Genomic DNA, 129,531 nt, shown 5'->3' with positions numbered 1-129,531 from the left:
TGATTGTGCCTTAGTTTCCTATGTCACTCTTTACTTTTTTTTTCCCCGAGGAGTGCTTTTTTTCCTTTCAGTCTTTCTGGGATTCCCACTTGTCTTCATGTTAAGGTGCAAGCTTCTTAAATGACTCATGGTACCTGCACTCCCCCAACTCTTGAGATGTCCCATTTTGAACAGAAAATTAATGGTCTCAGCAAACAAAATCTTTTTACTTTCTGGACAGAATATATATTTTAAAAATCTGCTTATTGTTATTGCCTCTTAATATTTTTCAAACGAAAACCCCAGTAAGGTTCCAGGTCCACATCTGTCAAGCATATACACAGATCAGAACAATGTCACTGAAGAGTGAGCTGTTGAAAAAACTTGCTTTCAAAATTTTCTTAATGCATTAAGGCATTAGCTGATATAAAAAGCTTTCCACCTAACCTGGACACAATTAATTACACCATCAGTAAAGACAAACATCATTTTCCCAGTCAAACATAATGAGCTAAGGCAAGTCCACTCATTTCTGCTTAACAAGGATCCCAAATTGTTTTGCAAATATGCTGGTTTTGTCTTAAATCCTATCAGTGCAAATAGGCAGAAACCAATTAGCAGTTTATTAGTGTGTTAAGGTGTTAGTAATTCTTATTATATAATGAATGAATGTTTCTGCCTTAGCCTTCAGTCACTGATTAAGCAACACACTTAAACACAGACTTAGCTCCAATTATGGGAACAGTCCTCTGAAATCAGGCATGTGTTCAAACGTATATAATACAAAACGCATGGCATGTTCAGTGTAAGAGCTGGAAAAACTAAGGCACTCTGAAGCAAGGAAGAATTCAAGCTGACATGTGTCCTACTGTTGTAGCTTTTGGAAAGGTACAGATACTTCCATTTCTGTTCCTGTCCCTACTACCATGTTGTTAGTTAATGGTAAATCAATCCAGAATAGCCTTGTGGGGAGAGCAGCAGAGAAAATTGCTGCAGGTCCTAGAGCAGGGTGTTAGGTAGCAGTGCAAAGCACACAACGTAACGGTAGGAGAAGAGACACTTCCAGGCCTCACATCTGCTTGGAGCCCCTTGCACTACCATTGTGGCACTGAGCCATCCATGTATCAGAGGAAGCTGAGCAAGGAGTGCCCTAAGCCTGTAGCACGGTAAGGCATGAAGAGGGTACTCTTTGTAGAGCTCTGTCTGAATTTGGAGATAAGCAGTATATACTTCTCAGTGAGGTTTCAGGCTTCGAGCCAATGAAGAAGACATGCAGAGCTGAGCAGTGCCTACGGAGCAGTCATGACTCTGGTCAAGGCCAGGCTCAGCCAAGTACTTTCAAGCTGACCCAACAGAATTCACCACCACCAACGGCAGGGTCTGCAGTCTGGTCAGTCCTGACACAGGCAGCATGATTGCCTGTAGGGTTTCTGTACTACCGCACTAGTAGCCTGCCCATATCCACCCCCCCGAAGGGGGGATGCAGACAGGGATTCAGAGTTGAGAACAACAGTACCAACTTGCATACCTCTTTTAGTTGCAAAAAATTACTGAAGCAGGCAAGTGTTACTTTTCCCCAAAAAATAGAGCCAAAAGATTTCATCTTCTCCCTGAAGTGATTAATTCTGGCAAGTTTCATCCTAAACGCAATAGCAGACATTTAAAGATAGGTAACATTTGCTGTGTCAGAGAGTTTTATTGCCTGCCTTTATAGCACTGCCATTTCTTGGGGCTGTCTTTTATTGTGCCAATCAGTGACCTACTAAATGGTACCAGATTAATGAAGTACGGTAAATTCACTGCTTTAAAAGCCCTGAACTTGACAGAAATCCTCATGTGAGCAGAATAATGCATTTTGAACCAAATAACTCATTTTAAACATTATTTTCTTATGCCAGTGAAAGGTAGTACTTATTAGAGAAAAAAAAAGTTACAACTCTTATCCCATACTTTCCCTTTGCCATGTCTGTGTCGGCTCTATTTCCTCACTTTGATATTTTTGGGGTGGGAGAATTTCACTCCACTACTTTATCCACTGGAGAATTCATGACCTAGCTGATGTTTCTTACCAAGACATAAAAATGGGATGACTAAGATCAAAAGTGATTTCCTCTGTGTTACTGCTGAAGGCAGTCTTTACTGTCTCATTTTCAGAAGAGGGAGGAGAGAAAGAAAGCTTTCTTGCCCCTTAATTGTGTGAACAGCATTTTATCCACTTAACCAGCAAAACAGGATGTGGAGGACCACTGAGTTCATCATGTGTTACCCCCTCACCGGGCTGTGAAGCCCCTGAAGGCACTCAAGCACAATGCTGCTCCCCATGGAGACTAAGCGGTTGAAGCGCACAGATGCCTGTGTCCCTCAGCCCTCCAAGTCTGGCCCCTTGCCCATGCTTCTGACATTTCTGCGCCTCTTCCACCATGACTCCCAATCCTGCTGAAATGAAAGAATTACAGTTAACACACTCACTGCCTCCATCAGTTGGGTTAGCAGTCTGCCTATTAGTAACCCACAGGCAGATGAGCTTCATGGTAGCACAGAGCATCTCTGGCATCTTTCACCCGAGGAATGTCCTTCCAACCCCAAAGCAGTGGGAGATGGTGTTGGATGGGGGAAGCTCTTCACACTGTTCTTGGGACCCTGCACCACGTAGAAGTGGTGGAACTGCTGATGGTCACCCTGTGTCTGGCAAAAAATGCAATTTCATCACTTTGCACCAATGTTTGCCCTCCAGAAATGCCACTGACAATGGCAAAGTTTCAGTGGACACACATCTCATCTCAGCCACATCGGGTTGGCTTTTATTCCTCTATCACCAGCACCCTCTGGTTTCGCAGGACAACCAAATCCAAACATTCTCATCAAAGGCCCTTTTGGTTTTTTACTGTCCCATGATATGACAACTTAAGCTGTAATCACAAGGATCTCCTCACCAGATCCGTGGTTCTTTCTCCCTGCTACTAGCTCCCAGCACTGAGCAGCATGCTGCAGAAACACAGGTGTATGCAAGGGCAGGTACAGTGCCCACTGCCCTATTGGTGGCACAGGAAAACTTGCTGCTTTCCTTTCTCGTTACCAGACCAAAGTTATCACAGGTATCTTGAATGTAATTTTTTTCCCCAGACACTTGTTTTTCTTTCATGGGCTCAAATCAATTACTTCTTTGACAATAAATAAAAGATCAGTAAGATGCTTATTAAATCTACAGCTGGTAAGAAGCATTGCAAGGCTGGTAGGCATTGCCATTTGGGGGTCCTGCAACATAGTTATTTACTCTGTGGCTGTAGCCACCTCATGATAATCTTTCCCAGTCAGCAGTCAGAATATCCTCTCTGGAGGCCTACTTCAGGGCCTTGGAGATAAAATAACTAGCTCCATTTCATGAGATACGACTTTCTCAGGAGCTGGTCTGAGACCTTGGAAGTTGCTTTTCAGCCATGCCAGGAGCTAGGGAGCATCTCAAAGCTCAATGGTATTTACTCGAAGTGTGAAAAGTGTTTTTTAGAGCTTGCATTCTCCGATACGCAGCAAAACAAATACAAAACAAAACAACACCCTCTAGAAGCCTCAAGAGCTCACCAGACCATAAACCACAATCATACAAGTCTCTCCCTTTGGCAGAGAGGGTAACATTATGAACAATATACCAGAACTGTTAATTTTATTTTTCATCAGTTCTGGAAAGTGTTTGGGTGTCAGAGCAGTACACAGCAGGCTCACATGCAATGCTAACTCTATCTCAGCTCCCTAGAGGAATGAGGTGGGATTAATTTTTATGTAAAAATTCGCATCACAGTTACTTGTTACTTGTTTTCACATATAAGTAATCAATACACTCTTGGAGAAACTTGCACAGCCTCACTTGGATACCTATCTTAGTGCCTAAATTGAGGATGCAGGCTTGGGCGAATCCCCTCCTATCTTTAATCATCTGGCTGAGGTGATAAGGCTGAGGAATATAAGTGCTCTTTGACTCACTAAAGGGACTGAGAGGAACCTGCAGAGGACAAGCTGGCCCAACTGAAAGCTGAATCATCTTCGCAGCTGCCACCTCTCTCCACTCATCCCACACGTATCTCTGGGCAAACACACTTCTAACTTAGGCATCTCGGTCAAGCGGGCCTTGCATCATCCATATAGCTCTGTGCGGACAGTAGTGATGTATCCAGGGACATGCCTTCAAGCGCTTGTCCTCAAGCTTTGGGATCAGTGACTAATTTGTGCCCAAATCTTAACCATTACTGTGTATTACTGTGCACCGCTACCATGGACTTCCAGAGGGCAGATTTTGGCCTGCTCAGGACACCGGTTGAGAGAGTCCCTTGGGAGACAGTCCTGAAGGGCAAAGGGGTCCAGGAAGGCTGGACGTTCTTCAAGAAGGAAGTCTTAAAGGCGCAGGAGTGGGCTGTCCCCATGTGCCGCAAGAAGAACGGGTGGGGAAGGCGACCGGCCTGGCTGAACGGGGAGCTCTGGCTGGGACTCAGGAAAAAAAGGAGAGTTTATCACCTTTGGAAGAAGGGTCAGGCAACTCAAGAAGAGTACAGGGATCTCGTTAGGTCATGCAGAGAGGAAATTAGAAATGCAAAAGCCCGGCTAGAACTCAACCTGGCCACTGTCGTGAGAGACAACAAAAAATGTTTTTACAAGTATATTAATGACAAAAGGAGAGCCAAAGGAAATCTCCATCCTCTATTGGATGCGGAGGAAACATTGCCACTGAGGACAAGGAAAAGGCTGAGGTACTTAATGCCTTTTTGCCTCAGTCTTTAATAGTCAGAGCAGTTATCCTCAGGGTACTCAGCCCCCTGAGCAGGAAGACAGGGACAGAGAGCAGGATAAACCCCCCATAATCCAAGAGGAAGAAGTTAATGACCTGCTATGCCACCCGGATACTCACAAGTCTATGGGGCCGGATGGGATCCACCTGAAGGCACTGAGGGAGCTGGCAGAGGAGCTTGCCAAGCCACTGTCCATCATTTACCAGCAGTGCTGGTTAACTGGGGAGGTCCCGGACGACTGGAGGCTCGCCAATGTGACGCCCATCTACAAGAAGGGCCGGAAGGAGGATCCGGGGAACTACAGGCCGGTCAGCCTGACCTCGGTGCCGGGGAAGATCATGGAGCCGTTGGTTTTGAGGGTGCTCACGAGCCATGTCCGGGACAACCAGGGGATCAGGCCCAGCCAGCACGGGTTCATGGAAGGCAGGTCCTGCCTGACCAACCTGATCTCCTTCTATGACCAGGTGACCCGCCTGGTGGATGAGGGAAAGGCTGTGGATGTGGTCTGCCTGGACTTCAGTAAAGCCTTTGACACTGTCTCCCACGGCATTCTCCTAGAGAAGCTGGCGGCTCATGGCTTAGACAGGTGCACTCTTCGCTGGGTAAAAAACTGGCTGGATGGCCAAGCCCAGAGAGTTGTGGTGAATGGAGTTAAATCCAGTTGGCGGCCAGTCACGAGCGGTGTTCCCCAGGGCCCAGTTTTGGGGCCAGTCTTGTTCAATATCTTTATCAATGATCTGGATGAGGGGACTGAGTGCTCCCTCAGTAAGTTTGCAGACGACACCAAGCTGGGCGGGAGTGTTGATCTGCTGGAGGGTAGGAAGGCTCTGCAGAGGGACCTGGACAGGCTGGATCGATGGGCTGAGGCCAACTGTATGAGGTTCAACAAGGCCAAGGGCCGGGTCCTGCACTTCAGCCACAACAACCCCAAGCAACGCTACAGGCTTGGGGAAGAGTGGCTGGAAAGCTGCCCAGAGGAAAAGAACCTGGGGGTGCTGATTGACAGCCGGCTGAACATGAGCCAGCAGTGTGCTCAGGTGGCCAAGAAGACCAACGGCATCCTGGCTTGTATCAGAAATAGTGTGGCCAGCAGGAGCAGGGAGGTGATCGTGCCCCTGTACTCGGCACTGGTGAGGCCGCACCTCGAATCCTGTGTTCAGTTTTGGGCCCCTCACTACAAGAAGGACATGGAGGTGCTGGAGCGTGTCCAGAGAAGGGCAACGAAGCTGGTGAAGGGCCTGGAGCACAAGTCTTATGAGGAGCGGCTGAGGGAACTGGGGTTGTTTAGCCTGGAGAAGAGGAGGCTGAGGGGAGACCTCATCGCGCTCTACAACTACCTGGAAGGAGGTTGTAGCGAGGTGGGTGTTGGTCTCTTCTCCCAAGTAACTGGCGATAGGACGAGAGGAAATGGCCTCAAGTTGCGCCAAGGGAGGTTTAGATTGGACATTAGGAAAAATTTCTTCATCGAAAGAGTGGTCAGGCCTTGGAACAGGCTGCCCAGGGAAGTGGTGGAGTCACCATCCCTGGAAGTATTTAAAAGACGTGTAGATGAGGCGCTTAGGGACATGGTGTAGTGGGCATGGTGGTGTTGAGTTGATGCTTGGACTCGATGATCTTAGAGGTCTTTTCCAACCTTACTGATTCTATGATTCTATGATTCTATTAAATCTGCTGGATGCGAGTCAGTATATTTTCTTGCTAACAACCTCCTTCTGTCTTATTGTTGACAAGCCTTCCCTATGGACTCCTTAAACTACACAGGTTAAATATACACAAACTATTTTAAAATAAGAAGCTTTAAGAAGAAGGAAATCGGAGCCTATATTACTGTGGCAGCACATACATTCAGCAGTGCTGAATGCAAGTAGAGAACTCTGCTGTGGGAGGTGCAGCACCATAGCAGCTACTTGCTTTTCATATGAACAAAGTGCAAGGAGGGAAGGCTCCTGCACAAGACATGAGACAAGACACTCTCTGGTGTGGCAAGTCTCTGTCTGAGCCCAAGTATGCCCAGAGGCTACAGCACTGAACTTGAGATTTAAGAGAACTGCAGTATGAGGAGTGAGGAGGCTTAGGGCACTTTTTGAAGTGGTAGAGCAACCAAAGGTTGCGGAAATGTCCCACGGGTTGATTCAGAGCATCCAGGTCAGGAGCTTCACCCTCCTCGGTGAATTGACAGGAAACTCAAAGGGAGAAGCCTGCCTTTAATCTGGGTGAATGTGCTTTACGATATGTTCATGTATCTCTGGACTGCCTGTTTCTCATATGAACCTTCCTTTTTTTCTGTCTCATGCTCTTTGATCTGTAAGGATGGAAAGTCCCTGACTGTAGGGCCCCACTTCAGCTATTTCCTCCCCTTGGATATGTATGGTATGATATTTATAGATGCAAGCTTTTATGTGCATGCTTACGTGGATGGGAAGTCAGTAGCTAGGCTGAGACACACCTGGAAGTGTGTCCCTACTCTGAGCCCATTTTCTGCCTACACCACTTTTCCTTTTTGGCTCTCCCCTGATGATTTCACTCTGATGCTATTTTTGGTTTTTAATGTCTTTTCTTCTCTTCCATCCACTGCTTTCCTTTCATTCACCTCTGATTCTTCTCTAAGCTCCCTGAACACCTTTTTTTTCCCACACAGAAGTGGCAGCATAGGGGTTGCTTGTCTATTTTTATTTCCCTTTTGATTTTTTTCCCCCTTTCTCCAGTGTGTGTTTTTTTTCTTTTAGTTCCCCCTTCTGAATCACTTTTCTGTTTTGGTCTTTGCAGAACCATTATCCTCTGAATCGTCTTTGCTCTTGACTATTCAACACCCTCTGGGCTGACTCAGCCCAAGCTGTGTGGGAACTGATTGGGAGTGAATCAGCGGCTCAGTGCTCATAAGGGAATTAACAATCTATTTACTCTCAGATGATTCCTGTCTCTCCACCTCCATCTCCAATGACCATTTTGCAAATACAACTATTTATATCCTCAGATATATGAACAGGCAGAGTGCTAGAGAGGGGCTGGAAAAGTTGCATTAAGGCAGTAGGTGGCTGAAACCATTAAAAGTTTCAAGTGGCAATAGCTAAAATTAGTGCAAGTGGAGAGATTACTAGCTAGAAGACTTAAGGGTCCTAAGCAGCAGGTGGTCTATTTCCAGAAATCAAAATATTCTAAAAAACAGCAAATATCTTTCACATTCAAGTGTTATTTTTATTCAACTCTAATGAAAAAAAAAGGTCTTTCCTCATACAGAAGTATCACAAAGCAGTAACAGCAACAAGTACGTATACAGGGTGGGAACTTTTATAGTGTACAGAAACTTTTTGTGATAGTGTTTTGAAGTACAGTTTCTGAATACTTCATTTCCAGCACAAAGGCCCTTTTCAGACATGTACTTGGAGCAGACAAAGGTTGAAAACCACAAAACATGCAGAAGCTATTCTTCAGCAAAGCCAGATTCCTCTACCTCTGTCTCTGGGGAAATGCTTTTGTTAATAGGATGCTTCCTAATTTTTTTTCATAGTTTAATATTATTGTCCTGCCTGCTGTTCCCACTAAATTGGATGCGTGAACATGCGGGAATATACTGACTACTGTTTTGACAAAGGGTAAACCAGGAGCGAGTCTATTAAAGTCAAGGTCATACAATGGCTTAAAGGGGTGGAAGCAATCAGGGGACTGATTCTGCAGAGGAGAGGAAACAGTTTCTGAATGGCTATTTCTGTAATGGCTGCAGTCTGAATTTGACAGATGACCCTCTACATAAAACTGTGAGAACTTTCCCTTGTTTGTAATGCGATTGGAATGGACTTGTTCTGTTTTGTTCCCCTTTAAAATGACTGTGATCAGTGGCTCAGGAGCAATTAGAAGAAGCAGAGCCTTGTCATTTCCCTGAGTTTTTTCTCTTAGAGAACAGGATGATCATCCATGAAAAATGCTTCCTGAAAATTCAACAAGACTCTCGTGCTTCACTCTCTCTGCTTTGCCTCAGTTGAACACATGTCCACGGCTGGCCTGTAATTACAGTACTGCCAAATGAAACAAATTGAAGGGAGGGTACAAAACATAATACCAAAGCTGGAATAGAAAACATTTGCTTTGAGGAAGCATCCGTTGATTTGTGAGATGGAGGGTCCAAACCTTTATTTAGGAGGAAATGCTTCAAAATATTCTCCCTTTGGCATATGGTAAACATTAAGTTTTTAACCAGTTCAATCTGAAATGGGCTTTGAATGTTCTAGAAGCAACCCTCCTTGTACATACACTGTCAGAGGCCTGCCACAGAAGAACGTTGAGAGACCAAGTCAGCATAAACTGCTAATAAGCCAATTACTTGAAATAAAAATGTACCACAGGAGAACCACTTGCTTGGTTTCCACTTTCAAAATGATTCCCAGGTGGTTTGAAAGCAGCTTAAGAGAGCTGTGAATACAGAAGAAAAAGAAGACAAGATGGTTTGGGTTTTTGATAAATTTTGTGGTGCCCACCAAGGCAGGTAATACACTGACTTCAAGAAAAGTTTAGCAGAGAGTTGAAGGAATCACTGGTCCTTCAGTCACCACTTGTGCATCATTAGAGGGGAGGAAAGAGGACTTATTTTTTTGAAGCAGACAAATCATGTCTTACAGGTCAAACCCATTTCAATGGGTTTTACATTTCAGAGGCTAGGGTTTTAGTTAAGAACAACTGAGCTTTACAGAGTAATTTCTGGAGAAGAAGAACAATTCAGCTGTTTAGAAACACACTGCTCTGCTAAGCAAATGTCTGGAGAGCTGGAAATGGAGAATATTTTAGGGTGAAGAAAATAAGAGAATCTTACTATTTACCTTTTCTTCTTCACTACTTTACTCGAGGAACAATCCCATTACAAACATCATTACAGAGAAATTGTCTAGCTCTTGCACAAATAGATTATTAATGAAAATGTATCCTAAGAAGGCCAGCTAAGGTTTCCAGCTGACAGTGTGTTTCAGTGTCACATAATGTGATTTTGTTGCACACTGGTTACCGAGAAAAAAATTAAAAGAAGGAACTCTGAATTAAAAAAACAGGGCTGTTTTTGCTGCAGACAGAGCCACTAAGGGAAGGAACATTTCCATTCAACAGAATAATCAATTGCATTAGCCTTTCAGCTGCTCATGGTCCCGGTGCAGTGGGAGCAGGATACAGACTCATTCTAGGCTTCTTTTTTATGCCTGAACTTTTTTTTTGAGGACCATCTGTTCTGCATATCAAATTCACAAGAGAAAAATCTTTTCAGTTTTAGAATTTTAAATCACTTTATCTCCCTCTTCCCTTTTCTTTGTCTTCTTGTTAGTTCTAATTTTAAGGATATATTTGATATTAAAAGTCAGAGAGTATGTTGAAGTGAGAAGTTGTGTGACCAGTTAGGGAGACTGTATATACTTAGAGTTTAAGGATACACCTTCAGACTTGAGTCCTTAGGGCTCATTCTGCTTTGGCTTGCTGCAGCTATAGCAGAGGCAGTGTGATGGGAGCAGTTCACAAAACCCCACACAGATGCCTTCTGAGTCCCACCGTCTCAGATCCCGGTGGGAGGCAGGGACATGTGTGTAGCCATATGTGAAGCCAATTAAGAAGCAGCAACTACCTGCAAAACATTTTACTGGGGCTAAAGGTCAAGGCTAGGCAGTACAAATATGAATCCACCATCTCTTCCCAAGGGCTCAACTTCTGTCAGCACAGAGCCTGGCCTGGGTTTTCTGAGGCATTTAATGACAAGTGGCATAAGAGAAAAGTAAAATGGTGGTGGCTGCTACTGCCTAGAAAGGAAGAGGGGCACAAAAGAAAAAGAGGTTTAAGCTATGCAGAGGGGAAAGGACATGGAGACTAAAATATCTTTTTACGCACCTGCAGCATTGGAGCATAAAAGTGTCAACTGCTGGATGGCCCATCCCCAGCCTCGGGAATATGTGCTGTGCTCCACACCAAGATTCCCAGCCCCGCGGCATGGCAGAGTAATTGCGAGGTCACTCCTCTAAGCTATTTTTCGGCAAAGGAGTGAATTTGTTTTCCCAAAGAGATGATCAGGACTGACTCAGACTGCCTGGTATTTGAATGATATTGGGAAGCTGGCCTCTGTAGAAGCTAACTACTTTAGTCATTAGCATAGTGAAGGTATTTTTTGCTACTGTTCCTAGCATACATTCAGAAACATTACCATACCACTAAAATACTTAAATAGCACAATTTGCTCAGACTTTCAGATGACAGCAGCTGGAACCAACCAAAACCTATTAGAGACTCACTTAACAGGTGCAATTCCTGGCCTCCAGTTCACAATCACTGTCCTCAGCTAAGTGGATCTGGATACGGACTTATTCCTCAGATCTTTCGGTCTGTGTCTAACTGAAAAGAGGGTGAGACTTCCAGGGTCTCCTCTGCGAGATTTTCTTTCTGGAACTATTACGCAGTGTCTTTTCTTGCATATCACGTATCACATGCTTTTCAGGACAGGGAATGATCACTGCTGTCATCTGACAGAGAACGATGTAAACTAATTGTGGAAGTGCACATCACTGTGACACACACACAGGACCACACTACCACTTTTGCACCACAAAAGAAATGACAAGCCATGTCTAGCACAGGCAAACGCCCTGGGTGCCGCATACAGAAGAGTGCTACTGGCAGTGCACTGCTGTGTCCCACTTCAAGACTGTGGCACGGGTAAAGGAAGTAGGATATGGCTGGAACATCATCTTCTGGCTAATCCCAACTGTTGGGTATTAATGGCACCTGGCCACAAGGCTTCTTTAGTTTATGTGAAGGATCAAACTGGTCCAAGAATAGCAAAGTCACGTATGAGTTGGAAAATTATCTTTCCCTCTCCCAGTTCTATACAGTGCACTGCTATGAGAGCATAAAAGTGGATGAACTGCCAGTGAGCTGATCTAGATTTCTCCTTCAATACCACAGAGAGGATATTCCTTCTCTAATCTCATTCATTTCTGATAAACTTCTTTTTCGAAAATTGTATAGCTCCAGCTGAACAATACTTTTGTACTAGTTCTTGATATGGCATACCAGAAAGGAAAAAAACGTTGCCCTGTTTTCTTGCAACTATTTTTTTCTCACCCTCTTCAGGGAAGCGAAAGATAAATACAGCACAACTGCCCTAAACGAAGGCTATATTTGTGCAAAATTAAATGAGCTTCTCACCAGCCATCAGACATAATATCGTTTTTGAAAACAATAACGCCGCAGGGTTGAGATCCTTCAAACTCCTTCACAGATGAGGAAAAAACAGAGATACTCCCGTAGGAAAAGCAAAGATACACCAGTGTTGGGTCCTGATAACACTTTCTGTGCAGTTCAACAGTGCTGTTCTTCTTGCCATTTGTTGCCCCCTTATGGACAACAGGTGACCAGAAACAGCAACAAAACGTTATTGAAAAAACCCTATTATTTATAAATTATTTATGGGAAAATAGGTGTTTCTCAACTCCAAAATACCCAGATGGAAGAAGAATTACTGTAAGAAGTAGGAAGTGGAGGCCAGGAGACTTATTGTGAGTCCACTGTTACTGCAGAGGAACTTCAATGGCTTGGATGCTGGAACAAGAACCTACGCAAGAGCCTGATGACAGTCACAGTGACACAAGACTATTAGAGGACAGAAGCAGAGCCCAAAATGACCCTAACAATAGGAAGAGGGTGAAAATCCTGAAGAACAAGAACAAATATTCTGAAGTTAGGTAAGAGACTATATAACTATATATTACTATATAACTATTAACTATATTACTATATAACTATTAACTATATAACTATATAACTATTATAGTTACACATGTCAAGGGTGGGAACAATTTGTTTTGCAGCAGTGTTTCAGGAATGGGTCTGTAGGTTTCACTGGATTATAAGATGAACAGCATTGCGCTATTGGACAAAAGGCAAACATCTTATGGGAGTACATAAACATAAGTAAGACTTAAGGAAAAAGACTGTTCTTAACTCAGTACTAGATGGCCTCCATTTCTTGTATTAAGCAGTAGATGTCAGAAAAAAAAAAAAACAAACGCAAAAAGAGCAGACCAGTTGGAGATCATCCAGAGAAGGAAAAGTCACTGTTCAGAGATGTGGAAATATAACTTCTAAGAAAATAGAATAAAAATTAGATTTAAGCGAAGAAAAGATTGAGCAGAGACACAATAATGTAAAAAAGTATCTGCAAACTGGAAGGAAATAGATCTTTCTGCATGTCACTTGTCAGAAAGGTCACTGCTTATATCACAGCAAGGAACATTTACATTTGGCACAAATTAAAAGTCTAGAGCCAAAAGGAACATCAAGTACCAGATTGCTTGTCAGAGAGGTTACAGAATTTAAAATCTTATTGGACAAGAGAACCTCCAGGAGCAAAGCGATGATGAATTCTGCACACTAGGCTTCAAGACTGTGGGCCTAAAAATAGCTCCAAAGTCTTGCCACAGAGACCATATAAGATGCTGGTTAAGACTGCTTTAATGTTATAGAAGAAACTCCAAGGCAACTTCTTAATATTTACATAAAGGGCCCTAAGAAGTGGCAGGGCAATGTAAATCACACATCGTAATGGACCAATTAAAGGATAATGAAAATGACAGAAAAACTGAGAGGTGTGAGATAAGTAAGCTAGGATGCTATCAGAGACTTAGAGTCAGATTTTAATGTAGAGAACATTTGAAACACAACTGAGAAGCACTTTTTTGCCTTTTGTCTCCTCTTCGTATATAGTTTTCCTGGAAAGACAATAAGAGGGAAAAAGAAAGAGTAATATTCTTTACCCTCCAGAAGAGGTGCAAAGTATCAATGAGAGTCCAATTTCAGGCAGTATGGGTAACCCAGAACAAGCATCTTTTTGCCAGCAAGCATACTCTGAATGGACTGTGTCAGACATCTCTGGACATGCTCGTTGCTCTCTGGAAAATAACCATTGCTGCTGGTCTGGCTCACCTTTCCTTCATCTCTCTCTCTGCAAGGCCAGTTCTAGGGCTCTGGAAGAAGATCAGTAGACACTGCATGCTATGGAACAGGTCTCCTGTGGTAATTTTACACGTGAGCCCACTACACCAAGCAAGTACCGAGCCTCAGTAGGTGCATGGCCAGTGTTTCTCAAGGCTGGGCTAATGCTACCTGGACTGAGGAAATTAATAAACTTCACTGAAGTGTATAAAAGAGGACAGACTTTCAGAACAGCCTGGGTTCTGACAGCAGGACTCCTGTTGCCTCTAAGCAATAATTTTATTGAGGAAGGATGTGAGTCTTTCTCATGTCCCCAGAGCATCGGGGAAGTCTGCAAGGCAGTGGCTGGCGCTGAGCTGTGCTTGGTTCAGATAGTGACACAGATTATAGTGTGAGGAATAAAACCATTGGTATCTTCTTGGAGATGAACGTGCTGAGAGCCACTCACTTTACAGTTTTAGCTCTCCTCCTCCTTCCTGGATGGAAGTCACAGCAAGCAGGCTGCAAAGGATTTGCTTTCTCCTGAAGAAGCTCTTGGTTGCTAAGCAGTAACTATGTGGGCATTAGACCTCCACAAAATCTTGGGGATCTGCCTCACCAGAATGTCATGGTGAAGCTCAGACATCCCACTGAAATGTGATTACATGCAAAGTTTCCATTATATAGTGCTAATTTTACTGCAGCAGCTTAAAATAGTTTTTTTGAACGGATTAGAGAGGAGAATTTTGTTGAGAGCTTGGGCAGGTGGATTCAGCCTGGTGATCAACAGTATGAAGTCTACTTGGAAGCTAGTAACTAGCAGTATACCCCAGGGCCCAATACTGGATCAAATATTGTTCAACACCTTTATTAATGAATTGGATCATGAGGCAGAGTGTACCCTCAGCAAGTTTGGTGATGACACAAAACTGGGAGGAGTGACTGATATGCTAGAGGTCAGGCTGCCATCCGGAAGGACTTTGACAGGCTGGAGAAATGGGATGAAAGGAACATTATCAAGTTCAACAAGGGGAATTGCAAAGTCCTGCTCCTGGGGAGAAACAAGCAGCAGTACATGCTGGGGACTGACTGACTGGAAGCAGCTGGGGGTTCTGGTGGTCCATCAGGACTGTGGACCTCCACCTGGAGTGCTGCCTTTGGGCAGAGCCTTGGCTGGCAGGGGTGCTGCAGGTCCCGCATGGCAGCTGTGCCATGGCTGTGGGCACCACTGAAGGCTCCCAGCCAGTTCCTCCGCCTCCCCTGACCGCCTCCTCCAGGTACCCTGTGCTAGCTCAAGTCGTGCTGGTTGTCTGCGGGGAGTGGAAGGGATGAGGGTCTTGGACTGTGGGCAGTGTTCCTGGGGGGAGTCGAGGGGGACAGGCAGGTGGGGAGGGCAGCCCTTGGGGCTGGCTGTCCCACGGGGCTGCTTCTGCTGCCACTTTTCAGCCTGCAAGGAGACCCTTCGGGAGGCCCTTGCCTCCTCTCTCCCACGGCTTTCTGGGGCTTTCTTTGCTTTTCTGTTCCTAGTACCAGGAAAGCTCTGAACATCTCTCTTGGCAGGACATGGCGTCAGGTAGTGAGGAGGCTCCAGAGCAGAGCGGCTCTGCTGTGATGGCCTCCACCAGCCAGCTGCAGCATGCCCCATCTGCCTGTGCAAGATCAAGAACACAGCCTACATCGACGGATGCTTCCACACCTTCTGCTTCGGCTGCATCCAGTGGTGGGCTGCCAAGAGAGCTGCGTGCCTGCTCTGCAGGCAGCCTTTTGACCACGTCCTGCACACGGTGAGGGCGGACGACAACTACCAGGAGTACACGGTCGGCTCGTTCGCCCGCTGGCAGAGGACCGGGGCCAGGGAGCGGGTGCGCAGCAGATCCCTGCAGCGGCATTACCACTTGTGCCCAAGGCCCACCAACGATGAGCCTGCAGCTGGGAGAAGGGGACCTGCGGGGAGGCACCGAGGGGTGCAGGGTGATGCAGCTCCAGGGTCCTCCAACACCTCCTCCCGGCAGGCTGCAGCGGAGCGCCCAGCCAGCCCGGCGGATGGACCTGTCCTCCGCTACAACCTGCTGGAGGCTGTTTGGTTTCATGAAAATTGAATAAAGGTTCAGAAGCATTTCTGGGTGTGTTTCTTTCAAAACGAAAACACAAGCCATTGCAGAGAATGATTTCCAGCCTCCCCGTCTCCCCCTTCCAACCACTGAGGCAGAGCTGTCCAAGTCCCTTGAGCATCTGCTGGGCCACCTGTCCTGAAGACCTGCGAAGCGGGGTGCCATGGACAGAGGCCATGCTGACAGCCCTGTCCCTGCTGGGTCGTCCTGCCGGTGCCTCCGCACCCAAACAGCCCCTGTCATCCTCCAGTCACAGCCCCCCAAGCCTTCTCTACAACAGCAGCCCAACTCCTCCAGCTCCAAACATGTGGCCATGGCTGGAAAGCAGGAAACATCAGGAAACACTTTTTTACCTTGAGGGTGACGGAGCAATGGTACAGCTTGCTCAGAGAACTGGTGGACTCTCCATCCCTCCATCCTTGGAGATCTTCAAAAGCCACCTGGACATTGTCCTGGGCAATTAGCTGTAGGGTTGGACAAGATGACCTCCAGAGGCCCCTTACAACCTCAACCATTCTGTGATTCTGTGATTCAGGTGATGGAGCTTTTAGATTGCTAGATCTTTGGGATTCAAGAGGAAATGGCACTCTTTTCCAAAGCAGCATATGTAATGAAAAATATAGACCCATCTCCTTTGAGTAACTTGGAATTAAGTGGCTCAGAAACATTACCTTCTTCTGCTGTTCTCCCTGGAAGTTCCACACAGCCCATTTTTCTGAAAATGAAATAATCTTCCTCTCCCCTCAACCTCAGTTGCAAGAACTGGTGTGCTGGCATAAAACTGCCCAAATACTTGTCGGGGGCACCAGGGTCATTCCAGGAGTGAGATCAGGGGAAAAAGTGTTTTAAAAATTTGTCAGTGCTTCTTGTGAAACCGTACTTGCATGATGTACTCCCACACATGCATACTTTGACTCTGTAGACTAAAGTAGGAGAAAGTGAGAGCGCTTCTCACTCTGCTGCAGTCATTGAATTAGACACTTGCAAAAACAGAAATCAGTGCTGTCACTACAGGCTGCAGGGGAGAAATGGGAGAGAAAATGTGATACTTGCTATGGCTGCTAGTTTGCTTACTTGTAGATGTTACTGGTTGTAACCAGTAGATGTTACTTGTAGATGTTACTTTTGGTGGGTGCAAGGACATTGCAAGCAGAGTATAAACATTTTAGAAGTAAAAAGCAATCATGTACTGGCTAATCCATGAAAAGTAGGGAGGATTAAACAAGCTATTGGGTGACTGTTAGTATGCTTACCACACTGATGAGCCAACCAAACAGACTTTGCTAGCCAAGCAGGCGTCATTCAAGAGGGATGATATACCATATACTCTGGTGCCATACCAGAACTGGATTCATGGTACAAGCACCTTCCCCACCTTGGACAGAAGGGATTACAGAGGGCTAGTTGCACACAGCAAGTCAAGAATTTCCTTATGAAGCAGGTTTTAATTTTAAAAAATTGCCTACTGTCAAAGCTGGACTGCGCAAATTTCAGTGAGACCAGAATTATAGCAAGAGACACATAGCTGTGAAGTTGCTGGAAGTCGAGTGCACGTCACACCTGGCTGCCATTTTCGGCTGTGGTTAGGAGTTGTTTCTTTGTGGAGACCAGCTGTTTCGTGTGCCAGCACATTCCGTACTCTTTCTGCCACCTGATTTGAAACTTCCCATTCTGTCGTTCCTGGTTTTTTGTTCCCCTAAGGGTAGAAGCCAGGGGCTGAGAGGGGTGATTTAAGAGTTTACTCTGCAGCACCTCTGCAGGGCTAAGGAAGTGCAACGGCACTCCAGCATCACGGTGCTTTTCGGCGGCCCCCTTGGTGGCAGTCCTGAGGAAGCTGGCCCTGCTGGCGGCGTCTGTCTTTCTTCTCACTGTTAGCCTCGTTTCTTCAGTTTTATTCTCCTTCGTCTACCAGACTGGAAGCCTCAGCTGAAGCAGGCAGTGGATTGAGGATGGCTGTTCCACAGCTCTCAGCTGTGAGGGGTAACGAAGAAACCGGACTACATCAAGACGTAGTGTGGGAATGGTTGCTCCGGATTAATTTCAGTGCCATGAGTCCGACATAACGTTTGTTTTTCCAACGTGTACGTATGCGATCCATTGGGTTCATACAGAATCTAATTAACTGTACATTAAAAAGAGGAGTTAGACATGCTGTTACAAGTCTGTTACAGGTTGACAAAAATAAGTCCCTGGTCCTAACATCCAGCATATCTCTCTTGCCGATTTGCTCCTTTCTTGGGGCAGTAAAAGTCAGTATTCTCATCTTCCTTGGATTATAACTCAGTGACATCTCCAAGCTTTCACTTCCCCATGCTTACATCCTGCTGTCTACACAAGGGTGGTACCGGTCAGGGATTTGCTGCTTTGTTAGCATCCTCTTGAGGGTTACAGCCACAATGCCTTTTCCTTTAACCCATTACTTCATAATTTTTAATGTTCTCCATAACCACTGCACTGCAGATAATAGAGCTGGCTTGCAGTTTCAAGATGATATATGAGCGAGCAGAGCATGAGTACCACTTTAAAACACAGATATTTATCTATAAAAGGCAGATAACTATTTTAAGCTTGGAAAGTTAAAGGCAACCGGTTTAATTCAAGATCAAAACTATATTAATTCAGGGAAGAGTTTCACTAATGTGAAGGTCTTAAATTATTTCTAGTCTTGTTTGAAAAAAACAGTGTAAAAGTGATGACAAAGAGAGAGCTCTGTATGACTGCTTGGGATTTCTTGTAACTCATTTTGCTGTTAGCAGAGATCCTGCTTTTTTTAAAGTTGAGGAATACACTACAAAGCAGTTGGAAAGCCAGCTGTCAGCAGCAGAACCACAAATGCTTCTAACAGTGGGTTGGGGAAGAGGCCTTTTTTTTTTTTCTCCCCTGGTATATTGAATGTGACCTACCTACCTACCTTTAACCTGTTACTCAAGGCTTGATTAAGGCCCAAAGTAAGCCTTTCCAGCATGAACTTTTCTTGCAGCAGAAGTACTGTTCAGATGTACTCTAACTACCACGCTCCTTCTGTGGCAATTTCCAGCAGCCATGGAGGAATAACTGGAAGAAAAGCTGATGGCATTTTTCCACCATGGATATGCAGGCACCCTGGGAATCCCACACTTCAAGGAATTGTCTGATTTATTGCTCTTTAATTGCTCAAATGAGTCACATGTGATCAGCAAGCCAACCTCTTCAGGCTCCACTGAACTTACCAAACGTGTACAACAATAACTGCAGTGCCATGCAGCAAAGCTGAATCTCGCTGCATTGGAATCACAGAATGTAGCATCAACTCCTGCTGGGGAAGCATATAGTAGAAGCATATGGCCCTGAGAAAAAAAATGCAATTTTTCACTTGGGCTCAGTGACACAAAGGGCTTTTTCTTTAACCACCAAGAAATGCACCGGTTTAACTGCTTTTAAACTCTAGAGAATAATGCCCTTTCTGTACCTGCAGGCTATTAGTATGTGTTCCTGTGTAATTCTGCTGTGACTGAACCACAGAAAACTCTTTACCTATCTCAACACACATTCTTCGATTTGAAAGGAAAGCCCTCACTTGGTACATTAAATACCGATACAGATTACCTCCTAAACACAAACAGTCATTTAATAGTTATTTACACTGCTAGTTGCATATCTTGCACATATATTTATTAATATATGTTTCAGACAAAGAAACCCTTCATGGATAAGGAGAATGATACTGGTAGCCAGTGTGGGACACTAACACCAATGGGTGTGCTGGAGTAGCATGTAAAGCTCCCTCCGTTGTTACAAAGTATTCAGGGTTTATTTGTGTTTGGTACTTTTTTCCTGAAGGCTGTGCTTCATTCTACAAGTATCATTTTTCAGTAATTTTCTTTTTTTTTTTTTAAAAGATAGCAGGAAGCAGACAGACACATATCTAAAACACAATTACAGCATTAGGTAAAATAACCTCTGTTAATTTTACTTCCAAATGTAGTTTTCTTCATGGAAAATATGAAAATAAGGGTTGTGGGACTACATACGCACCATGCATTCTGATCTGGGCTCATGAAGTGATGTGAGATAGACTTTTACAACCTCAGAAGGCTGGGCTATATAAAGGGATGCTCAGATAAAGGTCTCCTTTTGCCAGCCCCAGCACTAAAAGCCACACTGGCTTCTTGCCTGCTCTGCAGAAGCCAGTTCTCTCCTCTACCTGTTGTGGCTGGGGTCCAGCCCTCCATTCCTCACGCCTCAGTAGCATGGTAACAGTCTGGCGGGTTAAAATTCAGCTGACTATTGCATTAATGCTGTATGACAAGCTATGGGTGCCTTCCATCCCTGCTTGCAGCACTGTTTCTTCAGGGTTGAGAAGAGTATGATTTAGAAATACAGTGTCTCTGTAATACAAGTCCTGAAAAGGAAGGTGTCATTTCTGCACAGATATTTTCTGTGGAGTGGAAATGCACTTGAAATGGTGCATTTTCTAACTGTTAACAAAACCATTGCAGGTCTGGGGGGGACATCTGCTCCATTTCCTTCCAGGTTGTGATTCTGTAGGAACTGCACTGCGGCGTGGTCTCTGGTCAGCAAATGCTACTTTCCACTACAGTAGAAAATTGGACAAACTCAACACGAAAAATGAAGGTACTTTTCTAGTTCAAGCTCCCTGCCACAGCATGTGGCTGGAAGTAGAAGAGATGCTCTCACTTCCTTGCTGGTTGTGTGACTATCTGAGCATACTGAGCTTCTTGATAGCTAGTAAATCCATCAGCAAAATGACAGTAATGTAATCGTGATTCCACCACAGAATGTGATTTTTCAAATCCAATTTAAACCTCAACATGGCAGAGGTCCTATTTATTATCCTGAAATGAGGATTATTCAAAAAGATCATGATTTCATATTATTCTTAAATCCATCTTTATGTACCTATTCAAAACCCTGCAGTGCTAATAGAAATCATATTTCACAGGTGTATCACAGACAATATCACAATACTGTAGAGTTAGCAACAGTTTGTTGGTACTGTGCCACACTGGGTCTATGTCTTACAACAGGCTTAGCGATAACATGTAATTAAGTTCCACAATAGTAGTGTGGAGGGGGAGGTTTTTAAGGTACCTATTTCTAAAGTAAGGCATCACTAGGCCATTTTCAGTACAAACAGTTAAATTTCAGTGACGTTTCCCTTTTTAAAAAGAGCTAGGGCAAGACCAAAGTTGTGCCTGCATGCATGCGCTGCAGTTTGCAGATGTATTGCCAAGTTCCTCTGCCTGACGTCGCGTGGAAGCATTAAGCTCCCTCTGGAGCAGAAAGACCTAAGCGAGGTTTGTGGATCAATACCACTGATACTAGCACCAGTTCAACACTATTTTGACAGTAGAAATTAGTGTTTCCCTTCTTACAGTCAGGCCTATATTCTCATCTCAGTGCACAAGGGTTTTTGAGCCTAGTCTAAAACCTGCTGAAGTGAAAAGAAATCGTTCCTTTTAGTGCAATGTATTTCAGATCAGCCCAATTAACAATATTTATAGTGTTAGGCATCAGCTTTTGCACTTTCAGGATGAAAATAAACCCCAGATTACTGGTGAACTCTTTTACGGTTCTTTGTGTAATTCTTAAAATGTATTTCTATGTAATTCTAAGCATGGAATGATCATCAGACTGTGTACACATACCACACAACCCTGTCAGCATTTGCACAAAGTCTTAGTTACTATCAGCCAAGCTAACTAACATCCTTTGATGAAAAATAAGTCACACTATTTTTAAGGTATTTCTAAACGCTAAACTCATCAAGAGCAAGAAAAATACAGTGACGGGAGTTTTTTGCCTTTCTCTTCTAGTATATTGTTACAAACTATGATGGCCATTAAAAAATGGATGCAACAAGCCTCAAAATCTCAATTCATTTGAGTGCAAAGTCATATGGACTGCACTGTACAGTCAAGCATCTGTGGACAGTTACCTTCTGGAAAGTGAATTCCTGAACTTGGTGCCACTTTGTGCCCATCAGGCAAATAAAAGATCACAGCAGATGTACCTCTAGGCTTTCCAAGGGCAAAAGAGTTTGCACCATGTATTGTAAGTCCTAGCAGCTTAACTGTGTCTTTCAAGATCTTCTTTCCTCACTAATATGAATTTTCTCCCTATACTGAATCTTAATTCTTGTATATTGTTTTTTGTTTAGTGTGCACTTCGTTCCCGCTCTCCGAACAAGATATTGTCTCTAGGCATTTCTTCATCTGGCATAGCTTAATGCAGACCAGATTTAGATATTCAAATCAGCGTTTTGAGTGACATAGGCTCTTTGAGTGACATTTTCAATTTCAAATAATTTATCCAGCTTTCACATAAACAGTAAATACACTTATTGATACTGCCCAATCCAAAAGCTGAACTTTATACAAAAATTAGCAACAAAACAGAGTCAGGCAGTTTTCCAAATTGAACCAAATATTTCTAAGAATGAGGTGCCTCCGATGAAAACATTTTACCAAGCTCAAGTGTTGCAGTAGTACCTGCGTAATAATGCGTGGCAATAGATGAGGCCTTCGCTTTTCATGTTAAAACTGCTTTTTACTAATATGCAGTTACCTTCAACAAGGCAATTGCTTCTTGCCTTCATTGAAAAAGCCACCCAAACAATTTCATGTCATTTTGCTCTCTTTCTTACTGGCTGTCCCCTTGGCAATACATCATGTTGGTGTCCATGAAGCAATCCCACACTCGGGATAGCAGCGACCAGTGGGAGGAGAACACAGGTAAAATCACCCCAAAGCTGGGATTTTTCAGGTTTATTTCAAAGGGCCACGTTAACGTCTGAAGATAGCCAAACCTCTGATGAGCCCACTGGCTGTGGGAGCCTGAGGAACGCAGCCTGACAATACCACTGACCTGCCTCTTAGTTTATCAACATCTGCTCTGTGTGAGTTTCCAGCCTGCCTTCTGCCTCCTCCTCCTCAGCCTTCATGATAACACTACCCTCAACACCCTTTTTGTCTTCCTTTCCCAATTAACCCTGGATCTTTTTCTCACCATGCTGCACACCTCTACAAAACATTTGTCAACAGGTCACTACCTTGCTTTTTCATTCCCCTCTCTCCCCAACAGGAACTCAGAACTGGCACTGTTTAATTGAAATGCCAAAAAGAGCTCTGGCTTAAAATAAAGGGTCACAGGATCTTGTTTATCTCGCCTCAACCATCCCGCCCAAGCCTGCTATGACAGTGTGGAGTGTGGCTCCTCTGGGACACCAAGCATACATCAGGTTAACGTAGAAAACACATGCCTTGGTAGTGTTAAATCATAAATAAAACAGCAGCAGCAGGCACCTCCTCTGAGCATAAAACGCAGAAGCCTCCCTGTAACTTATTTAAGTCCTCTTCTCAGAAGCAAACCCTCTCTGTTAGACTCCTGAAATCTGCTTTACTTCGGGGAGTACAGCTCTTCAGCTGAGCTCACAAATTAGTCTGGCAGTGTAGTCCCCTGCAGCAGAAATCTCCAGAGCGGGCACAGCATGAAAACCATTGCCCGCCCGCCTTAAGACTAATTCCCCCCCAGCATTCACTGGAGTTCGGCACCACTGGCACTTGTGTGTTCAGCCCTTGGGGCAGACGAGAAGACAGCCGTACCACCGATGTGTGAAGTGTTTGGAAAAACCGTTTGAAGAAGCCAAGGGGGAAAATCAGCATCCTATTCCTCTGCTGGCACCAGCCATTTTTAGCCTCCCTGTGTTGATGGCTCTGAAACACTGCGCCTTGCTGGTGTGATGCTGGTGCTAGTGTAGATAACAGGAGGGAGCAGGGCAGATGCAGGAAAATGTCCACAAGTCTGAGGTCAGGAGGAACAAATCGGTAAGTGCAAAGGTAAAAAGCAGTGATGGAAAAGGGGTGATCCACAAGAATGTCGCTGGCAATTTGACTCTTCTCTAAGGTCCCAGGTGCAACCTTCCCGTCACCATCGAAACCACCTAGCCAACAAATTGAGGATGAAAAACATAGGGAAGACTTTTACCACTACTATCAAGTTTCCTCATACATGTGTTTCATGTACCTATTTACAGGTACAGATATTTACTGAGACAGTCAGATAGCTGTCTGTTAGTCTGCTATGAGCAGGGTAGGCAGGTGTTGCATACTCAAACTTTCTATGACTGATATGAAGGCTAGTCTGGGACTCACTCATTTTGGAAACGTGCAGATTTCTAAGTTTCCGAGTTTTCTTGATTTGTGCATTTAAAGAAAAGAGTTGGCAAACAATGACACAAGATATATTAACCTGCAGATGGTTCAGTTGTTGAAATTTTTGCACATTTTTCAAACATATCAGCTTGGATTCGGGCTCCAACTGTCCTGGCAAATGATGAAATGATGGCTTTCACGTATTGCAGTGAGAGATGCATTTATTTTATACACAGGCTCATCATCAACTTTAAAAAGACAGCTAGCACTGCCATTATTTTCACAGGGAAAGTACATTTCCTCCCCTCTTAATGTTCATATCTAACAAAACTTTTTTTCCTCTCAAAAGTACTGCTGTGTATATCACTAGGTGCACGCTCTATCTGGAGTCAATTTTCTCTTCAGGTTCAGGGTGATTACGTGGCTGAGCACTAACTACAATTACTGATGATGTGGGGGAGAGCTGTGTGCATGGCATTCATCAGTGAAGACTAGACATCCCTCCCTGACACTCCCCTTCCCCTCGCTGTCCCCTGACACTCTAATTGTCAGTTTTCCTGAGAGTGTGAAGCCCGGGATTAGCTGCGCTTCACGAACTCCGGCAGCTCCATGCCCGTGCGCACAGTAAGCGCTCCAGCTTTTTCCAGGGCAAAAGCCGGGTGAGCAGCATCAGTGAATTTGTGCCTGATAGTGAACAGCACCAGTCCTCTCTCTGCATTGAAGAACAACAGTCTGCCACCGCTGTAATCCAACAGGATGCCGATCCTGGCCGGGTGTTCTGTCACACGGACATCACTCATGACACCAGTGTGAAGAAATCTGTAAAGAAAGCTATGGGAAAATAGGAACCAGAACACAGTGAGCCTCCTCATGGTGATTTACCAGAAATAGCCTACTGCTTAATTCCCACCTATTAACAGGTGGCAGCATACAGCAGCATATCACATGGCAACAGCATTTTGCTCCGTATGTAAGCAAAGCGAATATGTCATCGCTTCAAAGCCCTGCTTGGCATGTTGATGAGCCCTTTCAACTTGGCATCTTTGGATTCTCAGGACAAGCGCAGGCTTGCTGTAATCATATTAATCCATATCTTTCTTATTACATGTCTTTTGGGGATTTAAGCATGAGCTCTGCTTTGGCAAAACCCTTTGTATCTCAGATGTTTCATTTAGGTAGTTATGTTCATGCATCTATACAATTTCACACTAAAAAAGCACACTTGTTTAGATCAAGAGCACCTTTACACCACTGACAGAGTTATGCCTTACAAATCTCTAAGCAGCCTGGCACTGGCCCGCTGAAGGTTACCCCAGTGTCTGGCAGTCCTGCCACAGTGGCAGGCCTGTCACTGTGGAGGACAAGGCAAGAGAAGGCATTCTCCATGGAGGCTTGACATCTCCTGCAGATGGATATAGATTCTAAAAAGACTGCATTTATGGGAATAAATACACTTGCTGGGATTTTGTGAAGCAGTTTTGGATATGACATTCCCAGAATGACAAAGCAGTGGCAAATGCATTTTTTAAGTTTTATTCACTGGCTGGGTGAAGGGCAGTAAATTGGTCTGAGATTAATTTTATTTTTTAAGGTGCTTTATAAGATTCCTAATTAAGAGGAGGTCTAAAGTTCCTTTGTAGTTGTCCTTTTCTGATTACTCAAATTTGCAGAAAGAAAGCAGACAGACCCTTTCTGCTCTCGCGATTCTTGCAGCTGGCCAGCTTTATTTACGTGAAGGACAAGTAACTTCCCAAGCAGCTAGACTGACTCTTTTTACCTGGTTTGTGTAGAACAGCACCGCATGCACCAGGAGGTATCACTCAGCCCCAGGACGCTGCTCCGTGATGTTGCCTCATAGCAAATCCCAATCCTGTAGCTTCTGGAGGCAGAGACAACGGTTTCCCAGTAATGACGTCCCCGAGCAGGCAGCAGTTCACCCAGGACCGACGGAAACCTGTTTGTGGAAGAGGTGTACAGTAAAGTGAGTGTGGTGGTAGACCAAGCATATTGTGATATTTCTTATAGTCATGTCATGCAGCTGCATCTAAAATTACTAATGGATTGCACTCTGTTCTTCTAACTGCAGGGTTTTATCGAAGATTTGAATGTCATCACTGAGAGTCATTTCATCTTTGCAAAGATGGACTCATCTTGAGGACTGAAAACTATGCAACTTTACCCAAAATTATAGGAAGCTAACAAAAGGTGGAAAGGTGACTTTGGAGGCAAAAAAGATCTCAAATTTAGCAGGCTTTTTCAAACTAGAAAGCATGGCTGGTTTAATGCATTGTGTGCATTCAGCCGTAACAGTAAAAAAAGTGTTTAAACCAGTAATACCTCATTAACTTTTAAGAAGTCGTACCAGTATGGCACAACTTATACAAGTGGACCTGTGCTTCTGATGGGACTGATATCAGCATGTCAAAAAAAATCATGTTTGCAATGGATGGAGCTAGCCTGGTACAAAGGTTCTGACATATCCCAGGAGCACTTCTGAGTTCTCCAAAGACACAGATGCTTTGGAAAACATTACCAATAAGGCCCTCAGTAGAGAAGCAAAGTAAAAGGATTGATTACTTCTACCCACAATATTTTCAAAAGTAATTCCACAAATCTGGCCTTCTCAGGGCAGCAATAAGTTGCTTTGAGACTGAAGTGCTCTGAAGGATTAAGCAGTGACCATAGACTGAGGCAAACCCAGCAGTCCCAGTAGGCACCACTGCCTTTTTAATTTCTGGAAGTTCCTCAGTGCGACACTGAACTCTTCCCAGCACCTCTATCAGTGCTGCTACTGGCTTTATTGAGACATTGCAATGCTTGAAAGGAGGGTCAATCACACAATGTCCAGGGGCTATATGAATGAAATGATTCAGTTCTTCTACAAAATTAGTTAGTGCCATGTGAAAGCTACTTATAGGCAAAAATAAGAGTGAGGGACCCATCCTGAACCCCGCAGGGTGGTCATGCTGCTACTCACCCAGTGAATTTGGCTTTCTCCGGAAGGCGGATCACCGTTGCATTGGAGGAGATTTGCAAAGCGGGATGGGCTGTGTCGCTCAGCAGGCGAAATCGAGTTCCTGGTACAATTCATGACAAAGAAACACCATTTCTGAGAGGCTGGCAACATTAACACAAGATGAATCGTAAAATGTTCAGCAACAATTACTGCCATCTTAGCTGGCAGGCAGGAGCGGCAGAAAATTGGGTGCAAATGCAAGGACTCTCCCAAGCTGTGCCCTATCAGGATGGCAATCTATTATTCAGAAATGTAGCTAGGTGATAAAGAAGTCTTCATTATTCAAGAAGGTTGAATAATTTTCAATCAATTGCTTTTTCGAAATAGCAAATTTGAATTTTGAGGCTGGTTTGGAGGAACCATACATAATTTAACACTATTTATCTGGAAACCTTAAAGTTTAAATTATCCGTTACATTTTAAAGCTGCTCTGCATGCTTCCTCATCCCTGAAACCCAAAGTCCATAAGGTTTTAATTGAGGGTTTTTTTAAAGATCATGGCATCTTTTATCAGGATGTGTTCTGCCAAACTCAAGCAAACTGAGGTCACTGAAGAACATTTAATCATTTCCTATCTCTGACAGAATTAAATGTTTTTGCTTCTGAGGTCACATCAGTTTTACATTGACATAAATCTACCAGCTTCAAGAGAAGTAGTCCCTGATTGTGCTAATTTTAAGCAGATAAAATACAATCCCTTTCATCTCAATAACTTGTTTACTTCCATATCAGAATGTTCAGTTATGATTTCTGGAGGAAAATGCCATTTTTGGCTGATTTGCGCCTCCATCCCATTGTTTTGACATCAGAAAATGGTGATCTACCTTTAGTTGAGATGAGAGCAGCTTCACTTTGTTCACTTGTCCCAAATGGGTTGACAGCTCTCAAGTAGAAGAAGTAGTTCACATTGGGCTCCAGGGATACTTTCAGTTCAGGCCTCTTTATACCAGCAAAGGATCTGCAAATTTTGAAGATTTTCATACATGAAAATGTATGCAGATATACAAACCAAGACAGCATAATTTATGCAAACAGTTAAGCCACCTAACAGTATTGTTGACTAATGAAACAGCAGGCACCATAGAGAAACTCCAAATTGGAAAGGTGAACACTGTTTTCACAAACAACTGGGTTATGTAGGAGCTTTGGCATTTTACTTGAGGTATCCTCCTTACTTCATCTGACAAATTTTCAGGCCTTTGTTCCTGTACCACCTTCTCACTCAGTGCAGTCATTTGGTATAATGCTCACTTCATGTTCATTTTGCAGCATAAGTCATCACATAAAAGGCAAGCAGCACAGAATCAGATTCTCATCCGCCTTCTGTAAAAAGGCTGCATTACAAAATGAACAAGCTTCTGAAGGGAAAAAACCCTTGTAATTAATTCAGGTGCATGACAGTGAATGCGCTTGTTGTGCTTGTACTGATCCAAAAGAATGGATACCCTTATCTGAGACCGCACAGAAACCGTGCATTTCTTATTATGAACTCCTTGCTCACAAATTGTTCATCAACAAAGTCTTGGCTCTGCCTTCCTAGCAGTGCTGTGCACTCTGACAGGGTGGTTTTGCAAGAGGCAGCAGCGGGGGAACTGCCTTTGCACAGTGCCCCGCTTTGACTAAGTCTCCGCTTTGTGGTGCCTCAAAAGCTCCAGCCCTCACATCCTCCACTGCTGATGTCTTGACACACTGCAGGAAAGCGAGAGTCAGCACCCACTCAATCTGCTTCACAGGAGCTTTGAAGTGCCAGTGAAAATGCTTTGGATGGCTAGAAAGATGCCAATTTTATTTTCTATATTGTCAGGAGTATGAAAGATTGGCTTAACAAATTCTCATGCACTGAATCCTGATTTTCCTCATTTTTGCCTCGTATGATAACCACAAAGCCAGACAGTGTATACTCCCCGCATTGTACGCCTGCAGATAAACACTGTTTATCTGTATAAATTAGATGATTTCCTCCAGAAATGCTTATAGGAATCTTCAAGAATCTTTAAATTTTCAAGTGTAATGCAGGTCTTTTTAGATAACCCCCCTGACCTCTGCGCGGAAAGACGATAACCTCGGTAGTGTGAGGAAGGGCTGAACGCAGGAGTATTGCTCTGCCCTCCAGAAAATTCACGGACAGGAGACGTGCCTTTGGAAAGCATGCAAGGCACTTTCCCTTCGACCTCAGGTTTGAGAGTGGAGCCCAGGATGGTCTCCCTCCTCCAGGTAATGTCTCTACGGGGAGCTAGATAAAACAAATTAGCTTTTCCAGCACTAATTACTGTGACCTGAGAGGAGGTAAGGCAGGCAAGTCAGCAGCCAGATCGGATCATTGCTATTCATTTGTAGTGACTGTTTTTCCGCACATGTACCACCAGAGAGCAGTACAATCTGAAGAATAATCAGTGCTTATCCATCAGGATTTTTCACACTCCTGTCTCTGCTGCATTTATCACATAAAGGTAAAATCCCACAGCCCCACACACACCAAATTCCTGCAAACACCACATACAGCTCTGCGTCTACGAGGATGGCATCCTGGGGAAAGACTGGTGCATCATCCTTATTAGTTTGTCGCAGGTATTTTGTACTGACAACTGTCATTAAAAGTGATTGAAAGCATCGAGGAAAAGCACTGGGTGCTCCTATGATTTTTTTTTTCAGTTGGAAAGAATTTCAGAGAGTTTGGGGCTCTTGCACGATCAGTGCGGGGCCATGCCACCTTTGGGGACTGTGTTACATTAATGCTGGAACTGATGCAGTAAACAGAAGTGTGTTGCCCAAACATGGTAGCAATTGCACGGTTTGCTTCACCCTTGTGACTAACAAAAGGCCCAACCACAAGAGCACTCCAGCAAGGCACCAGGAGTTCGGCAGACTGGTCAGTTCTTACTGAAAGGCTCAGGGAAGAGGTGCAACCTGATGAGCTGTCTGATGAGAACCTGAGATCTTTAGACTTGAAAGGAAAAAGACTCATTTGAGTATAGGGGACAAGAGAAAAAGGAAAGATAAGTCAAAGAAAAATGCAAGATGGGAACTGAGGCAAACATAAAAGAAGTGAGAAAAAGGAAAATGAGGATGGAAGCAGAGGGCATGGGAAAAAAAGTGGGCACCTAAGCTTCAAGAAATTTGCCCATGCTCCCTAGGCAAGTCTCGCCCAATCTGTTCCTTAAGAGCACCGTCCTGACATTTTTGGTGTGAAACTAAAGCACAGACCACTAGAAAGGAGTTTTGAGCCAACAGTTACAAGTGAGATGAAGGGAGGGCACACTAAGCTATTCATTGGAAGCTATTTGTGACAACATGTAGATCAACATGTCTTAAGCACAGTGATGCCCTCTATATGGCTCTTCCGTCTTCTAGAAAATGCCATGTAAGTCAGTGTCCTTCCAAAGAAATTATGAGATCTTCTTTTTCACTATGTGCTATTTAACCCCTGGCTATTTAATAAAACACAAAATTGTTTCTAAATCCAAGTAGACAGGTACATTCTGCTGTAATGAGTAGACCTGGGATATTAATATTCTGGACTCTGGATCCCAGAGCTTGGGTATTCAGAAAAGAGTTTGGGTCCAGCCAATTGCAGAATAGGGTCAGCCATCAAAGTTCAGACTTGGGTCTCTTTCAAATCTGAAATTCTCCAAATCAGAATTTGGTTGCATGTTTAAATCTGAGAGCAATAGCATGCCTCTTTTCAGTTGTAACAGTGAGACAGAAAAGTCTGAAGTTTAAGCAGATCTGGTCAGTAAAACAGTGATCAGATTTTCGAACAGCATTCTCTGCTTGGTAATCTATTTTAGCCAGCTTTAAGCTGCCTAAGAATAAGAGCCCAACAATTTTAGCTACGATTAAGGCTTAAAAAACAGTCCCGCTGCTGCCAACTAATGAAACAGAATATGCCAACAAGAAGGAATTTCATTTGCAATGCTCTGAGCCAGCTCCAAGCTCACAAGAGGCTGTGTGCAAAGAAGAAATAGATCTTGCTACCGCCTCTCTTTCTGTTTAGAGGAGAGGGTGAAAGGGGAAAGTGAATACTGAGGGCTCCCTAGCAATCATTGTAGTTTGTCACGCTTCAGCCTGACCCTGCCATCAGTGATAAAAAAGCAAGGATGAGGAGAAGGTATGATTACTGCTTAGCTTACAGCATACAGGTTATGCATAGGAGAAGGGAAGGGAAGATGCATCTTGACTGTGTTGGGCGAAAGCCTGTTTCATTTCCAAGTTCTTGTAACAACCATTGCAGCTAGATCTTCCTCAAGCTCACCTAAAGTATTAAGCTGTGTAATTTTGGTCATGAAAGAAAGAGAAATCCACCTACAACATCTTTTATGTCAGCTATTTTCTACTTTAAATACACCTGCCCACTTTATAGATGATTGGAAATGTAATAATGTTATTATCAAAGGATGAGGCATCCTAGCCTTTAGCCTAAACGCAATTATATTTGCACTGTCCCCACAATGTCTTGGTATCGTGATACAAAATTCAGTGTATAGAAATTCAAGAAATATTTGAAGTTAAATATTTTAAGTATCTCCTCTTAATCCCTCTCTTTATAAGAGGAATCTTTAAGTCTCAAAATCCAATCTCCAAATTTCAGGTACATGCTATTCAAAGCAAAACAGACAGGAGTTACATGTTTCTTCACCTTTAAATTGCCAAGGAATATTATAGTAGCAGTTGTCTGTTAAATTTGTGATTTTCCTGGGCTTAGGGAAACCTGATGCTGTGTTTTGATGCATGTTTTTCTCATCAGCATCCCTATTTATTTCAAGGAAGCAATGTCTAGAGGATATTTTTTAATATTGCATGAACCCAGCAAATGATATGCCTCGCAGTGATTCAGAACGCCCTCTGTGCTGTAATTGTCATCTCCACCCCCAAGATCCCACTGAAACAGCACCTCTAGACCTGTGCTGGTACAACCTATGTGGAGTTAGAGCTGAAAGCATGCAAGCATTCTCAAGATACATGTAGAAGCACACAGAAGTGTTGTACCATGGGCGGAAAAAAGCTCTTGAAGCTAAAAATAAAGAACAAATAGCTCTGAGTTTGCTCCCAGCTGTGCTGCATGCTTCCTTTCCTCTCCTCTGTCCCAGCTCTGGCTCTCTTGGGGTTAGATCACCAATGCACCACCTACAATGGTCCTCACTGATATCTCAGACAGCAAGTCCAGCACAGCCAGAGGGGAGGAAAATTCCCTATTTTCCACACCTTGTTTCCTGAGCTGGCAGGACAGTCCTGTGGGCAATACAACAGGAGGAAGGCTTGCTCTCCCTTTTCCAGCGTTAAACCTGCTCTATGGGCAGACGGAAAATTTCGGTCACAAGCAATGCCGGTCTTGTATTGGCAGAGCGGATGACACTCAGTCACTTCCACTTTTATGAACTCACTGCATACTGTACTAACTTCTGCCTCTCTGAGTCTTAGAGATTTCTCATGATGTGATACATGGTTTCTGAACAGCCCACACACCTAATCCCTGGACTACATTTCTCGCAGTTTTCCATCTTCCACCCACAGCTCCATTGACTTCTCAAGACAAAGAGGCTGAATGGCAAGAAAATAGCAGAGCTCTGGAAACTGAAGAAACATTTCAAAGCCTCATAAAGATTCTGGAAACAGAATCAACCCAGGAAGGAGCTTTAAAACCACAGCAGCAGGCCAGGGACTCATTGTTGCAGAAGATTTAAGATGGTTTTATATGAAACCAGGTCCCTCAGGTGGCAAGCTGGCAAGGAGAAAGAACCCAAAGGGAAAAATACAGATTTTTTAATGGTATTTAGAAGGAAACTTTTAATGAGGATTTATTTCCAGAAATTCTTCAAATTATCTCTTTGGGGAGCCGCCTGGGCAACTGGCTTTAGGTGGCCCTGCTTGAGCAGGGGGGTTGGACCAGATGACTTCCAGAGGACCCTTCCAACCTCAACCATCCTGTGATTCTGTGACATGCTGAAGGCTACAGGGGGCCAGCCCAGACCACAGGCTCCACACATGTCTCTGGCTGTTGATGGGGGCATTTCTCCCTGCCTGCTCCCTTGGCAGTGTCCCTTGCCTTGGATGAGCTCCCAGAATGACATGTGCAAAAGCAGCCCTGTGGGATGGGACCATGCCACTTTCTCCAGGACTTCCTTTGGATGTCCTTCCCCCACCTCCCTCACCTGTGCCCCCAGCAGCAGTTGTACGAACTTTCCAGGGTTTCTAGAAATGTGTTTGAACTCCCACCCAGGGACTAGGAAATCGCTCAGCTACAGGGCTGCTGCAAGCATGAGAGGCACAGGCTATCTGTCAAAGGGCTCCATGTTTGGCTGGTCCCCAAGATGAGTGTTGCTTGGGAAACCTGTGAAGGACAAAACTCCAAGCTTTCATGGAAAGCAACCAGAAGAAACTACAGCATTTCCAGGCCCAAATGCTCATAGGTGTGCATAAAGCCACAGTTTTATTCCACCTGGTATAGGTACCCAACACAGGAAGTCTAAGCTCTCTAAGGTACTTCCAGAAGGCAGCTTCTCACTATATCAGCTACATAGGGAATTGATTTCTAGTCCTAACTAGCACCTTGGGGGCCTTGGATGGGAGGAATACAGGCAGTATGCTCCATCTACCAGCGGGCTCTTTTTTCCTTGGCTTTATGCAAAAAATTAAATAGAAATCTTAAAAAAAAAGTCTCCATCATTGAAACATCATAGCCATTATAGATGCTTTCGAGGTTAATCTCAAGGGGCTGCTTTTGGAAAAGGAAAGAGAGGCATTGCTATGAGGGAAAATAAGTGGTAAAAGATGGTTTTTGACGCTGTAAAAAGAGGTCAGAGCCCTTCTGCGACACAGACATTTAAACTACAGCAATTCTGAGAAAATGCATTATTTTGTCCTGTGGAAATTTTTCATACTTGTCACCGTAAAAGGCCAGCTTCTGCCCACAGGGAGGCCAAAAAGTCAAATGTGACTCAGTATAATTATAAATGTGTTAGGTTTTGCACAAGCTCACTTGAGAAAGGGAATGGGTCAGTTCTGGCAGCTTTTTGCCACAGTTATCACCACACAAGCAAACTGCTTGGTGTTATCGACACCTCGCTTACAGATTAAAGAAACCAGCACACTTTCTGGTTCAGTTTTGAGAAAAAGAGGCAATTCCAGTACAGCTCAAGGGTAAGCACACAGCACAGGTTTTGGGAGCAGCTACATTATCCCCGACCAACAGCGACTTTGGCAGGTTGACAGGGACCTGATGGCCTCATGAAATATATATGAAACAGAGCGGGTCATGGTGGCCCTCCGAGAGGCAGGGAACGGGGCAAGACCTCTTCTTGATTACATTAACAGAGCACACTGTTACTGCATGGAAAAAAAGATCTCCCAATCCCACAGAAGTTTTTTATTTCCATTTTTAGCCTACTTTTGTAAGGAGCAAGGCGCACACAATTTCACTGTCATACTTGTCTACTAGAGACCTGTGAACCCTTTAGAGTGCTAACTAATTTTGACTGCAAGGGGTGGAGCTCTTCCCTCTCTGCCATGTCTCCATGAAGACCATGTGAATTAGCCCCTGGGTGAAGACCCTAATCAGGCTCCCCAGGAGGTGAAGATAGAAAAACTCAGCTGGGCTGAGGCTCTTCCACAGGGTTCTGTAGGGCAAGTCACCCCTCACCTCCCAAAGCTTCTCAGACCTCTGCAACTGTATTTTGCTGGAATATTGTTGCCATTGTTTTTAAAAAACAAACAAAAAAACCCAAGCCCCAAGGACATAGGGAGCACCACATAATTTTCTCTGCATTTTCAACGAGTGTATGGTTTCATGGCTCAGCGCCTACGTCCCTCCCCACCCTCTCCTCTACGCACACAGACTTAGTGTAGGGGAAACCGGAGAGGGTCTGGCATAAGCAGACACCATCCCCAATTTCAAAGCTGCTCTTCGGGTTGCTCTCTGACCCCCGTGGCATGCCTGCAGAGCTGGGCAGTGCTGGGCTCGGATGTGCTTTGGGAGGGATCTGCCCACACATCCAGACAGTGCACGTTGGTCACCAACATTACCAGGACACCTGTATCGCCCTCGCTATGCCCTAAGCTGGCTCCTATCTTGTTCACCACAAAGCAGAGAGCAAACTGGGCCAGGCTTCTCTATCCTGCTCCTTCCCATGGAGTTCAGCTGCCCTCCCCTGCCCTGCCTGGGGCCGTGGCAGCAGTGGGGCAGCGATTCCTTCCCCGACCAGCATAGCCCTGCAACTTCTGGTTGATTGCAGACAGCGCAATGTCTCCAGGGTTTCGGCCCCACATGAAAGGGATTGCCCGGTTAAGCAGAATAACAGGGAAGCATTTTTATGTCTCAGCCTAATCTCATAGATTAGTGTCCATCCTGCAAGTTCCTCAGCACACAGAAGCAGATTTCTTCCTTGCGTGGTTGAAGGCAGAGTAATCTCTTGCATAACAACACAGCCGGGGGGATGCTCATTAGCGGCTGCCTAATCCAACCAAGTGGTGCATGCAACCGCGGCACTGACCTGAGACCCTCTCCTTCTGGCGAGTGCTGTCGGCAGAACTCCAGGGTGAAGGACTCCACTGATGCCGAGCTGGCTTGCCAGCGGATGGTGGCCATGTCCCAACACACTGTGCAGTCTTCGGCCTTGATGGTGGGGACAGCAGGCGCTGGGGACACAGGGACACATTAGCTGTACTGCAAGGAGGGCACCAGCAGCTGGTGGGTTATGCTCTCGAGGGAAAGGAAGAGTAACCCCCCAAAAACCCACAGGATAGTTAGTTTTGCCCATCCAGCACTGATCTTTTGCTTGTTTGTGTTTCAGTGGCAGAGAGCTGCATTATAGGGAAAAAAAAACCCATGCTGGGAAAGTCACTGTGAATATTTGTGCATTTCTGCACATTCTTAGAATGCCCATGTAGATTTTTATCTGCCTACATCTCTCTGCGATCACTTCAATCCTGTCCTCAGCAGCCCCTGCATGAACTGCATCAGAAACAAATGTGCTGTTGCAGAACTGACGGGGAGATGCTGACTTTCTGCTTAATTATGTCCTGTTTATTTTTGCAATGCTAAAATTTGGTCCTATAATTTCTCTTTTTCAGAGACTTAGTTTAAGAACTACAGGCCCAACTGCAAGACAGAAAACTGAATGTAAAATAGTGCACTGAATGCAAGTAATCAAAACCTATTGTGTGAAATTGCACATCCAACATCGTTGGCTGAAAATGGATTAGTTGTATTCACTTGCTCTTTCCCTTTCCAGGGAACAGCAATATAAATGAACCTTACAACCTGTTGTTGAAACTCATAGAAACAGTCTTAAAACCAATCCTTAAAAGAAAGGTTATTAATTAAAAAAGGTCATAGAAAGTTATTTTGCTTTTAAGGAGATTGGGTTCCAAATAGGAGGCCTAAGACAAAAGTAGAAATTAGACAATTAGAAGAAATTAGAAATTCCCCCCCTTACAGAATCTTACAGAATCTTACAGAACTGCAACCAGCATTCCAGATGCATTCTATTTTGTAAGAAAAATAATTTTTTATTAGTAGAAAAGGAAAGAAAACTACCCACAAGTACATATCAATTTCCTGGTTTAGTGAAAATCAGGAGGTTAGCAGTTTAGGTTAAGATGTACTTGATGTTTTGCTACAGGAACAGCTAATCTAGGTATTCAGCAGAAGAAAGAAGCTCTGGGATGATTCTCATCTGGTAATACATCTGTGTAGCTCCCCTAGCAATAATCTCTTAATTCTTTTTTGACATATTTGATTATTCTGTTTTTAAATGCATCTGTTTCTAAAGAATGAAAAATCAATAGCTAAGAAGTCCCCTAATACCTGCATTCAGCAATGGACACACATACCCACATTTACGTATATGCAACTAGTATGTCACAAGACAACAAGCATTTTTTTTGAAATTATCTGTCTAAAGAGTAGGTGGAGTCAGCATACCAGAAAAAGTTGTTACTGTGCTTCTGAGATTTTTTTCTTAACAAATTAACTGCAGTTAGAATATATATCTGATTTCCTGGTGATATCCCAGCACTCATACAAGTGATCTTATAAGAGACAAAGAGCCGAAAAGGGTAAATTCTTACTCTGTCCCTCAGGTACAGGGTGAGAATCACATAGGTTTCAAACAACAGAAGAAGGTGCATTCACTCCTATGTCTTTAGGATTGCAATGAGCCTTCATCCGGAGATCAGTTTGAGACGGACAGGGAGGAAGGGGATAGAGGGATACTTGCTGCCTTTAGCATCATCCCCTCACAAAAAACAGCGTGTTCCGCAGAGGACGGAGGACTGTGAGTCCGGGAGATGGAGGAACAGGAGAAGGAAGGTGGTGGGGGGATGCTGCAGCAGCACCTGCCTGCGTTCTCCAAAACTCCCCAGGCCCACTGCCACCTCCACAGGTGCACTCCCGACAGGGGATCCTTCTGGGCATTCCCAACACCTGGAGAGGCACAGCTTTGATCCACTATTAACGAGTAACTGCATATACCAGCAAATTATTTTCTTGTATGTGCCAACTTTTAATCTGAATTACTAAAAATAAAGTCTCTAAATTCTTGCTTCTTGAGTTCATTGGGTTACTTGAAGAATCAAAGTATTCTAGCTTTATATCAAAAGTAGCCAGGCTCACACTGAAGAACTGGTTTCCGTTACTGGTTCTCATCTTTCCGCCTCTGAAGTTAAGGGGATGCAGCGGTTTTGCATCAGTCAGTGCTCAGCAGTGTCCCCACGAGTCCATCTAGGGCTCAGTGCACTCCAGAGGGAGTTCACCTCAGCTTGAGGGAAGGTGTTTAATGAGCCATTATTTGATGTAGTTTATTTGTTTTCTTAAAGAAACAGGCCAAAGGAAGGCATCAAAGACTCGAGGAAATTAACTTCTTCAGAAGGCTTCAGTTTTGGGAAAAAGAATGGTGAGCCTGATGCCAAAAGGCAAAGACAGTTTTAAAAATAACAGTTTCAGAGAGGTGAGAACCCCTTTTAAAATTATGATTTATTAGCTAGTAATAACTCATTACTATTTCACCATTTTGCAGGAATTCTGCACCAAGCTCACAATTACATTGTTGAGGCCATAAAATTTGAATTTCTACTTTGAATTCTCTGGAAAATCATCTCTGTTAAAATATGAATAGCAAATTGAATATCAAGGAGAATTATCAACAAATTTGAAGTCTAGTGGATTAAGAAAAAGGCTTGAAGCTGTGGTTGCTTCCAAGTGATTTCAACAATACACTCAGTGTTGTACAGAGTTATTACAAAATTGTTAAATACCTTTGTCTGTATTTTGTGATTGCAAGAATGGAATGATTGTTTTTATCCTGTAGCACTAAAAAAATTGTCTGGCAAGAGGGCCTCAGACACAAGATGCTTCACCTTGCTCATAATTCAAGAAGGAATAGTTTTGTCAATACAAATTATTAAAGAAATTAAAGCTCAGAAAAATTAATCAGTCAAATGAAGCCCATAAACAATACTCATCTAATTACTCATTTTAATTTATAACACTTAAACAGCAGCAGAGCCTCTCAGCCACACCTGAGATTTGTGCCCCACTGGGCTAGACACAGCATGTAACCTCAGTAAAGCAGGCCTTCCCCTGAAAAGTTAATTATTTAAATCAATGCAACGTAGATGTATTTGGGAGGATGGCAGAGAGGCAAAAAACACAGCCATCACCTCATTTTCCACAGGAGATCATCAGCAGGGATCAGCCAGGTGGCTTTCCCAGAGCTGCCCCGGAGCATTGCAGCACACGCAGCAGAGAAATTCATCGTGTGCTGCCCCAATGCCCCAGTCACGAGGCCTGAAACGTCTTCAAAGCTGAACGCCTTCAATTTTCCTCCCAGGAGCAATTATGCCACTATCTTTCAGCGAAAAAGGAAATGACTGCAAGTTGCCTGCTATCTGCCAGATGGGCTAAATGAAGCAGTTGCTTCTGTATCAGTAACACTATGGACTAGAATTGGTCTAAGGACCTGAAGCTTATAATAATCAAATGCCAAAATAAAAATTAAATGCCAAAATGTGTACATACCTGTTTTAAAAATGGCTTTTTCACTGGGTAAGCTACAGCCTGTACCATTCACAGCCATGACCCACACACTGTAGCAGCGATCCGGCTCCAGGTCCTCCAAAATGCAGTGGCTCTCCTTCACCGTCACTCTGTACTCTTCCACCAAAGCTAGGAGGAACGCACACACGCACGGGATGTCACACTCACGTCTTGCACTGCTAGGGCCTATGATTGCCCCTCTCGACTAACATGTAAAAACTAGTCAATTAAAAAATCCAGAAAGTGTTACTAGCCAAGATCTCCATATTTTACTCTGACTCAGTTTTGACAGAAAGTTTCTGACGTGTCCTTGAGTGCTCTCAAACCCCACTGATGGCAAGGGGAGATTATGGCCCTCAGTCTTACTGAGGATTAGGCTGCAAATTTGGGACATACAATCAGCAGTTGTCAACCCTGGCTTCACTGCTCTATAACATAGCAATTTCTTATAATGGACTTCATAGCCCTGAGCTATAAATTAGCTATTATAAAAAGCCCTTAGCATCCTTTAGCATGCACAGACGCACCCACATACACACATGTACACATGGATTTGTGCAGAGCCGAGTTGCTTAAAGTGACTTTATGATTCGTCTGAGCTTTCTAATGAATGAGCATTTCAATCTTCTTTTCTCAATATCATATTTATCTTTTGAAATATTTTAATGTCATTTTGAAAAAAATCTTTGTCTGCACGTGGAAATACTGTGAAAATACTGATTATCTTTTCCTGCCATTTTTTTTATTAGGACACATTTCCAAAGTACATGCAGGGCCCTAAAAACCTAATGAAGCCCGTCCCTTTGGGAGCTCTATCTGCAGTCCCCATAAGCACCCATGGGGCGGCATGGACACACCCTCTCTGAAGGTCAGGTTACTTCATAAAAGGGCACCTCAAGAGGGATGTTGCTGCTTCTCCTCAAACAACTGCCCTGCACTTTACAGACCATGATATTTATCTTGCATTTTGGGGGACAAAGGGGAGAAGAAGGAACGGCATCTATCTCACGCTCTCCTCCACTGTTACTCGTCCTTAGTCCTACACATGATGTCTTCACAGCCCCTTTTATTTCTGCACCCTGGGCCTGCCCCTGCAGTTTGGCCTCCCCTCTGCTGACCCCAGATCAGAGCAGAAAGGACTCCTGCTGTCACGAAGGCAAGACCTTACGCACCCCCGGCATCTTTGCTGGCTTGCAGCTCCTCCATACAGTAGACCTGGAAGCAGTCGATGGCGTCCCCGTCATTCACAGCCCAGTAAATGGCAATGGAGGTGCTGGTGGCCGAATTGGGTTCCTGAGGTACAACAGTCGGTGTCTGTGGGACTGAGAGGAAAATCTCCCATTGTTACTCACACTCCTGTATTTTCAGCCAAATTACCTACAGGTTCGTGAGGCAACCTGGTTGCTTATTTTCACTCAGGTTGCTTATTTCCACCGAACAAGTACAGCAAGTACATGAAATATGGATAATACTGGTGCAATTTTAGGGCAATAGGTCCTCCTAGGAACAGAGAAGTTAATTGCTAGGCATTGGAATCTGTTCAATTCCCTCATAGTCTGGACAAAATAAGATCCAGTCTTAGCACTGGGACCACCCGAACCCAGCGCAAAGCGTGCACCCAGCTTTTGGGGTCATTCCCTATGGGGCAGGATCACCACTCAGATAAGTCATGGCATGGCTGCTCACTTCCAACTTCTGGCAGGGAGGCTTCTAGGGCTGTGGCAATCCTCGACATGCAGAGCTGTCATACAACTCCAGTGATCCCTCTCCTTTCCCCAGGAGTCCTGCTCCCTTCAGTCACAGGGAAAGCCCTCCAGCTCTGTGCTCCACTTTGAGGTACACATGCTAATGAAACCCCAAGAGACTCTGATAACTTCAGGACACCTCCTCAGAAAGGCCAGAAGACCCTGGAGCCTAACACAGGCTCCTTTGGGTGACTGCCTTCTCCATTACCTGACCTTGCCTTGCAGCACAGGCACCAGAGGAGAGGACACCCTATGAAGCGGATGCTCATGAAAGCAGAGACTGAAAGCACTTGTCTGTAGCAAACAGCACGGGATAGCTCACTGATGGGGAGAGGCAGCTTGCAGAAGAAGAAAGTTTCCTCCAGAGACAGACGTATGTAGCTGATCCCAGGAAGGTGGGCAGGGGAAAGGACCTGCCACACCAGGAAGGGATTCACGCAGTGTGTCAAATCCACTGAGATTTACAGCAGCAGGGATGTGCTTTAGGTAAAGGAAGGCTCAGAGCTCCCGCACTAACAGCCTGGGGAGCAGGAGGCTCCCTGCAGCCTTGGGTCCACCCCTGCCCAGAGTTGGACTCCTACTGCAGGTGCACTACCAGGTGCTCCTGCCTGGCGTGGTCATTTTCCCCACAGACCCAGTGGACAGAGGATCCTTGCTGTGCAGGTGAACCCCAGCTCTGCCAAAGCACTGGAACCTCATGGGACACCCAGCAGCATCTTCACGAGGAGTGCTTCAAAGACCTCCAAGGTTCCACAAATTTCATATAAACTTTGTCTCCTGATCAGCACAGATCCACGCCTGATGAGATATTGTTCCCCTCTACAATTCTGGTTTAAAAGAGAGGGAGGGGAAAGAAAGAAGCGAAAAGCCCCAAAAGATGTTCATTGTTAAAGTGATTGCAGAGAACGAAAATACATGGTTCTATTTCTTCACCCAGTAAATTTCCATATTGCATTAATTCTCTTAGAATCTCAGCAGAAAGTTTTTGCTTTTTTTCAGTTATCTTCACAGTAATGATGATGATCCCCTGTGGCATGAACAAGGCAAATGCAGGTGCTAGCTGTTTCCTTATGATTTATAGAGAGAGCTACCAGTACAGTAGGATTACATCTGTTTCCCACTGAAAAAAATTATCCATTTCATTGCTAAAAACAATCTGCATTTTGTCTTTTGCCTGCATTTAGAGTTCGTCAATTTAAAAATTGATCATCTTTAGGAAAAGATTTGCTTTCTGTGGACCCAGTGGGAAACCAGCTTTTTTTTTTCCTGTGAAGTTGCCTAGAAACCGCTATTTATGAGCACAGAAACCCCAAAACTGCAAGATTTATTATCATGCCAAATCTGAACAGAAGCTAGCTTAATGAATGAAACGTCTGGAAAAAAGTTATAGATCAAAATTCAGTTTGTTAACATTGAGAAACATTCAATTTCTAATTTCCTGTCACATAATATGAAAGAAACTTTTGAAAGAAAGTAATTTCAAAGCAAGAAGTTGAACTATTCTCTTCAGAAGCAGAACACTTAACGTGTTACCAAAGTGCTGATCCCTTTTTAAAGGGAATTTTAGTCAAAGAAATTAGATATTTGTACCACAAGTTTGGCTAAATCATACTTTTCAACAGAAAAGTGTGACATTTTCTCATCAGTTCAGTTTTCATGGAAGCATTGTGGTGTAAGGAAGCTTTTTCTTCATGCTACCTAATCTCCATGGCCCCCAGGAGAAAAAATAATAATCCCAAGTATTTTATGGATATTTACCCCTTTCCAATATAATGAGAAATAACTTTTCTTGGCTTTGTGGACTTGAAGAAGGAGAGCAGTTACATTCATCTGTGACTTTAATGGAAGATTGTTACAATCAGCAAAAGGTCCTCACCTTCTGGTATAAAAGGGCAGGACTCAAGGCAGTCTTTGGAAATAATAATTTTTCAATTTTTAAATTTTACCCACTCTTCTTGTGGCACAGCCTGGGTTCTAGTATGCTCAATGCCATGCTGCAACGTTTTTTTATGCTTACGCATTTGTTAATGGCGTGGCTTATGTGAAAGGAGAAAGAATTTGATGGAAAAGGGCTTTTCATTAGTAGGTATGGAAAATTTGGAAATGGAGGACATTTTGCCAGAAAGGTGTTTCTGAACTGGTGAAAATAAAGTTCTATGAAATTGTTCAGTAAAAGACTATTCTTTCTGAAGGAAAAATATGTGGATGGGAGAAACATGGCAAATTCACATGTATTTCATCAAATGGCTTCAGTCAAAAAAAAATCCTGAGAGTATCTGACATTTGCCTCCAGTATGTGATAAATGATGTACTCAAGGCGTTCAATTCCAAATAAAGTTTCATGTAGGCATCTACCTCTATTTTCCTTCAGGTAGGGTGTAATCTTGAAAAAAAAGAAAAAATTTCCTCTATTGCTCACCAAAGTAAAATCACAATAGCAATTGAAATACTTGGTAGTGGAAGTGAAGAATGAAAACTGGGTATTTTAGAAAGAGAAAGGGAAGAAAGTATAAAGGATGAGGAGCTTTGAAGGTCGCTTGCTAGTGGACTGTCACTCGTTTCCAATTTGCCAAAGCAAACTGGTCTGGAGCCATTTGATGTTCAGCAAACACAGTAGCTAACGCAAATCAAACTGAAAAGTGGATCTTAGCAGTTTGGGGGAAAACATGTTGGAGTGACTTGTGGGAAAAGGAAATACAGCATGACAAAATGGGTCTGTCCGCCTGGATGACCTTGCCAGTAGGTAGCAGCCCAGGAGGAAAGAATGGTTGCGCCCATGGGACTGCAAGAGGGAGTTTCGGAACTAAACCAAGACACATAGCACATTTGCACCACTAAGTTAACTCTGGCTGAGAGTGGGTTACAAAAAAGGTCTTTTTATCCAACTTCCTAAATGAGGCTAACATAACGCTGCATGCACAAGTGCCTGTCCAGCCTCACCTGAGAAGCTTTGAATGCCACAGGCAAATTCATACAAATCTGACAAGGAAGTTAAGGTCTCAGAGATACTCAGTTTCTCTAGCTCTAATAAAAGTAGTGGTGTGGAGGAGAGAGACATCTCCCCACAGTGACACTGCTGCGTGCACTCAGCTCTTACTAGACACCGGAGAGTCTGTGCAGGATGGCACTTCTCCAGTGTCCCATTAGGCACCTGCAAACCCAGACAGAAAACAAAGCACCTTAGGGAAATCAATGCTCTAGTTCCAGTGCTCATGGACCAAATGCGTGAGAAAGAGGCATCACTTAAAAAGCCCGAGAGTGACTACGACGGCGGTGGTGCATGTGACGGTGAATGGGAGGTCACAAAGCATGACAGTGAGATGCAAGCTCCCAAAACAAACCTCTTGAGAAAGAAGCACTGAAGTAAGACCGCATTATGAGGAAAATGAATCCACGAATCGGTGCTAACGAACTCTTCATTGACAGCTGTCCAGATCCAGATAATTTCTATAGGTATATGTACAGGCAGAGCAGAAAGCCCACACAGGCAGGCTATTTACAGGTTATGAAACATCAGGTAGAGATGAATAAACCCCTTTATCATGTGCAATTTTCACCACTGCCCTCTGAAGCAGAGGCAGTTTCCAGCTACAGTTAACCACTTTCTCTTCACGTCCCATGGGGGTTTCAGATGCCTCCGTTCACTTGGCACAAGCCCAGGGACCTCAGCCATCAGCCAGGTCCCCGCTCTCCTCCCCATGCCAGCGATGCTGGGGCTGCCCCCCCTTGGAGGAAGAGAGCTCAGGAGACCCTTTGATTGCCTCTTCTGGCCCTGCCTGCAAGGGAACAGCAACTTCTTTAGTCCTGGTAGATTTACAGATAGAGACCTTTTGCTAGTCTGAGGTACAGAGATCTTAAATGATGCAAGGATCCCCCACTTTAGCACTCTTTCCTCTGTTGCTCATCTTGGTGTCCTATTATAAGACAAACACTTGTGCACAATTAGACTTCATTTTACATTCAACTCTGATTGCTAATTACATGGTTTGCAAATCTATACTTCTCAAATAGATTCTGTTTTTAGCTTCATAAAACTTCCAAAGCATTGCCAAAACATTAGCTTTTGTAAAGACGATATTCAGAGATGCTTACCAGCCACATGTTTTAAGGAGTGCTGGTTGCTTTGTCCTGGACTGTCCGCATAGTGCTCAAACAGTGAAAAAGCACTGGGCACCTTTTCTAAAGAGAGAGTAGTATCCATTGCAGAAAGTAACCTATTTGGAAGAAAACACATAGGCGTAACAATCCCTTGTGGCGTCACATAGTTTCCAAAGGCCAGAAGAAAATACCATGCAATGTACGCTTCTCTAAATATTTCCCATGAACTTGAGGACAGCATGCAAGGAGAAGCTGTTTCCCTGATTTTGAACATCTAAATGTTTGTGATTTCAGATCAGGAGTGCAGAGGGAGCGCACACAGTCTGTATACACTTGATTCGTAAGAACGCGAGGATCTGAAGTTCACAGCAAGATTCCCAAGAGCACAGGACTTACTAACGCAGTGCCTTTAAAGGTTGCAAACCTTAGAGCAGTACAAAACTACAGCAGCTGACTTCAGAGATGTAATGTAAAGCAGCTGCTTGTGGAGAAGGAAGATGGATCCCACTTAATTAGCCCATATTTGATGAGTTCATTATAGGAAAAAAACCAACATATTTTTAACTCTGAGGCAGAAGAAGCTTCAAGGAAATGAAAGATTTTTTTTTCAAGGCAACTAAATTCTACTTTTTTCAGTCACCAAAGTAGTTAATTATGCATAATCTTAACAAAGCAAAACAAATATAAAACATACTTTCTCTAGAAAAACATGCATTGTTACATAGACTTGTTCTTAACCTTTTTTAGCAAGTCAGGTATTATCAACGTAAGAACCAAACCCATGCACAAAACAGAATAAATTTTAAGTTTAGTGTGTAAGTTAACAAATAAAGACCAAGTATACAGAAAGCCTTGGAAAATGGTTTCATCATGTTATATCTGCTCTATTCTTATGCAATCAACTATGTGCGGATATGTGGCCAGACTGTCACATTTAGACTTAGAACGGGGGAGTCCAAACGAATAGTCCTAATTCTGCACATTAATGGGAACCACGAAGGGGTGTTTGGCACATTCTCTTCATACCTCTCTCCTGGGATTGTAATTAGACTGTGAACTGGAACCCTTGTGTCATTGTTATACCCCAGTCCATCAACATGTGTCAGCACGTGTATTGCTATGATGGTTGAGGCAGCACCGACAAGCGTATGTTTGATAGGCACCATGCAACGCCCAGGCCCTTTGGGCAATGTCAGCGGTGGTGGTGTGGGCAAAGCAGGTTTGGGGGCTTGCACAGGAGAAGCCTGCAGCCAGCCTGTCTGAATATTTGTAGTTCACCTTGGAAAATTTATTGAGTGAATATGGGCTTGTAATTGAACACTTCTCTCGTAAAGGATGGATCTCACCAAAATGACTCCCTTGAGGAAATCACACATAGCAGAGAACTGTTTGTGATTGCATGTATTTATCGGTGTGTGCAGGCGCACCAGGATGCAGCTGTGACGAAGCAACAGCCCCCTGACACATCCCGAATCATGCCATGCCGATGAAGATGCATGGGAAAACATCAGGCCATAGTCTCCTGGTAAGCTTTTGAAAGCTTCTTAATCTCATTTTTTTCTGGAATTTTGTTCAGAAATATAGCCCAACAACCCCAGACATGTGAGTGACACTTTGCATTATAACCTTTCAGAGACCAGGTAATACAGAACCAGACCACTGAAAAACTACATACCAATGATGTCTAAGAGATGGAAGCATGGTCGAAATTTTTTTTTTTAGTATATGTGTGTATAATAATAACTACAAGGAACATCTGTTTAAAAATGTCTGTGTAGAGATTTAAAATTGAGCTGACGTTTTAAAATGCTACTTGTTTAACTGATATATTATAGAACACGTGCAAAACACTTCAAAACCAGTCAGTTACAGCAACATGTACAAAACCTTTTAATTTCACTATTTGCAAGGTTCATAAAATTAGCTATGAATATTAGCAGTGTGTTTTCAAAGTTTGCAAATACTAAATGAAGCATCCAGCATGCTAGGCGTAGTACTCACTACAGTGCACTTAACCCATTCATATACCTTTTATTCAATTCCTTAGATGACTAAAGGAGGAAAAAAAGAAATGTATTAACAGTTTTCAAAATCCTGAAAATGTTGAAGAGCCACTCATCTAACAGCCTTGCTGCTCTCCACAGACATAAAATACACATGGCTTTATTGACTTGATGTTCTCTGGGATGCTGCTCATTCACACCAGCAGAGAATTTAGTTCCTTAAGAATATTCCACTTCAAAGCTCTGGCTCAGCAGGCTATTAGAGTCTAAATCTGGTTTTAAACTCCTGAGGGGTCAGTATTCAATATCCAGGTTTAAAGACCAGAGCACAGTCAAATACTTTCTTAAACCAAGGCTTTTACAGAAAGAAATCAATTGCACATTAAGAACACTTAAATCCAAATTCTGGCTGAAATGTCCTTCATAACTTCTGGTTACTAGAAACTATGTGAGATTTGTACTCATGGAGTAAGAATTTCTCCTGTGCTCCATGAATCTTCAGCTAACATTTCCTGACTCGTGGACAGAAAAGTGTTAGTGATAGAGGACTATCACTAACAGAAAGGGGCAGGGAATCTAATAATTTTCCCACCCCACAAAAGAATTTCAGATTACAAAGTTATCTTTTTGCCAAAGCACTGATCCAGCACCTCACAAAGTTCAGGAAAACAAGATATATTTCTCATCCATCCCAAAATAGCCAATGTTCCATGGCATTCACTTGGTTACAGGATACTTGTGTAGCTTGGAGCAGGGGAGAAAGCCAAATATCATAGAATCATAGAATCATAGAATCATTAAGGTTGGAAAAGACCTCTAAGATCATCGTGTCCAACCGTCAACCCAACACCACCATGTCCACTATACCATGTCCCTAAGGGCCTCATCTACACGTCTTTTAAATACTTCCAGGGATGGTGACTCAACCACTTCCCTGGGCAGCCTGTTCCAAGGCCTGACCACTCTTTCAGTAAAGAAATTTCTCCTAATGTCCAATCTAAACCTCCCCTGGCGCAACTTGAGGCCATTTCCTCTCGTCCTATCGCCAGTTACCAACACCCACCTCGCTACAACCTCCCTTCAGGTAGTTGTAGAGCGCGATGAGGTCTCCCCTCAGCCTCCTCTTCTCCAGACTAAACAACCCCAGTTCCCTCAGCCGCTCCTCATAAGACTTGTGCTCCAGGCCCTTCACCAGCTTCGTTGCCCTCCTCTGGACACGCTCCAGCACCTCAATGTCCTTCTTGTAGTGAGGGGCCCAAAACTGAACACAGGATTCGAGGTGCGGCCTCACCAGTGCCCAGTACAGGGGCACGATCACCTCCCTGCTCCTGCTGGCCACACTATTTCTGATACAGGCCAGGGTGCCGTTGGCCTTCTTGGCCACCTGGGCACACTGCTGGCTCATGTTCAGCCGGCTGTCAATCAGCACCCCCAGGTCCTTTTCCTCTGGGCAGCTTTCCAGCCACTCTTCCCCAAGCCTGTAGCGTTGCCTGGGGTTGTTGTGGCCGAAGTGCAGGACCCGGCCCTTGGCCTTGTTGAACCTCATACAGTTGGCCTTGGCCCATCAATCCAGCCTGTCCAGGTCCCTCTGCAGAGCCTTCCTACCCTCCAGCAGATCAACACTCCCGCCCAACTTGGTGTCATCTGCAAACTTACTGAGGGAGCACTCGATCCCCTCGTCCAGATCGTTGATAAAGATATTGAACAGGACCGGCCTCAGTACTGAGCCCTGGGGAACACCGCTCGTGACCGGCCGCCAAATGGATTTAACTCCGTTGACCACAACTCTCTGGGCTCGGCCGTCCAGCCAGTTTTTTACCCAGCCAAGAGTGCACCTGTCTAAGCTGTGAGCCGCCAGCTTCTCTAGGAGAATGCTGTGGGAGACAGTGTCAAAGGCTTTACTGAAGTCCAGGCAGACCACATCCACTGCCTTTCCCTCATCCACTGGCGGGTCACCTGGTCATAGAAGGAGATCAGGTTGGTCAGGCAGGACCTGCCTTCCATGAACCCGTGCTGGCTGGGCCTGATCCCCTGGTTGTCCCGGACATGGCTCGTGAGCACCCTCAAAACAAACCGCTCCATGATCTTCCCCAGCACCGAGGTCAGGCTGACCGGCCTGTAATTCCCCGGATCCTCCTTCCGGCCCTTCTTATAGATGGGCGTCACATTGGCAAGCCTCCAGTCGTCCGGGATTTCCCCAGTTAACCAGCACTGCTGGTAAGTGATGGAGAACGGCTCAGCAAGCTCCTCCGCCAGCTCCCTCAGTACCCTTGGATGGATCCCATCCGGCCCCATAGACTTGTGAGCGTCCAGGTGGCGTAGCAGGTCATTAACTTCTTCCTCTTGAATTATGGGGGGTTTATCCTGCTTGTCATCCTTGTCTTCCAGCTCAGGGGCCTGAGTACCCTGAGGATAACTATTAAAGACTGAGGCAAAGAAGGCGTTGAGTACCTCAGCCTTATCCTTATCCTTGGTGGCAACGTTCCCCCCTGCATCCAACAGAGGATGGAGATTTCCTTTGGCTCTCCTTTTGTCATTAATATACTTGTAAAAACATTTTTTGTTGTCTCTCACGACAGTGGCCAGGTTGAGTTCTAGCCGGGCTTTTGCCTTTCTAATTTCTACTCTGCACGACCTAACGAGATCCCTGTACTCTTCTTGAGTTGCCTGCCCCTTCTTCCAAAGGTGATAAACTCTCCTTTTTTTCCTGAGTCCCAGCCAGAGCTCCCCGTTCAGCCAGGCCGGTCGTCTTCCCCACCCGTTCTTCTTGAGGCACATGGGGACAGCCCGCTCCTGCGCCTTTAGGACTTCCTTCTTGAAGAACGTCCAGCCTTCCTGGACCCCTTTGCCCTTCAGGACTGTCTCCCAAGGGACCCTCTCGACCAGTGTCCTGAGCAGGCCAAAGTCCGCCCTCTGGAAGTCCATGGTAGCGGTTTTGCTGGCCCCCCTCCTTACTTCACCAAGTATCGAGAATTCTATCATTTCATGGTTGCTAAGCCCAAGCCGGCCTCCGACCACCACATCTCCCACCAGTCCTTCTCTGTTTGTGAGCAGCAAGTCAAGCGAGGCACCTCCCCTCATGGGCTCGCTTACCAGCTGCGTCAGGAAGTTATCCTCCACACACTCCAGCAACCTCCTCACCTGTTTCCTCTCTGCCGTGTGGTATTTCCAGCAGACCGGAAAGTTGAAGTCCCCCATGAGAACAAGGGCTAGCGACTGGGAGACTTCTGCCAGCCTCTGGTAGAATATTTCGTCTGCCTCCTCATCCTGGCTAGGTGGTTTATAACAGACTCCCAGCAGGGTATCTGCCTTGTTGGCCTTCCCCCTCATCCTTACCCACAAGCACTCGACCTCGTCATCACTACCATTGAGCTCTAGACAGTCGAAGCACTCCCTAACATACAGGGCTACCCCACCGCCTCTCCTTCCTCGCCTGTCCCTTCTGAAGAGCTTATAGCCATCCATTGCAGCACTCCAATCGTGAGACTCATCCCACCATGTTTCCGTGATGGCGACTAAGTCATAGCTACCCCGCTGCACAATGGCTTCCAGCTCCTCCTGTTTGCCGCCCGTGCTGTGTGCATTGGTGTAGATGCACTTGAGCTGGGCTGCCGATTTCCCCCCCGACATTGGCGTGCGGTCCCTAGGCTCTTCTCTAGTGAGCCTGGTTTTATCCCCTTCCCCCTTCGAACCTAGTTTAAAGCCCTCTCAATGAGTCCCTTTTCCCTTCTTGATGAGAATCCTTTTCCCCCTGTGAGACAGCTGAACTCCGTCCGTCGCCAGCAGGCCCGGTGCCGTGTAAACCTCCCCGTGGTCAAAGAAGCCAAAATTCTGCCAATGGCACCAGCCCCTGAGCCACGTGTTGATCCGATGAGTTTTCCTGTTCCCTTCAGTATTCCTCCCTGCCACTAAAGGGATCGAGGAAAACACTGCCTGTGCTCCCGATCCTCCCACCAGTCGCCCCAGTGCCCTGAAGTCCCTTTTGATCCCTTCGCGACTTCCCTCTGCAACCTCCTCACTGCCAGCCTGTATAACCAGTAGCGCTCCACCATTTCCATTACTACTGGTATATGGGCTAGGGGCTTGTATTTGGAAAGCTGTTTCATTTTGCATGAATGATCAGTCTTTAGACAGTAATTTGAACTTTTCATTTGTTGCATCCCAGGATAGTTTCTCTGCAACTTCCAGACTACATGCTAATTCCATAATGGTACGAGATTATCGTTCCAGAAATCCCATCCCCTTCAAGACTGCTGATACACTTCTGTAAAGGAGAAAGTGTCACAGCTCACTTGGGGACAAGTCCTGCAGCAGAAGAACAATCTTGGAGGACCCAGGCCGTTAATGATTAACCTGCAAGACCCTATGACACCAGCTTACGACTGACAACTGTATGAGCTAGGTAACTCAAGTCATGCAGGTTGACAAGGGATGGTTTTTACATCCAGGAAAGACCATTACCGATATGCACCTCACATGCACATTCCTAAACCTAGCGTGTTGCTGTGGTTTAACCCTGGCCGGCAACTAAGCATCACACAGCTTCTCACTGTTTTTCAGCAGTAAACCTTTATCACAGCCCCAGTAATCTGAGTGTATAACTACTGTCTGTCTCTGCTCATTTAAAAAAAAAAAAACAACAAAAAACCCACAACTCAACAACAACTCTGCTTCCGGTTTAGATAATTTTCAGTTACACTTTCTTTTTTCATCTTTATTTTTCATACAGTAAAGTACCTTTTACTATAACATTTCTTACTCCTCAGTGGATAATTAATTCTAGATAAACTATCAAAGTGTCTCCTAGCCTTCTCTTCACAAAACAAAACATAACCATTTTAATGGCATAAAGCATGTTTTCATCCTTTGCATCATTTTCGCAATTCTCTCTGAGCATTCACATGACAAAAGTAAATGATCTAGCAGTTTCAGAGTGGAATAGCTGAGCTTGCAGGATTTAGCTGTCTTAAAAAAAAAAAAAAGGAAGGTAAATAACTCATTCTCATCCTAGGTACTGTAGGTGCTTTCCTAACTAGTATCATAAAAGCTACAGTATGAAAGCCATTTTTACTTACATTTAGGAAAACAAATCCATCGAGTTCTTCCATTTCTTTTACTGTTGTCTCCAAAGTTTCCTTTGCCGAATCAACAGTTTGCTGAAAGTTAACCATCTGCTCATACAGGTATTCCATTTTCATCTTCTTTACTTCCTCAAAGTTCTCCGATTTCTCATCATATTGTGCTACCACTTTCTTAAGCATCTCTTCATTCTGCTTTTCCAATAACTCTGCATTTTTCTTACAGTTTTCCTGCAAAGTAAAAACAGATGTAAATTGATCTGCAGAATAAAATTACAACATTTAATGAATACACAGAAACTCTCGATTAGCCATACACGAGCCATCCACCAGACTCCTCCCGGCATCCCGAGAATAAGAGAACTTTATTTCTGTAAGCAAGCTCATCTGGGAGAAATAACGCTAGAGAAATACATTCAAAACAATGGCAGATCTTTTTTTTTTTTACTATTAGTGTTTAAAATTAAACTTCTATATTTAAGCATTGAGACAGGAAGTCTCACTATAAAATAGCTAAAAATCCATAGTTTCAACTGAAATTAATACCGTCCTCAAGGTTTAAGAACTTGGGCATTATGAAGTTAAGACACCGGGCAACTCATTTAGGTGTTTCACACAGGATTATAAATAAAGATCCAAACAGTGTGAGCTTTATATAAGCGTAAACGAAATTAAGGGAACTTTTTCCTCCAGTGCTTGACATACTCCACTTCGCAATAATGTGCAAAAAAAGCAATCTTTTTCTTCCCCTGAAGTTAACACTTGCCAGTGGGAGAGGTCAGTTTGAGGACTGGAGAAACAGCCCATTTTAGTGGAAACAATGACGCTACAAAACAAGGCAAGCATATCTTAGAAGTAATTTTGTAGAGGAAAAGAAAACTAGTGCGATAAAACACTGGACTTACCTCAACAGAGTTAAATAGAGATTCAATATCACTCACAAACTCTTCGATCTTCATTGACTTTTCTTCCAGTGCTATTAGCAATTCACCTAAGTGATCCTGAAATTTAAAATGTTTCAGTAACATAAGCACGTTGCTTTATAAAGTTTTTACATGCAACTTATTTTAGGTGAATATTTTTGTTTTCCCATGAGCCAACATTGGAACAATTGCTAAATTAAGTTCAAGTATCTCCCTGGCTACAAAAACAAGCACAGAAATAGCAACTGGAACAGTCACAAAACTGTTTCCAAACCAAAAAAAGTGAGCTCAGTTCAACAAGGTGCTGAGTGTCTACACAAGTTGTTGAATGCTACAAATTCCAGTGCAGTTTTGCTAGAGACTTAGGGTAATCAGAGCCTCATGAGGGTCCTTGAGAGATCGCAGGAACAAGTCCATAAAAAGGAAGATAATGCAGGTAATTATGAGGCTAATAGATTATGCAGTGTTGTGATTTTTTTTAATCAGAATTTTAAAGATATTTCCTATCAACCAGAGTTAATCAAAATCACTGGTTGAATTAGATGTGGAAACAAAAACAGTCCAAGGGACAACAGGCATCGGAGACGACTCAGAACTTTTTCTTAGCCCTTCTTGACCTTTCGTGAAAGCAAGCTGGCCATCTGCTCAGGTGCAATTTATAATTTATAAAAATACTTAGTTTTAATTAGCTGGCATAAATCTAAAAGGAACGTTAACTTCCTTTGAAAACAGCTTCCTATTATGACAACCTTCTACAGCTAGATCTGTTGAAAACTACCATATAACTTCCCATTAATTATAAAAATCACATTGGACTGTACAACTGAAGGCTCACTTTATAAATATTTAGGGCAAATCACCAAGATTCAGAAGCAAACTTCTGTTTGTCAAGATAACCTATAAAATCTGACAGACACCATCCATAGCTCATTTCCTTTACTGTGAAGCTATGTTCCTACATGTAAAATTCAGGTAACAAGCATTTTGCTATTTAATGTTTTCTCAGTAATTATACAGAAGTAACAAGAAACATACAAATGCTGTCTCAGAGTAACCTGAGCCCTGAGTGCTAGAAATCATGTGAAGCCAAGCCTGTGTTACGGCCAGATTCAATATTGGCTTCATGTCTGTGCTCCGCAGCCAGGGAGTGATATCATGGGACGTTTATTTGCGGCTTAACTTGACTCGCTGCAATGCAGGTACATTTGAGGGATGGGTTGGGGTCTGTGACTTTATTACTGACTTACTGGTGGCTAATTATCACTTCTAAGTCAAGCAAGAACAGCCATATATAAAAAGCAACTCTGCTGTCATACATCTGCACACCATGGAGATAGTTTGTAAATACTGATATTTGAAACTGCCACATTGGCTCCTCCTACTTTTAATTTCTCTTTCTTGCATATGAGTTAACACAAAGATAACATAAATACCATCAATACAAGCCCTTCTGGAATTTTAATGAAATTACACAAAATCTGTATTACTGTCAACCGAACATGTGCCAGAAAAGAGACTTCACCTTTCAGATAGCGGGGTGAGATTACATAGCTGGTAACCAAAAAAGGAACATCTGTATACTTGTACATGAACAAATCTGATATGGGAAAAATGAGACATCACATGCATGCTGTTTTCACAAGCAGAACTGCAATTTAATGAAGAATAGCTTCCACAGAAACGAAAGCATTTTCACTAGTACTGATAGCAAAGGACTAGGCTACTGAAATGGAGGGCATTTTTGTCTATCTTTTAGAGTGGTACAGCTTAGAGATAGTGGGAATAAGCAGGACTTGCTAAACTCTTGCTTGCGCTATAGCTAAAACACTGTTGGCATAGATGAACATGAACTGAACAGAAAATGAGGATGGAGTTTCAACAAAACTGTGTAGTGTAAACTGTGTAACTTGTCTAAAATCTCCAAGCAACCAACACATGTAACTGGGATGGGGAAGACTTTATGATGATACTGGTCCCCACATATGGCAGCTTCTGTACCTTGTCAAATGAAATGAGCTGCTGTTAGTAAAATTTTCTTTTCATAGAAACAACACTCTTCCCATTTCCCTCCCTACTCATACAAACCAGAACAAACTTACACAAGTGAGCAGGCTAAAAGATGGAAAGTCTGGTAACAGCTACATATATCAACGTCATTCAAACTTACGAACAAATAAAAATATCAGTTTAGCAAGCCTAGGACTGTAGAGAATACCTTAATAAGATAGTCTCCCTTCAAGGTCTCTAACAGGTGTTTAGGAATAGTTTTTATTTTATAGATACTCTGATTTAGCTTCTGGACTGCTCTCTGAAGCCTCTCCCCTGACAACACAGGAGGTCTGGAGAAATTAGCTTCACTAGCTCCTTCCCTCACCCAAATTAATTCTTACCTTCATCTTGGCTGCAGCAGCATCTAGTGTTGTGACTTCATGGTCTTTATGTTCTCCAAAAAGCTTGTCAATAGCAGATATTGGGCATTTGCAGTGGTAACAGTATGTGTCTGCTTGCCCTTTTTTCAGCTCTCTTTGTGGACTCTCAACTTGAGGAATGTTTGTTGTTGATTTTTCAGGATACATCACCACAAAGCCTGAATCTTCAAGCTCAACAGGAGTTCTTTGCTCTGGCTCATCAACAAGTTCATAACTATCACCAACATGCTCAAAAGAGTCCCGGTCTTCAAATAATAGCTCCTCATGTGTGAATTGAGAAGATATCTCATCTTGCAAAAGTTCTTCTTGTGTAATCACTTCATAGTCCATTGACTCAGCGAGATCTTCATAAACATCATGGTGCTGCTCCTCTCTTTGCAAATCTTGCTTCTCTGTTTGCTGAATGGTAGGGACACGTGAAAGATTTTCCTGGGTATACTGATCATCTTCACTGTCTTCAACAGGAGTCCGGACATATGGGACATATTTTTCCATTTCAGGAACTGCTGTTATTTTATGCTGTTCTTCCTGCTTATTACTAGCTTCTTGATATGCAGCTCCCTGATAATCCGCTAGTTGACTATACACTTGATGACTTGATTGCTCTGGCAACTCCTCAGTTGTTTCTACAGGCATGTTTTCTTCTTCTCTTTGTTCAGTGGTATCACTTCTTGCACCTGAAAGAATTGCTTTGCTTCCAAAAGGAATGGCATGCATTGGTTTACAAATTGTTGCTTGAATGTCACTGTCAATGTGGACTTTCTCCACAACACCCCTTTCTGGCAGAACCTCAGTTCTTACGTGTTGAACATTATCAGAACCCTGCTTGTGTTTGTCCTCTGAACTCTGAACTGAAATTTCTCCACTAAAGAACTCATTCTCTGGTATCTGATCCTTTTGAGGCCCTATAGCCTTACTTGGAATTTCATCTTTAAGAATGTATTTTTCAAAATATATTCCCGTTCCATCATCTGTGTCTGAATTTCTACTAGGGAAAGACGCATTAGAATTACCACTTTCCTCATCAGAAGGAGTCTCATCCTTTGTCTTTTCTCCTACTGCTTCTGCATAGAGGTCCTTGTATAAAAACGACAGAGCAGGTGGCTCCTCTAGAAGTTCTGGATTAACTGCAGCAACAGTGGTAGGGAACAACAGAGATCGTTCTAGCACTCCTTCTTCTGAATCAAAGAGTGGGGTCCCTGGTGACTTCCGTTCATCTTCTACATTTGTAACCTTTTTACTGCTAATGTCAATTGATTTCTGCAGAGGTAAAGGTTTTGGAGCATCTGCATAGGACTGCATTTTGCTTTCTCCTTTCACAGTACCGTAAAAGACTTCATCCAGATCCTCAAGTAAGGAAAACTCCTTTTCCAAAGTATCTACCTCAGCACTTCCTTTAAAAGACATAGCTTCTTCCACAGGTTCGTTGGGGTCTTCTGTCACAGGAAACAATGAACTTGGTCTTTCAAAATGTGGCTTAACTGGGGATTTGTCATCAATCAGTGTATATTTTTCAAAATAATCCATATCAGCTGTACCATTATTAGGATCCAACACTGCATTATTATTGTTTTCTGGCAACATGGGATTTTCTTGTTGTGTTTCTCCAGTTTCCTTAACATCATCATTTTTGACCAAGTCTTTTAGTTCATGGCTTGCAGGCTTTCCCAACACTGAGCCTTCTGAAATTTCTGTAATTGTTCCAGAAGCTAGGGCTCTATGGCCATCATCAGCTAATTTTCTTTTAAACGAAGGATTTGTTTCCAAGTATTGTAGTTTATCTGGCATGTGTTTACTTTCTTCTTGATCAACAGAAGAAATATGTGTAGGAGCATGAATATTGAGTATTTCATAACCTTCTGAAATTATATTAAATAGATCTTTTTGTTCAGTAGGCTCCGGAGCATGCTGACTGTCTTCTACAGCGCTCACATGTTCCATTTCTTCCTCTTCTCTCAAGTCATGTTCAGGCACTTCAGGCACTTTGTCTACCTCTGGATGTTCCATTGCTTCCTTTTTTGTAGGGTTTCCAATCCTAGTTTCATGCTCTGGAACTTTGTCTGGACCTGGATTATCTCCTGCCGGAGATGGTAAATCATACCTTTGCGCTCTGTGACTAGTTTCTGAGGACACTCTGTGGGAAATTTCACTTGACAGTGCATCAGAAGCTCTAAACATATCTCCTTTATTCTTTGCAGCACCATGAACTGTAAGTTCTGTGCAACTTCCAGCTGGGAATTGTTTTGATCCAAAATCAGAAGCTTCATTTGGAGAAAGTTGAACTCCTTGCCTGTCTACTTCTGTAGCTCTTATTGGACTAATTGAGTGAGCTTTCACCTCTTCCGCCAGCCAGCTAGCTAGCCCAAAAGATGGAATATCTGGATTCTGCTTTTCATCAGAACTAGAGCTAATGGACTTCATCTCTGCTGAAGAAAGGCTGCCCTGTTCACCAGAACAGTGCTGAGTTTTGTGTGTCACTGTTTCATAGACAAGATCTGATGAAACAGCTCCCAGATGCTCTAAGGATGTATGCTTTTGGTCTGCAAAATATGGCTGCATTTCACATCTATCCTCTCCTTCAGTATAAATGCCTGAAATTATGCTAGATTGCTTTCCAAGCATGCCTACGAAAGATGATGGAATATTTTGTTTCTTTTCATCATCAGTGAAAACCACTGATACTGACTTTTCAGGTAATGTATGAAAAGGTACAAGTGAATCTGATGACACTGCTTGCCGGTCTGCTACAGCAGTCATCTTTGACTCTGTGGTCACCGACCTCAGCACTGTCCGCACATCAGGTTGTATTTCTTGCTTATCCTGCTCAGCAGTGAATTTGGGGGGACTTCTTAGCTGCTCTGATGACAAATATTTTGTGTCCAACAAACGATCTTGAGATTCTTGCTCATTTTGGTCTTGTGTTTGCATTAGAGACATGCTTTCCAACTGCTCTGTCTTCAAGCTTGCTGCTTTAGGTGAACAGAGCTGAATTTTTTGCAATTCCTTTTCATCATGTGGTGGAATTACATGTTTATACTTTGATTGTGCAGACTGGCGAATAAGTGGCTGCATGCTTTGCTTTTCTTGTTCAGCAAGGGACCATGTGGGAACCAAATACTCAGAGGCTGGTTTTGAATAAGGTTCTATTTCTTGCTGATGTGTTTCATCAGCTGAATAAAATGGAACTGAAGGCTTAGACTCCAAATTTGAAGATACAGTTAAATAATCTTGACTTTCCAGAGTTCCTGCTTTTTCTGTAGAATATGATAAATTTAATTCTTCAGATTCTAATTGCGTAGCTGCATGAAAGTAATGTGGAGTCTGTTCTCTCTCTGTTTCAGGTAAAATTACATGTTCAGCCTCTGACTGTGCAGCCACAGGCAAATGTAGATGAATTTTTGTATTCTCTGCTTCTTTTCTTGCAAAGAAGAAACCTGAAACAGGCTGGGCAGTTTCTGTCTGCTCTGTTTTACAGTGGGTGTAAGATAAATCTAAGTGCTTGGGGGACAGGCCTCCAGTTACAGGTGAAGACTGCGGACTTCCTTCTGGTTTTGTTTCAGAGACAGAATGTGAAACACCCAAAGGTACAGACACTGTTTGTTCAGAAAAAGATGAATATGGTTGGCTCTCTGTTTCCTCAATGGAAAAGGATGAATCTTGTTTAGTTTCCAAATGAGCAGTTAGAGATGAAGTAGCCCCAGTGTCTTGCTTCTCTGAATGCCCTGGTCTCAGCAGGGCTTTTTCATGCTTTTCTGCTTTGTCAGTAGGACTTAATAAATCTGATCGTTCAAAGTCCGGTTGTGCAGTTCCCTGCTCCTCAGTCCTGCCAAAGGTATAGGATACAGAAGGTGTTTCTGGTTGCTCTGTTTCAACAACGGAGTACTGCAAATTAATGCACTGCAGTTCAGCTTGGGCCCCATCCCTTTGCTCCATTTCACCCTTGAAATAGGATGTCTCTGAATGCTCCAGCTGGGCAGTCTGTGGTTGCTCTGCATTGCCATGAGAGTACAATAAATCTGGTGGTTTCATTCCACGAGTCTCTGCTTTGCCAAGAGAATATGACAAATCTGGACGTTTTGATTTCAGTCGTTCCATTTGCAACTGTTCTGCTTTTCCTGTGGAATATGAAAAATCAGAAGGCACGAACCCTGCTTGTGCAGTTTCCTGTTTTTCTGTTTTGCCAAGGAAATGTGACAAACCTGGTTGCACTAAGTCTAATGGTGAAGCTGGTTTCTGCTTTTCTTCACCAAGGGAGTGCAAAAAGCCAGGCTGGGCCATTCCCTTTTCCTCTAGTTTGCCGAAGGACTCCAAAAGCTCTGGCTGCTGCAGTACTTTTTGGGCAGGTTGTGAGTGCTCTGATTTGCCCGCTGGATAGGACAAATCCATTTCTTCCACCTCTGGTTGTTCACTTTTATGCTGTTCTTGTCGACCAATAGAATATGACAAATCTGGATAGTTTGATTTCTGATTTGTAGCTTCCTCTTCTATTTCTCTAACAGGGCAAGATAGCTGTGGATGTTGCAACACTGACAATACAATTTCTTGTTCTCTTTTGCCAGAAGAGTACAACAAACCTCTATGTTCCAGTTCACCTTGCACAGTTTGCATTTCATCTGTTTTAACAAGGGCACATGTTAAATCTTGTTGCTCTAGGTCCATTTGTGTTGCTTCTTGTGACAGTGTTTTGCAAATGGAATATGGTAAATCGGGAAATTCCTGCTCTGGATGTGCTATTCCTTGTTGCTTTGTTTTTCCAATGGGATGGGGTGTTACAGGCTGCTCTGATTTCCGTTCTGTAGCCGGTGGCTGTTCTACTTTGTCACTGGAATATGATAAATCTGGATTATCAACCTCTGGTTGTGCTGTTCCCTGCTGTTCAATTTTGCCAGTGAAATGTAGCAAGCCCTGATGCTCTGCTTCCATTTGAACACTTTGTGGTTGCTCTGTCTTCCCAGGGCAAGATGATAAACCTGGTTGTCCTAACCCAAGTTGTGTGGTTTCTTGTTGCTGTGTTTTATCAGTGGAGTATGATAAATCTGAATGCTCCAACTCTTGTTTTGCCATTTCTTGTTGCTCTTTTTTGCCAGAGGAATTCAAGAAGTCCAGGAATTCCCCTTCCTTTGGTTGCTGTGCTGTGCCACGAGAACTTGACAACATTGGCTGTTCCAATTTCAGTCGCACTGTTTCCTCTGGGTGTAATGTATAGCTTCCCCTCTCCTGTTTGACCTCCAGTTGTGCACTTTTTTCTTCTTCACTAACAGGAGAGGACAAATCAGGGTGCAATACTTTGCCCATGGCATCTGAGACATCTGGATGCTCAGACTCCAGTGGGGCAGACCATGATGGCTTTGTTTTGACAAAAGAATGCAACAAATCGTGTTCTTTCAACTCTGGCTGTGTTGTTTTATGAGGTTCTGCTGTGCTAACAGAGAATGACAAATCTGCATATTCTGATTTTGCTTGGGAATTTTGCAGTCCTTCTATTTTCCCTATAGAGCACTGCAGCTCAGGGTGTTCTGCCTGCATTCCTGCACCTTCCCATTGCTCTTCTTTGCTGAGAGACAAAGAAAAATCACCTGGCTGTTCCTGCTCTGGTTGAATCTTTTCTTGTTGCTGTACTGTGCCAGTGGAATGCAACAAATCCGGATACTGCAAATCCACTTCAGCCATTTGAGGTTGCTGTGTTTCACCAACTGAACTTGATAAATCCATTAGTTCTGCCTCTGGTTGTATGATTTCATGGTGTTCTAATCTGCCAGCGGATAAATCTGAACGGTTTGATTTTGCATGTGCAGTTTCTTGTTCTGCCTCACTAACAGAATAAGATAACTGTGAATGTCCCAATTCTGGCTGTGCTTTCTCTCCTTGTGCAGCTTTTTTGAAGGAATACAGGAAGCCTGGCTGCTCCTCTTGAGCAGTTTGTGCTCGCTCTGTTTTGCCAGGCCAAGATGGTAGGTCTGGTTTTCCTAATCCCAGTTGTGTAGTTTCTTGTGTCTGCATTTTGTCAATAGAATATGAGAAATCAGGATGCTTTGGCTCTGCTTTTCCACCATGAGGTGATGCATCCGGAGCTCCTAGTTTATCTTTTGCAGCTTGTGGGTGCTCTGCTCTGCTAACAGACTGTCCCTCATCAGGGCATCCCAAGGCTGCGTGCACCATCCCTTGCTGCCCCACTTCGTTGGCGGGGGATGCCAAGTCTGCGTGGCCGAGGTCCAGCTGGGCAGGCGGGAGTTGTTCTGTTTTGTCATGAACATACAACGCATCCGGCTGTTCCAACCCCAACTGGGTTGTTTCTTGCACTTTGTCGAGGGAGCATGCTAGACCAGAGTGTTCAGGTTTCAGCTGTGCAGTTTCCAGTCCTCCTGCTTTGAAAATGGAATAAGGCAAGTCAGGATGTCCCTGCCCTGGTTCTGCCATTTCTTCTTCTTCCGTCATACCCACAGAATGGGCCACACGTGGAATTTCCACTTCTGGCTGAACCGTTTTCTGTTCTGCTTTTCCAAAGGGGTAAGTTAAACCTGTTTGCTCCGATTCTCGTCGTTGCACCTCTGTGGTATCCAGAGGATATATCACATCAGCGTGTCCTGCCTCTGGTGGGGCTATTTCATCATCTGGCCTATCAATGCAAAATGATAAATCTGGTTGTTCCAAGTCCTCCTGGGCATGTTTTAATTTCTCTGATTTACCAGCAGAATGTGATAACTTTTCTTGCTCTAACTCCTGTTTTGGGGTTTGCTGCTGCTTTTCTCTGCCAACAGAAATTTTTCTGTGTTTCTGATCCAACACTACTACTTCTTGTTGGTTTGTCTCATCAGTGCAATGTGACAAATCAGGATGCTTCATTTCCCATGGTGCAATTTCCGGCTCATTTGCTTTGCCAAGGAAATCTGGATGTTTTGACTCTATTTGTGCAGTTGCTGGAGAAGCTCTTTTTCTGGCCATTTTAGGCAATGCTTGATATTTAGACTCAAACTCTTGAGTTGCTTGTTCTTTGGCTTTACCAAAGGAAAATGATAAATCTGGATATTTTGAATCCAATTGTGAAGTTTCTTGCTGGTTTTCTTGGCCATCAGAACATGTCAAATTTGAGGATTTAGATTCCACTTCCATACTTTCATTTTGTGCTGCTTCACTGAGGGTTCCTGGTGAATCCAAATGTTCTGATTGTCCTTGTGTTTCTCCCATGGAGTACAAGAGCTCTGGATGTCCTGACTCCTGCTCTATGGTGTCACCTAGTTTTGCTTCACCACTGTCGCATGAAAAATGTGGATGTTCCATCACCAGTGGTGTAGTTTCTTGTTGCTTCAAACGAAACGGTAAGGTTGGATGTTTCAACTTTTTCTGTTTTTCAGCTTCGTGAAAGGAATATGACAAATCTGGATATTCTGAAGTAATTTCCATTTCCAGTGGAGCTTCTTTTCCACTGGAAGGTGGCAAAAATATTTGCTCCAGCTCTGGATGTACTATTTCTTGTTGCTCTGTTTTGCCAGTAAAACTTGAAAGAAATGGTTTCTCTGATTTGTGTTGTGTCATTTCTTCCTGCGTTTCTGTACTTACACAGAATGTCCGTTCTGGATATGCTGGCTCTGTTTGCATTTCTTTTTGCGTTTGTTCACTGAGAGAATATGGCAAAGACGGATGCACTAACTCTGGTTGAGCTGTTTCTTGCTGTCCTAAATTAATTTGGTCTATGACCTGTGGCTCTTCTTTCCCCCAGGTTTCTAACAAATCTGAATACTCCACTTCCATTTGCATAGCTTTCTGTTGGACTGTTTCTTGCTGTTCTAGCTCTTTCTTCGCTATATCTTGACGTTCCATTCTGCCAAAGGAATATGATACATCTGGCTGGGCCACATCCAGTGGTGTGGTTTCCTGTTCCTGACTACCAGCAGTGGAACAGGAGGGAAGCGATTGCTCCTGCTCCAGTTGTGCCATTTCCAAGGTCTTTGCTCTGTCGGTTGAACGTGAGGAGCCCAAAGGTCCTGACTCCTCTCCTTCTTGCATTACTTCTCCAGTGGTAAATGAGAAGTCCCTATTTTCTGAAGTTAGTTGCACATTTTCATGTTGCTCTGCTTCACTAATGAAACATGATGGCTCTGGACCCTCTAAGTGTTTTTGTACAGCTTCTTGTGCTGTTTCTCCATGGGAATATGGCAAATCTGCTTGCTCCAACCTTGGTTGCAATATTTCCCGTTGTTCTGTTTTGACAGTGCAATACGTCATCTCTGGCTCTTCTGTCCTCAGCTGTGAGGTTTTCTGTTGCTGTTCTTTTCCAGTAGAATATGACAAAACTGGATGCTCTGACCGCAGTTGAGTAGTTTCTCCTCGCATTCCCTTGGCACGGGAATACAGCTTACCTCCAGGTTGTGAATCCTGCTGTACAGGCTGTGGTTGCTCTTCTTTGTCACCGAAATATGACGTAAAAGAATTGTCCTCATCTGCTTGTGCCCATTCTTGCTGCTTTCTTTTATTCATGGGATATGGTAAATCTGAAAGTGCTGTTTCCAGATACCCAGTTTGCTGTGTCTCAGCTCTTCTGGTGGAATCAGATATATCTGGATGTACCAGCTGGAGCTCTGTAGTGTTTTCTTTCTCTGCTTTTTCCATCAAACATGAGAAATCTGAAGGTACCAGTGCAAGCTGTGCTGCTTCTTGCTCTGCTTGTTCAGGGGAATAAGACTCTGACTGTTCCAGTTCAAAAGGAACAGATTTTTGTTTTTCTGTTTCTTCCCTGGAAAATAAAACCTCCTGATGTTCTGTTTCCCACTGTGCACTTTCTGATTTCTCTGCTTCTTCTCTGGAAAAAGAAAAGTCTGGATCTGCCATCTCCAGCTGTGCACTCTCCGATTCCACCATTTCTCCTCTGGAATATGAGGAATCTGGGTGCTCTGCCTCCAGTTGAGCACTCTCTGATTCCTCTGTTTCTCCCCTGGAAAAAGAAAAATCTGGATGATCCATCTCCAGCTGTGCACTCTCCGATTCTACCATTTCTTCTTTGGAGTATGAGGAACCTGGGCGCTCTGTCTCCAGTTGAGCACTCTCCGATTCCTCTGTTTCTCCCCTGGAAAAAGAAAAGTCTGGATCTGCCATCTCCAGCTGTGCACTCTCCGATTCCACCATTTCTCCTCTGGAATATGAGGAATCTGGATGCTCTGCCTCCAGTTGAGCACTCTCCGATTCCTCTGTTTCTCCCCTGGAAAAAGAAAAATCTGGATGATCCATCTCCAGCTGTGCACTCTCCGATTCCACCATTTCTTCTTTGGAGTATGAGGAACCTGGGTGCTCTGTCTCCAGTTGAGCACTCTCCGATTCCTCTGTTTCTCCCCTGGAAAAAGAAAAGTCTGGATCTGCCATCTCCAGCTGTGCACTCTCCGATTCCACCATTTCTCCTCTGGAATATGAGAAATCTGGATGCTCTGTCTCCAGTTGAGCACTCTCCAATTCCTCTGCTTCTTCCCTGGAAAAAGAAAAATCTGGATGATCCATCTCCAGCTGTGCACTCTCTGATTCTTCTGTTTCTTCCTTGGAAAAAAAATCTGGATGCTCTGTCTCCGGTTGTGCACTCTCCGATTCCTCTGTTTTTTCTATGGAATGTGAGAAATCTGGGTGCTCTGTTTCCAGCTGGGCACTCTCCAATTCCTCTGTTTCTTCCCTGGAATATAAGAAATCTGGATGTTCTGTCTCCAGTTTTGCACTCTCCAATTCCTCTGTTTCTTTTGTGGAAAAAAGCAATTCTGGATATTCTGTCTCCAGTTTTGCACACTCTGATTCCTCTGTTTCTTCCCTGGAAAAAGAGAAGTCCGGATGCTCTGTCTCCATCTCTGTTCCCTCTGATTCCCCAATTTCTTTGCTGGAATATGACAAATTTGGATGCTTCATCTCCATTTGTGCACTCTTTACTTGTTTAGTCTTTTCAAAGGAAAAATCAGGGTGATCCACTTCTACTCCTTTATTTACGGCTGAAGTTTTCTGAATTTCTTGTGTTTCTGTGTGAACAGGATATGAAATGCCAAAATATTTAGAATCTGTCTTTTCATGAATAGGTAAATTTAGTTTAATTTCTTGCTCCTTGGATTCTGTTTGCTTCTTTAAATGAACATTTTTGTTTTCTGGTGATGGGGTCTTTTGACTCTCTTTTATTTTAGCAGAATACAATAGACCTGAATACTCAGTTTCTAACTGTGCAGTTGTTGATGAATGACACTCAGTTTCTTGCTTCTCTGTTTCATCTACAGAATGTGGTAATAGCACGTGTCCAGACTCAGACTGTGCGGTTTCTGATGACTGAGGAATAATATCCTCCTGTCTTGTTTCAGATAGGGTGGAATATTCGGCTTTAGCTGATGGAGCACTAGGTAAGTAAGATTGAACTGCTGACTTCTGTGCTTCCCTCTCAGGGGATTCTGAGACATGTTCTGACATGCATGCTGTAGGCAAAATAGGCTGGGTACTTTGTCTACTTAATTCATTAACAAAATCTGCTGAAACAGACTGTGGTGCACAATTGGGCTGAATTTTCTGCTCCATCGGTTCATCCAGAAGATCTGAGGCTGTCAGCAGGGATTGGTCTGGTTTCTTGTTTGCAGTTTCAGCTGAAGGAAGCGGCACTTTTTTCTCTGATTTAGCGTCAGACTCTAATGAAATGGAGGCTGATTGCTCTGTTATTGACGTTTTGGCCACAGGTGAATAACTTGGCTGCTTTTTGGCTTCTTCAGGAGGGCAGGACTTCAGTGACTGTCCTGATATCTGATTTGGAATCTCCAGAAGAGATTGTCTGTCTTTTCTTTCTCCACGTTGGAGAGCTGTTTCTGCAACAAAGCTTGAAAATCTTCTTGGTTTATCTTTCATTTTAATGGGTTTAATATTTTCAGATGAAACATCCTCTTTATTAGTAAGCCGTTTTTCAAGAGGCGTTGCTGGTGAAGAATAGCTTTGATTTGCATGTGCTGTGGGTTGCTGTCTTTGCTCCCTCCTTCTCTCTGATGGTGTTTCAAGATTTCTACTTCTTCCTTTCTGGAAAGGTTTTGGATGTGTTGCTTCTGAAAGTGAACTGAACTTCTGCAATCTTTCTTTTACTGATGTTTCAAGGAACTGTTCAGAATCTCCTGAAACTGAGCTACTTCTCTGGATTCTGGTTTTCTCCAATGTTTCAGGGGCTGGCTGAGTCCCTCCAAAAATTGAGTTGAACAGCTGGATTCTGGCTTGTACTGGTCCTCCAAGGATCGGCCCTACTTTTCTCAGTCTGCTTTCTCTAAATATTGATCTTATCGGAGCACGTTTTACTGGCTTTTCTGCCATGTTCTCTAGACCTTCGTCGTCCAACATTTCCTCATCTGTGTCTTGTGCTTCCACCTGTTCAACATTAAACACGGAGCCCAGCACATCTCCTAGAACAGTTCTTGATTCTTGCTTCTGCATTCCAGAAAAGTCACGTTTCATATTGCCCTGGCCTCCCTTCAAGTTTGTAGCCATCAGTACTCTATTTGAAGATTTACGCTTCCTTTTCCGAACAATCTTACCTTCATCCATAATAAAGATAACTTTTCCTGGAGGAGAACCTACTGGTGAACTTTCCATACTGTAAAGATCAGAAGTTGTACTAGTTTCTGAGGTCCAGGGAGTAGAAGATCTGCTCGAGCTGGTTTCCCAAGTTATCCCACTATCTTCACTTTGAACTGTCACCATAGAAAAGGAAGGGTTAGACATGATGTACTGCAGCCTGGGTTTCACATCTTCGCTTTGGATAACATCTTTTAAACTAAAAAAAAAAAAAAAAAAAAAAAAAAAGCCGTAAAATCACACAACAAATTACATTATTGCAAATCTAAATTTTTGCATTGAAGCAAAAATACTTTTCAAAGTTGTCAAAATACTGCATATGCATAAATTTTGAAACACAAGCATAAGCAAAGTCATATTTCATCTGACAAATGTATTTTAGATAAATTTTCGTAAAGTTGCATGTTGCAGGGTTAGTTCAATGAAGGGGAGGTGTTTACACGCTCTTAACAATGCAGGAAAAACAGTCTTTGATCTGACCTTGTTTTGCCAGTGTGAGATTGAGTTGATTATGGGGCTATTCTCCAGTGCCTGGTTATCTCACATTATAATTTAAACCTTGCATTAAACACTTACAAGATACTGTCAGTGTTTTAATAGCACCCACACTTGCTTTGCCTAAGTGTCAATGATTATACAATGCTCAAAGGAGTAGAGAATCTGTCCGCTAGTTTGTTACCGACTTCTGATATGTTTCATCCTGTAAGCACTCTACATATTTAACAAAGTAATTTAGAATACATTCAACAATAAAAATTTACTGAGCCCTCCCCAAATGAAATAACAATGTTTTATAAAGCTAACTTTAAACCTTATGATATGCAATCAGTACACTATCATATGCTGCAATTAAATCTCTTCCAGTTAAAAAAAAAAGCTGGAGAAATGTTTTCTAGGAAGCTTTAGGAAAAAAACAGTCTTAGAAGTAACTGTAAAGAATAGCAAAAGCAATTAAAAGACATAATATTAATTTTTTAAAAGTATTTTTAGGGTTACAATAGTTATTTCAGAAAAAGCATAGAAAAGGTAATCATAATGCTCAACCCCGATATTTCTTCAGTAGGCAGTAGTTCATTTAGGGAACGGTGTTAGTTGCTGGCAGAGTATCTCCTGGCAAAGGCAGAGGCTTCAGCAGAGCAGAAGTGATGACGACTCTGTCACTCCCACGGAAGGATGCAAACCTACGGCCACACAAGGTCCTACTTCCACTGAACAGAGGAAAGGGTCACTTTCCAGGTGATTAGCATACAGCACTTCTTCAGGAAGAGTGAAGAAATCTGGCTCCTGACCATGGGATCGGAGAAACAGAACCCATCTGACCGACCACCACAGGCTGCGACCCAGCACCGCGCGGCCGCCAGAGATGCCTACTCTGCAGGCTGCAGAGGTGGGGGGACACCCCTGAGGAGCAGTCGGCATCGGTCCAGAGGGTGCCAAGCGCCTGGCAGAAGGCAGAGGTCTTTGAAGGAGGAGAAGAGGAAGTCGTGAGGACAGCCATAATCGCTCCATCAAGCAAGCTCTCCGAACTGTAAGGTTTTTGTAAAGGACCCTCAGCAAAACTGCTCAGTATCTATTAAAACAAAAAGGTAATCCTGATACTAGCAGTGCTGGCCTTACCTTTCCAGGAATTTGCTCTCCAGAGCACAGCACAAGAAGGGCTGCCCTGGACTGGCCCATGCTGATGTCCATGCAGACTGCTGCACAGACCATCTCGTCTCTGGTGTCCTCAGTGCTAACTGAAGACTGAAGTCACCCTGTCGGACAACAGCCTGACCAGGAGGTGGTGGGACAGCATGGTATCAAAATCCAGTGATGACACTTAAAGCCAGTTGTGGTGACTGGGCTGGCCTGGAGACTGACTAGCAGGACAGCTTGGACCAAAGCCCACAATTCAAAGCGAGTCTGACAGTGCGATACTAAATAATCACCTCTTAGCCAAAAAAAAAAAAACAAAACCAGCCCTCAAACAAATACAAAACCTCAGCATGTACAGCTGATTATCTGCCTTGGTGTAGTAGTCTCTTAGCAAGGCTAGCTCCATAAGGTAAGATTTACAAGTTCAAGGAAAAGGTAAAGCAAATAAATCTATACCAACTTTGCTACTAGCTTTTCCTTTGCCAGTTTCATAGCTTGGCATTAGGTTGACTTGAGCAAAATAAAATAAAATAAAATAAATCAATAGCAGTAGTACTAAGGAAGCATTCGAGTCTTATTTGAATCCACAATAACAGATGTCTAATCTTTTTTTTAGATTTTTCAAGCTCTAAATAACCCTCATATATTTTTTAACCTATTTTTCTGCACTATGTGGTGTTATTAAATAAAACTCCATGCAGAACAGAGCAGCACTCCTACTTCAGCTGATATTAGTGAATAAGAATGGGCTGCTGTGGCCCTGCCTATGCAAAAAGCTTGAATTATTCACATCATTGTCTCATTTCCAAGGTTGCGGTCACAGTCCCTATTCCTCTGCAGTGCAATGAGGGCGTGCGTGCTTTATATTTTTAAGACCAGAATGAAAGACACATAATTCAAGCATTTTCTCCCAATATACTTCCACATCCTGCCCTAGTTTTGTATACAATTTCCACACTACACAGTGGTAGCTGAAAGACCCCTCTCTAGTCAGAGGAAGTGTCTGCCATTGGAAAAAGACACTCACAATGTTTCAGCTCCATAAATGCAGATGAGAAGCCACTGACATCCAGAGGGGAAAGCCAGCACTGCCTTTTTTCCACGAAGATGTTTCGTGTCAGCACGTGTGCTGTCAGTCTGACAATTGGTTTTGTGCTTCCTATCATAATAGCTCAAAAGCTATAGCAATTTTTCTTACCACCTCTTGCTGCTTCTCACATTCCTCTGCTTCTCACTACAACTTCCACACTATGTCTGCTGGGATTTCAGGTTTCTAGTCCAGCCCAGCAGGCTGGGCACACGTTCCCTTATGTATCATACCAGGGAAGAGTTTTCACCTCCCCAGCTGCCAGAGCAGTTGTGTTCAGACACGCTGAGTGAGGTCTGTCCATCTGTGCTATGCCACCACCATCACAGAGAAGTATAGCCAGCCCATCAGCTTTTTAAAATCCTCTAGAGCCTCCCTTCATCTGCTTCACATCGGAACTTGTCACTCCTGGTATCATCAAAACTTGTTGCTGTTTGCTGCATAATACCCAGCTGAAAATGACCCAGATAAAATGACCAAGATGTCAAGCTGTGGCAATGGCCTGTACTGACAAGACCTCTCATCCCCTGAAGGCTCCTATTTGAACCCTGCAGGCACCGTGCAGGGGAGCTGGAAATTGGTACTGGCCAGCTTGCCTTCCCAGTTGAAGCAAATATTTTATTTTTCTGTGCGTGTGTTTTTGTTCTGTACATTCCTGTAGTTCCTGCCTTTACCATGCTGCCCCTTTCCCCTGCAGCAATCAGTATGCGCTATTGCTCTGCATTTCCTAGGGCTATAGCTCATCCATCTCCTTCTTCAGGGTAAGAGAATTAGGAGCAACAGAAAGTCACTATTTTAAACCCAGCCTTTCACTTGTTAACCTACAGCTAACTTCCTTCAGTGTTAATGATGCCTCTTCTGCCAACACAGCGGCTCATGCACCTGTTCAAATTCAAACGAATAATAATCTAAAAGCAGTAAGACTGCTGCTTGCACTGCTACAAAGCTGATTTTTATTAAGAGTAGCTGGGAGCCCCCAGGAGCTGGGGCCAGTCTCAGACATTTTGTTCCATCCTCGATGCTTGCAAATACTTGGGAAGAGACACAACCTGCGGCGGTGCAAGTCATTTTTCCAGACGTCAGGTCACGGCATAGCCCAGTGGCACTGCTGGTGGCAGCTTCATGTGCTGCTTGAGAAACCACAGCACCTCCGTGCCCCAGAGGTCTGCCTTGCTCCTGCATTCTGGATTCTCCACTGTACAGGTCGTGGAGGGAGCACAGGTATACACACACAAACACTTCGGTCTGGGTGGGAGACTTCCTTTACACAGTGATTTAATCACTTTGTTGAGACCTAAGGGGGAACTTCTCAACGTCTGAGTGTTATTTTAGATCCAAACTGCAATCTAGATCTTTATCAAGGACTCTGTTAATATTATCTAAAAGGCTGAAGAGAAACAAAACATGAAGTGAAGTCATTTCCCAGCTGCAGTTGCTGGCGGGGGCTGGGATCGGGGTGGGTCTGCCAGCTGCACCTCTACCCCCTGCAACGCCCCCGCCTCGACGCTTCGCCCCGTGCGGCTGCTCCCGGTGCCCTGCAGCTGAGCCTCTGCCCTGCCGTGCGGGGCGCTGGAAACCCTCCGCGTCCCGCCGCCCTCGCCTTCCCCTGGCGTGCGCCCGCAGCCGGCAGCGGACAAACGGCCCTGCCAGCCCCTTCCACCCCGGCCCCAGGCAGGTGCTGCCTCATCCAGCAAACTAAAACCACACACCCTTTCCCCCTGTCTGTCTTTCTTGGCTTTGGAGAGGGTATGGCAAACTTTTCTTTGGGAAGACAAATCCCCAGTGCTCCCCTTTCCACCCTCCCATTTGGCATGTCATTCTGCTCCTTTGCTCTCCTGGATGCTGCAGCATCCCCCACGTGGTGGGCAGCCCACTTCTCGGCTTTGCTTCCCCTGTCATCCTTTTCACCACTCATCCTAAGCCAGACTCGTCTGTGAAGCTTCCACTCCACTGATCTTCTTGTGGAAGGACTGCTTCATTTAAAAAAAAAAAAAAAAAAATTTTGGAAACTCCAGGACTTTCTTCCCATTTACTGGTCTTAGGTTATCACTAAATGAATAGATAACATCAGCCTGTCCTGGTTTTGGCTGGGGTGGAGTTAAATTTCTTCCTACTACTGTGTTTTGAATTTAGTATAAGAAGAATGTTGATAACACACAGATGTTTTCAGCTGTTTCTAAGTACCCTGCTAGTCAAGGATATTCAGCTCAAGGGGGGAAAAAAAAAAAAAAAAACAGAACAAAACAAGTGTTGGGAGGGAGCACAGCCAGGACAGCCAGCTCAGCTGGCCAATGGGGTATTCCATACCATGTGACATCATGCTCAGTATATGAATGATAGGCGTGTTCCAGGAAGTAGCGATCGCTACTTGGTTATCGGTCGGAGCGGGTGGAGAGCAGTTGCATTGTGCATCACTCATTTTGTATATTCTATCATTATCGTTATTATTTTCCCTTTTCTGTTCTATTAAACTGTCTTTATCTCAACCCACGAGTTTTTCTCACTCTTATCCTTCCGATTCTCTCCCCGTCCCACTGTGGGGGGGGAGTGAGTGAGTGGCTGCGTGGTATTTGGCTGCCTGCCAGGTTAAATCACAACACAGCCCCATACCCATTCCAGGCAAACCAGCTACCTGGAAACACATATACATTGGCCGCAGAGCCATTTTTATGTAAGCCCTGCACACAGACACATCCAGAGACCTTCCCCGCTGCAAAAAGGACATCAGCTGGGAACAGTCCGAGAGACAGAACCATGTCAGAGCTGCTCACCCATCACATAGTTGTTTGATACTCAGATATTCCAGTGGGTATGTAAACCAGTTAAATAGTAAACCATCTTCCTATAGCTGGACTTTAATCTCACTGTTATCAATACAAGAATTAAAACCTATTAACTTCATACTCATGTTTGCCTTAAAACACACAATACACGCTTTCAAAATATTTCCCGTTTAGATGATTAATTCTCCATGGAGCTAGAAACAAAAGACATCTGCTGCGATCTGTCTGTCTCAGATAGTAAAATGCCCAAAGGCAAGAAAATATTGCATGAACCCTCTGAAGATTAATGGGTTATCTATGCTGACACAGATAGGATGCCTTATCCCATCTTTATAATAGATTCTGATGCCACATGTTAGTCTCATTACTTGCATAAAAACCTGTGTTAGGAAACCAAATTATTTACAGATTACATCATAATAAAGATGTGAAACCCGAACTTTTCTGCTTTTTATGTGCATGCATCGTAATTTTGGGGCAAGTCATAAGCTCTGCTGCAGCTTTTGGGATTTTACTCCCTGTGGCTGCTGCAGAGGAATTGGTGTGGAAGCAGAGCAGGTCAGTCAGGGCGCAGGAGTTAGTGTCCCACGGGAACACCAGGGCTCTTCTGCTTTTGTCACACGGGCACTGGCTGATCTTGGGCCAGACATCTTGCTGCGTAACTCTCTCATAAAATAGGAATGAGAATATTTAGCATGCTTGAAAAGTGGAAATAGGAGCCAATGGGGAATTTCCCACTGACTGCAACATTGCACAACCAGGTGCTGTTCAACTGCATGCGGAGGAGAAGGACAAAAGCAGCAGAGAGCTTGGGGTTGTTAAAAATAAATCAATGACGGCAGGGTCCAGGACAGGCTGTCTTCAGCCAAGTTTGCATATTGGTTACATCTACTCTAAGCTACATTTTCAAAGCACAAAAAAAAAAACAACCAGTCTGGTCTGCAACAGGGTCTTGAAAACGTGTTTGTCAACAAAGAATTAGCTTACAGCCTGAGTAAGTACGTCTCAGGAGCTCGGACCGGCTGTTCTTGCTTAGCCAGCACCTCCCAGAAGCTCTGCCACACACTCAGCACAGGAGAAGGCTGTAAGCTCAACAACCACGCCAAGATTTGCAACAATACAGGAAATAACTTCACTCCGTGTTTTGTTTCTCCTCAACTTTTTAGATAATATTAACTGAGTCCTTAATAAACGTCTGGATTGCAGTCTGGATCTAAAATAACATGCAGACATTGAGAAGTTCCCCCTTAGGTCTCAACAAAGTGATTAAATCACTGTTAGATAATTAAGCAGTTAAGCAGTTAAAGAGTTAGTTTTATTTAACTTTACTAAGCTATTGCTGAGCGCTTGGTGCAGTTACCATATCTGTGCCAAACCCCAAATTTAACATCTCCTTTAGCCTAATTAAACTAATCAAATGGATTTAAATATACTCAGTTACCACTGAGCACAGTTGTTAAAAACCTCTCTGGTAGACTCTGACCTCTCTCATTAGTAAGATGGTTAAGGATAGAGATGAACTCTGCAATTCTTAATATAACTGAGAGCTATACGGAATGGTTGCTGTGATTTAATTAAGCAGTGAGATGCAATGCACGAGTTTGCCTTGCGGAGGCTGCCAGCCAGAAGCAAGACCCAGCTGTGGGGAGCTGCTAACGGGGACCCACGGAGAAGCCATCCTCCCAGTGCGAGCGGTAAATAACTGCAAGGCTACATAGATTTCCCTCCCTTTAAGGGAAAAATTAGCCGTTCCCACTTACGTTTTACAATTTGAGTTTTATTATTAGCCATTTAATTGCAGATTGCATTAAAAAATATCCAGTCAGTTGTGTTCTAATTGTCTGCATTGAGTAGCTCCACTCCACCGACCTCAGCTGGTTTTCTCGTAGGGTTGCACCCAAGTGCAAGCAGCGTGTATCCGCACATAACCCCTCTCTCTGCCTGTACAGGGCTGAAGAGTCAACATCTCCCTCGGGAGAAAAGCAGCGTTCTCCCCCACTTCTTCGGAAAACCAGCTCTCTATTCGCTCTGCAAGGAGGTTTCCATACAGTCCTGCACTACGTTTCCCTGTTTGACTTTCGGAGTGGGTTAGGCTGCACAGAGCCTCCCCGCCTCTCTTCTGCCATCTTCTTCTCTTCCAGTGACCATCAGCAATGCTTGAAAGCGCTTTGAACTGTGATACACCCAGAGCGGTTTGTCAGCGCAGGATGGCTCCACAGCCCTGAGGTTTTAGGAACTGTGTGACCCAAATTTCTTCAAAAACTGGTTTCTTGAAATATTTCAAACTGTCAATCTTAATGTCTTTGGTTCTTCCTACAGCATCCACCCAAAATTAAAAGGCTTTACCCAAGACAAGGAAGAAATCTTGTGACCCGATATGCGCTGGGGGACCTCATGGTCTCTTTTTGAAACCACCAGCACTGGCACGGCCCGAGAAGCCCGTCCGCCTGGATCAGATTGCAGACGCCTCGGCACCCTGCGCAGGACCGCGGCCGTGTGCTGGGCGCCGGGCCACTGTCTTGCTCGTTATTTTCCTGATGGTAGGAGCGCAACATTATGACAACAAACTGTTTCTGTGCAAGAGTTAAGAAAAAAAGAATTTAAAAAAAAAAAAAAATCGAAGTGATAAAATATTCCTCACTGCACCCCAAAAATCAGCCACACAACTGATGACGGGCAGTGGTGAGCACGTACAACATGCTTTTCCTTTTTGGGGAAGAAGAGGCTGAAGAGGGAGGGACAAGTGGGAAGGGAGAAAGGGCCGTAAAAAGGAACAAATTTCAATGCGCCATTGTAATCTTTGACCATTTTCCCTGACAAGCAAATCTGCAGAGCATTTAAGACCAATATGTGACCAAGAGTCAGCCAGAAAGGGAGGAGCGGAGGGAGATGCCACTTGAGCTGGCACGCCAGAGGATCTTTAAATAGAAAAGTTTTCAGGGAACTCAGGGCAGGCGCTTACTGCACAAAACTTAATTACAGCCATACCCACCCGAAACACTCCCCCGTTAACAGCCCCCCACACTTTTTGTCTATGGCAATTGGGGAAGGGAAGGGGGAAAGGCACCAAAACCAGCACCAGGCCCCAATCCTGGCATCCCCCCGGCTTGTGCTTCGGGACGAAGCAGCCAGCTCCCCCCGAGGCTGCGAGTCCCTGGAGAGGCAGTACCTCTTAGTCAGCTCCTCCGCTTCCTCCGGGTCCACAGCCTCCTCCTCCTCCTCTTCTTCTTCCTCCTCCTCTTCTTCCTCTTCTTCTTCATCCTCTACGAAGGACGAGGTCTCAGACGCCCGGTCGCACTCGGCGCCACGGTACGCCTCCATGCCCTTCCCAGCTCAGGCCCTCGCCGGTGATTTTTACCCCCGACCCTGTCCTCCCCAGGGTTGCCTGAAGCAACTGTCATCCCCAGCAGCTCTCGCTTCTCCTGACTCAGGGCAGTCTTTAAATAGAAGGCAGCGAAGCCACAGCACCGAGTCGCTGCTGGTCCTACCCCGGGTCCTAGCACCAGCCGGGTGCCAGGACACGTGGCAAAATCCGACAGCCATCCGTCTGGCTGCTCGCCCCCTTGGCCTGCCTGCCGCTGCCGACGAGGTGTTTTTACAGCAGAGACGGGGCCGGCGGGCAGCGGCGGGGAGGAAGGGCTGGGGCCCCGGCAGACCTTCCCAAGCCACCTCTAGCGAATTTGGGGTGGACAGCACAGATGAAGCGGAAGGAGAGTTTTCCTGCGGCTCCAAAAAAAGGTGCATTTCATAGAATCATAGAATCATTAAGGTTGGAAAAGACCTCTAAGATCATCGAGTCCAACCGTCAGTTGGCACGTTCAAAAGCGAGTTCCACCTCTGAGCACACCGGGGGACCCAGAGTGCCTCAAATTTGAGCAAGAGAGGTCAAACACTAGTGGACGAGCCTAGGACACACACCTTTAGTAATGAATACCATACTGTAAGAGGCATCAGATGCACTGTAGTTTTTAACAACACAGTGTTAAAATATATTTTAATATTATTGAATATATATGAAAAAATATATATATATATATATGAACCCCCAAATTTGTCGATGTGTTAAATCACAGGACATTTCAAATTTCCTCTTTGAGTGGACTTGGACCAATTTTAATTTAAAGCAAAGTACCGTGTGGGGTTTTAGGTTAAGCCATGTGTACCCTTTACTGTTCTGCATTTCACGCAAAATGCAGTGCTTTTCACAGACAAAATGGAAGTATGACCAGCCTCTACTAGCCAAAGTAATGACTTTTTTTTTAAAATTGGTTTTTATAAGAGGGGGAGAAGCACCAAAACTCTGATCTAAATAAAGAACTTCCAAGTTATTTCAGGTATAAAATAGTGTATGCACAGTATAACTCTAATCCATTTTTTTCTTTTTTTTTTTTTTTTTTTTGTTCTTCAAATAAATAGCTGGCTATAAATCAATCTGCGAACTCTTCCGTGTGTTTTAAGTACAGAAACACTCAAGCTGGTATTTCTGAGTACAAGCTCTCTCTGCAATGCTAAATTAAAATTCTACTGACAGATTCACTTGAAGTAAAATATTTCCTAAACAGTACGTACACATAAAACCTGTCTGCTCTCTTGACCTACCCACTGAGGTACACAATTTACAAGGTCAGAACATAATTCCTCAAAGAAGTGTACTTGAAACAGATGCTAACTTAAACTCAAGATTTTATCATGAGCACAGAAGCCGTGTACACAGCACAATGAAATTTAAGGTAGTGGATTTCGCATTCTTCACACATGGAAGACAAGAACATTATAATCTTCTAGAAATGCTTACATATGAAGCATACATATATTGCACAAGTTTTGATTCAGTCTTCAGCACAGAAGAGGAAGTTGAGTACCCTTTTACCAGAACCCCTTCAAGTTATTCCCAGACCTAGTGCTCGCCCTTCTGTACTTCTCACAACTTAATTTAACCTGCAGGTTGACCAAAATACCATATTCTTTCGTGGTCTTCCTACAAGCATCATACTCTGTTAAATCAATGAGGGAAAGATTTATATCAGAACACAAAAAGATCAGAGAAAACAAGACAAACATAACACTACAAAATACACGTGACAACCCAGAGCAAGTAGAGTCCATTAAATCAAGAGTGACATTCTCTGATGGACTTAAATTTAACACCAAATATACCGTGAATTGAGTCCAGTGACCCAGGTTCAGGTAAAACATTGGTTTCAAATAAGCATTTGGGACAGTATTCACAAACACTAACTTCAGGTTATCTACAAGTCTTCTTACATCCTTTTAACATGGCTGCCCATTTCTCCCAAATAACCATGTCACCCTTCAATTTCAGTCTTAAAATTGGTTTATATTGAATTCTTTGTAAGGGATTTCTTAAAAATAACCTCTCATACTGTCAGAACACCTTAAGGTACACAGAGTACACTTACACAATCCCATTTTAGGAGAAGTAAGAGCAAGAGAGTTAGAAAAGAAACTTCCAAGTTTCACAGTATACAGCCTACGCCGGTTCTGGCACTACTGTTACTGAATGGGAAGCTCTTGCTAACGTTTGCTCCTCCCATACACCTCTGAGCTTGTTAAGTAAAAACACTGCTAGAAGACTAAAGAGAGTTCCTAAAATCCTTGATGAGACACTAGTAGTTTTTGACATTATATAAGGTGAGAAATGAGAGGCCAACCCAATGCCAAAATGAGGAGTCAAAACTAGTCCTAAAACAACAAACACTTCAGCTGAACCAAAGCATTTTTATTTCAAGGCAGTAAGAAACCTCAGGCAAGTCAGAATCTTGCACACACGCCGAAACCTTAGTCAGCCATGAAAAACACCTTTTACCAAAGGTCTCTCAGAAAAATTTCCTGCTAGGAATCACACCCGCCAAGGGATAAGCGTGCAAAAGTTTTTATTTTGAAGTTGAGGAGAACGGAAAACTTCACGCTAACACTAAGATTTGATAGCCATTAGTGGATTTCTTGCTCTGGATACCTGTCTAGAGTAAGTGAAAATCCAGGTCATTAAACCTCTGAACAACTTCAGTCTATGCAGAACTGAATCCAAAGTTAGTTAAAGTTCAGCTCGTACTCACTCTCCCCAAACCATTTATTTTGTGGTATTTTATCTGAAGTTTTCTGACAAAAGTTGCAGCCCACCATTTAACAAATATCATTATGTTCACTCACTGTTGTTCCAGTTGTCTGGCACTTCCATGGAAAGTGGTACTGCTCATTTGCCTTGACAGGAGAATAATGTAATATGACATCTGATGAAATTTGTTTTCCAAACGTCTCAGATTATTTTTAATATGTGAGAGCACTGCCACTTTCTGTGCTCTTGCCCGATTACCCACTAGCTTTTTTTGCTATAAGCTAAACCAAGTTACACCACCTTGCACCTTGCTTAGCTAACACAGTAAATTACTGGGGAGTTTTCCATTGTTAGAGAGGATGTCCCCAAACAGGTGGAGAAAATCACCATCTAGACTTTATATTTCTGATTATAAATATAGCTTATCAGAAGTACCTAAACTTCAGAAAAAAACTCGAAAGGATTCTTTTGAAAGACACAGTCCATTGCGGTTACAGATCTTGGCTTGTATTATTAACAAGACCATTGGGTGGTGGGTCAATTTTTATGGAATTGCACAGAGGTACCACAATTTTTTTAACTGTCTATTTCAAAACAGTTAGGAAGAAGCGGTTTCGAACATAAAGCAGTAATTTAAGCTGTGAGATATGTTGATACCTTAGGTGATGCAATGCAAACGCGTAAGAGATAGACAAGCATAAAGTTTTGTGCATCACATCCAACTCACTTGAAATACATTTTTTGCCAAGTTTGAAGATGTATGTCCCTTCTTAGTTATCCTACATTGGGAAAGTTTTACATTTTCTAGGCAAAGAGATAGCCAGCACCTTTTTAAAAAAAGAGCAGCCCTCCCCTCTCCCCAAAATCCATCTAGCCCTTGTAAAGCATCTTTGAATCCACGTATCATCCTGTACCAAAATCTTGTGCTTCCGTTTTACATAAAGCAAGTCAAAGTTAATGTTTCACTACGACCAAGTCGACAATCTTATAAAGAGGAAGGGCAGGGAAGGGGAACATACACATGGAGGGAGAACATTTTAGTGGATTGCTAGAGTCGGATTAAAACTGAAAGACTGTTTAAATTGCAGAAGGAAGCTGTTTGAAGAAGCAAGCCAAAATCTTACATAGACTAGATCATGATCAAGTGTGTAGTAAGTAACCTCGCAGCAGGCAAATAGCTTACAGTTTCTAGAACTTCTAAATTGTAAAACTTGAAATTAATCAGAACTTAAAAGTTTGCACAGGAAGCGATAATGCTTGTTATTTTACACAGTTATAAGGGTTTTCACAACCTCGTTAGAGGCAGCAATAGATGAAATTTTTACCTGTACACAGATGCAGCGCAGAATAGCCATATAGAAGTTTATGATTTGCAACAGGGGCCTTACCTTTACAAGGCATTCCCTTTCCTACTTAATTATAGGAAATATTTTAAATATGCAATACAAAATAACATAAACTGGAAAAATAAGCTTTATCTTCCATATATAAACTTTATTTCACTGGACACCATACAAAATATTAAACTTAAAAAACGGAAAATATTAACTTGACATCAATGGTAAGTGCAGTTTTAACAATGAATTGGTCTTCAGTAACAAATACATGAGAGGCACAAATTGTGCTACAGCAGGTCTAAAAGAGGGTTCACAACTTTTTTTGGAAAAGCTAAAATTTTCAAGATTACTTATTTAAATTCAATTTACAGTAGTTGACCAATTTACAAATATTTACACAAAATCAAAACAGAAGCCCAGATTATTGTAAGCAGTGGTAGGGCTGTGGGGAGTTTTGGATTGTGGTTTTGGGTTTTTTTGGTTTTGTGGTTTTTTTTTCCCCCCAAAGCAGGCATCACTGCTACTTCAAATATGCAAAAGGAAGCACTAAAAAGTACCTTGCCTACTCTGTGTGAATATGAAGCATTTATGTGTATTGATTTGTTCTTTTTTATTTCAACTTTTTTGCACTAGAACTGTTGCTTGAAAATTCCAGTTTAGATTACAGTTTTTGATATGCAGAACTACCAACCATAATCTAGCTTAATTTTCGTAAATTGTTGCTTGTAAAAGGGAAATAAAACTGGAAAGTGCCAAGTTGAGCAAAAGTGCTTACTGCTATTAAGCAGATGTAAAGCTCGGGCTGGCTGTTCATCAAGAAGTGGGTACTGTGTGCAATGCCTTAAGGATATAGTCAGCTAAACAGCACACTGTTTAACTTTGAATGTCTTCATTTCATGGTTAAATGTGTCTGAATTAATGATTACACAGATTATGGAAACAAGTCAGTATATTCCCATACTTCCCATAAAATGGATTTGTTCTTGTGGTTTGCTGTTTGAGTTTTTTCTAGAAGTCAACAACGCAAGCATTTTCAGAAAACGTATCTTTGAATGAACAGCTGTATTAACAAATGTCGATAATAAAATATGCAATCTTTCTTACAAACATTTTCTTAACAAAAGTTTACAGAGAAAAACACATCATAAAAAACGATGGGGTAACTGCCTCTCGATTTTTATACTGTTCTTTATTTCAGCAGGATCCAATAAGAAGAAAGTGAAAGAAGTTGGTTATCTTTTTTGTATGGTTGTTCTTAAAGGTAACACACAGTTCAGATCTTTCTTGTCTCGTAATACCTGCCAAGACTGGGGGGAAAAAGTACAAGGTTTTAAAAGGCTAAGTATCTTTGCCATTAATACTTAAATACCATTGTAAGCAATAAGCCTCACAGATCCACAAAAATAAGGTTGATATTTTTCCCCTTCTTGAAGAGAGGGTTTTTCTCTCTCTCTCTCTTTTTTTTTTTTTGTTTTTTTTGTTTAGGGGAAGAAAAAGTCCAAAAGGTACACAAAATGCAATGAACTATTGAGGAAGGCACAGCCTTTCAAGAAGAGAGTGGATTTGTGGAGACTGAGATGTTAATATCATTTCAGCATTACATTGATATTCTGACTGCAAAATAATTGTCTCAAATTCACACGTGTCAAAGTTTCTGATATAAGAAGTTACACCCTGACATTTCCAGAACTTAATTGTCTTAATTCACACTTAATTCTAGTGTGAATTCCAGGACACATCTGTCACATCTATTAGGCCATGAACCTGCAAACAACTGCAGTGATCCTCCTGTCTTTACACAGAATTAATTTAAACCACAACGTGTAATGAAAACTACAGGAAGAATAATCTCTCACAAGGGCAATGAGACAAAAAGATTCCTTAGGCTTCTATAAAAAAAAGTGCAAGATATTAATAAGTACTTGCAGTTTTAAGCAACTATCATTCCTTATGGTTCCTAGTAAAGAGGAAATTTTTTCAGGGCCATAACACTCTAGTATGTAGGCTTCCAGACAGCTAGGATCAAACAACGGCTTTTACATTTTTCAGAAAACCACACAGGTTTGAAAACAATTTTTTAATTGAAAACTCTGAAAAGAGAAGTTCACTCTGATTTCACAGAACAGTGAGAGAGCCCAAACTACTTTGTAAACCACTGCTTTAGCAGATCACAAAATCAAATATTTTATGTAAAAGTATGTGAACAGTTCAGTATTTTGTATGCTAACATGGTTATATAGAAGGAAAATGACATTTCTGAACAGAATTACAACGCAAAAAAGTTATCCCTTTCCGACTAAGGCAACACCTTATAGCATTTGTTTTATTACAAGTATCTAGCATTGATTTCCTTTTTGCTGGAGAAGCCCTCAAGATATTTGAGGACTTAACTGGAGTAAACAGGAGCCTCCAATGACAGCATAACAGAGAAGTCTAACTGGTTAAAGCTGGAAGCCAGTTCTGTGCACTAAACCCTAGTCATAATCACATTATGAATAGTCAGAGATCTCAGAAAACTGGAATTTGAGCTGCAATTCCAAATGCAATGCCTATGATAGGAGACAAGCATAAAAGAGAGCTGGTAGCAAGGATTTTTAGAAAAAGGATGTTTAACCAAGGCCTAAATCTTTGCTTGCTTCAGAGTGTCCTTGCCTCCTGCACTGACTGGAACAGTGAAAGCTCCAGTTTGAATTACTCATGTTCTAAAATTGTGAGTGTGGTCTCCCTAAAGAAAAGTACCAATTTAATTCAGTTGTCAAAAACCAGCAGGAAACCATTGGTGGCAATATTTATAAAAAAGGGATAGTAAGAAGTATAAAACATTGTTTATTACCAGTCAAATTCATGTAGGAAGAAATAATGAATGAAGATAAAGTTGTAATTCTAAAGCTATTAACTATCATTAGAATTTTACACACACAAGAAAATCTAAGACAAAGGGTTTACTATTTCAAGTACCCATTTCAACTTAAGCCTGATGATTAACGGCAGACATTAATAAATACTCTTACTAAATTATTTTCCACATTTTTTTTTAAAAATACATTTCTATTCTTTATATAGTACAAAGCATAAAAATATTCATAATACAAACATCAGAAACAGGCAGGTTCAATAACTAGCATTTGTATAACTATGTTGAAAACCGAAGTGACCGGAAAAATTAAATGAGATGTACTTTTTACCTTCAGAAATTCACCTTTGATAATATCAAACTTCTGTTTTTCATGTACAGCTCTAGCAGTGTTTGTCCCATCAAAGGGCTCTGCAAGATCAAACACAAACATTAAAAATGTTAAAAAAACCCCTAGAGCTAAGCTGTCTTCACTGAGCAAGTAATCAGACAAAACCTGGGAAGAATCATTGCTTCCCAAAACTGTTTTGAGTGGCTAATTCTACTTTGCTTCTCAATCTTTATTTCTACATAACATTCATCCAAAAAAAAAAAAAAGCCCAAACCCTAAATGGTCTAACAGTATGTAATCCATAATAAAGTCAGGTTATTATATCTATTGAAGCACACTATAATTGTGCTGAATTTATGCATCAGTAATTATTTGTTACTGCTTAATAGTCTGTGATGACATATCAGAATATGATTTTGCATATTAAAATGTTTTGAAACTTATTACACGTGCCTCTTGGAACTGTTCACTTTAGATTCATCTCATTCAACAGCTTCTCAGTGAAATACAAGGAGTACTGTAAAATATTTACTATAACTTTTTATATAAGATGTATCAACTGCTGCAAAAATATATTTTATCAGTTCATACCTATTCTACAATATCTACTCATAAGTTAACAATTTGGAGCTTCCACCTTCTAACAGACTACAAATTTATGTGATGTTTTCCCTTTTTTTTTTGCTAACATAATTAATACTTCGGAACCTTTTTTTTTTTAATTGAAGGATTAAAAAAGTACTCCTTGCCAAGGAGCTGCCAACATTAAAGGAACAAACACTACAAAATTATGATGCAGAGACTATGCATTACAATGTGCTACAAAACAGATTTTATAGTCCTTTTTGCCTTACTAGAGAACTGCTTAAACAACGTGGTACATTTCACACTGGCAGCCTGTATGAAAGTCCTTAAGGGCCACAGAACCACAGAAGTATTTGCTAGATCAGGTAGCTTTTTTGTTCAGTTGGTTATGAATTGCTTTTATTCAGACAGGGACATGCAGTAAAATAAAGCATTAAACAGACGTCAGAAAGGCTTATGCCATTATGGAGACTCGGACTTCAAATTTGGAACATCCTCCATGGCATTGGGTTTTTATTTCTTCAAGATATTTAAATTCACAAAGAAATTTTTTCATGCAGTAAATGTTGTATTTGGCAGGTTTCTGAAAGGTTTCTCTTCAAACTACCTATAAAGTTTTAAGCGGACGTTTACAGGCAGATTTATTTTACTTTAGAATGCATCATACATTTAGATTGGAACAAAAAACTGGCAATCAAATAAAAAAGGTACATAGTCCTCTGAAGTCAGTCACATAATTTGACAGAATGACCTACTGCCACTAAGAATTCCATGTCCCTTACCATGTGAAGCTTTATAGCATTTCTTTTGTGTGTCTTAAACGTGATGTTAACCGTTTCTTTAATGCTAGGACCTTTATGTACTTTATGAGTCAAGATTAAGATATATTTTTTAAAGCAACAAGAGCAAACTGTACAATCTTCTGAAACCGTCAGCAGGGAAAAAATGTACTCTAGTCACAAAAGCTAACTCACATCTTCCCTTTATTCTCCCTGAATATATACTGTCAAAAGGCAAACTCACTCCCGGGAGCGCAGCAGGAATAATTTTGCAATCACTTACTATTTACACCTCTACATTTTCCAACCATCAAGACAGTCAGAGTCCATCATAAATTATTTTGTTCACATATAGAGATGAGAATATTAGAAGAAAAAAAGTAATACAACCTCAACACTGATGCTTGAGGGAAAGGCTAAAGGGGATCATCTTTCCAAATGAAAATACAAGAAATCATAAAACTTCAGAACTGCTGCAAACCAAGGCCTGAGGAATTCTTTTTAGAATTATTTTTAACATGTACAAGCATGAATCAGGTGCAGCTTAGACTGCTTCTGATCCAGTTTCCCTAAATGACTATAAATTTAATTGTCTCACAAAATTGCTATATTTCTAGCTTTTCCAAACTCTGTCTTTTTCCACTCTCCAGGAGAGTGTATGATGATATTTAATATAGACAAGATTTAAACTGAAACCAGAATAGTCGCTAGCAATTTAGAGCTTCTGACAAGGAATGTTCACAAACATTAGCTAGATGCAGTGTTCTCGGTATCCCCATAATGGTAATAGCCTGCCAGATTTTAAACTGTCTGAAAAGAGCACCTCTACTATATTTGTTTCTCTAACAGCAGAAATACAAGTGCGAATCAGTCTTAAGGCCAATAAAAATTAAAACAGAACACATTTTCTTCTTTGAGCGAGCCTAAATACATGCAGAATTATGGCAACTTGCAGGCATGGACTCATGTAATCTATCAACAAGTATATTTAAAAAATTAAAAAATATATGCAATAATATCAATTACTGAAATTTTAGTCTGACAAAGACTTGGAAACCAGAATATGTTGACGTATTTAGCTAGCTTTTAAAAGCTTCTTCTCAAAGTACACCGAAGTTTATCTACATACTTTGTTAAACTAGTTCAGCTTAACAGCTGTTATAAACATGAAGCCTACTTTGAGCTGAAATAGGAAATTTAATTTTTCCCTTCCAATTTAGAAGTAAAAACTTGGTATGTGAGGCTAAAACACACTCTTAATAAAGTCTTGAAGCACATTGTAACAGGAAGGAATCAGATGTGCCACCTATAGATAATTTTGCTTTTTTAATAGTGCAAATGCAAGATGCACTCTCAAGGAAAACTTGTATGTAATCAATCCCATTTCATACAAACTCCAAAAAGCCTATTTTGTATCCTGATATTCTATTTTCTAACCTGGCAGAAAGAAAACCTAGTTATTCAACCACTTTGTAATGTCATAGAAAAATTGAGACCTTAAAACACACAGCCCCCCTGCAACACAGCAGATCAGCATCATGTGACAGCAGCAGACACAGCTGCCCAGCATTCTCACCTCCCACATTCAGACCAGGGCCTTGGCAATGCCTGCACTGTGCTATCCCAAATCATTTCAGCTGTGCAGCTACTCTAATTCTCACATTTCTCAACTCTGCAGAGTCAAGCGTGCAGCCGTCTTTCAGTGTATTTTTTTTTCCGATGACTGGTAGTTGATTTTTTCCCCCCAGAAGTCAAATAAAGAACAGGAGTCTCATCACATCGCTTCACACTGCTGTCCATATGATTACAGCAAAGTTGGTGAGCTCTGGGCCACAGAATAACTAACTTCACCAGTAGGTAATTATTCTCTGCCCAGAACAGCACAAATGCAGGAAATTATGTGCACACACACACGGGTGCACTCCAACCCCCAGCAATCTTGAGGAATGTCTGTCCAGCCACAGGACTTCTGCCTTATCCCCTCTCCTCCCGCAGCAAAATTTTCCCTGTCTCTTAACAACTCTTTCCATACCATTTGGCTTCTGTCCAACTTCTATTCCTCTTTTATCCTAAAACTTCAACCCTCAATATCCTGATGCTAATAGCCTCTATTTATTTACAGCCAGGCCACAGGCCACCTCTCCCATTTCAAACCCTCCCTCTTCACCCTCTTCACCTCTTCAGGGTCTTAAACCGCCTACTTCTAATTCTGATCCCATTCCAACTTGGTTCCTTATCCCATGGTCCCTTGTCCAACCAATTCCCCTTCACCTGCTGCATTCTGATTCTCACTCCCCTTTCTTATCTCTTTGTGTTAACTGTTTCCACTTACACAGCACCCCTCACTCCCGTCTCTTCCCTGCTTCTCTTTTCATTCTCCTAACTTCTCAGTCCTTCTCTTGGTCTATCATCTTCTCTTTCTCTGGTCCGAGCTTCATCTCCTATGCATGCTAACTGTTCATCTTCTCCATGTAGATTCCCCATGGCAGTTGAAAGGCATCAAGAGCACATGAAGCAGCTCCCTGTATAGTGCTACTGCCCAGTTCAGCCTGCACTAGGAAGGCTGAGACCGGCAACTCTGAAAGGCAGCCTGGGTTTACGCTCCAGTTCCGGAGGGCATTGTACAGACTCTGCAGAAACCACACATTCACAAGCCAGCCAAAAATAGTAGCCACAAGGGGATCGACATACCCGTAATCTAGTCACTGCTAGGACTTGGGATGCCAGAGCTTTTCTAGAACAAAGAATATTCTTAGAGAGGAATCTGAATATGTGCCCGCTGTGTTTTTTCAGAAGCTCAATCTTGGCAAAACTGACAACTATTCTTGCGGAGCAGGAAAACACACATTACTGTCATAAAGGCCATTCCTTGTCAAAGTCCTAAGCCCTGTTCCAAAAGTAACAGGGCAATGAGTGCTCTTGAGGAAAAGGTCAGGAGAACTATTTTTAAACACTATCGAACTTAAAGCTTCCTTCTCAAATGTTTTTGGCAGGACTGTTTCCAAAACTATTTACATTGGTTAAACTTCATTTTCTACATAAATATATTATATGTATACATTATTAAAACACAACCAAGGTAAAGTCTAATTGACAGATTTATGTATTTAGTGTCTTAACAGTTAAAAATTATAATGCAGCTTTACGTTTTACCTTCTACACAAATAAATTTGTTTCTCCATTCAATACCATCAGGTCTTGGAATAGCTTTGGCCTCACGAACTGAAATCATTTGATGGCTCCAACTAGGGAAAAGGAAGACAATTTGCAGAACTTTTAACTCTTGATTCTAAATTAATATCAGTTTACATTAAAAAATTGTCAAATTGCTATGTCATAAGCCTGAATAACACAGTACTTTATAATAATGAGTAATTTAGTGTAACAGTCTAATCTTCATAATTCACTATATAGGAGTTAAGAAAAGACGGCTAGGAAACACGAAAAATTTTCCACAAACAGAAGTTTCTTTACGAAAACATCTGCAAAACAGAACACCACAGGTATCCATGAGTAACATATATTCACGACAGAATAATTTTTTCAAAAAATAATGTCAACTTGAACATGGATACCTACATTTTTTTCTAAGTTCAAAAGAAATTATAGCCTCAAATCTATCTTTCAGAATTTTCTGTGGGGAGAAAAGGAACATAAGGAGTTTAATTGCAGATGAAGTCACATACTGCATTCCATTAAAAAAAAAATTAAACCAGCATCAAGATATATAAATATAGCTTGCTTACAGGCCAGCATTCCTGGTGCAAGGAACCTATTATTAGAAAGCACTACCTCTTTGTATATGCTGAATTTTAGATCTCCTATGAGTGTAACGACAGAGCAACAACTCAAATATGCGTTTGAAGATACTCTACCGCTTTCTGCACACAATTTTACAACAACAAAACCATAGGAAACAATCACACTGAAACAGGAACAGCAGGCACTTTACAGGGCAACCTTTACAACATGCCAAGCATCTTTATGATGCTCCATACAACAACATGCCAAATATAATGGAAGCCAAAGCAACCACTTGCAGTTTTATGTTCTTATCTACCCAGCCAGTTTTCAGCTGCTCTTAACTAAACCAGGAAACTACCATATCAGCAAAACGCCTGGATCACCAACAATGTGTCACCATATGCCCTGCCTAAATGGGGCTTAGCTGGGTAGCATGCTGCTAGCTGTACTAGTGTTATGTACACCTAATGTGATCTCCTGACTGAATCAATCTTTTGACATAATGCAAAGAGAGAGGAGCTTGGCTGGGTGCATCAACCACCTGCAGGAAATCTGTAAATATCAACTGTAAATCAAAATAGTCTATAATTCATCAGTTAAATCTGTGCTCCCTAGACCGCAGATCAGCTGTCATAACTCCATTAAGTCAGTGGCGACAAGACAGTTTATACCAGCTAGAAATCCGTGCCTGTAATTCTACAAATTATCTTGGATACAACTCATGATTAAAACCACTTAAGAAAGTGAGTTGTTGAATAACTGTACTTCCATAGAACACGTACATTATTCTTCTATTTAAGAATACGAATAGAGCCTATTTCAAAAAGGTGCAGGACACAACATATGAAGCATAGTTTAGGATACCTCAGATTACTTATTCACCTACTGCTGTGTATATTTAGATTTCTCTTGATATAGTCTTTAGAAAATTAGTACAGGTGATGATCATTTCTAGCATTCAATGCAAACTAAAGCTTTCATTCTAACCCATGACTCTCCCTCTCTTTAATTCCCATAGTGGACTACATTTGCAAGAGATATTGTTAAGCACCAAATACTTTCCTACCATGTCTTCTTAATAAACTACCATCAACACCTGCTTAACAAGAAATTCAGATGAATTGCTCAAAAAAACCCAAACACAAAAAAAGACAAAATAGAAAAAGCATGTGACTAGAGCACCAAAGAAGCTTAAACTGCAGCTCCAGAACATTGGTCATCAGCAGAAGCTAACAGTTCAACTCCTCTGCTTTTTCTAAAAGCTTATTTAAAAACCAGAGACATCTAGGCCACTGGGGGGAAAAAGTAGTCATGCAACAAAGTATTTGATCTATGGTTAAACCAGGCAGTATTGTTTCACTTCAAACATGTAATTCTTCTCTTGACTTTTTTTTCTCTAGGTTATACTTGGCTTGATCCCTTGCATTTATAATACACTGGTTTAGCAAAAAGCAACAAAAAAGGTGCCATTTCTAGCTATTTAAACAGCTTTTTATTTAAACTTGCAAACAACTACTCTATCTAATAGTCTCATTAAACCTTTACTAACCCTGCCTTGGTACCAAAATTAGAAATTAGAATTAGAAATTAATTGCCAATAGCAAGTAATTTGTGTATCAATTTTAACCATTTTGGCTTGCACACAATAACTTCATTATTGCCAATAAGAAACAAATATTCTCTGCATACACACTTTCAATCCATAAGTTAAAAATAACCATTTAAACAGCTATTTCAATTATCAGTTACTTCTGGTATTAGCTATGTGCTCCTCATGGAGAAGGCAAGAATTTGAAAGAAAAAGACCAGGCGTAAGTGTGTATGAATACACTACCAAGATGAAAAAGCTTATCCTTTCCAGAGCGTTCTTATAAGCCAAAGCCACTTGCATAAGCACACTAACATGGGTACAAATTCCAAGCATATTTAATTCAATATACTATTAAAAAATGATGCCTTTATTACCTGACCAATTCTACCCTGAAGAGAGCTGTCAGAAACTGTATTTCATATTTTGTCATGATAATGTAACCAATCTTTTATCACGTCCACCAAATACAACTTAATCAGTGAATGATCTTAAACAACTGCTACGTAACTTGAAACAATAAATTTAAGAGAAGTACAGTCCCAAAGGTTAATCTCTAGGTTCCCTAGCAGTAACTTCAGGGGAGCAAGGTCTTGCTTCAAGGTCTCGCTTTGTAAAGAGATAGCCAAGAGACAACCTGCTGCCTTCACTGACAGCTGCAGAAATGAAATCAGACACTCTCTTCAGAGGCCTGGTAAACAAGGACCAGTTTCCAAATACTTTCTTTTGAGAACACCTCCATACATTTTTCACTTGGTCACATTCACTGCGTGATCAGCGGACCTTTGATAGTTTGAAATACTTGAAGTTAAAATGGAGTTATAAGCATACTTTTAGCCAGCTGTATCATGCGAAACATTATGCAGACTTGAACTCTTATGGCAAGCTAATTATACAACCATGTCGGCAAATCAAGCTTTGCCATATGTAGTGTATGCACTACATATGCAGCAATATATATGCAGCAATTTCCAAATCACATTTCTGCTAACTTATGAAGGGGGATAAAAATTATATATGCAGCAATTTCCAAATCACATTTCTGCTAACTTATGAAGGGGGATAAAAATTATTTCTTATAGACACACTGAAAATCCCAGAGCAGAGCTGTGGAATGTGCACTGTATAAATACATGGTAATCAGCAATTTTCTGAAAAAGCTTATAGTCTAAATAAACAAAGCAGATTAAAAGAATAAGGGAAAAAAACACAGCACAAGGAGATAAACTTATTCATGGCTGCACAGCATGCAAGGTTCCTGTTTCTTCCTTTGCGCCGCTCCTGTTTCTTCCTTTGTGCCCTACTCTTTGGGCCCATCCTGCCCTTAAATATTATTCACTACATCAAGTAAAATAAAACAGGTTTTAACTGAAATACCTACTGGCCTTTTCTAGACTGAGGGGGAAGTTTAAAACAATGGATCTCCATCTTCTCTTCATCTTCCTGACCAATACATGTAAAATAGTTGATCAGTTATGCATTCCAGGCAGGTGGCGTCAATGACTCATTCTGTCCAAAATTATGATCTTCACACATGATCTGATCATGCTTGACTGCATGCTGTTCTTTCAGCAAAACAGATCCCGTGTATCAAACCTGGTAGTGTTGCGTCCTACTTCATAGATAGGAATCTACAAAAATCACCTTTATGAAAACTGAAGTAGCTCTCGTGACTGAATCAATCTCTTTATTGTCTTTAATAATCTTTTCATCAAACACGTTACAGTTCAGTAATGAAAGTTCACTGGCATAATACAGGTCATTTAAATGGGACCTAACTTAATAGTCACAGTATCTGAAACAGAATCTCAAAATTTCTGTGCATAAAAACACTAATAAGTGTTCTACATGGAAAGCAAACACTGAAAAAAATATTGATTACAGCAATGAAACACATTCAAGAGTAAAATACTAGCTCTTCCATGAAAGGCAGAACTAACAGAGCCCTGTGAGTGTGTATTTAACTCTTATCCTCATTCCCACCTATAATGTTGTTTTCATCAGCAACCTCAAAGCAAAGATAACTGGATAGGGTGACACTGTCCTTGTTCTCATCAGCTGGCTATCACACACACAAATCTTTAAACACTACGTTCTTTCGCCTGCCTTTTCCCCAGCATGGGCATTAATTTGGGTTTCTCTTCTTGAGCCATTACCAGTTTTTATGAAACTATACGAAATTTTAGTATCTTCGAGACACACAGCCGGCTCCTTTCAAACAGGATTTATAATTGTCAGGGATACACAGATGGTCCCCGATTAAGTTTTATTTCTGTAGCAGAAAGAGTTAAAAATAATACAGGTTGCTGCACTAGGTGCATCATTTCCTAATAGGACTTCTGAGCTGTGTAACATTTTCAACACAGGAATTCTAATAGCTATTTTTTACAGGGTTTTTTTTTGTTTTGTTTTGTTTTTTTAAACAGAATATCACCAGCCAAATGTTTAAATGCTTAACAGGTACTTAACACTGGAAAAACAAGCCAGATATTCTTTTTTTGGTTGGTTGTTTTTTAAAAATCTTTTCTTTCCTTGATGTCAGCAACTATCCTGTCTTCATTGTCCACTTTTTCAAGCTTTGTTTTAACCAGAAGCTCCTCTATGCCTCCGTGATTAAATTTAGGTAACATTTTTTTCATAACATTCATAACATTTATGATCACCACGAAAAGTAATATTCAGGGATTACCATCAATTCAAGTACTGATATTGCAGCATTGTTAGTCTTCATACTTCTTAGTATATCCTGCATGTGTAACAGCAGGTAAAAACAAAAGTCTTCCTGGACCAGCTACTGACTTATGCAGAAATGTGCTCTTGACTATGTTCACAAGCACCCAAACCAGAAAAGTCAAATTAGGTATTTTTCCTGCATTTGGAGAAGATCTTCTCCACTAGTTTGCAAACCAGAAACTTCTTCCTTAGTTGAAAAGATATTTACTTCCATGTGAGAAGATCAACAGCTCGTTACACAGGCAAGTAGTAAAGGATGCACCTAGTGTCCCACATAAATTAGGAACTTGAGGATATCCTCCAGTAGTATCTTCTCATTTACCTGTTTAGCAAACAGCACCTTGCCAGCTGAAAAGACAGGTTTAGGAGAAACGTTTAGGACAGAAGACCATTCCCTTATCTGCAGAGAGCGTTGAAGGAAAATCTTTTATGTGAGTATCTCTCAGAATGAGGCTTAAGCATGCACAAAGTGCAGTTAGTACATGAACTGCCACAGGCCATATGGATTTAGCTTACATATTCCACATGTGGTGCACACCCCAGCAATGTTTTCTTACAACGATTGCATGATTGTTCACTTCTTACTTTGAAGCAAAATATGAACACTTCAAAAATTATAATGAGTATCCAGCAGCTATATATTTTGTTCTCCTTCCAGGAAATCAGTATGATGCACATACACAAGACAGCAACATGTATGAACCAACGACCTCAGAAACAAGTTCTTCAGAAGATCTTTAAGCTTATTTGTTGCAACTGATAGATACAGCCTTTATCATAACAGGGCAGCCCCACCATCTCTCTCTCCATTGCACCGCTCTCCTCTGTCTCTCTCCATTGCCTCTCTTATATCTTCCTTCCGGCAACGATCCATGTCTGCTCACAATTCCCTTCACCTGTTTCTGTTCTTGAATCAGCTGGTACTCATTAGGCCACCTCTTAATTCTTCTCCACATCTCCCCCTTTTGTTTATGGTTTTGTATTGCCAAAGTCCTATCCGAAACTCCCGATTCCAGAATTCTTCTCCACATCACCCCCTTTTTTGTTCTCAATTGCCAAATTGTTCATTATGTTCACTAGAACAAGTTCATATTCAAATGAAACCTGTGACCCATATTCTTTTATTGATTTGCATACCTCCTTAATCACCTCATATGGTAGACAAACTTAACATTTCTAATTCTTTTTCCTATTCTCCATAACCCATATTCTTTTATTGATTTGCGTACCTCCTTAATCTAATTCTTTTTCCTATTCTCCATAACCCATATTCTTTTATTCATTTGCATACCTCCTTACACAAACTTAACATTTCTAATTCTTTTTCCTATTCTCCATCACACAGTTCACTTTCCTCTAGAACATCACTGATATGTGTGTGTGTGGGTACGAATCCCTGCAGCAGATCTTCTTGGGGGGGAGGGCAGGAACAAATAGTGCTTTAGCCTCTATCGCTGCAAAACTTCATCTGCCGTTGGTGCAAGTTCAAATAAATCTTTCTTATTTTTTGATTTTCCCTCCAGAATTGCTGCCATTACATTCACTAGAACAAGTTCATCTTTAGCCTCTGTTTCTGTAAAGCTTCATCCGCCATTGGCACAAGTTCAAATGAATCTTTGTTATCTTTTGATTTTCCCTCCAGAATTGCTGAATCAGTCACGTTTTGCAACACCTGCTCTGCAGGACGCAACTTCTGCAGAGCTGCATACACACAATATTCCTTCTAGAACTTCTAATTGCAAAGTTTTCCTCTTCAGTTCTTCTACTGAGATGCCGACTACCCCATGACTAATTTATAAAGTTCATATAACTTCCCCGCGGCTGCTCACCTCTGTATCCGTTTCCTTTCAACAGCTTTTTTTCTTTTATCCCGTTTCCTTTCAACGGCTTTTTTTCTTTTATCCTGTTTCCTTTCAATGGCTTTTTTTTCTGTTTCCTTTCAACAGTTTCTATCCCGTTTCCTTTCAACGGCTTTTTTTTTCTGTTTCTTTTCAACAGCTTTTGCCGTTCAGCGGGGCTCACCACCAGATATTTCTATTTCCTTTCTTGAAGACCTTCTTTCTTCAGGTTTTCTTCTTCAAGTCCCTGTTCGGGCGCCAATTGTTGCAACTGATAGATACAGCCTTTATCATAACAGAGCAGCCCCACCATCTCTCTCTCCATTGCACCGCTCTCCTCTGTCTCTCTCCATTGCCTCTCTTATATCTTCCTTCCGGCAACGATCCATGTCTGCTCACAATTCCCTTCACCTGTTTCTGTTCTTGAATCAGCTGGTACTCATTAGGCCACCTCTTAATTCTTCTCCACACTTATTGAAATACAACCATCTGATATTTTATACGGACAAGCACTTTTTCTAAGAAATTCTCGAGTGACAATTTGGCAAAACGTTTGTAATCTATAGCTTTCTCTGATGCCCTCACAACTTTAGCTTTTCCTTCTCTTCTACAAGAAAAGTCCAGATGCCAAAATTAAACTCAGATTTTAGCAAACCAACAAGGTTAGGGAACCAACTATATATGGGAGAATTCTTCACTAAGTGTGGCCTATCCTATGTTGATCTATATTATAGTCAAAGTAAGGAGCCACCTGGTCAGTTACCTCCATTGACTTGTGGTGACAGAAGACAAGCGCAGCTATTAAGGTCCAAATATTTTATATCACAATCAATACCTTAAACTACAACTAACAATAGATTTTTCTCACACATGGATAGGCAGTTTTAGAATAGTGTAAGATAACAAAACCTCGCTATTTTTAAAGGACAAAACTCTCTAACTTCTGGCAGCTATTTTACCAGATAGGATGCTTGGCTAAGCAAAAGAGGTCAGACACTCTTTATCAGCATTCCTGATTCCAGTTATCCTTTAGTGTTTTCACCCATTTCCTCTCTCTCAGTTACCACTCCTGCATTACTACTATTTTTTCTCTTCAAGGGTTATAAAGTGTTGATGTATTGAATAGAAGGAATCAAAGTTTTGCATATTCCAAAACACTAAGATGAACTTATTACTTACTCAAATTCTGTGGCATAATATTTGAAGAAGCCTATTAGCAAATCTCCAAGACTTGATCCATTTTTTGAGAGGTAAGGAGGAATGGTACATGGAGCTTGATGAACAAGATGCAACTGCATAGTAGGATCAAAACATTCCTGTCAAAATAAAATCAGAAAGTATGTATATACACACACACACACACAGAGCGCCTTAATCTAGGTGCATATATTTTTCACAATAATAAAGCTGCCTATTCTTTACTTATTAGAAGTCCAAGGACAACTTACAAGCAAAGGACTATTTCTGTTGTGCTCCTCTGTTGGATACTAGTTACTCCCCCTGAACTCAGGTAGAATCATCTTGCACAGGAGTATCCAAGACCATCCCTTGCCATCTGTTTGCTAAAGAATTTTAACATGGGAGAATCTCTGAACTGGACTTGCGTTTACATGCTAGTAAAACCACATGAGCAGAAGCTGAGTAAAGTAGCCTGCACTGAGCTGGCTGCAGTTGAACTGAGATAGGGTAGGTAAAGTTAATGCACTTATTGCCAAGTTCCCATAACTGTGGTACAGAAACAATCCAAAAGGAAGGCCTGACTTATTTTTCCCACAGCATAGAGTTAAAATTGCACATGAAACCCACTGGCTCTAATATGAACCTGCATCCTCCCACATAATGAGTTCAAAGACTGCAGCAGCACCTCCTCTAGCCAACCTATCTGAAAGAATAAAAAAAAAAAGTTATACAAAACACCTGAATACACAGAACGCAGTGTTTAAGCTGAAGTATGCTTTCCTTCGGGGGGGGGGGGGGGGGGGGGGGCGGGTAGAAGAGGAGGGCAGGGGTAGTGAAAGTCGGGTTTGCTATAAGCAAAAGTCACTATTGCCAGCTTAAAAAGGAATCTACATAAGACTAAATTAACATGGTTTTAGATCTGCTATACTGTTTGGGTGTCCAACTGCATCCTTTAGATTCTTCTGAGAGACTGGGGTACATGGAGGAGAACGTATCTTCTCTTGCTAGAGGAACAATTTTTAAAACCTGATAATACCAGGATACTACATTTTACAGCAATGTTGTGTATTTTAAGGAAAATGAACCCAAGACACACAAGAGCAAGCTTTACATTCACATAAAGAAATACATCTATGTAAATTTAGGAACCTATTCAGTCATTCCTGTATCTCCCCTCCCACTCCTTTGTTATTTTAAAAAGTAGTATCAGGCATGACTCAAACTTTATAATAGTAGAATATCACTGGAAGCACTATACACTGTAATAGTATTTCCATGTTCACAGCTGGCAGTGCTTCCTCTGAGAAAAGTATCATTAGTGATCAAACCAGTAGGACTGGAAATTTTGGGACTCCAGTCCTCTTTTGCCAATTCTAGCAAAACCTCCTGGAACCTTGCACAACACCTTCTAGGGAAAAAAGGGCATTCTTCCAGCTATGAAAAATTTCAAGCCTTGTTGTCACATGATATATCTTTGCATATAAAATACTAATATAGCTAGCAGAGCTCAGAATTTAACAGCTCACAACCCAATAGAACACACCAAAAACATGGAGACAGACAGACATAAAAAGCAGATATGCAACATATAAAGATCTAAAAGGGGGACAGTTGTTCCTATATTATACAGTATATACAGTTTTAACCCCAAAGGTAATCAGACAGGTACTACAGTGAAAGTCACTCCTTGCCCATTCCCACAGAAAGCTGTAGAAGAGTCACAACAAATGAATTTAGTATTAACCGTGTAACAGCTCAATGAGGAAACGGACACGGGGGGAGAAAAAAGGAAAGGCTGCTGACCTTCAAAAAATACAAAACAGAAATGCAATGAAATTACTACAACAGATGTCTACTAAGACTAATAAGTAAATGTTCAGAGGCAGCAGACATTTTTGAAAAGGAGAACAAGATTTTTTTTTTTTATGCTTTGAATGTTCAAATCCTGAGAACTTCTCCACTGCAAGAAAAATCTGCCACTATAGTGAGGTTGGCATACTGAGCAGCTAAAAAGTTACACTTTGGGATATTATTTTTCAGAATAATAAATAAGCTATTTTTTTTAGCACTTTACAAGCTTAGAGAGGATGTTGCTTTTTCTTATCAATATTGACCTTAAGTACACTTTATTTATGTTTTATATGTTGATCACAATTAAATTATTTTTATTAGTGTTTGTACATCATTTGAATAAGAAAAAATAAATCAACAGTTTTACTAACAGCAAAAGACAACATACCAAATATAGTTGTAATAAAACTTACAGCAAAAAAGAATACATGTGTGCCCGTGTGTGTATGCTTACATCCAGAAAAAATGAAAAAGCAAAAGGATATCAAACACAACTTTATACAAAGATATTTTTTCAATAAGATTTGAATAGCAGTTAATGAAGTAGTTACAAAAATGAAAAAGTTAATCAAAAAGTTACAAAACCTTGCAGAGTTTTAAAATCACAAATCTGTATTTTGAAAAGGGTGATTATGATAGAAGTATAGTCCAGATGAAGGTGTGTTTCAGGATATTTAGTTTGTCTGTTTCTTCACAGAGTTTGCAACTGATCAAGTGTCATGTAAGCAGTGGTGATAAAACAGAAAGGCTCCTCATTTGAGGACCACATTCCAAAGATTCCCACCCATGGCAGAAGAGGTAAAATTCCTAACCTGCATTAGAAGGCAGTTTTCTAAATATTCATCTAGTAATTAGGATTAAAACTCTTCAATTCTGCAACCTTAAATTATGATGTTTAATTTTTTTTTTCAAAAGCAAATTCAATTTCTTGAAACCTGCAGTTCCAAGTTTTACCACGTATATTAAATACACTTGCCTCACAAAGGTCAGGCAAATCAAAGTTTTCCTTACTCAAAGGCATTTGCCTGCAAAAAATAAATGCATATTATTCTATACAAGTGCTCTAGTAAAAATGCAAGTTACAGTCTATAGCAGCTAATCATTTAAAAACCCAACCACCTAGTTTAAGAGACACACGTGTAAATAATTCCCATCTCCACTTGTTTTAGTGGTTATACCACTATGAAAAGGACTCTTAAAAAGACAACTAAGTATTACAAAATGGAAAGCATGACTGAAATTACTTTTCTGGAAGAAAATTTTTTTTTACACTAACTAAAGCAAACTGTTAATCATATGTTTCTGATATTGTTAGTCAACTTATTTTTTTAAACACTGCGAGTTGCTGATCACCACATGTAGAAGGAAAAAAAAAGTGTTTCATCTTTCTGAAATACAGAAAATTTGTTCTGGAAGAAATTGCTATTACCAGGTTAGAAAGTTTTACATGTAAAATCAAATTAATTATTACTTCAAATTGGGTATGGGGAAGATTTAATGAAAACTTCTGTCAAGATATACCAATATTCAATATATCAATAACCAATAATGTAGTTTGTTTAAGGTCATTTCTTAACAAAGCAATCACTCAGTGTCCAGTGAACAAGAGGTCAGACCAGCCATAGGATACCCAGGCTCATTTTTCCGCTTTGCCACAGACAACCCATGAAAATCCATTAGCCTCAACCCACATCCATTCACCTATTGTAAAACAGGGATAACAGTACTTTTCTTCCTGCCAGAGGGACTCAGGGAATAACTGAACAGAACAAGGTATAGATTGTAGATTCTATACATAAGGGAGGTTGGTAATAAAACAGAATTGTAAAGCATCCTTCAAACTAGCTTAGTTTCAAGAAGGTCCTCCCTTTAAGCTTTCCATTCTTAACTTGCTCTAGAAGGCAAAAAATTCAGCTTCTTTTAAAATTAGTTCCTAATTTGCTTACTGTATCTTTGCCTCATGCTGTCATGGAAAAGAAATTCAGGATCTGATTGAGGAACAAATATAAATGAGCTATCCATTATTTCAAAATACCCTAGAAAAAGGGACCCTAAAGTCTTTTTTCCTTTTTTTGCTAGATCTCTAATCTTTACCTTGGTTGGCTGATTTCTCAAGGAAACACTAGCATTCAGCAACATGCTTCATGTTCAAGCTACATAATGCTTACACATATTCTCATTCCACCTTAGACACTGGAAAGGAACACAAGCGTACATCAAAAAATCTTTACATTTGAATATCTTGATGTATAATGAGTTTAACTCTGACTGTACAAGATTCTTCCTTCAAAAAAAGTTTACAGTGGTAACATCAGCATAGCATCTTCCCATTTTTGATAGGTATCTATATTCATACACATATGAAATAGCCTTCCCCAGTCTTAAAAATGGACATTTAACTCATGTTTATACTTTAAAAAAGCTTGAAGAATGAAGCAAATTGTGTCTGTCCAAGGACTGACTCCTGTGCATGAAGGAGCTACAGTAAGCACCATCCCATCTTCTGCCTCGCCCTTTGCAAGATATGACTGCTCGTGAAGCTGAGGCAGCAGAAACAAGAATGTGTTCATGCTAGAGTCCACAAAGTTCACAATCCAGAGCACTAGTGGAGACCCATCCCCATCTGGATTTAAGCTAATATGCCAGGCTGCTCTGGAACACTGGGGACTCAGGCACAAGTTCCCTTCTGACTCTCAGTTGCAGCAAGGTTCACCTCTGGCAAACACACAGGCAAAACAACTAGAAGCCATAATGGACTAAGACACCACAGGTTCTCCAGAGCTCGTCTGTAGAAGTCCTGACTTGCAGGCAAGTTCTATATAGACTTCAGAACCAATCAACACATTTTGTGGGCTACTCTTATCTACCCCATCTGGCTGGGGGGGACAGGAAGCTGCAGAATCCAAGCCCACATTGGTGTGGTCCAATACTCCCTCTAACCTAGTGGTTGCAAAACACGTCAGCTCAAGTGCCAGCTGGAGACTCCACCATGGCAACAGAACGCACAGGTGGGCAGATCTGGTGGCTTTCCAGGACTTCTCACCCTTCTGCGGTAGGGATACACTGAGTCACAGAATCTGCCTTTTGTTTCTCGCTCAAGGTAAGTGTGTCTCTTCTACACGGCACCTACAATTTAAAACAAGCAGTTTCCTTCAAAGTGCTTATTTTCCCTGTTCAAAGCTGCAGAAAGAGCTGCAGATTTGATTTTGAAAAAAAACAGATTGTAGGTAGGGTGGTTTGTTTCAGACAGGGAGAAGCAGTATTTATGTGTAGTATTAGGATGGAGACACAGCTTTCACCAGCTACAACCACAAGAAAAACGTATGGTTTCTTTGGATACTGACATTTGCCCGTGCTTTGTAATTATTTCTGCAAGCTACAAGACCAGAATTGTTTTGGTGTATTTCTTATTTTCATTTTAAATTTCTTTGCAATATCGGTATTCAGAAATTGTAACTTTTCATAATTTTTAAACACTTAATTATATTCCTAATGGAGACAGTAGACCAAAAAGATATTTGCAGATTTCTAGCATCTTTTTTTTTTAAATCTTAATCCATAGGTTTGAGTTTTATAGTAAGCATGTATAAAATATTCTATTTTATTAGCAATGAAATTCTCTAATTTTATTAGAGAATACTTAGTCCATCCTCCAAAGGCAAGATAACTAACAACAACAACAAAATCTACATTGAAACAGGGTAAAAGATGTTATTTTTACAGCAGTGTTCTAGAAACACAGGAACCTGCAAGTGATTTACCACTTTTCACAGAACACAAGAGAAACCCTTGCATTTAGTACAAATTCATTAGATTTTTCAGCTTTTGGTATTGTATACTTTTGCTTTAATCATTTAAGCCATTAATATTTGTATAGCACTCTGAAGGCCTTTACACAGTTCAAACACTACAAATATAAATGTTTGCATAATTATTACAGAGGAGTCAAAAGTTACCAGTTCTTACAGTTGTTTTCTTTAAATTACACGCTACACAAAACTTAAAATATACAGCATATGAACTTTAAGCAAACATAATTAGCAAATTCAGCAATTCAAAAAACCCATCAGATAAAGCTAAGTGTACAAGAAATGAAAAACAGTTTCAAATGCTTTTGAGCACTAACAATGAAGAAATTAGAAGATATATAAGCACAGTAAAAAATCAGAGGAAAAAATAAAGACCATAAAAATTTAGCACAGGTATGCCTAAGCAGGTATACAAAATAGAAATAAAACTGCAGTGTCCTATAGCTCAAAGCTTTCTTCTGCATCTCTATTATCTTAATTACCCCAAATGGCTGACACCACAGTATTGTCTCCCAGTGACATAAAATATTCCCATTTCAGCATTATAGGAAATATATGCAAAAGAAAGAATGGCTTTCTGATACTCCCTCAGCACAATTATCAGCAACAGTAAAAAAGCATACACAGACAGGGACACCAAACTATAGCAACTATGAATAAAGAAAAATTTTAAAAGTGACACATGAGAGGAAAGACGAGGAGGAAGAAATTGAGGAATTTTTGTAAATAAGTTATAGCATAGAACTATTCAGCAATAGCTTTTTTGTCCCCAGACAAATATTTAGGAGGGTAGCTCTTAATTCTAGGTAATCTTCCTTACATTAATTCTCATTAATTACAGTGGATTTCTGCAGAGGATCAAAGCATACCAATTCATAGAGTTCTCTGGAAATCAATAGAGTATGATCTGGACGTAACAGCAAAGTCCCAAAAAGGCTTTTTTTTTTGTTGGACTGAAGCCCAATTTTGTGAGGCCTCAAAAGTCTCCTTAGTAAACATGTATCATTCACTCTCTGCACCCAGAAATATCAGGCAACTCAACAGCTATGGGAAGGTACGGAATTCTGAAACGCCACAGTTGGATGGAAAAAACATTACTTAATGTATTAAGAATCAGGAAGTTATAGATGACACAGGGATATTTTCATGCCAGCATAAAGAGAATTAGGTCAGCAGCTCTCACTAGCACTCGTTTCAAACTGCGTGTGAAATCTCATATATAACAGACTGTTTCACTAAAGAAATGATCAAAAGCAGCAAATAACCTTTTACACGCTTATGTTTAGTGTATCAGTGACCAAGCTTACAGACTGCGTTTAACTTAATCCATTAGAGATATTTAAGAATTTATCTATTTTAGATAAGCAGCTTCATACACATATATGATGTAGTAAATTCATAAGAAACACTTACTGGGTAAATTTTTTGAAGGGATGGAAGGATGGGTTCAGGTAGGGCTATAAAAAAAAAAGTTTAAAGTTGCTGTGATTCATGTAATTCACAGGAAGCAATATTGTATCAACTACACCAAAGGGTTGGACTGAATTTCCATCTTAAAAACATCTATCAAGAACTTCACTTTCATGCATTTTGTAAAATAAAAGTTATTCACCAAATCTTTCTAATACTACTATATACAAAACACAGTAAAAGGAGTTAATTCAGTTAAGAGAAACTGTTACTAAGATACTACTATTTGTAGAAGACATGAAAAATTCTACAGCAGCTGGGTATGACTTCACTTTTAAAATTCATACTAATTCATGGCTATAAGAAACTCATCTAGATTCCCTAAAGGAAAAATCAGAGCTTCACTCATTTTTTTCTCCTATATCTAATACAATATGGTTCTATCACAGCATAGGAAGTCTTCAGATACAGCAAAAGTACACATTCTTGAGCTGCAAAGTATTACATACTGAGTCTCCAAAAGAAACCTAAAGATAAAATGCCCAACACACTTAGTCGGCATTGCTAGCAAAATCCCCATAAAATACATAAATGCAGTCTAATGCTGTTAGCTGATCTCCTAAACGGCAAACAGGTTATAAAGATTATGCAGACATTGACGATACCAACAAACACAAAATGAACTAAACAATTGTAATTTTTATGAAAGTCATGGATGGGGAAAGCATCTATTGCACAATACAAGTAATAGGGAAAAAACTTATTTCCCAGTTTAGCTGGTCCTACATATAGAAAAAAAAATCCCAAAGTATTCACATCCCACTCAAGCCTTAGAACGGCTACAGAACTGTTAGAGAACTCCTCATACTTAAGTTTTAACATCATGTCTTCAGCATGTTTTGTTTTTTTTTTTTAAATTTGTCTACATCATTCACTAGGGAGAATCATAATTAAGTTCAGCACACAGGACTTTGACTTGGAACTTAATTCACCCTTCAGACAAGATCTCACAGGGAATGAGATGTTACAAAATCCTTCTTCCATAGGGACTAAGAATCAGAACAGCAGAATTCTGAGAACGTGCTTGGGGTATCTTCAAAGAGTATACTATATTAAATAGCAGGACTGCTAAGAATATGATCACAGCTGCTTTAGTAATATTTTTATTTTGTTTGTGGGTGTTTAAAAATATGCAAGAGCATCTTATTTCTGCAACATCTTGGATAATTTCCAGTTCTCTGCCACACTAAAATAAAATGCAACAAAATCTGAGCAATACAAGCAATCAAGATATTTTATCTGGGTCTGTATGCTATACTAAGAGGATGGAGTTAAGGGGAAAAATTACCACTTACCACTAGCATTCACCACATGAGTTTTCCTTTTCTTACTGTACAAGATAGACCTGTTACCTGGAGGGAAGTTCATGTACAAGACACTGATGTATCTACAAAATAAACTCAAGCCACACTAACCTTAGGTCCAAAGACATCCACACGAGTATAAGAATATGGAAATGGTTAAGTAGTAAAGGAAAGAAATTTGCCTAGTGAAGACAGGAACACTATTTACTGCAAAAGAAAGCTTTTGTTTTTATTTTTTTCCCTCCCCAGTAACATCAACAAAAGCTCTATTAGAAATTCTATTACTAGGGCACAAGCTACTTTCAGTAGCATCACATGCATGTAGCAGAAATGAAAAGAAAAAAAAGAAAAGGTTAAAATCTGCATGAATAAAACATCAGAATCTAAACAGCTGGTGCTAGATACATGTCCACACTTCAGCCTTTTTTAGCAGAAAAGGCTGATGAAGCACAGGTAAAAGGCTCTTCTTTGGTCTGCGGACTGCTGATCCTTCTGAGGCAGCAGACTGATCAGTTTTGCATGAAAAGGATTATTTGAACTTTTTTTTCCCTTCCCTAGACAGCTGTGGCAGCTGCCACAGACGACTACAGCAAATGCCCTCATGCTTGCACGGTTGTTAACATTCTGGCAAGCCTACACATTTATACTTCCTTGTAACTCCTACTCTCTTCCCTTTTGTGCCTTACTTTTATGCACAGCTCAGTAATTGGCTATCCATGAGTGCACACTGCACCCAACACAAGTCTCTAGAGTAACTGCGATATAATGAAAATAGATTTGGAGAACAAATTTCCAAGCGAAAAGGCCTGTTTCCATTAAAAGCGTAACACTATTAAATGCTTATCAAGTCACTGTTAAGATGTCACTAATTGCTAGACTATGTAAAGATACTTTTTCTCCTCTCCTGCTTGTGTTTCACCTTTACATAGCAATCTTCACATCCAGTAGTTCCCAAAATTTTCAATCTTGCATCTAATAATCACTTTGGGATTTTTAAGCTCATTGTCATGTCATCTCCTCAAATCAACACTTTTTGTTTGATTTTTTTTCCCTGGTGTGTATTAAGGATCTACATTGACATACTTGGTCACCTACAGTATTGTTTCAGAGCTGTGACAACAGACTTGGCCACATTTTCTCTTCTTTCCACAGAAACAAAGAAATCTATGGAATTCCACTCTAGTAGATGCAGAGGGAAAAAAAAAAACAGTCACTGGATAGACTAGCTTATGTCCCACTGTCCTCATGATTGGTACATTAACAAGCATACAGTATGGGCATCAAAGAATTCAGAAGTAACCCAGCCAGCTGGATCCCAAATACACAAAACGCCCTCCTACGTCCTGTACTACAGATACTGTTCAGCTGAAAGAAAGCCACCAGCTTGAGTCAACTATCATAAAAAGCTTTCCACCCTAGTACAGAGTGGGTGTAGCGTGATCTTGAAACTAATAAATAGTTGGCTACCCACTCTACAGCAAGTATCTACATTCCAGGCCAAACGAGCTGTCAGAAGAGATAAACATTGTTTCTACCTGATTTAAAAAAAAAAATTAAAACCTACACAAACGGACAAAGGGGAAAAGTCTAAAATGAGAGCCTAGGCAAACTGTCCACAGATATGATCATAAAATGTTAAGAACCTGTTGCCATTAAAGTAACATGAACAAGAATTATCAGCACATTACGAAAAAATTAAAACAAAGGTGTAGAATGAATACAAGCAGTAAAATACACAGTCTATACATGAACTGACAGGAATTAAGAAAATACTTCTAAAGGCATGTTACTCCACAAGATATACACTTCAGGGGTTCCTTGCCTTTCTTTCTGAAGCCACTTATCTCCCAATAAAGAATGAAGAAACTCAAACTGAGCTAAATGATTTGTTAAATGATAACCTTTAAATCTTAAGCAAAAATTGCAAACTTTAAAAATCACAAATATAGACTTCCTCTAATGAAAGAAAGAAATAGGGGGATAAGCTCATTTCAATCTATTCCTTGAAAATATTTCTGGACTGCATGGGTTTTGTGAATTTTCAACAGTGATCCTTAGTTTCTCAGGCAAAGCTCTCCAGCTCCATACAGATGTTCAATGTTTCAATATATTGAAGTCACAAGAAAAGATACTGCGACTCGAGTCAAATATCCCAACTTCTAATGGTCTTCGACATGTCTGTCACCTTACAGAAGACAGTAATCAGTGGAAAAATCTAACCACATGGTAGTGCATTCTTGCATATACATGTCCCCCATGTTCAGTCCTTCACTCACCAGAAGACAGAAAAATGACCTCACAGCATTTGTTGTCCCTTTGAATTTTCTGGGATGTTCCCAAAAAAAAACCCCAAAACCACAACCAAAAACACAACCAAAAAAAAAAATCAAACAAAAACCAACTGAAATTACTATGTTTAGGTTTTTCCCTTTGTTAAAAGGTAGATTTCTGTTAACTACAGCTTGAGTTTATTTTATAGTTATACAGTGTCCTGCAGGTACATTGATTTCCGCCCCCCTCCCACCTTTTTAAAGCTGGTAAATCTGCCTCCAGAGAAGAGGTCCACTTGTTAAAGAAAAATGCAGCACTAAGGAAATGGAGTAAACTCACTTTATTTTCAGATTTTTCTGTGTGGAAGATGACTCCTGCTTATGTTTAATTTTATTAAAGAGGAAAACTACACAAATATGAACTTAAAAAGGACAGTTTCAACACAAAAAAATACTTACTCTGTAAATAGTGCAAAACCATCAATACAAGACTATAGCTGCTTAAAGTACCACGACTGGCATCATTTATGTCATGAAAACTCGCCCACTTCTTAACAACAAGCACTAAAGGACGAACTCGATTCTCAACTGCAAGTAAAATAAATACATGTCAAAAAAAGCACACTTAACTAGACCGCAATCAATCAACATTTGTTCCTCCTTAATCAACATGATAGTCTTGTATTATAAGGTTACCTTTTGCAACCATTTTATAGAATTTACTTAGTTATTCTACAACTACTATCCATCTTATAAAAATCAGAAAAAAAAATTGCATTTGAAAACAGTCTTTTGAGTAGTAAGATCCATAGACACATTACAAGGGGTATGCCAAGTAACTTGCAGATAAGACAAAACTGGATGCATCAGTCAATGTAGCAGTGTCACATCCCACTTTTAAGTTCTCTCCAGTTCATTGTACTAATTTTCCCTGAATTAACTTGCTGCCAGGACAGACCACATCTGATTTTCTTTTTTTTTAGGTTATATAAACTTTGAGGGCAGGGAAAAGAATTCTCCTGGTTGGAGGACACAGAGCTCATTCTTAAGTTTTCCTTAGGATCCATGAAAGCAGTAACTCCTGCATACAAACATTAATTTTAAATTTGCCTTCTCCTCAATAGCTTTTTATGGAGATGAGATGTTAGATACAATAACTCATTAAATCAAGACATATTCTTTTCAACAGGAAAGACATAAATACAGTCATATTCCTGGTATGATCTTCCAAATTTCTGGGGAATATAGATAGCCTTCTAATTAAGGTAGTAATGTGTTGTAGGGAGACGTCACTCACCACCACCTCCTACGGACCTTGCAGCATACTTAGTTTATTATTTGCAGGTATGTGGAAGCAGATCATCACTTCAGTCAAGTGCCTTATGATGGCCTTACAATGCCTTATATGTTCTGAAGTATCTTTTCTAACCTGACAACATTATGCAAAGTTTTGTATTCTGCACATCAGGACAGGAATATATCAATACATAATCACTTCATCCAGGGCAAGGGACAACCTACAACAGCACCAGTTGGGGCACTGTCTGTTATTTTGAAAATCCTATCAAGCATGTGATTTTCTCACAACCTGTTCATGGTGGTTCAGCACACGTGCCACTGTAAGTGGTACTCTTTTTCTCAGCATGAATGTCCTAGATCTAGGAGACCTCTTAGAAACAACAAAACTCTTTACAACCAGTCACCTCATTCCCGACATTATTCACCAATGGTTGAACTAAAAAAATATGACTATTAGTACACCAACTGTGAGATGTAGAAGAATTACTGTACAGACATCGTATGAACATGCATTAACTGAAATAGGATTTTTCCATGAGAGGAAAATGCAAATAGGCTCAAATTCCAAAGGGGACTCTTTTGTGTGTGTGTGTGTCATAGTAGAAAGATCTCTTTTTAGTTGACCTTACTCTGAGGTAAGATTTTCTGTCTGCTAGTGCCTGTAATTAGCATACAACAAAGTTATAGTGTGCAACATGGCCGCTAACCTTTTCCTGATACTCTTTCATCAGTCAACAAGCTACCCTCTCAAGAAAATGCTCAGTAATGTCACTTGCTCAAAGCTTCCACTAATTGAAAAATACCTACCATCAATTGCCAATTTAATTGCAGACATGCCTCCTTAGGCAACAACTGATAACACAACAGTACAGACTTCAGTTTCTAGCTCTGCTTAATCTACATACACTTTCTGTGGATATTCTGCTTCACTTTGCCATATTATCTTTGCCACAGCACCTATGCACCAACATAAAAGGGCTGATTTCAAAAAAGACACAAAAGCATCCACAGAAATATTTATGAATTTTTTTTTTTATCATGCTCACTAAGATAACCAGTCCCTTGTTTGCTTGAGCATCTAATTTGTTCTAATGGAACAAAGAGACCCATACATCTTCCACATGAGAGGTAATTTCATCTTTTTTTTCTCCCACGCAGGGTGAAGCCCTTCAGCCCCAAATTTAAGTGAGCAGGCTAATACTTTTAATGCTATCCACCCTGGTTGATATGACTTCTAAAAGTATGTAAAGAGACTGTCTGATAAAAGTGTCCATTTACTTTTGTTTTTTCTTATGCCACCTGAGAGTTTTCTGGTCCAAAAAAGACAAGACACAGTATGCTGATAGAGGTTGCCTATTTAAGAAGGTCTAGCACATTGAAGAGGTAATCTTTTCAATCACAAGTCTCCCTTAGCTACTAACTCACTCCTTGACCTCAAGAAAATAACAGTATTTATCCTTCAACAGGACACATTAAGTTAATTTTGCTGGCCTTACAAAAGTGGGCACCAAGGCAGAACTGAAAAAAAGGTGGGGACTCTAGGACCCCTTCCACTGCTCTTTTCACATCTGGACTCGTCTGCCCTATAGTGATTTGCTGAGAGGAATAAGGCAAATTTGTGGCAGAAGTCAGGAACAACTATATCAACATTAGACTTGGTGAAGTGACCCCTCACCTGTAGCTATGAATGACAAAGATTATTCCCCTAACCTTTTTAAGCTTGGAAGGAAATCCTTCTCCAGGTATAAGCTTTCCTAGATGTATGAAGAATTTACAGTTAACCAACTGATCCAGGACAAGTTGTAGACTCTCCTAGTAACATGAATAGGGAACACTGAAACCACTCCAACTGAAATATGAGTAAAAATTAACTAGTACAGGTAACTTCTACTGATAACGTCCTACCCTAAACAAAAAGGAATTCCTGTATGCAAGAACTGAAGAAGGTGGTAAAGGAAGAACTGCAAATGGCCTAGAAGAATTAGCCTGAGGTCCACTTCTCCTGTATTTATCTGCCAAATGACATTGTGATGCTAAGTAAGAAAACCTTACTTTAGCACTAGGAGTGCTTTTCTTACTAATTCCCCTTCAGAAGTCTGTTTCACAATCCCTCCCTAAAATGCAAACTCCTGAGGAAACACAAACCAGTTTTGTTTCGGGGTTAGTATAAAAACTGAAGCAATATTTTGGATTTTCCAAGGAAAAACTTGGTAACAGCATACAGAAAACACCTAGCTATCAGCCACACATACCTATCTGTGGCTGTAAGGAAATAAAAGAAACTGGAGATTGTACCACTAGATAATCATTAGTATAATGATCTCGTTATCTGCAAAATACTGAAGCAGCCCTTGCAGCAGGTATGTGGACCTTAACATGAAGAATCTTTGTTATCTTCTAAATATTATAATATTAAATTAAAAACATGCCTAGCTGTTATATCAGTTTTCTCCATGTATTTAAAGTGAGCAACAAGAAGTTATCTTAAAGCTATCTCATGCAGCTCATTAGGTAATTTTATATATATACACTAACCTAAAATATTCAACTGAGTTTTAATAGTCTATCAATACCAAAATACAAATTTAAAAACCAAATTATATAGAAATAAGAAAATGCATTTAAAACTTACTGTATGCATAGGTTCTCAGAAGGAATGTATTTCTTATTCCTACAACATTGTTTACATTCAAGTCAAACTCCACACAGCTATTGGGGAGGAGAAAAAAAAAGAATCAAGCATCATGGTATTCAATTTCAGAATATTTATTACCTACTTAGTGACAGAGGTGAAGAAATGGAACTTTAAGATAATACTCTAAAAACTTTCTTCAAACAGAGTTTTGATGCTGTGATTTGTACTCTGGTTTTGTTTATAATACTTGAATTGCTTATAGACTTGAATTCCATTGTTATAAAAATGTAACCTTTTTACATAAAGAATACATGTAGATCCGAACTTAGACCTTAGGACAACTTAGTATATCAAACATGTTTTGGATTTTTAACGAATCTTTCTCCCAACTAGACTTGCACTACATGATTTACTACGGACAACTTTTGATGCCAGGAAGGATTCTGTGAGGTATCGGATTAGGAAATCATGCCAATGAACTGAGAAGGAGAACTGGAAGAGGTCAAAAGGTAAGAATCTCTTTTCCACAATGATGGCCAGAGATAATCAGCAAGCACTTTGAAATGAAAACTGTTTATTAGTAAACATTGCATGTTTTGTGATAAAACAGTTTTAATAACTCTTTCATGCTGTTAACAGCAAATAAGAACAAGGCAAACAAGCACTACTTGCTTTATTTATATCACACCCTGCCCCAAAGTTTGAATTTCATACTGCTTATAAAGCTTAACTACTCACAGTACTCATGAGACGATATTAAATTCATAGTTAATAAGCTACAGCAACGCTGTAACTCACAACAAGAAGAGACTATTATTGACAAAGAAGCAGCTATCTGCAATGTACAGCTATCTTCATTTTATATATTCACATAGCATTTGTCTGCGTGAATATTCCTTTGGATTTTCTTGAATTATTGTAAGGCAAACATGGACCTGGAATTTATTAAACTGGATAAAATACATTAATTTGTGCCTACAAAAGGTTTTTGACATCATTAACTGCATTAAAACATTCTTTGCATCAAAAATATTACATCATTTTAAACCTGAATTAATATCAAGCATGACTTTTTAGATGTTTTAAGAGCATAGTACAGGAACATAGTACAGGAAATAAACATGCTTGAGCTGCTTGACAGTTGTAAAACTAAGCATAAACACCAGTAAGAATATTAGTTGTATGTGTAAATATAATAAATAAATACGTCAGGCTGCATGTGTAATTCCAATTAACTCCAATTGACAAGATTGCTATTTAGCAGATGCTGATTAAGCAAGTTCTACTGCAGTTATTTTGTACTTTAATATGCACATTTAATAGATGTTGCAATAATGGCAGGTGAAAAAGGTTTTGTACTATTGGGACTCAAGTTCTACCAAAAGCACTAAAGGAGAGGAAAAGAGTCAACTGCACATCAAATGTAGCAGAAGAGGAAACTTTTGCGTCCTCTGTAGTACAGATATCTTGTTAATTAATCAAAGGCTTGTCTGGTAGCAGAGCCAGCATTGGAATTATTTCCTGCGAAAGACTACAAAAAAAATAGATAGTAAGTCTTTAAGTGCAATGGCTCTTCCCTTACTGTTATAGTGCTAAAAAATCCTTTAAGATCAAAAAGAACAACAAACAAATTGAATGCTTTCTCATTCACCAAATCAAAGTAAGTAGGAAATGGCAATTTTCAGGTATATACGGACCATTGGCAACACATTAGAATCCAGATGCAGAGATACCACCCACTGAATTCTACCATTTCCTTCCAGCCAGGCATCAAGAAAACTGGCTTTCACAGGAAGCTTGTCATGTTTAGTTTCTGGTTTTGGCTAAAACAAGCTTAGTGCCCTGGGTACAGAATAGCCAATCTATTTTTCAAAATGAATGAATGTGCATGAATATATATGTATGAGCCTACGAAAGAGATTGGAAAGAGACAGATGCTTAAATAAAAAGACAAAACATGGGTGGAAGTGACAGGTTATGCAAAAGAAAAATAACTGGAAAGAGAGGAAAAAAAAAAAACAACAAACAAAAAACCTAACCCAAAGTCATGTCACCCCCCCCGGCTCTCATCTTCCAAAAAAACAACACAGGAAACCAGATGGTGAACAGTACTGTTTTTTTTTCTCTGAAAAATGTAAAGGGCAGCTTCTAGTCTAAGAAGATTATACTTTGATTTAGTAGGAAATAAAGAATTCTTTAAATCCTGTCTGTAAGGCATATGAATATCATGACTGTTACTTTTTTTTGTAAGTAACCGTAGTATGGACTATAAATGTCTACAAAGACCTCAAACTTCCGACATAATCACTTCCATACTTAAGGGTTCTTTTTCAAGTTTATTTTCTGATTTTAAATTGGAAAAAAATATTCTTGCTATAACTCCATGATTTATTCAATATTTGTACCAGGAATTTACCATTTAGTGTACCTATGAAACAACTAGCATTGTTAAATGTAGCTATATTTTAGCTTGACAACTTTAATACTTTCAGAAAGCATGGGAGAAACAACCTTCTGTACTGTTAGAGGAGAAAGTTACTAGATAAAAATTATTCAAATTTTTAAAAGGTAGGTGAGTATACAGAAGTAAATATCGGATTAGGTGTAAATGAACAAAAAGTATAAAGCAAAAACCCTAACAAGTGTTATATAATCGCAGATGCAAGAAAAGCTTAAATAGATATTCACTATTTCAAATTGTAAACATGACAGATTCATTTTTATCACAGCAGGGTTTCTGCCCTGATAAAGGTATATTGTGATAAAAGCGCCTTGTGATATGCTTTTATGAAGAGAGGCCAGAGAAGTGGGCTCGTTTTTAAAAGACAGAGGCAGGGTTGCAAAATTTTAGAAGCGTATAGGCAGGATAAGATAGTTAGATATAAGAGAGTTGTTCAAAGTCTTATTTACAAAGAATAGTCAAGCTATGTCATTACATTAAGGTGATACACATAAGTCTTACAAAATCTAAGCCCATAAATATAGGAAGATTTGAACATTACTCAGACATCCAACCAATCTGAGCGCTTTGCACAGTTTTTTGCTCTGTCAGATACTTTTACCACACACAGTAGGAAATACATTGTTCTCTGTCCTAGTATATCCCTCCTGATTATTCATCTTCATGTCTTCATAATGAAGATACAATGAATACAATAACATGCAACACATCCACTTCTCTCCAATTACTTCCCCTTTCTTAAAAAAAAGTCATAAAATTAGTGCCTAACACTGTGAATAGAACATGCAATACTACTTTGTTAAACACAGAATACCTCCTAGAAGACCAGCAGAATATACACTTCTAAAACGAACAAAAAATTTTTAATCAAGAAAACAATGTCATCACAAGAAACTAAAGTTTGTTTTAGTGTTGTTTGTATAGAATAAATACTGTGAATTAGTCCTTAAGTAGCTCAATAGCTCATAGTAAGCAAAATTATCTTTCACAACAGTTTTCTTCCCACCGTTGTTTTTTGTCACGAACCATTTGTCAACTGGAGTCCACTATGTACAAATAATCCACAGAATTACATGATGTACTGCTACTAATTCACATCACAGAAACTAAACAGCATCTCAACCACAGAGGTGTTTCAGGCCATCAAGAAGTCAGCTGACTGCCACTGCACGCCAGCTGTACAAATTTGCAATACAACTATAGTACAACACAAATAAACAAAACATGACTTCAGTGGGACTACTCATACGGACAGTACATAGATAGAGTACTTTCCCATGTCAGAGTCCAAAAACTGACGTTGAACAGAATACTTGCCTGACTTTATCCCTGAACTTCACTATTGGCACTTTTGCTCGAATCAGCTGAGGTCGCTCAATGTAGCTTGCTGAAAGGGAGAAAAATATGCAATTAAGTTTCATGTAAGATGCTGATCTTAGAAGAAGATCCTAAAGTGGAGTCATATTGACTGATTTATAGCAAATAGTAGCTTACTAAATTTAGCAAAATATTCTCAGAAGGGTTGTGCTAAACTAAGTAACCTCTAGCAGCTGTAGCAAAAATACAATCTAGGAAAGTGTGTGGAAAAAAAAACCGCACTAAACGTTAGAGAAAAACATTAGTGGAAGATTTTTCCGTGGGAAGTATATTCAAGAAATTTGAACATAAGGAATGCAGTTCTACAATGCTTTCACTACGCAGTACTTGTAATAGAAATCCTGAATAGTTATAATTAAGATTCAAAAAGAAAGGAGCAAGAACATATCCATCCAGAACGGCCAGACACTTAAGCCCAGCACTACAGTGTAGCAACAGGCACATGATCAGCTGCATACTTTTTATCATGTCTAGTTTGCTTACAGTTGAAATTATGCATTTTACTGATCAAAAAATATTAACATACCTGTGTCTTCACTATGTACTGATTATGCTTAAAACTGAATGATAAAGTACATACCAAGAAATACATTTCCTATCAATTTGTTAATGCAAACAGGACAACACTTTCCATCAAATATGGGATAAGCTTTATTTGCCTTTAGCTTTAATGGTGATAGGACATGCAAAAAATACACGATCACAGGACTGCACCTCAGATGATTATCCACACAGTATAGACACACAGGCTCAATGCCAGACCACCCAAACCCAAACATACTAAGCTCTGCCAGACTCATACAGTGCCACCAAACGCACCTTTGCACTCAGCTCCTCAAAACTGTTGCATCAGTCATATTATCTGCGATTTCCCTATTCTTGACAATATCTCAACTACTATGTTTAGTAGTTGCCCATAATCCTGAATGAGAAATGCGCCCAAGAAAGTAATGGAAAATACAAAGAAAAGCAGTACCCGTAGGTTACGTGATATGAATTAGGGAAAAAAGCACGATCTTAGTAATTTCTTCTGTTGCAAAATCTAGGACCACTTGAACTTGCCTATATGTAACATCATATATTTTATCCTTGCTTCTATAAATTAACCTCAAATTAGCATAAATAAGTATGGCAAAGCTAGAAGTGATACAGACTAAAAATAACCTTGAATAAAAGCTGATCTTCACTTTTTGGGGGTAAAAAAATAAAAAAGAGAGGTATTTTTAACAGTTTGGATAGCAACCTTGATTAAACAGTGTCATCTCCATTGCATTTGGATGACAACTGCAGGTTTGGCAAAACCCTACTGTGTAATATTAAATTAAAACAAATTTTACTTTTTTTTTTTTGAGACTTTCTGAAAGTGTTTTATGGCTATGCACATTTAGACAGATTTGATCTGAAGTAATCCTTTATCTGGATTTGAAAGCATTGTATGATCCTAAGCAACACACAGACTGACACTCAAAAAAAAGAGATAATCTTATTAGCTTACTAATTTTAAAGAAAGAATCTTACAGAACTCCAATCCACATTCACTGAATGTACAATCTAGTACAACTTACACAAGTGTCCCCTCTTTCTAGCTGCACATGCATCCAAGCATCCCTTCTCCAACACCCCAGAACATTCTTAAAGCGAAGCTACAAAGCGTGTAGAGTGCTCTGCCTCCTTTCCTTTCACTACCAGATTTAAGACAAAGATGCCTAACACATCAGCACATGATAGACAATGGTGGGTATCTATCTTCATGCCATAGCAATTCAACTTTCCTCACTACGGCCTTTCTCAAGTGCCCTTCAGAAGTTAACTCATTGTAATGGCAATCCACTTCCAAGCACATTCTTGTCTGCAAATGCCTCCCAACGCTTGATGGATGCTTGTGCCAAATTAGCTGGCTAAGAAAAAAAAAAAAAAAATCCCAAAACATAATCCCAATCTGTTTCCAAGGGTGAAACAAAGCAAAGATTATGTAAGAAGGCAGTAACCTGCTGCTGGTGCCCTCTTTCTTGGCTCACACCAATGACACTGTTAGCAGAATCTCTATTGTGCATTAGATTGTCATATATACAAGGGAATTACAAACACAGGATGTGGAATTCTGAAATACATACAGGTTGAGTAAGTGCCTTAGTAAACTTACTATTTGACCTTGAAGCTATGACCAGAGGGGCTACACCAAAATACATGTAAAGAATTCCACATAGCTGCTCCACAGTGTTGGGCATGTCTATGAAAAAGTCATAAATGCCACTTCAGCTGTAGTAAAAAAGAATATAATCACTTCAAAGAAGACTAAGCACTGTTTCATATATAACTTACTCATGCAGAATTTCACATTAAACAGCTTAAGTCTTTCTCTTCTTTTACAGAATAAAAGATTAAGCAATTGTACAAAATATTAATCCCGAACATGGTATATGCCAAAAAGATCTTTGGAATCCTGCACGTGTAGCCTGCTCTCATTGGAATGGTTATACTATAGAAAGAGAAACTGGGCAACACAGAAGTCTGAATCCAGAGTCATGAAGAATCTAGAAGGATACAACCCAGCACAGGATGAATTAATTGTTGATGTTTGGAATTCACTCACACACCTGCGGAGTCCTTCAAGGTCACTGATTTGAGTTCAAGTTCCCTTGCTTGTCCTAACTGTTGCACATTCCCCATTAGAGAACCGTTAGGCGGTTTCCACTCTGATATCCTAGTCTCAACACTACTGCACTTCTTTGTATAACTAAGAGAAAACGAGCTCTTTGTTATTTATTCAGATATTCACCAGTCAATCCAGTACTGCTAAGTTGTTTTTCAAATGAATCCTGCCTAGACAACTAGATTACTCTGAAGAAGTAATCAGTTTGATGTTTAGTCTCAGTGGTTTGGATTATACTCTCTTCAGTATGTTGTAACAGTTATCACCCCAAATTCATGTTTCATATTTCACATTTCTAAAAGACATTGGCTTGAGCGTACAGTTCTGGGAATGTTAGCCAATACTGTAAAAAATAGATATGTGCAGGTATCTGAACAAATAAGTCAAAAAGTTACACATGCTTTGCTAGTCTTTGAAGCAGAAGATATATTACTGCTATCCTTACATGTCTCTACTCTAGGAGAAACACAATACATACCTTTAAGACTAACATGTCCCACAAAAACAGTGAATAAATATCAGAAGCTTTTTCCTACTTTACACTGTGACTAGACTACTCAAAAAAAAAAACACATCTTCATTTCAGTCAGTATTCTAGATGCAGAATGACAACACAGAAAAGCCTCTGCTCTAAGACTTTAAATCTGATGGGCTCAAATTCCTTGCTCAGACTTGTTACCTTTTGCAAGACTGAAACTGAAATAAGCTGGAGCTTAGATAAATTTTGAATCCACTTCCCAAACCTCCTAGAATGTAACACTAATCTAACAATCACAGTTAACTGTAAATAAAGGATAAAAGAGATGGCACTTAAAGTCTGAAGATGATTTACCTAAAAGAAAGAAATTGTGCAAGAGACTGATCTAATCTGCACTTGGAATGCTTCCTGATTTACCAATCTATCATGGAATTAAGGTGAAGTAAGCGGAGAATCACACTTTTCTTATAGCCCTTATTTTGGAATGTACAGGAATACCACAGAGTGCAAGAATAAAGAGGAACATATCAGGAGATGCACAGCTACAAAAAACTTTTTGCAAGTTTCTGAATTGAAATGATCTGGAAAAAGAGTAAAAAACATCTAGAACACCACCTATACCACAAATCTCCTCCTTATTTCTTTTTGTCCTTTTACACTTTCACAAAACCAGCCCAAGAACTTAGTTTTAAATAGCATCTTGTCTTTCCTCCCTCTTCTTGTTTCTCTTGCATCTTGACATATACTTCGTTAGCTTTCATGTTTGGCCCAAACTATGTTTATTGCCGTTCTCTTGTGTGAAGAAAGAAATAAGTTTAATGACAGCTCAGACACTTGTTGAGAACATGCTGCGGTCTTTCTTCTACAGAAGAAAGAAAGAAGGAAATACTTGACCTAGTATTGTCAAAGAGGGATTACTTTAAGATTACAGGATAGCATCATACGTATTAACTGGACAGCACAAAAATTAAAAATAATGATCACAAGAAGGTTCATACCTTTTAGGTTGTTAAAAAGCACATGCAATAAAATACAGAATCCTGTTGGAATGAAATTGCAATTCTTAAAGAAGCTTGGTACAGACAAATCTTACAGTTGCTTGTAGACAGCAGTAGCATACGTGCACTGCTAACCCTTTAAAAGTTGCAAATCTAGAATTCTGGTTCAAGTTGAAGTAACGTCTCAAAAGAATTATAATTTCTGTAGGCTTTTTCTTTTAATGTACGTACTTGTAGTTAAGAGGCAGCTGAATTAGACAGTAGAAGGCAGGAAATCACTTAAAAACTGCAGTTCCATTAAAAAAGAACTTAGCAGCCAGCCTGGAGCTGACAACGAACAGCCATTTCCAAACATGTAAACCTGACTCCACAAACCCACAGGACAGCACTGAAGCGCATACTGCTAAGATCATTTCCCCAGAGGTGGAGAAAAAGCATATGAATCCATCAGCTTCTGAAGTCTAGCCTGGGGGAACTCCCTCCCCGCCCCCAACCAAAACCAACCCACCAGCTATTTTGAAATTATGGATGACAGCAATTATATTTGCCTAAATAAGCTTTAACCAAAATAACTGGGCAATCCCCTTGTTTCAGAAGTACTGAACCTTAGCATAGTTAAGCTATAGCTTGCAAATGAACTAAATCCAAATGGAAAGACCCATATGGCAAAGCCTTTTAATTTTGAATCAGGTGAATATTTTCAAAGAACTTTTGTCTATCAGTTCTATCCACAGAACATCCCTACACAGGCACAAGGACAGATGGCTAGGTATAGGAATTCATGCCCATGATGATGTTAAGATTATGAAGGGATGATCTAAGAGATCCACGTACCACAACTAAGAGAATCTGACAGGAGCGGTAATATCAGCAGTGTTTTGTCCTGCCTCACCTTCCAAAGAACATTTTGATTAAATGAAGCTGACCAAAGGCACTTGCAAGATAACAGAAAATTAGGAAAGCATCAAAAATTAGCAATGGCACAAACAAAAACGTTCAGGGATCGCTCTCACATGGCCATCTTGTCTTTCTGATACTCATATTTCCTGGCAAACAAACTTGATTTTGTTTAAAGCTCTGTCACAGAACACTACCTCTTGAAAAAAGAAGAGGGTGATAGTTTATTTACATGATCCCTTTCCGATCCCTGAAAACACAACTATTTTATCACTGTGTTTCTCAGAATGCACTGGAATGACTTGCATCATAGGCAAACCCCGACTAAGTTATGGACTCCTTATGCAAACATCAATATACAATAGTAATAAGCCATTAAATATCAGATGCCTATTCTGTGATGGATTTATCAAGTCTCTCTTCAAGTGAGCTGTTGAAATCTGGGTCTGCACACTTGCCAATGAAGAAATTTTGAAGTCTGCATTTAAATTTATGGTTTGTTCCTTTTACCATTGCAGGATTGTTCAGAACAGCAATATAAGGAATGGCATCAAAGAATATATCACAAGCCTGAGAAGTAGGGTGACACAGCCATTGATATCAATAAATGGCAGGGTCTTTTATAATTCAAAGGATGGTACAAAAGCTTCTTTGAAGTAGGAGGCTTTCACCTGTAAGTCAAGAACTGCCCATGTGAATTCTTCATCTGAAGGGAGTTTCAACAACAATTTATAAGAACTATGAAATTGATCTGTTTCTTCTAAATGTTGACAGTGCCAGCACATACAGTATTTTCTTCACTAGGCATCTAAGTTAATTATTTTACTGGTATCAAGGCCTCCCCGCCAAAAAATCAATTCTACACAGTCTACTGTGAATGACATCTTATTTTACAAATTCCTAACAGTATTGTCCCCAGGAAGGTACTGCAATCTAGAAGAGTAGTTAAGAGTTCACTAACAGAAGTTTCCCAAACAGAAATCTACTTCCTCCCCGCTGCTCCACAATTCAATTGTGGTCCACAATTCAAAAGTCATTTTAGATGCTACCCGTTCTTGAAGTCCACTAGTTTGCAAGGCAACCGTTATGTTTTTCTAAGTACCATCCATCAGCACCAAGATAAGTAACATTACTAAATATTTATAGCTTTTCTCCAAACAATACTATGATTAGAAACTAGACAAGATGCAATTACATAAATTAGTTACAACTGTGCATCAATACTTCTTCCAGAATTGCCAATAATCTTACCACCTCACTGTAGCCAGGAACTTACAAAGTTTAGTACTGAAGAGTTTTTGGACAAAGCTGAGTATATGCCTTGCTTCAGTCTTCTGATTTACCTGAAATATGATATTAAAATTAAAGAAAAAAGTTGGTATCTCTCATTTAGATGTTCCAAGTAAGCATGCTTTACTTGTCAAATGAAATTAATTCTCAGAATAAGACATGAACATGTATACGAACGCATTCCACAGTCTACATATACATTTAGTGTGGCAAAAGCCAGACAGAACGATTCATATTCAGTATGCAAAGTAACTATCAGATATTCATAAATCATAGAACTTCATGAAAACCTAGCCCTACTTCTACAAAAACTGTCCTTTCCTTCCTTTTCAACGATGCTTCAATTCTTTCAAAATTATGCTTTATTTAGACTTCTTTTTTGTTACATCTTTTCTCTCAATCTAAATTGTACTCATAAACATTTTCTCCCACCAAAAATACTTAACATATTTTGTAAATCAAACTCCTTCTTATGCTTGCTCACTAAAATTAGTGGCTATGAATCTAAATCATCAAATAAAAAAATTGTACTTATTAAAAGTTGTTGCTGCATCTAAAATGAGTTAGAGTTCTCTAAACAATTTTCTTCATGATTCTAGACAACTTCTCTGTTTTGCTGTGCTTTTTTCACTTATGGAGTGAAGGTAATTTTTGAATGTTTTGTTGGGTTAAAGGGTTTATAGGGTTAAATTCATATTTGCAACATTATTGGGCCCACAGTTCATAGCTATTATGAGTCCAAAAAGGATCTGACCATTTGTTTCTCATTTTAGAATCCAGCCTTATAAAAGCACATACATTTTAAAAACAGACTTTGTTTTAACTATATATTTTTTTAAATTACTTACCGGTTCTTCTTTAACCACCAGGCACAAGTCACCATCACTGCTACGAGTACCAAACCCATTCAGTGAGGACCCAACCAGGAAGAGTCTGCTCTCTGTAATAGAAGAATCACAGAATAAAAATTGATGTGACATATCATAATTTAAGAGGAAGGAAGAACTGTGAACCTGAAGTTCATGAAGAACGTTCAAACTGATATTAAGTAATCAAATTCAAAACATACGTGGAAAAATTCGCTGAATTTCTCTCTGGAGTTCTGTTCTGCAGAGCTCTTTTCTGTTCAAATCACAGGTCTGTTGCTGACATGCTTGAAACAACTCCAAAACCTGCTGACTTAACTTGACACACACATTCAAAAAGCAAAGATACAGAGAAATGAACATTCTTTCCTGCCAGAGATGCAACTACATGAAACACAGAAGACCGCATTAAAAAAAAAAATCCAGCATCATTTCACACGACCTATTCCATTGTCTGGAGTTTTACTGCACTTGAATTCATATTGAACAACTCTGCAGAAGAAATTTCTGCAAAGTTTTTAAATTTAAATTTGTTCAATCTGTTATAAAATGTCTATCCACAGAAAATAATTTTTGCCCCATCAGTATCTGCAGCCTTTCAGGGAATAAACAGTAAAAGAACAGAAGTATCTTCTGCTGACTTTAACGTCAACAGTTTGCCTACCAGTAACAGGGAGAAAAAGTAGTATTAAAACTGATTTAAGTTAGCTTTCTTTTTTTATCCCACACAAACTATTAAAGAAGTAGTCAGATCTTGGGTGGGAGGTATTAACTGTTTCTCTTTCACAACATTGTTATATCCTATAATCAACAGGCATGTTTATACTAAAAAAATCTTCTGTTACATTGGTGCAGATAAAGTATGAAGAATGGCTTTTTTTTTTTTGTTTAATTAAAAAAGAACAAAAAACTACAGTCCCAACTCCAATGTCCACCTAAAGAAGACATTCTCTTCTATATTCCAGAACAGCTAGGACAGTAACTTTTATATCCTTTTGAAGAGAGGCAGAGGACATTCTTTACAGGCCCGATACTGTATTTATTCAGAAAGGGCTTCTCTCACATTACTAGGGTGGGCTTTTTTCATCAGGATTCTCCCTGATCCCCAATCTCCCTCCCCGCAATCATGCGACAAATGGACCACCCCTCCAATTTCTACTTCCTGGAGCAGACATGTAGGTTTCTTGACAGTAGTATGGAAACCAAATAACACAAGCAAACACCACCCCTACCCCCCAAAAATGCTCCAAAACCAAACACGCACAAGGAAGCTATATAGGGCATAGTGGCAGCTACATTTATTGATATTCCTTCCAATGACAGCTCAGCGATAGAGACCCCATGACACTGTCAAAGAACGTTGCAGAAATTTTTGTGGTCTCCCACAGCGCCATTGAACCCTGCCTACTCAGAAGGCAGATGTAAAGCACAGGCATAGAAAGATATTACCTTATCTTTGGCCACAGGCAGCGTGGTTTCTATAGGGCCTGGAAACAAAGTATCTCGCAACGGAGGGACACATCCATTTAAATCTGGTATGTAATGTGCACGGAACAGTGGAGATTGAATTGATCCTGGGAAGGAGTATCTTCGTTCTTCTGGTAAAGGCACTGCTTGGTTAACTACAGTTCTTTCAGAACGATGTGAATGAAACCGCTGCCGTTTGACATCATATGGAACACTTTGTTCACTTAGTCTCCTAAAAATTAAAAAAAAAAAAGAGAGACGGTAATTCCTCTATTCACAAGCTCCAGCCTATGATTAAAAGACAGTTGCTACAAATACCAATGCTCAATTATGTGACTATTTCACTAAAAGTAAGTATTCTACAGAACAAAAGGCATGCCCATCGTAGATACTAGATGAAATAAACCCGGAACGGAAAAAGAAAACACGCGACTGCAAAAGTGCAACTACCCTTGAAGTGAATTGATGCAATTGCTTTACAAGAGTGTCTGTATTAACAAATTGAAACGTAATGGCAAGTTCAGTTAAGCTGGACAGCTTGGAAAGCTGGTCATACTATTTTGGTGACAACGTATCTTTTTGTTTGTTTTTTTTTTAAAAAGATATATACAATCCATGTAAGGATACTTTTCTTTTAAATCAATTTACATTGCAGTGAGAAGTTTTGTGCGTTCTAAATACCCAGTGATGAATAAAATAAATTCAGTAGTGAGGAGAGGAGAAAAAGAAACTTATCACAATATCCATTCAAAATGTAGCATTTGTCTGTGTCTTAGATTGTACAGACAGTAAATTGTGTAAGCTGGACAAAAAAGAAACACTATTCATTTGACAAATCAAACTAATGATTGTATTAAGCTACATAGGTCATAAACCTACTTTCTCATTTTCAGACTCTAGCCTGCATCTCCTCATTAAGTCATTTGTCACAGGAATTCAAATATATTTGAAGACATATAGTGATCTTACAGACAGCCCCTTGGCATCTGAACTCTTCATTAAGAAAAAGTTGCACTGAAAGCTGACCAGTGGTTGAATACTGTGGTCCATCCACAGTAAAGAATAAGAGAGGACATTCATGTTTTGTTTACACATAAAGTATCGCATAAAGGTAACCAGTATGGGAGTACTCACACATTTTTTTAATTAAAAAGCATGAAATCAAATGTTCATGTGTGTCAATGAATTAACTATTAATAAAACTATAGACATTTCTTGTAGTCAGAAAAGCTGGCATAAAGTAGTTTGGGGACCCGGACAGATAGTTATATTATTAATAAAAATTTAACTGAAGAGACCTCAAGTCATCATTTCAGTTTTCAAGTTTGAGAGAACTTCTGATAACATCACCTACCCGCAATCTTAAAGGAAGTCATAATGTAATGTTAAATCAAAACACAATGCTGTTTCAGCCTATTCTGACTAAGAAGAACTTCAGTGAACTCATGTTCTGCAAAAATACCTTAAGAAGAGTTCACTCAAGATCTAAGGATTAACTAGTTGACTGCAAATCTCCTAACACACCGTAGCTTTCCATAAAGAAAGCTGGTCAAGCGGAAAACATGCATGCAGCACGAAACCAGGAACTTATTTAGTTCATGTGATAGTTATATACTCAACTATAACCTAATACCATATATTTAATTGTACTTATTTTCTCATTTGTTAAATCTGGAAGAGAAATAGCATACAGGAAATAGTTTTGAAGACAGATTACATAAAGCTTCCTCCCTATCAGCTGATGCACAGAATTACAAACAGATATCACCTACTATTTCTGAAGTGATAAGAAGAAATGATTTTTTTTCTAAAATGTTGAAAGAAAATAAAACCTTACATTCATCTGAAATTCCTTTCTGTTGCAACTAAAGTAACAAAGGAAGTTATGTAAATTCAAATAAATTTAGTTTTTTGAAAAGTAGAAAAATTCCTCCTGAAAAAAAAAACTTACATATGCTTGAATTTAGCACTTCATATTTGAAAAACAAAGCATCACATAATTAAGAAAATCAGGAGAAACATCTAGTGTGTCAGCAGAAAAACATCACAATTCCTGTAAAACATTGAGGGTGCAGTCTTACTCTTAACTTGACAAATGAACAGGAAGAGAACACTCAATGTATTGAGACAAACCCTCTTATAGTCAAGCACACACAGACTACAATCTGTTATAGTATTAAAACACGAAAGTCACAGTTCTGGCAGGCTACAGCTGCTGGAAGAGAAACTACACATAGTAAGTCACTAAAATTCTCAAAAGCACGTACATGAACGCTTTAAAGAGCTGTGACATGGCCTGTTTCAACACAAAACTTTTTATTCAGTATTCTTGCAATTTCTAACAAAACTCAAGTTGCACAAGAAATTGATACTAGACAAGCTTCACTGTGGGTACATTACAGAATTATTCACACACATAAAGAACTTACTTTCTTCCTCGGAATGATGTGGGGGCATCAGATGTATGTACTGGACTGCCATTTCCATAAGTCATTGGCTGCGGTGTAACAGCTGGAATAGTTGCAAGGTTCCCACTCAAAAGAGCCCTGGAAAGACTACAGTCCATAACTGTTATTCATATGATAACTAAGACGCTTTTTATGGGTTGGTAGTTTTTCTTGAGTGAATACGAAACTCGGCAAGTCTTGTCATTTTTTTCTTAGAAAAAACACATCTGTCTTTTCTATTCAAAATGAAGAGGTATTTCAGTATATAACATATTTTTCATTAAAAAATAGAAGATAGTCATTCTTCACAGCACACGTGTAAGAAGAGGTTAGCAAACAAATTAACTTAAGGTACTGTTAAATTTAAGAGCCTAAAGAACACTATGGTGTCTTCAAATCTAGCCCCAAGAATAGAGGTTTCTTTCCCTTCTCATCTCCTCCCTGTTTTCCCCAGTAAACAAATAAACTGAAGATCTTTAAAACTGAACTGTGGATTATTAAATCTAATCAGCACAATGGCATCTCATGCATTATGCACAATGGAGGAGAGCATTAAAACTTGCAGGTCACCAACAGAAATTAGACAGCTCTGTTTTACACATGACACCTTCCTATTTTGTAAAGTTTAATGCAGTTTAATGTTAAAAACAGTGAAAAATATTCTCCGTAAACAGAAATAGTTCTTTCAAAAGACTGTTAACTCTCTTTTTCAACCCAATCCCCACTATCAAATCTTACTCTACTTACGCTGCATTCTGAAAATTAAACTGAGCATCAATAATTTGCTGGTGAGAGAGAAGAGTAGGTGGTATATTTAGAGGAAGCTTATTGAAGAAATTACTCTGTTGATGTTTCGGAGGGAAGGGTGGACGACCCAAGTTGGAAGAATTTGGGAACATGCTCCTTTCTACTTGAAGTGAACATGTATCCTTTTACCTACATTTAAAAAAAAAAAAACAAAACACAACGAAATTAGGCAATAAGAAATACTAGTTACCTTTTAAACTCTTGGTTTAAAAATTCAAATAACCTAGAATATATTTCCCGAAACTGCTTGAAAGAATTGTGATTGTGGGCTAGTTTTATCTCCTTTCAGGACAAGATACTAAATAAAAATACTATATACTCTTAAGTTTCACAATTACTACTTACTTTATATATGCTTAAAAGTGAATTATTTGCTCCTCTCCATTTTAAGTTTAATTTTAGAAAAATTACATGACACAATACATAAGAGTTTTCATCTCAAGGAAAAGTAACATATTACAGTGGAATATGTTTCTTATTTCAAACATTCCACAACGAGGTTCACAATATAGAGGAAGAAACACTTGACTACATTATAAGAACATGAAGATGCAGCTGATCATGAAGTACAAGTAAAATAATTTTTTTTTCATGACATGATATGCAAAGAAGCAGCCACATAATGACAGGAATTGGAAAGCAATCTACTCATGCTTTAAGAATATCATATGTATAGTGTTATTTTATGTTTATGCTTACTGAATGGATTCTGTGATAGAAAAACGTAGGTTTACTATCTTTTAAATTTAAAATTGATTCTGGCACAACTGACTGCTGTTTGATCTTGTATCATTATACGCATTACACATTAGCAGAAAGGCTGGATGAAAATGAAAATCTTTGCCTCTACAATAGGTTAAACTATGTATTGCATCCATTTGGCAAATCATCAGTATTTTACCTTAAGCTCAACTTACATGTTGAAAACAACAAAAGTTCAGACTTTACATTGGAAAAACCATATCAGAAGATTTTTAAAACCAGTTATCAGTACTGCACATATCTCTTAGCTGCAGTGAAAACCTGACATTATTTTCAAGTTTCTTCATTTGTTTTTTACTTCAGTCTTAAATAAGAACCCTGCAAACAAAGAAGATGTGTCACTGACAAAACCAATTGATCTCAATACTCTGCATATGAATATTTATCCAATTAGTGCAATACAAAAGGCCAAAAGGCCTCAAATACAAGAGGCCAAAAGTTTTTTCAAACAACTTTTAACTGGAACATTTAGAAGTCATAAGAGCAATGGCAGTATTTCCCTAAGTATTACATAAAAACCTTTTTATCAATCCAATGCTTCAGTAATACAATTGGAAAAAGTGCTGATAGATCCATGCCCCAGCATGGAAATCCTATCACCACACAGTAGTCTAAGTTTGGAATAAAATTAAAATACCACTTTTAGATTCTCTCAATTACCAAACTAAAAAAAAAAAATATACACAAAATTGTATTAACAGTTGCATTAATAAGCATTCTCTCCTACACTGAAATAAAACCAGTTATTCCTAACTTTACTGTAGTATGGTCTCACTGTTACCACAGCCTTGAAGCCTTCTTTCACCTACCACTATGGCCTGTTGTCATGTTTTAACCTCCTCAGACAGCTCTGACTGTCACTGCAGGCAGCATTAGCATGGAACATAGACAAATAAATACCAAGGAGTTTAGTTGCTCAAGTTTGATTTTGTTCCTTACTTCCTCTGATCACAACCCGCATTAGTGAAAACCTGGTACTACCTAGATGGACATTGCTGTACTAGCTCCAAGAAAAAGCTGTCAAGATTAATGCTTTCACAGTTTTTTCTCTTTTTTTTTTTTTTTGGGGGGGGGGCGGACAGGGGAGACGAAGTATTATGTATTAATGAAAGTTATTTTTGGGATGTTTACTTTCAATTCTGCTGAAGAAACATAACCGAATTGCATGACAAGAAAGTCACCTGACATTTACATTTAATCTGAATTATATTTATGTGCAGTCTATATTTTTCTACTCCTAGTACAGACAGGTGATGTAACAATTGTTAACACACCTCATTCATCTCTAAGCAGCCCAGGCACACTCAGCATCCGGCAGTTTCCGGATATAATTCACCAGTAACAGAACCGTGCATCAGAACTCAAGACTGAGTTGCAAAAGTAACGCGTTCTTTTTAGTCTTTGAAGTTGTAAATACCAGAAAGAGATGTTGCAAATACCAGAAAGAAAAACAATGAAGGAGTTACCTTCCCCAAACCAAAACAAAACAGTGTAGTAACACCGCTGTCCCACAGTAGCTATAACGGCATTCACCGTGACTGTCAGCAGAGATTACCTTGGCGGAACTGCCAGGCTCTCCAAAAAGAGTTTCATAATCGCTACAATTCAGGTACATTTGTCCCAGTGGGCACTTTTTCCAAACAACCGGGTACTTTGGGGCAAACAGACGAGTAAATGCCGGTACGCTTCCCGTGTAGGCAAGCCCAAGCGCACACGCCGCTCCCGCGGCGACCGGAGCCCCGCCAGCCCCCCCCACCTCAGCGCCTGGCGGCCCAGTGGGAGGTGGCGGGGGCCACCCTTCACCCCTCGGGCCCCGAACACCCCCGGCGCCTCTCCCCACAGCAAAAGGGAACCCCCGCACCCCGCCGGGAGACTCACGCCGGGCCTGGGCGGAGGCAGGCGGGGCGGGCCCGCAGGCGGCACCGAGCACCCCCTCGCCCGCGGTCTCCCCGCGGCGGCGCGGGCCGGAAGCAGACAACAGCTTCTCCAGCTGAGCGGTGCCCTCTCACCCGGATGCAGAGACGCCAGCAGGAAGTAGCCGCTCCGCCCGGTTCTCGCGCCGCTCTTTCCCCGCCCCGCGCGGGGCCTCCCTCTCCCTAGCGGCAGGGCGAGGCGCATGCGCAGGAGCGGCCCGGTGGCGGCGGGGCGCACGGCCCTGGGGCGGGTGACCGTTACCGGCGGCCGGCCGGCCAGGGCGGCCGCCTCACCGGCAGGCTGGCGGCGTGCGCGGGCCCCCGACGGCGGGCAGGCCTGGGGCCGGGGCCGCTGCCTGCCGAGGTTCTGGGGGTGCTGAGAGGCACGGGCGGCGCTGGGCGTGGCGCGGCGGCCGCCCCGTTCCTGCGCAGCTCTGTCGGGCTGGGGAGGTACCGGCTCGGTCCGTACGCTGGGGCTGCAACAGCGTCGCGTGCCTGTAAAGGCGAAACCGAAAGCCCGGCCTCGCGGCATGTCTTTTCTCGGTCCCAGCTGTCAGGATTCGCGAGTGGCTTGTCTGACAAACATCTGACGGCCTGTCTGTGCTGACGAAGGAATAAAAGGCAGAGGTTACAGCTCACAGAGCGCCACTGGCAACCGGTTCTGGCTAAGGCCAAAAGATAGAAATGACAGTGCAGGTATTTGGCTTTCTAAAGTTATTGCCCAGTTGTAATTGAACTACTGTTCAGAAGTCTGTCAAAAAGGTAATATTTGAATAAATAAGTTAGGATTTCGCCACCAGAAATTGTAGATGTGCTAAGATAAATCTGAAGTCAAGAATGGGCTAAAATGCTTGCACCCTGAAGGATCAAGGGTTCAGAAGATACGAGCCAAATCAAGATTTGATTCCTTCCTCTGGAGGAGGGCAATTACCATAAGTGAACTCTTGGCATTGAGTAGGCACCAAAACAATGAGTTCATGCACACACGGAGACACTGTTGAAGCTTCCATCTTTGAGAGGGAAGGGGTAAGTTGAGGGCTTGCTCAGCTGAGAGCAGGCCACAGCTGGAGTTTTCACAGCTTAAGGCTCTGGCC

The 129,531-nt window shown here is 41.0% G+C and overlaps 2 protein-coding genes across 16 annotated transcripts; both read right to left on the bottom strand.

Moving 5' to 3' along the window:
- Window positions 1–24,155: 24,155 nt before the first annotated feature.
- On the bottom strand, window positions 24,156–75,808 carry LOC142075279 (uncharacterized). Its single transcript, XM_075136441.1, has 13 exons — window positions 75,509–75,808; window positions 55,237–67,033; window positions 52,829–52,924; window positions 51,921–52,154; window positions 46,871–46,893; window positions 44,837–44,958; window positions 40,172–40,321; window positions 38,982–39,128; window positions 35,455–35,599; window positions 27,793–27,926; window positions 26,930–27,029; window positions 25,730–25,906; window positions 24,156–24,783 (listed from the first exon to the last, which is right to left on the bottom strand). Exons 1-13 carry the CDS (start codon window positions 75,658–75,660, stop codon window positions 24,531–24,533), a joined length of 13,530 nt encoding a protein of 4,509 aa, XP_074992542.1. The 5' UTR covers window positions 75,661–75,808; the 3' UTR covers window positions 24,156–24,530.
- A 4,080-nt stretch (window positions 75,809–79,888) lies between these two features.
- Window positions 79,889–128,552, bottom strand: TENT2 (terminal nucleotidyltransferase 2). Of its 15 annotated transcripts, none has more exons than XM_075138377.1 (16): window positions 128,403–128,527; window positions 126,680–126,842; window positions 125,703–125,891; window positions 124,938–125,063; window positions 122,491–122,740; window positions 121,245–121,359; window positions 121,024–121,115; window positions 120,162–120,228; window positions 113,800–113,869; window positions 110,019–110,095; window positions 106,547–106,675; window positions 102,457–102,500; window positions 95,384–95,520; window positions 87,455–87,546; window positions 82,952–83,017; window positions 79,889–81,059 (listed from the first exon to the last, which is right to left on the bottom strand). In XM_075138377.1, the coding sequence occupies exons 3-16, from the start codon at window positions 125,852–125,854 to the stop codon at window positions 80,947–80,949; spliced, it is 1,530 nt and encodes a 509-aa protein (XP_074994478.1). In that variant the 5' UTR covers window positions 125,855–125,891; window positions 126,680–126,842; window positions 128,403–128,527; the 3' UTR covers window positions 79,889–80,946. The 15 variants fall into 15 exon arrangements, 12 of the variants coding, with proteins under 12 accessions (XP_074994478.1, XP_074994481.1, XP_074994483.1 ...); XR_012671087.1 differs by lacking the exon at window positions 126,680–126,842 and adding an exon at window positions 100,278–100,360 and having other exon boundaries at window positions 81,024–81,059; window positions 82,938–83,017; XM_075138380.1 differs by lacking the exons at window positions 126,680–126,842; window positions 128,403–128,527 and adding an exon at window positions 128,534–128,552.
- Window positions 128,553–129,531: the final 979 nt, after the last annotated feature.

The sequence above is a fragment of the Calonectris borealis genome, chromosome Z (genome assembly GCF_964195595.1).
Source record: "Calonectris borealis chromosome Z, bCalBor7.hap1.2, whole genome shotgun sequence".
Taxonomy (NCBI): domain Eukaryota; kingdom Metazoa; phylum Chordata; class Aves; order Procellariiformes; family Procellariidae; genus Calonectris; species Calonectris borealis.
This window is presented reverse-complemented; position numbering and strand designations above follow the sequence as displayed.

Bases quoted from the DNA above. Each gene is read 5' to 3' on its own strand.
- LOC142075279 (XM_075136441.1), bottom strand. From the start codon at position 75,660: ATGGAGGCGTACCGTGGCGCCGAGTGCGACCGGGCGTCTGAGACCTCG. The intron at 35,600-38,981 runs GTATGTACACAT...CTGTGTCCCCAG, and splicing joins AAAAGCCATTTTTAAAACAG to CGCCTGCTGTCCCCACCATC. The intron at 27,030-27,792 runs GTAGATCACCAT...GAATTGTACCAG, and splicing joins TGCTCTCATCTCAACTAAAG to GAACTCGATTTCGCCTGCTG.
- TENT2 (XM_075138380.1), bottom strand. From the start codon at position 125,854: ATGTTCCCAAATTCTTCCAACTTGGGTCGTCCACCCTTCCCTCCGAAA. The intron at 121,360-122,490 runs GTAATATCTTTC...GTGTGTGTCAAG, and splicing joins TGCCTGTGGCCAAAGATAAG to TTAAGTCAGCAGGTTTTGGA. The intron at 113,870-120,161 runs GTAAGTTCCTGG...TCTCCCTTTCAG, and splicing joins ACTCTTCAGTACTAAACTTT to CAAGCTACATTGAGCGACCT.